The following is a 115498-nucleotide window of genomic DNA, read 5'->3' as shown; positions in this document are numbered from 1 at the left end:
TTTGTGACTGCCCTCTGATCCAGCCACAGAAAAAGAGAGACAGAGGTAACGACCCCGACTTTGGAAACTCATGACCTGCAACAGCTAAAAATTTTGCCTTCCTAAAGCTACGGAATCAGTTGTCCTTTCCCAGGAAGCTATCCAGAGTTTTTCTAGGGCGAGAACACAGACACCTGAGGTCCGGTTTTTAATCTGTGCCTAGTTCTTTGCTCCCTGTTGCAGTGTTACACAGCAGCACTGCTTCCCTGTGGCAAACCTGGACCTCATGTCCCAAGGAAACTCTGTGCAAACACCAACCAGTATGTTCAGGCATATTTTCTAAAGACATCGCTCAAAAGATCATTTCACCTGCCTTGGAAATTGTATTTAGAAGCCTATGAAGCAAAAACAAAGAAGTGGATTTTTTAAAAAATGGGTTTAAAAGATCAGGGGAAGAACACTGCTATCACCTGGAAGCTGCGCCGGTAGTGGAAGACATGGGAGAAGAGTGGTTCAGACCACGTGGCTGGAGACTGTGAAGCTTCTGGTGAAACGAGTGAATTTAAGGCATCGTTCGCCCAGTTCACAAGGCACAGCAGTTAGCAACCACGCTGCTCCCTTGCTGCAATGCCATATGCTATTCTCACTCAAACAGGGCAAACGCGGAGGGAATTCGGTAAAGCTATAAACACGGGGGAAAAGAAACAAAGGATCAGGAGGTTTTGCCTGTTGTCAAAATGCCCCAATAGTTCCTGTTTAGGAGGTTTGGGGACAAGAGCAATGATAATTCTGTACTGAAGTGTGAATGGATAGGCCTTGTTCAGCTTGGGAATCCTTTTCAGGACCTTTCTTACAACACCGACAGAGTAAATAAAGATAACACCAACAGAAATGAAGCCCCACACATGACTGAGGGAACTGGCTTTGTGAGGTATCTGACTACAGGTCAGCAGTTGGTTCCAGAAGGTTATCCCTGGTCTCTGACTCCCTGTTGGATATAAGGCTCTGTAATTACCAACATTTTTTAAAATATTGGAATCATTATTCTCTACAGATAGGCTCCAGAGTTTTGGTGGTTTGTTTTTTTTTTTTTTTTTCTTTTCCTGTTTGGAGCGTACCTGCTCCTGGCTGAGCTCAAAAGAAATCTTAAAAATTGGAGTCCTATCTGATTTCCTAGTATGCTGGATACTTACATTGGTGATATATATGAAGAACTTTCAAACAAAACTATTTTGATCTTTTCAGTTAATGCTGTTAATTTTGATTTAGCTGTTAATGGGGGAGACTACAATTCGACAGTATAAAGTCGTATTGATGCATTTTTGCTATTTGAAGTATCTCAGCTTCAGCCAGACAGTCCAAATCCTTTCACTGCACTCATGGCCTTTCTATACGAACCAATATAAAATAGTATCTGGTCACTAATTTTTTGAGTAAAGATTTTCATTTGGTCAGGACAAGAATTAAAACGGAACGCACACACCGCTCCAAAATTATAAAATGCGTTCTGTCATCTACAACAAGGCAGGTATAAAGAGTTGTAGGACAAGGTGAGAAAAAGCATTTCAGGACGTTTCAGGACTGGCCCACATGCATCAGGAAAAGGAAGGGAATGCAGTAATTGTACTGAAAGGGCACTTCTAGTTGTTGCACATTGCTGCTGTTAAAAAATTCTGTTTAATGGTCAGCAAAATCTTGACTTTTGCTTTGATGCTGCTGCTGTTTGTGATAAAGCTTTCTTTTGTAATCAAAGACCTATTTCAAATCACACAAAGCACACACACCTCTGTCAGCAGGTGCCTGGATGCTGCTGTAAGTCGGAAGGATCTCCACTGAATTCACTGGATCTACATCCATAAAAATGCAAGTGAGATGATGTTAAAATTTCTGGAACCTGAGAAAAGAATTCAGTTAATTTTTCATATTTTAACACTAACAAAGGGCACGTGTATTACACGGAACATAAATAATGTGAGGAATTGAGCATTGCTTTTTTTCAACAATATTATTCTATTTTACGCTTAGTGCTACAAGAATCTGTGAAGAATATGCCTGTTAGGTGCTATTCAGTGTGGAAGATTTTAAAATAGTTGCTTTTCATTGGGCATGCCAATTGCATGGGCATAACTTCAAGTTCAAATGTGCTCCCTGTTTTACTAAGGGTATTTATAAATATGGATAATTCAGCTCACTAAATTGGGATTCCGCTTTGTGTTTTTACTCTGACTGGTCCTTTGGTATGTATGGAACACTGCCCAAAGAGTTCATTTTAAAATGAAAATACTTTAAAATTCTTTCAAATGGAAGATGTTCTATAATTCTATTATGTATAATTTTCTTCTATAAACTAATGTCCACTCTGTCTCTGAAGTATCCTTAAAATAAGAAATGCAGGTCAAGAGTTAATGATGATTATCTTGGGGTTTTGGTTTGGGTTGTTTTTTCTTTTGATGAGCTGAAAGAAGAAAAATTGTCCTGGATTGTCTGGGATTCATGCAAAATGTTTTTCACTTCCCAGTAATACTATTTCTAAGGTAGCTGCCTCAAAATTCACTTTATTGCGTGGACAGAACCATTTTCTACACCCAGAGCTAATGAATTAGAGGATCGTTGAAAAACTACAGTTTTCCTACCCAGCGGGCTAACAGAAAATGATGAAATCCTGAGGTGTTGTTGGAAAGTTGTTCTAACTTAAAAATCTTTTCTTTATAGTTTCATTCTTGATGTTCCACAGCATTCACCACTTCCTGCATGGCTTTTAACCGCAGGGAAAATGAGGGACTTTTGGGGGCAGATGTGTTTCCATTACACTATCATAATGCCCCTAAAAATCCTTATTGCTCTTGCAGTATTCTTCCGTATTGCTGGGCCTGGTGAGAGCTACTTGAAGACCTAGCTTATAAATACAGCTTTTCTCTAAAAACCCTTTAAAAACACCACTGAGTTTTATTTTGTTTGTCTTACCTTATTTTTAGTTTTGTTTACTGTTACTTAAAATACAAGTGGCAAGATACGCCACCACCTGTTGGTAAATAAATGTCGTAAGTCATAAATCCAAGGGACGTGCTGATAATTGCGTGGGATTATAAGAGGGATCAGTTTTGGCTTAAGAGGGAGAGCTTCATTTCTTTGGTACAACTCACTTGGTTTTTACATAAGAATTTAGCCTTTGTGTCTCTGAAAATATGACAGATGTTCTGCAAGATAACTTGAATGACTGCTGTAAGTGAGGCTCACTGAGTCGCATCAGGCCATTTGTCAAACGCACAGACCTGTCCAGTACATTTATCTAAATTAAATGCATCAGAATATTCAAATGATGTTTTTATACAGTCTCAAAATAAAACTATGATTAAACCTGAAGCAGACATTGTGGGTTGCCAGGTATTCTACGCTTGCTCAACTCAAAAGGCCTTTGTGTGGCCGTACCTTGCTGAGGCTTCCGAGGAAGGCGCAGTCCATTGGGAATGCAGTCATGCTCTGCGGCTGCTCCCGTGGAGGGAGAGATGGCCAGGGTTCTCCCAGGCACTGTTTATTCCTGCTAGGTGCCAGGTTCCCCTGCAGCCTGCAGTCTTCCAGTTCTGGAAGGAGAAGGCAGAACGTACACATGTAAACATGGTTTGTTGTTGTCTTGGTCTTGCAGAGCAATACATCATCAGCTGGACATGTGCAGTGCTGGTAACATGTATTTCAGTAGCCGAGTGTGGGGCACACACAGTACTGTCACTGCTTTGTGTTAAATGTACTGCTGACTCCACTGACTCACTTAACAGAAATTATAGACGGTGTCGCATGGTCCCTCTGACAGCGTCTGCTAATATCTGTAAATACCCTTCAAAATATTTGGTGACACAGGAAAGAAACTAACCGGGTGGATTCGCCAGACCACTTTTATATTGAAGCTTAATCCCCAGGGAGATGCTCTTCTGCATTCTGCTGTAGGAATGTGTCTCATTTTTCATGCAGCAAAATCTTACAGGTCAAGCCACATCCTACAGGTCACAAAGCAGGCTTGCTGATATGACTGAGGCTCAGAACTTTTGCTGCCCAGAGAAATACTACAGTAACAAGAAATTTCCCTTCTAGAAGGACAGAACGAGCAGTGTTGAATAGTTTTGTATCCACAGGTCAAAACACGCTGGGATGTGTCCTTCTACACAAAACACTGCAAGATGCAACAGCATTTCAAATGAACGTATAGACAGAGAGTAGAAAACACAGTCATTACGTAAATTTGAAATTTTCATATCAATATTTCAGTGCTCCTATTTGGACTGATCACAGGATGATCCCTGGTACCTTCTGACGTAAATGGAAGCTATAACACAGACTGGCTTTGTTACTACAGTTACAGGGTACAAAACTAATGGAACTATTAATATTAGTTTCAGAGGCTTTTTGCGTGTTTTTATTCTAAACATGCCAAAGTGTCTGTTCAGCATTCTTTTTATTTCCAAGTGACACTCTTAGGTAAAGACTCTGCATCTAATTGAAAATGTTTTTTTAAAAAAAAAGCACGCTACAGCAAATATTCTGAGCCGTTCTGCAGAATTCAGGACCAGTGAAGAGAGCACTCCCTGAACTACAAATTGTATCACCTTTATACAGAAGACTTAATATGAACAGAGTGGAGATTTTTGTAAAGGTCTTTCGGAGGCTACGCTAGTCACAATCCTATGTAAAGTCTACTGTAATAGATTTGAGCATTAAAACTGATCTAGTTTTCTGTTTTTCTTCTGTTACCATCTCATATGTAATCTTTCAAGGATATCCGAATTTTTTTTTCCTAGCATGTGCAATCATTAATGTAATTTCTTGCATGAATAACTTGTTGATTGAACAGCTGGTTCCTGCATGTACACCTAATTAGATACATATAGGTTGTAGGAAAAGTTAGATTCCTTCTGAATGTGTGCTCTGTAAATATGTAAAAATGTATTTATCTTATGACACTACTTAAAAAAAATGCTTAGACCAGACAATCCTGAGATTAAATTCAAGGTACAGGATCAAAACAAGTAACAGGATATTCCAGTCCCTTTTACATCTAAGAGGAATCACCTGGCATAGAACTGTCGTTTTGTTTTACACATTTTTATCACTGAAGAATAAGCATTGGAAAATGAGAGGCAACTGCATAGTTAGAGACCTATACTTAAACTTCTGAATCACTTGCTTCAAATTGTTTAAGTATTTAAATCATTTTGGTTGAAACAGTATGTCACAAAAATCTTTGGATCTGACAGAGCCTCAGAGGAAGGACTGCAAAACTCATCTGTAAGACTGTCCACTGCAGCTAACAGCACATTGGGAATAGGCTGTGAGTAGGTTTCAGTATCAAACATTTTGTAAAAGATAATCTTTTTCTCTGTTTGTTTTCTTAAATATTAGCAAAGCACAGATTTCTATTAGCCTCTTCTTAGGGATTTTGATTTCTTTTAATTATAGGGCCAAGAGACATTAACAGAGACAAACAAATTGCTCAAAAAGTTAGAACAGTAGTAGGTAATTTTTCAAGTAGAATTTCCACAGCGGAAAAGGTATTAAGTATTTGTTTTGTGCCAAGAAATGAGTAATACGAGAATACTTTGATTATTTGACAAAAGGGAAGAGCATTAATAGCATTTTAGTTTTTATCGTATATAAAATATTTGATTACCAGCAGTCTCATAGTAGATAAACAAAAGTAGAACAAAGGACATTAAATAGGCTAAAGAAGAGAATGTGGCCAGAAGTAAAGGGGAAGGAAGGATTCCTCACAGCCTGCAATGGAGCTTTTCCTTGAATGCTTAGTTAAGGGAGCAGAAGTGCACACAAAAATAAACTCCATCAATACATGGTCACTACTACATTTCTCAATTATATTAAACAGTTTCAGACATTGTTAATTTGTTGCCACTTGTGGCTGATTAAAGATGTAAATGGTTTTCTTTTTCCTTAAGTTTCAAATGTATACAAACGATTTTATTCCCATATTTAATCATAAGTGCCAAGATTCTGCCTAAAGCAGATCTCTATCATTGTATTATTAACAAGTGCAAATGTCAGTTTTGAAGTCCGTGGCTGACACAACTTCAGCTACAGCTGGAAGAAAACTGTGTACAGACACGGTAGCAACACAAGGAATTAATGAAAGTGAATAAAAATCATTAAAAGAAACTACATGTTGTATAATCAGACTTTCATCAAGATATGACCTATTTTATGCTTAAGAAATTAAAATAGAAGCTGAAGTGTTTGGAGATGATTAATTTATTTAGTAGTTAGACTTAACAGGTGAGATTACCCAATAAATAATTGACTAAGGAACTGGAATTCTTAACCAAAATTACTTTTTTTGTTGACTGCTGGGGCTTGGGTTTTTTGTTTGTTTTTGGTTTTTTTTTTTAAGGAAAAGCTACTTCAGACTTTTCCTTACTTTTCCAATGAGAGATTTTATTTTGTATGTTCCTTTAAAAACAAAATCTACAGTCTCGCTAGGACTGCTGTCTGAGGTTTTTGGAGATCTCAGCTGTGAGAACAGTTTAAGAACCAAACAAGATTGCAGCAGGTTAATTTTGATTCCAAGGAAGCAATAAGATATTCCTATATGAAGCCAGGGAATTTGTGCTAGTCATTTTTGGAGTGCTGAACTAATCCATAACAAAATTATCCAATGACTGCAGTTGGCAATACGGAGAACTGAGTGAGCCCACAAGATCCCCAGACTGGAGTCTGAATCAAGCATAGACTTTGTGATATAATCTGGGCTCATACTCAAATAATCTAGATTTAGTGTTTGATAATAATATAAAATCATCTTATCTTACAGATTTATTCTCACTTGTACCACAATGTCACAGGTTTATTATTTTAAGACTCTGGGTGCGTCTAAAAGCAAAAAGGAAACAAATCTCTTCTTAGAACATATCCGAAGTGAAAACTCCAGAGTTCTGGTTCCGGTCTGAGCATCGGGAGGTGAGTGTTGCAGCAGGAGGTTCTGGATTCAAGGTCTAGGCCCTGCTTTGCCCTCTGGCCAGTGCCGGGAGGCGCCAGGTTGCCCTGACCAGAGCCCAGGTGAGGCCAGTGGTGCCTGCACCAGCCCTTCCCCTGTCACAGGGAGCAATACAGCTGCCACCTGCTTCCAGACTGCGTTTTGATCAGGAACAGTCAGCTCTGGCCTTGAACACCGTATCTTTCTGTACCAGCTCCATTCCTATCTCCTTTCCAGACTATCCAGCTAATCAACAAAAAGTTCCAAGAAGTCAAAAAAACCCACCCCAAAGCAGAGGTAACTCCTGCCAGGAAGGAAAGACGGAGCCACAGCTGCAATTTCCTGATAACAGCCCGTGCAAACATCCCGGAGGGAGCTGCGCGAGCGGAGAAACGGCACCGATTCGGCAGCTGGAGCCTCTGGATTTTCGTGTAAAGCAGGAGCCTGCAGTGTGGAGGCAGTGTCCCAAAGGCCACCTTGGCCGGGCCGTCACACCGCGGCCCCAGGAGCGGTGGCAGGGCCGCCCTGGGCCTCTGTCCTTTGTGCTGCAGCCGCCGCTGCCCAGCGCGCGCCGCACGCTGCACTCCCATTATTGCTATTGATGGGTTCGCTGACTTTTCTTCTCAGATGCCACCCACAAGATTGCAAGAGATGGTGAACTGCTGCATCTTGAGTTTCATCTCACCCAGTTCCCAAAGAGAATTTCCTTTCCCGCTGTTAAGAACGGGGCTGAAATCTTCCTACAACTCTGGCTGGCAAACAAAACAGCCACGCTTTAACGGCAGTTTTAACTGATTTCACTAGGAGCTAATGCGAGCAGAGTGTTATATTTTATTTACACGCCCTTCAACAGCAAATCCACGGAGTATATTACAGTTCCTGCAATAGCAAGTTTATCTCATTGCACAAAAATACTTAACATTTCTAATGAAGTACGATATGAGGTAGTATTGATATTATTATGTATTTTCATCTTTTTATGGAGAACAGAAAAATGTATTTTCCTATTCTGCCTACAGAACACTTGAAAATAATGAAGTATTTTATGCTAAGGCACCAGACTAAGGCAGTATTACAGCAGAAACGTGGAGTTTTAAACAAACTTGGGCGACGGGGACTTTGTTTCTGCTCTGTATGATGATTCTGCATCTCCCAGTCCTGATGTATGCATTTAGCACTCAGGTGTTAAAAGGTTGGAAAGAACAAATAATAAATTCAAGGTGCCATACCTGATTTTGGAATGTTTTTTTAGGCTGTAAATAGTTATTGCCAATCTTTAGCATCAGGAATACAGTAAAATTTAGGCTGAGAAGAGGCATGGGAATGAAAAAAATAGAAGAGTAAAGCAGAGTTTCTAGACTTCAGGCCACTTGCCAGCTGCTTCTTACATCAACTTTCAGTTCTGCTGCTTGCTTTGACTGTAGCAAAAAGATAAACATTTTCTTGTTGCAAGTTAACAAACACTGCCATGCGTGACAAGTTGATAAGGGGCATTAAGAGTTGTATCAGGAGTTTATTAGTTCATTTGAGTAAGAGATAAACATGGTAGAAAGTTCTGATGTGCTGCTGAAAAATGAAAAACAACTGGTCAATGCCAAAAACAGTTCTGCTGGAAAAAAAGGTTTCTATTCTTAGTGACTGGAGCTTTCATTGTTATAGATAATTTTTCTTCCTGTTTGTAGTAAATTCCTCAATGTGTCTGCCTCCTTTGTAAACTTACGCCATTGCTCTGTGCGTCTGTATTTCCAGGTGGCACAGATAAAGCAGTCTGGATTCTACACTCATAAGGAGCTCAAAGTCCTGGCACAACAGGCAGAATTTGGTTTAGTGACTTAGTCAGCTCTGCTTGGTGTCTTTTCACATTAACTGTAGATGCTGAGATCTCGTCTCCATGTTTTTGTCTGTTGTAGTTATTGAAAACTAAATACAGAGTGTTTAAGTATCCTTTGATTTAGCACTTGCCTAATTAAATTCTCGCCTGATTATTTTTCTGGTGCAGGCCTACATGCCTCACAACAAATTGATAGTGTTTGACTCTTGATATTGCCACCAAATCTGTATTTGAACGAAGATCTGCCAAAACCAATATTAAAAATCCTGCCATACATCCCAAAGGTCACTTTTAGTTTCCCTTTTGTAAGGCAACGCAGTATAACGTAAACAAGGAGAAACAAAGAGAAAACACAGCGATGTAGGATCAGAGTTTACTAGCAAAACCAGATGATAAAAACATAAGCAAAAAGGTTGTCCTAGGTTGCAGGAAGAGACCCATATACTACACTGTAATGACTTTTTTGTGTCATTTATTTTATTGAACAACTATTTTAGAATATTTTTGATTTTTTTTCCCTTACAAAAGTAACCATACTATTCTATAGGCCCTTTTCCCCACTAGGCCAGACTTTAAGGCACCATTGATATTTGCGGTATGCTAATTTTTATGGCTCTAGGGAAATATTAATAATAACACATTTAGGAGAAAATACTGACATGTTGTCTGGAAAATGTTTTTACACTTTGTCAAAGGCATAAGGACTTATTTTAACATCCTGTCTCACAATATGGGGTAAAAGGGACCAGAAAATGAGGATAAGATCAAATGCACACTTCAGCTAGATGGGATCAGTGACCACTCAGGTAATATTTTCAGTTATTTACAAGACTTCAATGATTCCCAGATGCCTCAAGTCGGGCAAGGGTAAGGACTAGGAACTTCTGGATTTGATGGTTGCTTGGCACTGTGGAATGTAGGTACCTTTGCCCATTGTATAAGAACTGTGTCCTTTGCCTTGGCTTCCCACTGAGGGTTCACGACTGAATACACCGACAGTCTTTCAGGACTTCCTTCCTCCTTTACTGAGGGCACAGTCATGGGAGATGCATGTGCAGGATGTTTATGGAGAAGAATAAAAAGTTTTACTCTTACAGCAACTGAATGCTCATGAGAGAGTGTCACACGTGGATATTTGGTGAAAGTAAACACGCTCCTGTCTGTTTTGAAGGAGAAAGAGCAAGGGCTTTTTTTCCTCTGTATTCTTAGACACTGAATCACGTTCTGCTACAAGGCAGGAATTGATTATGTGCAGGTGCTTGGCTTCCTTGAAAATATTATGTTTTCTTGGTAGCATATTTATTCACCGTATCGATATTAGTCAACCAGGGGTCACTGGTTTTGAAATTGAACTACTCAGAGGCTAACAGCAGAGAAGTACTGCTATTGCCATGTTAGATATTTTCAATTAACTGAGTGCAACAATTTAATAAATTATTTTTCACTCGGTTATTTATGAAATCCACGTATTTATTTGCTTATTTTGGCTTCTTCTGATTCTCCAATCGAGAATATTAAAACGTAGGCAACAAACCAGACAGTGACATGTTTGTGTAAATTCAGGTGTGGGATATGGCCTTCAAGAAACAGAACACTAAAATTAGAGGTCTCTTGATACAGGAGACAGTTCCACTATTAAGCAACTGGTGCTAAGAGCAGTTCTAAGATCCAGAATGTGAGCAGTCTGGGAAGACGATCTATAAGGTCTACGCTTCAGTTTAAGTCTTTTGTCAAGTTAAAAGCTTCTTGCAGTGCAATGAAGTTCCTCCAAAGTGTGTGGTGTTTAACAGCAGCAGACCTTTGTGGGGTGGCAATCAGCAGATATCTGTTTTGTCAGTCTATATTGGGATAGTCAGCAGGGAACACATCTCAGGAAACTACTCTACCCTGACTGTGGCATGAAGAAAGCAGGATCCTATGGGATCATTATGGGAATTTGTGCAGGCCTGTATCAGAAATAGGAACCAGTGAGAATGCAGCAACAGGGAGAAATGTCCCAGATGAGCTGACTGGCTGCCTACAGGAGCATCACCCTGCTTAAAGAATCAACTGTCTTTCACACCAACAACTCAGCTGAGGGTATTTCCTAAGACGAGCAGATCACATATGGCAAGCACAGGAAACAGAGAGCATTTGTCTTCTGAGGTTTGAGAACATTTTGCTTAGTCTGTGCTATAAGGAGCTAATAAAACAAAGATAAAATGGCAGAGAATATTGTTTGATAACATTTGTTTTATATCGGGTCTGACAGATTTAATGTTTAGGGTAGAATGAAGCTCATATATCATAAAAGATCACTTTTCCAGCACTTTGGACTCATTTTCCTGCCTAAAGCAGATATGTTTTTACTTTTTAAATTGGGTTCTATTAGGCTAGGTTGGGTCTCAGACATCATTGCAAAAGTAACCTACAAAGACACTTCAAGAGCCCCTCCATTGAAAACAATAGGCCAGCAGGTTGTTTGGTTGGTTTTTTTGGAGGATGCATATTGGAAGCAGGCCCCGATTCTGAAACTCCTCATTTCAGAATGTGTCGTAGGGAATTGTGTTTATTTAGATGTGAAGAAAATGAAGTGATGGCTCTGAGGTGGTGCACCAGGAGCACTGCACAGGAATTCATTCCAACAAGCTCTGGTGTTTATCTCTGCTCAGACAATGCATCTAGTCTGCTCTTACATCGCATATTCCAGTTGTGATTAGAATTACACAGAGTTCCTTCGGAATTTCAAAAATAATATGGTATGAATTAACAATCCTCACAGATTAATATGAAACAGACATAAATCTTGCAATATATAAATTGCAAGAAATAAATAGCACCTTTAATGCAAGGGTGCTATTTAGTTGTCCTTGTAGACTTACTTACTTAGCTTGTACAACCCCAGACATAATTTGATCCTCTACATTTAAAACTGTACATTTCCATATTGAGATTGTTTTAATAAGAGATGCGTTGGTTGGGCATTGCTGAACACATATTGTGGTCCTGAGGAATAATTCAGTCTTTATTACTGCAGTAAAAGATCTCCAAGAGAGAAGAATGGGATAGCAAAGAGAGGATCTTCCCAAATCCATGCAACCCAAGTAATGTCAGGATCATTCTCTAAGTATGTGCTGCTTCAGTATGTGGTTTTTAATCATTAAAAAGTGCAGTCTTTTGTAACTTGAAGATAAGGACTTTAATGAGAATTTTTGTGAATGTATTACTTTCCTGTTATAATACTTGGAAAGCTTTGTTAATCCTATGTGCCCTAAACCAGGGCATCCTAGTAAAGCAGTGAATGGAATGTGAAGATGAATGGAACTGAAAAATACTGTCCTTCTCTATGGAAAAAAAATACTACAGAGCTGAATGGCAAGTTCTTTACAGAGGAGTATACACTGAGGAGAGTACTGGAAAGAATTCCCACAGAGCATGACTAGTTTAGTTCTTAGTGAAGTAAAAAAAATTAAAAATTTAATAAATCTTTATTAAGTGATTTTTGATAATATGGGAAGTACATTATCTGTACTGCTATAAATGAAATATCTATTTCTACTCCATTTTTAGATTTACAGCCATATAGATTGTTAGCCAAGGTCTAAATGTAAGTGATTAAAGTAATGAGCAAACGTTTCAGAAAGCGGGTAATGTATTGTACCTGGTTCTGTCTTACAGCAAGAAATGATCAGTTAAGGAGCAAGGCCTAACCAGTAGCTATTTATTTATATATAGCTATATATACACAATTACAATTTGCCTTAGTAGATGCAAAGGAAATACCCCTTTTCTCTATAAAGCCCACATTTTAATGTTTGTAGGGTGACTTAACAGCTTAACCCCCCTAAAGATGGTGTCTGGTTTTGTAGGTAAATCCAGATTCAGAGTAGAATCACTCAAAACTCAGCAAACTCCTCTTGGAGTCCTTCCTACCTTAGATGCTTATCATGTGAGAGGATGAATAACTCTTTGACAGTACCATTATTCTTCACTGATAAACAGTCTTCTTGTTCGTCGTGGTCCCCAGATTTTAGACACCCAAAGTAAGGAGGGATTAATTATCCTTAAAGTCACTGTGTTCCTTAGAGGATTGAAAAATGAAAAGTCAGCACATTATTTGTCTTACATACAAGATCAGAAGAAATCCTGAAAAAAAGGAGTATTCTAATATTATCTCATTGTGGCTGCCTATTCTATTTGTGACACCACTTTATGAACTGCACAAATCTATTCCTGCAACCTACAGATACTCTAAATGACAAAATAAAATTGAGCACCAATACAGAAAAATCATGCATTTATCACGCAGAAATATTTTCCACCTATAAACACATTCTAAGTTGAACTAGACAAGGCTACTATCACATAAAAATAAAGCAACTAGACATTTAACTCACAGGAAGTACCATGATCAAAGATAAAGTCCAAATGACAAAAAAGAGTCAGTAACTGTCTCCGTAAAATTACTGACAGTAAGATTTTTTTGTCGTTAACATCATATTGGTAAAACTTTCTACAGTATGAAAGCATACACTAAACCTTGTGTTGTAAAAATCCCTGTGGTGTAAGTCATAAAAAACCCAGCAGAAACCGGTGTCTCTATAACCTGACATCTCCACAAGGCTTTGAAATCAGAAACTGGCCTGCACAACCATAAGCTTAGCATGCCTTTAAATAAGTAGATTTGTGAGACCATTTTGCTTCTAATGAAATACAGCAAAATGTTCTCAGAACATTTTATTGAGTCCCTATTTCTATATTTCACCCTAAAAATCCCTTTTATAAATCACAAGTGTCACATAGATCAGTGTGAGTTAAAAAACAAGTCTCCATCTATGAAAAGAGTCTGGATTTGAATAGGCTGTTTTGCTTTAAATCAACTGGAAACCCAGACCAAATCCCCTTTAACACGTTCAGGGTGTCTAAGCTGATTTTGGTTTCATTTCAACACAGCAAGTAGTACTGATGATAGGCAACAACATGAAACTCGAGAGATTTTGGCTGTGATTTTTGCAGAATCTGGAGAACTAGTGAGTCTGAAGTATGTGAAAGCAGTACAAAAGTGAAGGAATTATCCATGCTAACCTTTTCATGTCTAATTATTTACCAAGTGAAACGTTTCTGCTACATTCTTAAACTGAAATCCCAATTTGTACAACTGTGCGGAACAGGAAGGGTCCCTCTCCTGTTAAATGCAGAATGACTGAACATTGGAGACTGTAAATGCTGGTTGATAAAAACGGCGGCTGCCTGTCCCCGAGGTCCTCTCTGGAACACAGACTCTGCTAGCTGGATTAACACACTGAATAAATAAGGATGATGACCTTCTAGATATTACTACTGGCAATTTCTTTGTACTCATTCCTCTGCAATGCCCCTGTTGGTTTAGGAGGAGAGGACACAACAAGTTAACCATAAATTCTACCCTTAATTCCACATTTAAACAGGCTCCTTTGCTGCAGAGGGAGTTGCAGCCGTAATGAGAAATCGTGTGTGTGAGGGCAGTGTCCCCCAGCTGTGTGCCTGTACATCTCTTCACACCACACACTGCCTGGGCTGGGCTGTGACCTCAGGCAAGGAGGAGATTGCTTGACTTTCCTATAAAAAAGCATGTTGCCTGATAACTGGATAATTGCTTTTGAATTATTCTAGTCGTTGGACCGAGTAAAAGGCTGTTGTGGTGGAATCCCAGAGACACATCTCAGGTTCTTGCTTTGAGCCGCAGAACGCCGTCAAATGAGTAGCATAATCCAGAAATCATCTAGGAAAACTACATTTTGTCCCTACAACTTAGGTGCAGAAGTATTGCTCGTAGGTGTTATTTCACACTTTGCACAACAAATAATTGATTCCATGCTTCAGTTATACAAAGATACATTTTCCCTCGATATTTACACTCTTCACACACACCCGTTATTAACCTAACTCTTACTCCCTGTCTTAGAATGGATTTTTACCTGTAGCAGAAGGTTTATCCATAAGCAACTGCTTGACTAGAATGAATAATGTAGAAAGCACATTTTCAGTGCAGCCACCTTAAACAATGACCTACATGAATCACTAGTGGTGAATGACAGAAAACTATGTGGTTACGGTTTGCTGTAAGGTCTTTTAATTCTTGGATTGAAGTTTTCTGGCAAAATCTTCACTAACTTGAATTAATTGCGATAACCACTTATTCACCAAAGCAAAGAAGCACACATGCACAGTTCCATTAGAATTCCTCAAGTGTTTAGCAGCATGGACAAATTGCAATAGAAAATCTTTTAAGGATTTACTGGAAAAGGCAAACTCGGCTGTTAGCCTAAGAGTCTGTCCTAAAATGCCATAGTTTAGTTAAAATACATAGGAGAAGCCTTCATAATGCTCTCTGCACTCGACTTGACTGCAGCCAAAACTAGCAATCCTCTAATGTCATAAATACTGTAGGAAAGACATGCTAATAAAAAAGACAGCACTGACACCATTTATCATGTGTAGGAGTATATAAATACTGCAGAAATCTCTTCACTTTTACAAGAAAATCAGCTTTACAACCATTTTCTGAGAGAATTGGCTATAATTTCCCTGCAAAAAAATATTTGTACTCTGAAAATAAAAGTCTTTTTAAATAACCACATGACTTTAGTTATCAGCCTTTTATCTATGTCAGCTTTTAATGAAAGACTTATGGATGTGTTCTTAGTGGTCCAGCTATCTGTTCTGTTTGTGGGAAGGTTTGATTTAGCAATGAAATCTGCTCCACTTGAACAATGCATTTCAGCCTAATGTAAACCTGGATTGGTTCGATATCTAAAATGGCCTATAGCTGGGAAAAATGGGTATCTCCTGATTAAGACACATTACAATGAGGTTGTTCAGATCAACTGCTGTTAACAAAAATGCCCAAGTTACTTGTATTTAGAAAAGATTTAGCAAATGGCTGTTCTCTGATACAAGCCTGCCGCAGAGCACTCTGCAGGGAACCCCGCTCTGTTTGTGGAATTTAAGGGCACTGGTGGAATTTACAGAGTCCATACACCACATTCCAAAAATATTGATAAAGACTGAGTTTCAGTTACTTACATCGAATTTTTAAAGGTTGTCAAAATAAATACTGCAAGGTAAAACTCGGCAAAATGCAGCACTGTTTTTAAAATAATCTCTATTTTCCAGGTATTTGTAAAATGGAGTTGTTCAGTACATTCCCTGTTATGAAGAAATCCTTTATAATTTTGAGTTATGGATAGTGGCAATACTCACAAAGAAGCAGACAATAAGTAGAGCGGTGGCTTTGGCTCCAAAATCTAAATCCTCAACCTGTATAACATTGTAGAAGTAGTTTTTATTTATGATATATAAATGTGTTATTCTTCCCTGTGCAAACTGTGTTTTTGCAAGAAGCCCTGTAATCTTCATCGAGCATAATTCAGTGATGGAACTCCAGAGAGGAACAGGACTGCCTGGATACAATGCCTTGCAGAACCGAGGAATTTTTCTTCTTTTTACTCAACATAAAATAAATAAATGTCTATTTTGCTATTGTTTAACAATGCTTCTAAATTTTGCCATAATCCTCGTTTTGCTTATTCTTTTATTATGGGTAAAATACTCTATTCTGTTATTTAAAGCTGTGTTGAAAAGTGAGGTGATTCGTGTCTGTACAAGTGTCAGGATTATGTACATTCTGTATATTTAGATATTCACAATGAGTATAACTTTGGAATGAGAATAAAACATGACTGAAATACTTTTCCCAATACAAGCTGTACAGATTTTTGAAAGACTATAAAGACTCCTAGGGCCCACTTTTGTCTGGGGCAGACACCTTCTCGCACACACACTGGTTATAGGAATAGCTGCTGGTAAATAAAACATCTCCAGCTAATGGTACCAAAGATACAATTTATAGCAGTAATGGAATTTGCTCTATGTACAGCTATGGATTATATTTTTAATTGTATGACTTTTTTTATTTCAACCACAGCTCAGCAGGGTGGCAAAGGAAGGTGTGAATACATGTATAGGTGAGATGTTGTGACTAAGCAGAGGAGTGTAATGATGGCAATTTTTTCCTACAAATCATCTTTGCATGAAGCTTTAAATGTATTTCCTGCACAGATCTCAAACCAGCCCCCTGATGTAACAGTAATATTAAAGTGAGTGGCCTCTGTGTGTGTGTCCCTTACATCATCATGCTTTGTACGATACAAGACTGCACAGACAGGAGTTTGCTGTGACCCCACCTCTGCCGTTCCCACAAAAGTTACCACTGAAACCCTCAAACACCTGCCAGAAATCTCACCACTGGGAGAGCTAAGGAATTTGCCAGCACTGTTTTTAAAGAAGCCAAGAGGATCATCAATTACATACAATGATTACATTTTTGATATTCATCCATTCTTAAAAAGAAATGAAAGCAATATGTGTTTTACTTTCCTCATGCTTGTGACTGCAGATTCCAGTTAAAAAGTGACGATGGTTACAGCTTCTGTACTTTCAATTTCCCCTTCAGTTCGTCAAATGCAGTGAGATAGAGCATGAGAAAAAGGAGAGAAGAATAGAGGTGGCAAAGCATCTAAATATAACCAAGATTGTTTATGTCAATGAGCTCTGCAAAAGGATAGTGTGTTTATGTGACTGTCTCGAGGAGTTGCTTTGCAATGCTCACTTACGCTGTGCATCCTTTATTGCTCGTATTTCAAAGACCTTTTTTTTCACGGCTTTAAACATACAGATCAAAAGTTAAATTATTAACTCGGCCGTGGAAATTGAACTATTGAAGCTGACTGATTCTGTCAAGTCAATATTTACTATTAGAAGAAAGGATTGTATTTCATGTCATCCCTCCCAATCTGACATCCAGAACTGTCCACCTACCACCGTGACAAATGTTCATGTGTTTGGGTTGAAGTGCTTAGTACCCAGGGAAGGACAATCAGGCAGATGACTAAAAATTTCTTAAGGATAACTCAGACCTTGAACATAAACCCTCCTCACATTTCACGTTACCATCCTCCTCAGTACCATTTCTCAGGAATGTTCTGATTCATCCCCGTGGAACACTTTGTGTGCAGCAGTTTAACTCTGTATTTCTGTCATGGGACCAGCAATGTGCCACAATGGTGATTTCCCTCCAGCCTGCATGTTGCTCCAAACGTGTCCCGTCCACTCCCATCCCCCCTGTCTGTCACAATTATGATTTTTTGTAAGATAAGAAAATCCCATTTTTACCACTGGAGAGCCAGGCTGCTTAGGTCACAAGATTCTCTTGGCTTAATCCTTGTGTATGAATCATGAACTTTCCCTAATAAGTACCGGCATTCTTCAGATGATCAAGCTAGCTTATGAAGGCTTCCAGAGCTTTCCACATTAATTATCACCATGTTTAAAGGATCCAAAGCAGCAGCTAATTAAGAATTATTAAGACTATAAGTTGTTTATTCTTACTTTTCCTTTCTGTTCTCTATTCCTCGCTCCTATGTGGGTTGATATTGTAGATGGCAGTAATACAACTCAGCTCAAAGAAAACAACATATGAAAAGGATTATGGAAAAATATAAATCGAACTGAAAATTAACTATGTGAAAAATTGGAAGCAAACTTGCTTGCTTTCTACACTAGAATGGGTCAAAAGTAAGCTATACACGACCACGATTTCAGCTGAGAAAAAGCTTTTTGGTCCCATTAATTATTAGAAAATTGTAAGATAGCCAGACTAACAGTAAGCCTCTGCTCTGCAAATCAATGACTTACAACTTCTGCAAAATTTGCAGAAACACACACACGCTATTGAGAAGTCATAGTAAATACCATGTGATTAAGTCAGTATTCTGTTAGAAATAAACAAGATAAAGACTTTTAAAAGAAAGAAATTAACCATTTCTTAACATTGTAAGTGGAAACAGAATTTTCACTCTAGATCAGAGCACAGAAAATTGCTGAAATAAGTCTGGACTTCTAAGTACTTTCAGTCTGGAAATGTGATCATCCTGGGCACCTCAGGAAAAACATTATATCCCTGCACCAAATTCAGCTACTAAGTCTAGTAAAAGTAGAACAATTAAAAGCCTATTACATTTAGCTGCCAACAAATATTTTTTTAAATCATTTACCAGGACAAGCATATCTAAATAAGGATTGGGTAAATTCATCAAACACCATTGTAAGTGTGGCTCAGCATGATAGGAAAAAAGTGTATTTTATATTTGGAAAAAAATAAGGAGATTTGTATTGAACTGGCAGTTAATTAACAACATGTAGCAGTGGATCAATTATATACGTATGAATAACAGGACACACCCAAGTCATAGTCAAAAATCCTTTGGGAATGTCTGTGAAGACAGCAAATATTTTTACAATAACAGTGATTAAGCCTGAAAATAAAAGGAGAAAGCCCTGAAAGGAAATCAGAAGTGAGTCAAAATCATTAGTGGTTACTCTCATATTTATCATCCAAAGTGAGTCAAAATCAGCAGGCGTTACTCTCATATTTATCATTATATAAACTGCAGTGTGAGAATGCAGTCAAGAGGAAAAGAAGAAACAAGATGAAAAGAGCAAATCCATATTTAATATTCTTTCCAAAGAAAGAATATTTGAGAAGAATGCTACGTGGCATTAAATAGAAATTTCTTCTTTAAGCATTCAAATGAGTTCTGAAAAAGAACTAAAACCGGTGGAATAACATTCCGATTTCTATTTTCCAGCCAAATCCTTCCAAATCAAATTCAAATACTGTATGTAGGTATTTACAAATTTTTAAAATGCACAAAAAGATCCTAAAGGTTCAGTACAGCCCTTTTTTGAGGCAAAATTCAGTGACAGACTTGAACAAGCGAGTAGCTGAACATGAGTCTTGCTTCCAAGATTGCGTGTCTGGTTCAATGAACTATTTGAAGACACAGGGCATTGAATTTAATGTTTGCTCTGTCTGTGATCAGAGAAACAGAATCTTGCTCCAGAATGAAGGTGTCTCTGCAGAAAATGAAACATTCTCTCATTCTAGTAACTATTTTCCTGACAGAATACGATACTCAGAAATGGGGCAGAAAATCTAGCATCTGTGGGTAGGGATCTCTGCCATCCCTGTCTTTAAAAAACCCCGGTTTTTGTTAGGGATAAGCTCAAGCACTTAAGTAAGAGGTACACAGAGATAATCAATGCTTCCGGTAAAAAACGCTGCTGTATTTTTTACAGGGTGCTGTGCTGAGTGTTTAGAGGGTAAGTTTAAAGTTCTCCAGAAGCTGTACTCTTTGATGGTTAACTTTTTTTGTCCTGTTCCTCACTACCTCTGAGAATATTTCGGGGTTTTTTTATGGAAGGGTACAAATGTGCAGAAACTCTTTCACAATTCATATTAAAAAACCCCAATTCTAAAGCTATGTTTTCAACAAAACACAGCATAACATCTTAACCTAATAAAGTACTGCCCTACTTTCTGATTTCCAGACCTCAAAATAGGAATTTAAATATTTTACTTTAGCACTGGGGCAAAATTACTTCCTAAGACAAAAAAAAAAAAAAAAAAAAATTGAAAAAATTACCTGATCTTGGTACTCCTTTCAGTCCTGGAAAGTGCAGGACCAGAAACTGTTTTGAGATGTGACAATGTACACGATGCAGATCAGTAATGGGAGCCACGTTCAATTACTGTTCCACAATGGCATTAAGGAATGGGAAAGGACGACATCAAAGAAACATTTCCAGTGCTGGTTTTTTTTTTCCTTTTGGATGAAATGAGCTTGTGAAGAGTTACAAAAATGAACTAAAATTATAAGGCCAGAGTACAGGCATGGCACGCTCCTAAGAAGAATCTGTTTCTATCTTCCATATGCTGTACAAGCACAAAAATAATGATGTAGCTGAGCAAAAATATCTTTATCAAGAGCAAATTATTAATAAAAATATTTTGAGATAGCATTAAAAGGAACAATGAAAAAAAAAATAAAGGTAAGTACATAGCAAAAAAGCGAGATTGTTTTGAATGTCAGACAGGTATACAAATTATTTCCTGGAACTTTTATCAGTTACTATTAAGTCTGTCGTTCTTTGTGGCTCATCTTTGCCCAGAGAGCTCCATCACTGATCCCGTGCAGATTGTTGATTAATTCTTCATATTCTTTGTATGACTGTATTAAAGTATAGAAAAGGAAAGATACACAGGGCTTACACCATCTCTCTTTTCAGTCAGCACTTCTCTTATTTGTTTTTAGTCTATCAAAGGGACAAGGGAAGGAGAACAATAGATTTTCTCTGAAAAACACTGCTGGTAATATATGATATCTACTTCCAAGTATTAAATTCAATGTAATATATGCAGTGATCAATAGATATGGACTTCATGGGGCAGTGGGGGAGGAAGGCTACAGCAATTAAACTCTACCATCAGTCACAAGGACTGCTGGTGGCTGCCCTCTTTCTACCCTAAGGGTTCTCCCTTGCTTGATGTACCAGTAGATTTCCATTATAAACCTGATTTTTTTCTTATGCATGGAATATATTTTAATATATAAGCTGAGCAATGGCAATTGCATCAGTTTAACATTCAACACTTATCTACTCTTCATGATCTTCATTTATCTACCTTATTTATTATCAAATAATGCACATGTACATGCATAGGATTGTTACCACATTACACTACTGGTTATGATTTAAAAGCAAGGGAGTTAATTTTTTCTTCATAACAAAGAATGCAGCATGTTATTTTTATGTACCACTAGGAGAAAACTGATAAAGAGGAAACGAAGCAGGGGAACAGAAAAACAAAGTGAGAAATAAAATCCAAGTTTCTAATGCAGCGATGCAGTGCCAAGAAACCGCTCCAGAGAAAATGAGTAACTGCCAGCTTTTCTACCTGTTGCCAAGAAAATGTTGCTGTGTTCACTGATCCTGTAATTAAACTGAGTATGTTCTGAAACAACTTCTTCTGAATTGTGCCATCTTCTGTGAAGGGGGGAGGGAGCTTCATTCCTATAATGCGCCAATAGGAAGATAGTTCTTCTCTAAAAAATTAGGTAGAAGAGCAAGCTTGGTTTAATGATGTACACACATTCTTTAAAGAAAAAAAAATAACATTTGGAAGGAGAAATTTAATTGCCTACAGACCTTTGGAAGGAAGCACAGAAATGTAATTTGCATCGTTCAAAATACTCATGTGCAGGGCAAAAAGCTTTAATAGCTATCCTTTAACGTCCTGTAAAACAGCAGTCATGCTGACTTCTGCTGTTTTATCAACATTTTAAAATGTCAGTTATTAACTGTAGTGTCTTGTAGCAATTTCTTGTTAGGATTTTTAATATTTAAGTTCTTGCAATTACCCGTGCTAGTCAAGGTGTTTGTGTACAAGTGTGTCAATAAACCAGATCATACCAGTATACTTCTGTTACCACATTTGATCTTGTTCAGCCCACTGTTGGTTAACCAAGATTTCATGAAGGTTGACTATATTCTCTTCACCTCTGCTATGGTCCTCTGGGATCTTCGGGTAAAGCTTTACTGTACTTTGCACAGCTTTTCTGCATTCCTCATGCTTTTACACCTGGTGAGTTAATGAAATGTTGTGTTTTCTTCGCTGAGTGATTCTTTGCTCTGTGGCTGGCTGTGCTAGGCAGGACAGTGGCCCTCCCAGACATTTGTCACACACAGGCACTGAACAGTTGGGGTTGGAAGGGACCTCTGGAGACTGTGCAGTCCAATCCCCCTGCTGAAGCAGGTCCACCTAGAGCAGATTGCACAGGATCACACCTTGCTTCCAGAACAGTTCCCAATCCTCTTCCCCACATCCAACGATACCAAGTGTCCGAACATGCAGGCTGACAGGTTCGCTCTGGAGCAAGAGCTGGGCACAGCTGGCACCCACACTCTGCTTCATGTGCAGCAGAGTTGCTTTGTTTTAATTCTGTGTTGGCTTGTTTAGTTGATGAGTAACAGATCAGAGTCATTCACCAGACAGTAAACTCTGCTACTAATCTACCTCCAAAACAAAACTCAGAAGCAGAGCCAGGTCACTCTTCCTTTCCTGGCTCGGATCAGTCCTCCTCTCTCTTGCTGATATCAGCCCTATTCACTGACTGCAGTGGACATAAACACACCCAGGTGGTCCATTACTGATCCTTGCTTCTAATCCTGACATCAGCTAATTAATTCCTGTACTTCTAAGCCAAGCTTTGGACAGCTTAGCAGAGAATGAACAGTTAGCTGCTGGTGCTGATTCATTACCACCTGTTATTTCTCAGGCTGTAAGCATTGATTCCAAATACATCTCTTCATATTTCCACTGCTGAGCAGTTCCCCTTGCTATGGACCAAGAAGCAAGAGGTTTCTACAGCTGATAATAATATGAGTACTTTTCAATCACTACTAAGTGTAACGCAAAACAAGGGTAACACAAAAATGTGTGCATCCATTTCGACTTGCTGTGAAGAGGCCAGAAGATGGATGCACAGTTATATTGCACCTGTTCGAAGGAGCCAACAATCTGTAAGAACTGGGGTGTTAGCAGCCTTCCCAGTTGCCATCAGGAGAGCTAATAAAGCTGGCCAGCAGGCAGAGCTCAGCTTCTGGGAGCAATTGCTCGTTCCAGCGCTCTCCCGCTCCGTTTGTGTGTCTGTCCTCGTGCCTGCCCCGCCGGCAGGGCTCAGTGCACACTTGCAGGGATACATGTGAGAAGCCACTGTCTTTACACAGGTGACATTACCAGCACAAAGCATCTGGGGTGAGATGTGACATCTCACAACTTCCACAAGGTTCTTAATCGCCCAGTTTGGAGAGGGAAATCCAGTCTGGCACGCAGCCTTTAATGTTGCCAACGTATGACCCAGATTGCGTTTCCCTAGACGGTTTATGAGAATGTTATTTGAGACATTTTTCATGAGAGTTATTAAAATTAAAATATACAACTGCCTATCCCTCATTCACAAGAGCTGCTACCCTGTCATAGAGGGAAATCAAACTTGATTAACTTGGTTTGCTGTTCACAAATCCATCCTGTTACTCACTTCCTGCTTTTCTGGATGACAGCAAATTATTTTTCTTAGTTTATTCTACAAGTTTTTTTTATTTTTATACTTAGTGAAAGAGAAACTAGTTGGATTCCTGAATAAAAGCAGTCTTTGCAGTTAAGTTACAGGGAAATGAACCTGTTCTTTGTAGTATGCAATGGTAAAAGACATCTAATTGGATAAAAGTTAAATTTTAAATGGGTTTGTTTCTTCATTTTCCCCCAACCTTATATTGTCTTTAACACGCCAGACTGCCCTTTAGAAATCCAACAGGATAATGCTGTAGCAGCTTTTTTGATCATCTTCCTTTTTGATCATCTCCCACAAAATTCAATTTCATATTATCCCATTACTAACCATTTTTAAATCTTCCATTTTGTTAACAAATACATTATTAATGACATTATTATTAAAATATGTTGTTAATATTGCTAATCTTCAAAATGGTTTGAAAATCCACCATCAGTTCATACCTAAAGTCCTTCGCAAAAATATTGTCATGTGAAAACCTTTCTTTCTATTCCAAGGTATAGAGGCAAAACCTTTACAGCTGCACATGGCTTTAAGAAATAGAAGAAATAACACCTTGAACTTTTTATTTATGACATGTTTTGATAATTCAGTCAAGCTTTGCAACAGGTGAAATTGTCTTTGAGATTGAAGGCCACACCAAGCTCTTTTAGGGCCATGAAGACATTAAATCATCTTTTTGTGAGGCAGATTGCATACTTGCCATCGTTTTACTGGTCTTATGGGATAAATTTAATTTGCAGGGAGGCAAATTAACATTTTTAACATCCATCTACAAACTAAAAACTAAAAGTGGTTTTTCTCTGTGGATGTTTATTTTATGTATCAGCACTTGCACCATTTGGAATATAACAGTAAGAAGTGCTTTATATGTCCTCAAATGCATTAGTTTATAAGGAAAGATTTGACACCGTGTGTAGGTTAGTTCAATTGCTTATTTAATGGCGCTGATTGCAAAATGCTGAACTCAAACCAGCTCACACAGGATTTGTTTTAATTTATCTCTGTTGGAAGAAATAAAACATATAATTTAATCCAAATTCCAGTGCTGTGCTCTGAGTTTTACTCATACATACCATCTAAAATGTACTTATAACGCCAAAAAATGAAACGCTGAATGTTCTATTTATTCTCCACGTATCATTTTCTCATTTTGAGAATCAGGCTCTGAAGTTCTGGCAATTAAAATAATCTGAACCATAAGTTTTTGAAAGCTATTCCTTAATATAGACCTTGATTACCTTTGTGGGTGGTGTTTCTTTGTACCTACGTGAAAAAAAACTTGTCATGACTCCTTTTTTTTAATGCCCCACCTACAGTTCCCTTATTCTTACAAAAGGTTCAGATAGAAGGCTGTGTTTTTCACCCTAAATTTCCTGATAAATATGACAAATGCATTTCATCTGTTCAGAAAGATGAATCGGCTTCAATTATGAGAAAGTAATATTGGCACACATTTCTGTTGGGCCTGAATGTAAGGGATTAACTATTACATTTATAAAGATTTCTGGACTATTACAGTAAACACTTCTTTGCTCAATGGATTTAGATGACAATTTACTGAATAAATCTTCTGGCTCGTTCAATTACATTTTGGAGTGAATTTAGAGCGAAGCGAGGATGTGGAATTGTTTCTGGACAGTACAAAAGGAAAGGTCTCTCCTTTTTTAGTTCCTACCACGTATGCATATTTCACACAGGCTTTCTAAAGAGGACTCTGCCAGCATAAAATCCTAATGGAAGACTTCCCCAGGGCTTTCTTTTATTGTAAGAAAACAAGGCAGATGAAGCAGGACCGTTACTATCGTGATTCGGGGGAACTGATTTTTTGTTCATATGCCAATAAAATTGTTCATCTAAATCTGCACTGTCTGTACAGTCTGGGGAGAGATGGAAAGCAGAAAAGCAGCCTTCTGGAAGTGATTGCTTCTTTACAGGAAAAAAGCAGTGGCCATTCCCTGGGAACTGACTCTTCAGGAACTCTAAAGTAACTAACTGAGACTAAACAGGCAATATTTAAAAAGGTGGAGTGAGAATGTTGTTACAGAAGGGATACAAATCTAATCTCTGAGTTGAGCAAGGATGAGAACAATCAGCTCACAGAGATTACCTGGGAACTGCTCCATCAGAAATGGATGTTTGAATACACACAACTCATAGCTCTGAAATGAATGCTGGTTTGGGGTTTGGTTTTTTTTTTAAACTGGCGATTCCCTAGAACCAATCCTGCAGAAGTACAGACAGCTGCAAACCAAATGTAAGCCTACAGGCAGTAGACCAATTTTTATGGTGAAGCACATCATGCAGCATTGAAGACTATCATGGCAACAACATTGCTATTATGGAATTTTTTTGTAAGTGTAATGGTAGCAAAAAATTATTTTAAACTAACATTTAATCTTCAAATTTGCAGCTAAATGCAGCTGTCATCTGAATGGGTGTAGGGTAATGTCGTTTCACCTCCCTCCAAAAGTCACATAAAGGATGCATCTTGACTTACCAAAAAAAATGGTGAGTTTAGACATATTCTTCACAAGTGAGAAATGTTCCTTACCCTTAACATTAAAACCTTTTCATTAGGAAAATGCATATGAAGTACCTAAGACACTTACATGCCACGGTACAGCTGTGATTTTAAATCCATACATGCATATAAATAAATGCAACCAAAATTATTGGTAACAATAAAACCATGTTTTCACAGTGCAAAGCTTGTGCCCAGAAGTTTAGAAATCTCGTATTAGTACTGTAAAACACTCAAATGGCACTGCTCAGCATTACAGCCACATTCTTAGTCTGACTGGGTCTGCTCCCTTCAAACCGTGCATGGTCTTAAAGAGCAATTTTCAGGATCTAAGTTCCGCTGAGAAAGGCACTTCCTTTCTAGTGCTTTGGCACTTTAGGACTACTGGTTTTTTGTCCTTAAACCACAAAGCTAAGAGTGTCTCAAATACTCTATGTCATTATTTTATCAATAAAGTTTATCAAAGTTTACATGCCAGGAAGACAGCAAATCTGCTTTTAAGCACCAACACAGCTCTGAAACCTTAGGCGCTATTTCTGCAAATTACACGCCTGCATGACCATAACGCTCTTTTAAGGTGCACCACCTTCTGAAGGTAGCCCCGGTATGATTCAAGAAAATAATTGTGATTACTTCTATATGCCCACTAAAAGGTACCCAACCATCCCAACCTTGTCCAGCTGTATCCATTTAAACAAGCCCCTTTTCAGCTTTCAGACAACACAGCCAATTCCCTCTCGATACTGCCTCCCTGCTTTTGTAAACTTCTGACACTTTTTTTTTCTGTTCTGTTTTCCCCTCAACAAGAGCGGCTCCTTCACTCTGTTTGATAAAAGGAGAACACTGTTTATTAACACAGTGCATGAGCTTAACAACATCCTCAGAAACATCAATTTCAAGGACTTTCATATGTTAATTTGATAATATACTCATTTTTAAGCATATCGCACATATTCAAGGACAAAAGATTTCTATTAGGATAATGGATTGAACTACATGATGTGAAAACTGCACGCAGGAGGGAAGGAGAAGTAATGGCAACTGGCCCTCATTAGACAACGTCGAGGCAATAAAGAGGCAGGGAGCACGCACCTGTTCAGAGACAGATGCCCTTGAAGTATAGGAAACCACAAAATAATAATAGGACAGGTAAAGAAACAGGGCAGATAAACAGGCCTGTGGCAGAAGAGCAAGAGTTACCTCATGAGATTTAGCACAGCATTTATTTCAAAGTGGACTGGATACGTCAAGGGGCACAAAACCTGAGATCATGCAGCGCTCCAGTCCTGGAAGCCTCCTGAACCCAAATGCTCCATTTCCTCCTGAACTGTGTGGGTTGGTTTAAACACAGTTCTTTGACTAAGAACAGGATAAGCTACAGGCCACAGATCATGCTGTGGAGCTGCTCATGTTTCTGACATTTCCCAGTGCCAAGCAAGCGCCTGGGAATCACCCTGCTAAATTCATACAGGTGTAAAAGCCTTCCTGCTGCTCTGAGCCATCGAGACAGAAGAATGTGTCAAACACCATCCTTTAATATGCAAATACTAGTTTGCTGGAAATGTAAGATAATGAAAGCATATAGCGATTCACAATTGCTCCAGGAGTTCTTTGGATTACTGGGAGTAACTTGAACTGGTTTTTTAAGCAGCAAGGCAGTATTGCTCAGTGAGCATTCCTGATTGGAGTCATGGCTTCGCTTTATTTTTTTTTCTTAACTTTTTGGACATTTTCTATCGAGGACAACATATTTGTGTTTCGTGAGCTTCCAAGGATGAAGGTTTTATTTCTTTCTTTCTTTCTCCCAATTCTTGTGTGAGTAGGACAAATTCTTTGGGAATGAATAGAAGCTATTTGGCCTGCAACAGTTATCCTTTTTTGGTTCTATCTTTCTCCCATGATGTCATGCAGTTATTTTTCTGAATCACTTCAATGTGTTTGCCTCAACAAGTCTGCTATTTTTTAATGATTATTATACTTTTCATTTTGAAAGGAAAATTCCACCTTTTCCTTAAAAAGACCCTCAAAACCTACAACAAAAAAATCCCAAACAAGAGCACATTTTTTTTTCTTCTTTTCCCCTCATGGTTCATCAAAATATCTGGGAATTGTATTGTAAGGAATATATAAGATGTGTCCTGCAAATATCAACTCCTGTGCCAATTTCGGTATCGAGACCTCTGATAACATCAAGGTGATTGTAAGTAATTAGTAGGACTCAGATAATTTTAATCTTACACTTTTTCAATCTGTTATTGTCAATGCCTCTCTACTCCATTCTAATATTTAATTATGATGATGATGATGAAAGTACACTACATTTGAAACAATTATATTAGTAAGAATTTTAAAAAGACTCCCTCAAAAAAATTAGTAAAATTTTCTAAAAGCAGGGATTCAAAAGAAAGGAAATAATGAAAGATTTATAAAGATTTCTGTAAAAGATTTCTGCAGTAACTGGAAATAGACAGACATCTCCCTCATCTGGCTTCAGAAGTAAAGGGGACAAATTCCAGATTGCTAAAATGGAATTTGTCGATGTAGAATTTGGAACAGCTAATTGGGATAGCAAACCTGAATCTGTTCAGAAGATAATTTGTGACACTGACTACCTTTCCTGCCTAGCTTCTTGGTGAAACAAATTTGTATAATCTGATCGTTGGCCTGTCAGTGCTAAAGTAAGTACCAAGTATTTCCCGAGAAGCTTAAGGAAAATCACAGTGCTCCCAGCACAGCATTTTTTCTCTATTAGTGAGAATTTATAACAGGACACTGGATTTAAGGGGCCACTGTGTACACATTCTGGTACTTCAGGGTGGACAGGGTCAGAAAAAACCCAGCCAGGTGCCCCAGAATGTGTGCCAGCAGCAGTTGTGACCGCGGGGACAGAGGTGTCCTTTCCACTTTCCCGGGCTGGCTGTTCCTCAGGAGATGCACCCACGGAGGGGACTCAGGGACACCCTCAGGGCCAGGGACTACAGCAGTGTGGGAAAGAGCTCCCCCGGGAAGAACATCAATGACTGCACCAATCTGTCCTGAATATCTCTGATGCACTCCATAACTGCTTCAAAGATGGAACATGTTATTTATATAATATTTAAAATCCCCAGAAATATACAGTTGCTGTTGGCTTATTTCCCCTGTATTGACTCAAGTCCCTGACGTACCACAGCTGTTCAAAATTCATTTTCATATCTTAAAAATGAATTCAAACCCACATGTATTCACCCATTTTTTGTTGTTTCTCACCTTCTGAAAGGCTTATGAAACTCAAATATAACTATTGTGAATTATAATCTATTTTGACATTGAAGATACATTCTTCTATGCAACTGGGATTGACAGATCACTGACAAAATTACATACCTTTGCAAACTCCTTTAACTAGCTTTGAGATTTGAACAATTTGAAATAAAAACACCTGAATTAAACACTCCATGAAATCCCGAGTAATTTCAGAAGTTTTAAACATGACTTCTAATTCTTTTTTTTCCCATAGTCCCAAATCACATGTACAAAACAACTGCCCTCGGTTAGAACCTCTGCTTTCTGAAATTCTTTTTACACCTGTGTTATGTGCTGTGCCTTTATTTGTATTTCCTCACAGTGTGTGCATTTATAATACAGCAGGAAAAGGTAATGAGGAGCTGGGAATAAAACATGAGAAATAAAATCTTTGTGCTTCTCTCATGTTCTTCAATACCTCTCTAGGAAAAGTCCAGAGGAAATCCACATTAGAAAGGCACACAGGAAAGCTGTCAAGGACTCAGAGTAGGCAAAAAAAGAACTAGAAAACCTAGTCACACAAATATTTGCACTCTGGGAATGTGGTGAGTCTCTCCCTCTCTGCTTATCAAGATAAATTATGTTGTAACTGCCATTTCTCTCATTCTCGAAGTTTTCAATGAAATTCAGCTGGTTAAAATCTAACCTTTCCAATCAAAGCTCAGACTGTGGTCTCCGTGAGTCAGAAGTTGCTCTGTGAAATAATGGCAATGATTTTTGGGGCTTCTTTTTGGGTGGGTTTTTTTGGGGGTTTGTTTCTGCTTGTTTTTTTTTGTTTTTTTAATTTGTGCATTTTCATTGCCACTCATGCAAAAAAAGAAAACATCCCATTCTCTGAGGGAAAACATAAGGAATGGAATTCAACACTTACACTATTTTTATTAATTTCTAAGTCACGCTTTTGGCAGCAGTGCATGGGATTGTCTATGTACTTCTCTTGTCACTAAACTGAGACATTCTGCTTTAAATTTCCTGCATATTTAAAATCCAACTGTCTTTCTCACTACCATAAACTACCATTAACATACAAAAAACCTGCTAAATTTCTTATTGGAATACATATCAGCACAAAGTGAGAGGTGACTTCTTGATTCCCCTTTGCAAGTTCCACAGGTAGCTTTACATCTGCACTTGTGTGTGCTTATGAGATGGTTGGAATTTTGTTGCTCAAGATTTATTCCACTGCACAGTTTTGTAGGAATGATGAATTCTTTCTGCTCTCAGTTTAAGATGTGAGCATCTAGCCTGCTTAGTCATAGTGCAGTCAGGAACCCAATATTTAAACGGACTAATCATAAAAAATTAGTCACCAAAAATCTTATTAGAAGATGATAAAAGATTGAGAAAGGTCAATATTAAACTGATGTTCCCAGTGAATTATTTCTTTTTAAAAAAAACCTTTTTTTCAAGAATCTGGATTCTTACAGAAATCCTAAATTACTTACAATTTCTGTAAAATTAAAATCATTATTCTTCATACTTATTTAATAACTACTACAGGGAGTGACAGGAATTAGAGAACAGAATTAATGCTGAATCCCTGAAAACAATTCAATGATACAGCTACCAGTGGTTCATATAAGGTGGTTCACACATAAAGTTGATTCTGTAAAGAAAAATCTCTAATTCACAAAGACAAAGCAAGTTCAGAACTTTTGCAATTCAGTGATTTTGCAGAATCCCTTGTTCAGAACACATCCTTTAAATCATTATAATCAGACTGAACTGTCATGTCTCTTAACTCCCTTAGCAGGAGGTGAAAAGGTTGAGTAACTGCAAACACACTGTAACCATTAACTGCTGGTAATATCAAATAAGGCCAACCTTTCACACACTACTTTTACCATGCTAGCCACGTCCAAAATTTCGGTCCATAACCTTTTATGCTAATTCCTCAGGATAAAAATTTTTGGGGGAAATCTACAGCTCAGTGCTGAGCAAGTGAAATGAAGCTGCTATTTGTTAAATTTTAACACACAGACCCATGACCTGCAATGACCACAAAGCCAACATTCCTTTGGTTCGGCAGCCCTGGAACGGGACAGCTGAGCTGCAGAGCTGACAGATGAATTGAACTCTGGAACCAAGAAATTCGCCTACCTGGGTTCTCCAGCTGTGGGCAAACACTTCAGAAAAGTTGTGATAAATCTTAAGATCTTTGACTAACTTTTTATCATCCTCAAGCCCCACTAAATGGAACTGCCTTCCTGAGCCAGTTGGCTTCAGCTGAATTACCTTCTACAGCAGTTAAAGATTTCTCAATTAATTACGCCACAATATCTGCAGTCCAGTCACAGTGAGACCTGTGAGGGGACAGAGTGCATCCAAGAACTCAGTGGAGCTTGTATGCACAGGCTTCATGTGGAGAGAGGTAATGGAACTAATCTGGAATAAAATTGTCAAAGATATCACTGCTTAAATCTAGCAAGCAGAGACCATACTAGGAGTTAGGCCCAAAGGGGCTAAAACTTGGTTAAATAAGTAGATTTTCCACAGAAATAACAAAAGCACATGCTCAACAGGCAGGTCACTTTCTTGCCAACATCAAATCTCAATTCCAAGCCTTTGGGTCATTCCAGTATTTCAAAGAATAAAGTTGCCAGACCTTTGTTTTTCAATAAGGACAGTACAGAACACACGTCCCTAGCTTACTTTAAAAAAAAATAAAAAAAATTGAAGAAGCTTACCATGTTGATTTTCTAAGTAGTTTCTTTGGATTTCGTGTATTTGTTTGTTTTAAGGATTGCTATGGGACACACAGTTACCCAAACTACACCCCAGACCATCACATGTGGATATTGGGTACAGCTGCCTAACTTCTAGGAATATTCACTTAGAATTTGACATTTGGACTGAGTGCCAAAACATTATTTCTGCAGAATCTGAAGATTAAAATTTCTTTCAATTATATTCTTCATAAGCAAGAAATACATTTAATGTTTCAAGATACAAGCAGATACAATATAATGTTCACTGATATAAAATTAGAACCCTTAAAATTGCCTCTTAATAGCTCTTCCCTCTCGGTGCTCTTTCAATTTTTATAGTTTTTACACAATGAGTTTTAGGTAATAAGTTCATATGTCCAATAGTCTAGGAAAGTCTAAGTAAAGCAATGTAATTTGAAAATGCTCCACATGACAGAGAAAGGGGGGTGATGGAGCTAGTGCAGAGCAATTCCTTCGGCACTATCATTAGGGCCTTCCCTTGTCTCTGGTCACACATTCTCATCCTCTCCCCCCAAAACCAGCCCCTCCTGACATGGTGCTGCTCAGAAGGACCCCGCTTGTCTTTTTAAGGAAGTAAGCTCAAGGAGTGAAGCAAGCAAGATGTTATCCTCACAAAAAGGGGAATTATTGTCTGCCAGTTCTCTTCCCTGAACTGGGATAACAGCAAGGTAGGAATACGAAGCCAGGATCAGGATGACCATTCCTGTCTGGACCTTTACTGTGTGCAAGCCAAAAATAACAAAGATAACGCTACTTGAAACAACAGCAGGGGGGGGAAAAAAAGATGTGGCTTTTGAAGCCACAACTTCTGAAGCCAAAATTAAGCTTCCAAGCTCCTAGCCTTCTACGTGTCTATTGGTTTTTCTCATGTTTCTGATTCATAATCAGTCTGAGATTCTTTTGCTCAGAGAAGCATTGCTTCTATCTTAAGATTTATATAAAGCAGCTGCTGGCTTTGTAAATCACCTTTCTACTTAGAAGTTACGTGGTGTGATAATTCTCACTTTTTGTATTTTATTCCGCTCTAACACCTCTTACATACTCTGCTCATAAGAAGCAGTGAGGTGAACAAGCATTGCATGAAATAGAGAATGCCACCAGTAGAGCTTGTAGGTGAAACACTCGGAATTGTTAAGAAGCTCCCTTTGAAAAAGCATCTGTGCCGACGTGGGAAACCTATCTGTGTGCAAAGTAGGAACTGTGGTTGTGGTTATGAAACTGCTGTATCATTAAATACCTCAGAGGATGTGAAATCAGCCATATGCTGTCAGGGCTGAGTCATCCATGTCTCAGACATGGGGCTGTGGAAAGCGTCCCACCCTCGCAGCTCCCAGTTAAGAGGGAACATCAAAGGACAAAGGGGTATCTGAGCCAGATGGCAACAAATTCACCCAAACCCTTCCTGCAATCCAGGGTCTTAAACTATAGATTTTCCCCAAAATTGAAAGGAAGATCAACAGCTACAAGCACACCTTGAACGCATTTGAGAAATGCTGTGAATCACAGAAAGACAGAAAACTCGTGCGTGGAGAAGGAACAGCGAGGTGTGCTTTGCTTACTGAGGGCCAGCCAAATGAGAAGAAAACTGGCTCCAGAACTGTGACACAGACATGTATGCAACATAATTTAGCAAAGTTATGTAGAGAAGTGGATGGCACAGAGTGCACAGACTATGCCCAAAACAACATTAGAACCGAGGAAGGAAGAATACACAGTGTATCCAGTGTTTTCTCAGCTGCGTGATAGATGGCAGCTAATACAAAGAATCATTGATTTTGTGAAATCTTTACACCTGTGCTTGTCTTCTTCAACTATCACATCTTTCTAAGAGGTGAACTATAAACACTGAGTGCATAAAAGAGGGGGCAAAAGGAAAAGCTGTGCTTAATGTTTCAGAGAATGTAGCAACACAGCTGTCAGTGCTCATCCTTGGGGCAGGAGCACACGTGCAAGCAACCAGCAAAGTCTCACACTTAATGAGGAATGGAAGACAAAAAATCTGACTGGAAACTGAACCAGAGAGAAATCTGCTCTCCACTTAGATCAAACAAAGCTTAAGGGTATCTGGGCTTCAAGAGAAAGAATGGGAAAAAAGCAAACCTGTCCATGCCCAGCTGACTGGACATTATGAATCCTGTGACACGCCTGTTTCTTCTCACTATTGCATCAGTTGAAATTTGCAGGTCAGTTGTCAAATTTTCACTTTCAATAGAAGTTAACATAATTATGATTATTTTATAAAACCTTCCATGCAGCCATACCTACAAATGGCTCTTCACTACAGAGATGCTCTTCATTAAATAACTTTTACACAAATTGAGCTGTTACTTGTCTATTCTTCCTATGGTTTTAGCCAAATGCCAGAGGAAGATTTCCTACCTGAGACAAGCACTTGTTCCCAATGAAATCGATATTCTTCTCTGTATTGTAAAATTACACCCAAGCTACTAAACTGGAATTTCAAACCATTTGTAGATATACCAAAAATTGGATCAGGACAACATTTAGAGTTGTTTTCTTGACATTATAGGTAATTAATTCTGTCCTTAGCTTCTTTACTCATAAGAATAATTTATTTGTAAGACAGCAATTTGCATCTTTAGTGTCTTCAATGCCTCTTCATTATTATGTATTTCTTATTTGTTCGTAGGAAAAAAGTATGAGGGTGCATTGTGATTGTCTTCTTTTTTTTCTGGGTGGAGAACCACAAGCAAGAACTTTGGAACTCACACATTAGCACAACATTCAAGTCAAACCATGTCCAAACAGCTCTGACTGCCTGCACTTCAAAGCACTGGCAAAGCCCCACACAATGTTCTTCCAAGGTTTGCTTGATTGCCATAGTGGTGAATCATGACCATAAAAGAAGCCGTGTGAATGTTGGTTGGGTTTTTTCTCTTCATACAGGAAACAGTAAAACATTAATAAAGAAGTGAGGTCAAGAGAAAACTAAAGAACTGTTCTTCAGTGGGATCTAAGTGGCCAGTTTCTTTTTTTCCACCTGGGACACCAAGTCAAAACATTTGTTATTGAAGATCTCACTGTGACTCACATGTCAAAATTCCAGAGACAGATTTAACTCGCTCGGAACTCTCACAAACTGTGACAAACAAACCCTGAAACATTTTATATCAATAAATCTGACAGAATTTCGTGTAAGTCACTCCAGAGCATTCTAACTTGTTTTGAGTTTATTACTCAGAAAAAAACCTAAAGTATGGCAAAAATTGTCACTTAGCTCATAGAAAATTTAATGTTTTGCAAAATTAGACATCAAAGCTAACGAAGGAAGTATTAACATATATTATGAATTTCCATTACCACAAATTCTGATACGGAGATTATGAAATGTTGTCTTTTCTTTTGAAAGGCATTTCAAGTTTAATAAATGACCTGCATGTCCTCAAAAAAAGAAATTGCTCATCTGTCCAAACTTTCAAAAGTAAACCAATCTTTCAACTGCATGGCAAATCATGCAAAATCTTGCTTAGTACAATACTTCTCCAGACATATTTCCTCTATGGCATTTCAATTTGTTTTTCCTTGCAGATAAAAACCTGAGTAATTCTTTCTGCTATATAAAAGAACACATTTATTTCCATGTAAGATAGGATGTGCACTATAAAATCTTTATATGAAAGAAATTTTGTTTGAAAGAAAAAAGGATTATGTAAAACACATATCCATTTAATTACAAATAAATAATTATCTAATTCAAATTGCTAAGATCTGTAACTAGTACGCTTAACAGTACAGAAAGCATTCAAATTTATTTTCTCTTTATGAGTATCTACTAGAAAAAACATTTGAATTACAGGCTTGAATCTCAAGGGAGAAGAACATGGAAAAGCACAGCTGAGGGAAATATGAAGTTCAGGTATCTTTTGGAACTCCATACTCATGTGGAAAATAGCCCTTCTCTTCAGGATGTCAGAGTCAACGTCTGAGGGTCGCTCACTGAACTGCCGCTTTGGTAGACCAAAAGCACACAGCAACAGTACAACAGCAGTCGCTGTGTACTGACTTCCAAACGATCCGTCTTTAAGGACAATCAGTCAGGCATGAAAACAGCAGGAAATTTAAGATTCCTGTACAGCATTAAATATCACCCATTCAACCGTCAGTCCTACTCAAAAACCTGGTTTGATTTAATAATTTTTAAAGTAAGCATTAGGCTAATAAACAGCTTTCAGCAGACAAATTTTACAGCTTCAGCTCTTGTCTAAATTAAGAATATTGAAATTTAAATAACATAAAAATGTAAAAGTAAACCTGTAACATTTCAAATAAAAGACTTCCTATTTCCAGTGAACATATATCTGTACGAAATGTGTTCACTGTTGACAGGGACTGCTGAGAGCCAAGTGGATTCAGCAGTAATTTACAATTGTTTCAAACATACATAATACAGAACATCATGCCAAATTCAGATGAGAACAGTAAAGCTCCTTTACAAAATACAGCTATGCTTAACAGTTTCCATTAAGTTGGTTTTTGGCACCAGAAAGATTCCTATGACCCAATTTCCACCTGCTTATTGGCTTTATATACCATCCAAAGTAAAGTACCAAATGGGAAACTGCTAAGTAAAAGGTAACAAAACATGAGGTTTTAAACAGTTTGCCATGTGTATGACATGATTTCTCCACTTAACTTATGAAAAATAATTATGGGTTAGGAAAGCGATGGAGACTCTGAACATTACAGTTCTTTAGGGAAATGTGAGTTAGGAGACCAACTGATTGATGTTCTGACAATCTATAGCAGCAAACAAATAATCACAAACATTTATTCGAGTTACTACATAAATCCCCATATTTTTATATAATGTGTGTGGGTTTCACATAATTACGAATACAAGAGTCAACAATGCAATACCAGGTAATGCAGACACAAATATTAGATTCCAAGCCCTAGACATTTTTTAAACAGATGGCTTCCTAATGTTTTGGTTTTTTTTGTTTTTTTTTTTGAAATAAAATTCCACTTGAGCTTTTCAGGGGAAGATTGTTTAACTGAACCCTGTTTAATAATTACTAATAGTATACGTGCAAAATAGCTCAAGCTAATGCACACTAGGTTAGGAGATTTCATGCTGCAAACGTGACAACATTGGCAAGTGAAACAATGACAAATTTATAACATTTCAAATCGAAAATTTCCCCAGGAGGTAAAACTTACATCTTAAAATTCTGTGGGGAAACACACTGGCAAGTGCCCCTTACGTGCAGCCTTTCAAAACACTGTATCTCAGTCTCTTTCAGCCTCCCAAAAGAAATGTCAATAATCAAATCCATTCAAGCCACTTCAATTGCACCTGTTTGCACAAGGCCTGGACTCTAACTTGTCTGAAGTTGATGTGGTTACCAAAATCTCATTAAATACTGCTATTTAATGACTCAGTCATTTCAAACATCTATTGGTTTGCATAGGCCTGTGCAAAAGTAAAATCCTCAGCCCTGAATACATGTGGTTTGTCTTGTTTCTAAAACTGGTCTTTTAATTAAAATGCATTTAATAACACACAGTATGTACTTACTCTATACAAAGTCCCTAAAGACTCTGAATTCTGCACTACAGAATTTTAAACTGAGGTCAAAGAAATGACAGTTTGCTTCTGGGAAAGAAGCGAAAGTTTTCAGGAAGGTCAAACCAATGAATCTTTGGAAACCCTGGCCATAATGCCCTAATTAGGTCATCCTGAAATAAAAAGCACTTTGTTACATCACTTGGCTCTTCTGAAAATAATGATATTTTATTAATGCCCACTTATTATGTATTTTCACGGAATCACAGAATATCCTAAGTTGGAAGGAACCCCCAAGGATCATTGAGTCCAAGTCCTGGCCTGGCACAGGATACCCCCACAATCCCACCATGTGCCTGAGAGCGTGGTCCAAATGCTTCTTCAACTCCTAAGCACCAGACTGTAAAGGAAAATTTGCCGTCTGCTTCAAAAATTATTTGAAATAGGTGGTTTAAATAGACTTTTCCTGCCTGCTGTCTTCCACCAAAGGGAAAGCTTGCTATTTAAAATCACCCAGATGTTTTAACCACAGCCACATTTTGATGTGTACTTTTGTCATAAGGAACTTGTCATGTAACAGCAGTGAATTATCAAACACAAAGTCCAACTCTGTAACATAATACAGATGATAATCAATAACCGTTATAATGGTAATCATAATGAAAATCAATCACTCATAAAATTCAAATAATTCAATGTTAGCATGGTTTGAAGGTTAGCCTGATGGCTTTTAGTGGAATGGTAATTGCTCATCTAAGATTAAGCTATTCCTTTAGAGAAGATTCCTACAATGCAGTTTGTGGCATCTTCATATTCCCTCATCTTGGGAAAAAGTCCTGATCCCATTTATGTGATCTACACTAAAGAAACTAATTAAAGGTTACTTCTTAAAAAAAACCAAAAACAAACAAACAAACAAAACCCCCAACCAAACAAAAACAAAAGGGGTATTTGTAGTTTTGCCTTATATTAACAAATCTATTCTTTGTACACTCAAGGAGAAAGAACCTCAAACTGAAGTAAGCCTGTTATGTGGTGTTTCAGTACTGCAATTCTATTAGCCTTGATCACATTTCTTTTTCCTACTCCCCCTTTCTTTACCTCCAAGGCTTCATCAGGTGGTCAAGTCCCTCCTCACGCAGACTGGTTTTCCAGCACAGCCTCGTGTCCCACTGTCACATGGGGGTCCAACAGCCCAGCACTAGGACAAGAAAGGTTTCCTTAGAAGCTCCTGTGATACTAAAGCTACACGCATGTCCACACACTACTGCTTCAGGGCAAGGGAAAATAATGTGAAAACTATCATTCACCTTTTAAATTGAGGCCATTGTGTGCACTAGGCCTCCACAAGCTTTTAATCAGAAAAATTAATTGTCAATGTTAATTATTTTCTTTCTGTTTATAAAGGTGTTTTTCTGCTGCAGCAATCTAAGAATGCAACTTGGAAAAAAAGTCAGTTGAAGGTCAGGAAGCTATAAATGGAAAAGTTAATTTGCACAGAAGTCTCTCTCTTACTGCACACATTCAACATTGATATCACAGCAAAATATTTTTAAACTTTACACTGTAAATTAAAAAAAAAAGTGTAAGTGACTTCTGTGTGGTTCCACTTGGCTAAATTATTTTGGACCAAATTAAGTTCAAGCTTGAGGTGCTTCTATTACAGAGTTGGACACCACACTTTGCAGGCACTGCATATTTAACATGAAGAGTTACATCCTAAGCAAATTAAAAATATTTTTATAGTTTGCTACCTTTCTTTGTGAGCCCCAGAGACTTTTTCTCTCTGCATAAATAATGTATTTTATGAGTTTCTACTCTGCATGGTTTTTAAATCCCAGACACTTTCAAGCTACCTTCATAAGCCCTCTCCTGGAGGTATCCCACTAACCAGCAATGTGCATAGTTGGCAGAATGTACGTGACCTTTAAAAAAAGCAACATTTACTTTTTGCTTAGATGTCCTACTAAGTCCAAACACAGCACAAGAGAAAACACTGTACTGGAATAAAACAAAAGAAAGATTTTGTTGAAACTTAAAAAAAAAATAAAAAAAAAAACCTTTAATGGGAAATTAATGTTAAAATTTTCATTCAGGAAATGAAACTATAAGGATACAAAGAGAGCATATGTGAAAGCTGAAATAAAAAATAAACTGAAGTATTGTTTCTTCTTTGTTGCGCTCTGTCTTCCACACAAACTCAAAAGCAAAACTAATAATTAGATTATTGAAACAAAAAACCAAAAATCCAAATTCAACTTACTCCCATTTGTAATGCAATCAGAGCATTACGATAAGTGGCCTGAACCTTAGAGTCCTGGTGTGTCTGTTGGGGAAGAGGGAATGCACTGGGTATGAACTGGAATGAGTTATGTCACACCACTGACCACAGGCAACAGGATAACCCCTTCTCTTTGTGCTTACATGATGCTGAAACTACACCAGGAAAATATTTGAAGAGGACTGTAGCAGATAGTAAATGTCACTGGAAAGCGTTCTTGTGTACTTACTCAAGGGATTTTAAAAACTTTGTGTCTTTCCCTACAAACATCAAGATGAAAAGCCTATGTTGTCCCACGGACCTCCATTGTCACACAAATATTATCCAAGAAAGCCTGGACTATGATTTCGAAGAACAGCTATTCTAATTGTTCTTTTACTTCGTTTCCCCTGCCTCCTCCCAGCACCGCATTAGTCCTGCGTAGCATTCAAGCTGCATTAAAAAACAGCTTCTGTGTAACTGCCCAGGTCAGGTTTACAGTGAATATTTATCTGCCAGACCTCGGGCACGCTTTCAGTGCCTGCTGTTGTGAAGACATCTCAGAAAGTAAGAATTTGTCTCTTTTGCCTAAGGCAACTGCTCAGAACCAACTTCTCTAAGAAACCTCTTACACAGTAATTAACTTCCAAATTCACCAAGCCTTAGTACACGTTGTTCAAAGTGCCGTCCTCACCGACTGAACGCACATTTCCAAGCCCCTGCTCCGAGCTGGGAGTTTACAATACCAGGAAAAGCTGCATTGCAGGGCTTTTCAGGACAAGGCGGGGGGGGCAGGGAGCGAGATCACCGCACACACTGAGACTCCATAAAACACCACTGGAACACTGGCCCTGTGCATTGAATCAGAATACGGAAAAAGTTTAGTTAAATAACACCGTTTAGTTAAAAAAACTGCAACGGCAGAGGGAAGGGGAATGCACCGAGACACAAAGACACGGTATTTCAGGTATTTTCTGCAGACAGATCCTGGAAGGGTTTCAGAAAGAACAAATGAGGCAGAAGAGCTTTAAATGTGTATGGTTGTATTGGTCAAATGAAATTGAAGCAAACTGTCATACCTGATTTAGTCAAACACTTCATAATAGATATAAAACAAGTTAATTCACCATTCATGGAAAAAAAAAACAACCTCACATAATACCAAGTAAATAAATACTAAATTCATTTAAGCAATGATTCTTTTAATACGCAATAATGCCTCACATGAAAATAAAATATACTTATGGAGCTTAAGTGAATTAAATCTCAGAGTAACGTCAGATCGGGAACTATCACTTCCATTTTACAGAAGGAGAAACAAGAGACACAGAAGGGTTAAAGTGTGCTGCCCAATGGCACCCTAAAAACTGGTGGCTAAGCTGACGGTGACAAAAATCAGATTATCCAGCGCCATCCTCCCAGGGAAAATAATTATCTGTCTCATAAATAACAGAGCAGCTCAGAAGTGTTTCTCCACTTTGCCAACATTGTGGATAAATGTTGGCAGTGTAAATGTGTGGAATTTGGCATAGAGCCCCTTTCCTTACAATGTGTCATTCATCCTCATTTTTCGCAATTCAGTGGCTGTTCCTTTTAGGTGGCTATTAAAGGGAAGAATAACAGAACAAAACCAGACAATAGAACACACTTACATTACACTAATGAAACCTAAGTTAAGCAGAACATCCTCTAGTAAGTTTGTAGGATTAAAACAGCTCTACAATAACCATCAGATTAAGTGTTGGAGCCGTTCTAGCCCTGGGATCTATTGAAATATTTATTTTTCTGGTTTGATTTTGTTGAAAAATGTGAAATTCATTGTGATATGATTTTACAGTAAACTGAAAGAAATGCCAGTAAAATTGCCAGAGCAATTACTCTATCTAGAGCTAGCAAAGACAAGACAGACTGTACTGTCTCCCTTTACAATGCTGTAAATCTTCACGGGTTCCCTGAAGAACCATCCCCAACTAAAAAACTGAGCTGAATACAATATTAAAGTCACATTTCCAGAACACTTTAAACCTCTGCAGGTTGACTCAGTGTTGAGTGTCCCAGCCACAGCTACTTACATACAGTTCCAAAAATTAAAGGATTTCTGTCTTTTAAGGATAAGATTATGTCACAAGAATAAAAAGCACTGTGGAAGCAAGTAAGAACTCCCTTAAATTGTATCTTATTCTACACTAAGTTTGAAAATACATTTGTGAACTGTTCTGGTTAAGTTGTATGCTGCTGTCTAATCCTCAATAGACCAGCGGAAATACAAATAAACTAAAAGAGAAGGAAAAAAATCATTATTCACATTTGTTATAAAATCTCAAGTAAGTACATATAAAAACAAAGATCCAATGTTTGCAGATTCCCACCAACCATGAATTTCAGTGTGAAACTTGTGATAAATGTCCCAGGGTGGAACAGAAACAAATCACTCTATGAAGAATTGCTTTAGTTTCAGACAAATGATTTCTGGAGGCTTTTTAGCTTCCAGGTTCAGGATTGTGTAGAATATAATAATCAGTTGCACGTATGGCATAAGAACTGGGCGTTGTACAAGGGAACTCATGCAGCCGCTCAAACTCCAAGCCTTGCATTTGTAGCTCCCACTCAACTCAGTGCTCAAAGGAAAAAATAAAAGTCTTCCAGAGCATGAAAGGTGCGAGACAGTTGCAGCCACGTGAGTGAGCTGGATCACAGAAGCACATGAACTGGCATGTCTGAGTATGACTAAGTGCCAAGTGGTTCTACAGTGATTTAAACAGGGCTCAAACTTCAGGAAATGAAGGGGGAGTGGGAGACTGTGCTTTTGAATGTGGCATAATATTATTTAATCACTGAGCTATTACCTTCTTCTAATGAAATGTAAGTGAAGCACTCATGATTTTCAAGTCAACTATGTCAATTCTCCAGTTATTCTTCTGCTTGGATATTTTGAATTTTATAAAGGCTGTTAAGTCCCTCCCTGCCTCAGTTTTATTATTAAGCAGATACTGTGCATCTATGACCATGGATGCTTTAACTTATTTATATTACCCATTTTTTCCATTCCAGTTTCCAGTACTAATTTCAGTTACCTAAAACCAAGCCAGAGCATGCTAAAATGGATCCACCCAACCAGAGGGATCACTGGCACAATTCAGATTTTCTCTCAGGATCATTCCCACTGATATCTATTCCACAGGAAAAAAAAAAAAAGTCTGGAACATGGCAGCACTCTCAGTTTGTTATCAACAATAATAACTCTGTCCTGCATGCACTAAAAGCTTTGAAAATTCAGTGTGATGGGGTTTTTTTGTTTTTATTTTAGTTTGAATGCGGATAGATCTTAGTAGGGCTCTCCTAATCTACGGAGTAAACGTGATATCTGCTGTGTTCAGAAGACACAAAGCAAGAGCAGCTTTAGAAAATATATAAAAGTCACATGTCCTGCAAATTTTCCTGCTCTACTACAAGTACTTGTATTTACATCTCACTACAGTAAACATTTTTACTTTCTGTTTTTCTAGGTTAGGCTGCATTAAACTTGACAAGCAACTCACTTCTCCTTAGAGGAAACTTAAAATTCATCTCACCTTTTTGCCAGACTGAACTCTAAACCTGTGTGAGCTGCAAATACACTTCAGCATGAAGATAAAAGGACAAACCCCCCAGTTTCCTGAACATGGTTTAGCTGGCACTTACATTACTCAGAACACTAGACAAGTGTCAGCTTCCTGCTGCTTCTCCCTAGAAGTTTCTACAGTTGGACGGGTGGCAAATAAAACTCCAGTCAGATTTACAGGGCAGGAAGATCACTTACTCTGTTCTGTTTCCCACAGTACAGAGATCCCAGGGCTTGGCTTTTTTCTTCCTGTGCATATCATACCCACATCTGCACTCATCACATACTCCCATCTAGAGCTAGACAGCACAGTTCTGTATCTTAGTCTTAGAATGTGCCTTGCAATACAAACAAGACCTCTCAAAACCAGGATGGAATACAAATTAAATGTTCTCTTCAAAGACTGCTCAAACATGTCTTCTTTTAGTGATATCTTTCTCAGCAAAATCTGCTCACAGTCTCAGTAATTATCTATAAACTGAAAAAACTAAGCAGAAAGCTGAAAAACTTGAAGTATAAACAGCATCTTCCATCTGTCTCAAAGAAACAGACAGTAAACTAGGATTCTACTAGGAATGCTTGATAAGAAAATACTTCTCACCTTTACAAACTAAAATTAAATGATTAAATGAGGTTCTTCTTAAGGATGTAAAAACAATCAATTCAAGGAATTTGGACAATACAAACCTTTTTTGTTAATTTTCCTGTGTCTATTTGACTAGATGTTTGCGTACTGTTTGCTAACATAAAACCAAATAGGTTCTCGTAAGGGTTTGTGATATAAATTCCATAGTATTGGCATTCAATAGGAGAGCTGTGCAAACAAGTAGCAGTAACATTAGAGTTCATTACACTATTAGTGCATGTTAAACAGTAATGCCAGTCCGTCCTAAGGACAAGACACAGAAAATCTTCCCCAGTGTGAAACGTCTATAGCCTGTGGTCCAGCTGAGTACTCAGCATTCCCAGGCAGTGCTGACAGAGTTGCATGCTACTCAACAAGACAGGAAAACAATCTCACCTTTTTGCACTCTAGGGTCACATTGGTCAAAGGGCATCCCTGCATGAAATCTTACCTGCACGACTTCTCAGTTCTGTTCAAGAAACATTAAATGTGAAGACAAAGGCAACAGTTCACCAACTAATTAACCTCTCCTATTTACTGATAACCTCTGTTCATTTCCTTTCAGCAATTGTAGGATTTTTTGGGGTGTGGGTTAGCTATTCAGCCTCCAAGCAAAACTCTTGCAGTTTTCTGTAGCTTTCATCACGTTCAACAGTGTAGAGTTGTCAGGCTGTTAGATGAGCTGTTTGTCAGTGTCCCCAGCCTTCCTCCTTGCAGGAATCCCTTTGCACTCGTGGCAGCATAGCTGAACACAATCCTTACAGTCACCATGCAAGATTATTCATTTTATCTTCCACTTCACGTAAATACCCTGCACGTGGAAACGTAGTGCTCTACCCATGAACACACTGAGATTCCACAGGTTGCCCGAGTCATACAACAGCCTGTGAGAGGTAGAGACTGCAATTTCAAACACACTGATAATTTCAGTTCTTGCACAGAGAAACAACATGAAACCTTTGTTGCCAAAATGAGTAATGGAGCAATAAATACTGATTACGGTTCACAAATCTGCCTTCAACTGTGTGACTACATTTGAAACTGTACTCCATATTCAATGCACAGCAGAATTTTTATTCCAATAGTTTATTCCTAAGTAGAAAGGTAAAATACACACAAGCAAAACTCTATGTAATGCAAACATCCAACATTTTTCAAAGGTTTTTCTACTACATTTCTAAATGCTGTGTTTACGTGTGTGCTTGCTTTTCAGAAATGTATTCAAGAAATAAGAAAGTCTTTGGTTTATTTAACACAGGTGAGCATTTTGTATTTAGAAATAGGTGAGAATGTGATAGCCACTTTAAATATGTTGTGCATTACCTTAAACTGTTGAAATACGCTCGGGGTGGAAGGCAGGAAGTACCTTTATTTAAGGAACTGGAATTCAGAACTTACCACAATTCTTATCTTGTCTGAACTCCCGTAAAAGCAAAACACTCCACTTCCCATATTCTTTACGTGAACTGAGAAAACATCGACACTAGACTGAAAAGCATCTACTGACAGAAAATCCGTCCCACCAAAACACCCGAGCGCCTGTTTTGGCAAGCCAGAATAAGGAAGTCTGTGTACTTTTTAAGATCCTGGGACACATGCACCAAAGCTTCCAGCTCTTGCTCATAACACACGTACCCTAAGATTAGGCACACACAAAATATACACAAAAAACATCGGCACACACAAAAAACCCCCAGACAAGGTCCCTTCAAATGTAAGTTTGTACATTTAGCAAGTCTTTGAAAATTGCCAGACTATCGTGGGAATCCTCTCAGAACACTGATACCACTTATTGCCATGAGAAAGAGTGCACTTTCCCCAGAAAATGCTACCATTTACTGTTCCTTATTAGACCTATTTTATATGTTGGAGTAGCAATTTCAGATGCATGTGTTTTACAGCTCACTTCCAAGGCAAAAAACAGCTCCACCTGCTAACATTTGAGTGCTACTAGTATAGAAATATATTAAATTTAGCACCATTCTATTCTTTAGTCTTCTTAGAATTCCAACAGTTTTGTAGTTTGTGTAGCTGCTGCTATAATGTTTTTAGGATAAACTGCATTAATTTAGATTTTAGTATGAGCTAGTACTCATACTGAATTGACTTATTGCCACTGTCATCATAAGTGCTTCAAAATGTCTTTCAGAGTAGTCGTAAGGAAAAAGGTATTTGCTAAAACCATCGGTCTAAAGTATTTTTGTATTTAGTTTATATTTAGTGTAATTCTCCTAGCTCTTTCTTCAAAAAGCAAAAAGAAGGCATAAAGAGGCTAAAAGGTATTAAACAAGTGATTCTGGCACTGAATCTCTATTTTACTTTAGACACATCCTCAACCCAAATTTCATGTTAGATGTGAATTAAATGAACAATTAGATGTTAAATTCCCGTTCTTGGATCTGATTAAAACCAAAGGTGTGAGTCTCAAAAATCCCTCTATGCGTAATTGCACATATCCACTAGGAATTACCATGAAAATGTTATAAACACTTTAGAACACCTTAGAGCTGCACCCTCCATGAGACAGAAGAATTTACTTCAATTAAGAAGCCTGACTGAAATACTAAAAATACAGTGACGTGTTCTATGACAATGGAATATTAAACATTTCAAGCAACACCTCATTTACCTCCTAAAATTCGCCAGTTCCCATTAACTTCTCCACAGACTCATCACTTAGTACCACCATCTTTTAATCAGTTTTAGTAACAATTACTGTAAAACCCCAGGGGAGCATGGCACAACCCAGCAGAAAGGGCTATTAGCCTACGGGTGAGAGAGTCCACTAACAGTGAGGGGAAATTCTCTGGCAAATCATCCCTTCGCAACACTGCATTATTCATTGAAGACAACATGCTCAGCACAGGAGCAAACAACTGAACTATTATTTCCGCTTTCAGCAGTTCTACACCATTTTAGCAAGTTTCTAATGGTAACTGGCAGCTTCTCAACAGCACTTCAAAAATCGGATAACTGAAATTAAATCGAGCATATGAGAGAACCGAAAGGCAAGGCTGAAGTGCAGACCTTTTCTAAACAGAATGGAGGGTCAATTTTAAATTACTGTGGTATTGTTAGCAAACACGTATCAGTTATTTATTGCAGATGAGGCAAGCAATGTCCCCTAATGCAAAAATTTTAAATGGTAGACACATGCATATGGCTTGGAGCAGACTTATTTTTGAAGACACATCCTACAATTAAGTCACTAACATCTAATTAAAGAAAAGAACAAACAAAAAAATCCCCCACCCCTAAGTATATACATGAACTAAACGTGTTCAGTCATCTTTAAACATTCTAAGTTTAAAATCCCATTTGAAAGAAATATTCCAAGTTATAATACATATTTAGAATCAAATAAAATAGCCATTTTTACCTCAGTAACACTGCAAAACTTCTGAGGCTTATAAAAGGAATTGGTAACTTCAAAAGGTATTTTTTTGAAGCAATCATCTTTAATGCAATTGTATTTTCTGTCACTTGATGGGCTGAAAACAGGTCACAGACTAGGGTTCGAGTGGCTCAGCACAGCCACAAGCTCCAGACTTTGATGTTCAGCTGCACACCACTACCAACCCCATCATCCAGGGTCAGCCGGGTAACAAACCGCAACATGGTTTGCAAAACTTGCAAACTGCTCATGTACAAATACAACTATCAGCTCTTTTAAGAAATTTACATAAGCACAGGGAAATCTAAGTTCCCCCAGTTTGGCAGAGTGTTTTCTATACTGCATTTCTGAATAGATGTGTTCCATACGTGTTTGCCCTGAGCTGGGACTGACTTGTGATCTGCTACAGCGCTCGTGGAAACACATGGCGGCCAATAATTACTGTGATGAGGAAAAGTATTCTTTAAATGAGCTCCTTGCATACTACTAAACCAAAAAGAACATCCCAAGTATGAATACCCTGACCCTACGAAACTCAGTCCAACCCACCAGCTATTGCTCCTCGTCCAATGAACATGTGGCAGTACATCTGTAAAGCACACGTGGAGTGTTAGTTCAGTGTATGTTTAAAGCTGTAACAGTACAATACAAACAAGCAAACACTTATTAATTTACTAAATGTACTGTGGAGTAACTTGAGGAATCTTCTTCAACGTACACATCTGCTCAGCTGGCAGTAGTCTAAACACATCGGAAGCCAAGAACTTTTGATTGTCAGGATTCTTCTTTATGCTCCAACACTGAATTGCAGAGGACATTTTTGTCTGCATTACATTTACCATGATTTAAAGACAGTGAACACATCCAGGATACCAGACATTTTCTGGGCACCATGACAGGACTCCAAAGTTTAAAGAAAGAAAGAATTACAACATTTACTTTTCCCCACAATCACCAGAAGTTTTAGCTTTATAGAACCAGTTTTACCACTGGTTCCATAATAAATTTAGGTCTCCATTTAAATCATCTGAAGCTATTAACTTTTTGCTCCAAACCGTAAGCTCAAATCTGAGACCAAGAACAGGCCATTGCACTCACGGCAATCTTAATTTCCTGGAAGATTCATTCAGTCTCTTACCTGTCCCCATTCAAATCCATGGCTTGGGGACACTCGCACTCTTCCCTTAGTTTACACTATCCAATTACCTCTATTTCTCATTCACCAGCAACTTCCTACATCCTGTGCTGCAATCCTGGGCACTTTGACTCGTTAACACTTCTCACCCATGAACACTTGAGACAAATTTGAAAGTTACTATTCTAACCGCAGTTTTAGTGCGCTTTCTGAGGTGAACAACGAAGCACTCCATCACCACAGTAAATTACCACTGTCAAGTCTAAGTTCCAGGGAACTTATTAAGAAAAATAAGCCCGCTCTCGCTGCTCTGCAGTGGCAGGGTTTCAGCTCACCGACCTCACTCGCCGCTGAGGCGGACCTCCCTCACGTTTCTCCACAGCGTTTCGTCACACGCCCCCACGTCCGGGCCTACACTTCGAGAGCCCTTTTTTTTTGTTTAAACGCTTCTCACAAAATTCCTTCATCTTCTCACGGCCATTCCTCAATTCCTTCCAGGCTTACTTCGAGCACTTGTATACACTGCCGCTTGTTGCCTCCTGACCCTCCTCAGCGTCCCCGCAGCTCCGTCCCCACCGAGCCAGCGGCGAGGACCGGCCGCCCGTGGCCGCGGCCCGGGCGGGGGCGCGGGGCACGCACCGGCACAGGCCAGCCGCTGCACGGCTGCTGAGGGGAACGTTCCTCTGGGCCCTGCCGAGGGCAAGGTCCTGCCGGCCCCTTCGGGCAGGGGGAAGGCGCCAGCGCGACCCCTCAGGGCGGCCGCAGCCCCAGCCGCGCGCGGCCGGCGGAGAGCGCAGGGCAGAGGCGGCGGCCGCGCCCGCGGGGAGCGGGAGGGGAGCCGAGCACCCCAGGGCGACAGGGGCCGGGACAGCGCTCCCACTCACACGGGGGACGCTGCGGTGCGGGGCCGGGAGCTGGACTCGGCGATCCTCAGGATATTCTGTGATTCGCTGACCTCTGGGGTTAGTAACAGCACAGACCCCCCCAGCGAGCAGGAAGGCGCAGAGCCAGCACAACTAGCGATGACAGCTTTGCTCTCCCAAAACAAATTCTACGCGCATATTTTTAAGCGTACATTATGAAATAAATGTGGATCTAATTGAAGCTACATTCTTTCCCTCCTCGAATGAATGATTTCATTTAAGGCGCAGTGAAGCGGCCCGAAGCCCGCAGAGCAGCGAGGGCTGGTGCAGGATGGGCGGGCTCAGGACAGCACCCGGCCTCGGACACTCATCCACCCAAATGCAGTCCCAGAAATGTTACAGCCACATCCAGCGCAGTTCAGCAGCTTAGCCAGATGGCGACGGCTAAAATCAAGCACAGAAAAAGGACTAGGGCATGCAAGAACCCTGTTTTCTTAAGCAGTATTAATTAGCGATAGAGATCAGTAACATCCAGCTTCTCAGACTGACAGCTGAGAGGAGGTGCATGGAAATAGTGGGTAGAGCTGTTAACCTTTGCACTGCGGAGAAGTATGTATGTAGCCTGCTCCAAAGAAACAAGTTTTAAGGGATTGTATTGTAATGTAATTAAGACTTTTATTTTCCCTGCAGGTATGTAAGCATCGCTGTTCAAGAGTCAAGGAGATCCTGCTGGGGTACAGACTGCAGGTGGATGCTCTGTGACAGCGTGGCCCTGGGTCTCTTGAGCAGCTAACTCCTTGCCCCTTAACCCACACTTCTGACAATCCCTTCAAATGCTTCTGTGCCCTTTTGTCGTCATGACTCAAGCTCTGTCCCAAATCACGCTATGCCAGTTCTTTAGGAGGTACAGTTAATAACTCACTCTAACATGCGGATAGAACAGCGTGTGACTTACCTGAACCACCTCAACGAGACATGGATACTCCATGCAACTGTTATTAGGTGTTGCACGTATTCTGAGAACTAAATTTACAACCGGTTTGGATACTCAAGATGAAAGTGATGCAAGTGTTTAGTCCTAAGGTCATGAGTCTTGGGGAAAAAAAGTCTCTGGCTTCTTGAGAGCAGAAGGGTTCAGTTACTAATTTTCCCTTGCATCACTAATAGCAAGTCTTCTTTCCCACATTTTAGTGTGAGAATGTGACGATAGAGCTGCTATTAAACAATTTAATTATAGTACTTCTGGGAGTAGTCTAAGGTTAGAAATGCAACATTTCACATTTAACATCTTGAAATTATTTTTCCCTTTGCAATGCACGTTCACAATCACTTAAAAACCTACAAATTTTGACATACCTTCAAACAGGTAATTCCGTGTTCAAATGACAGTGGTTCCCACTCTGGTGTAAATATTATATGATGAAGCCTTCTTAATATTCCACTCTTGGACAGAAATGGTTCTGAACTTGCTGATTTGTGGAATTCTTTTGTTTTCACCCCTCCAAGGGAAACGCACAGCAATTTAAATCTTATGACAATAGGCTTGCTTTTCTTGGTCACATTTCACAAGTATCTTGAAAAGAGTCCATGGAACGAAAGGGTCTGCTACTCACAGGATGACAAAAAAATTGTTATATTGGGAAGAAAGAAAAAAATTCACTCAAACCATTTCAGATGTGAATAAATAAAACCAAACCAGTTCCTAAGAAAATGTCTTTAATTTTCATGTTATGGAAATACATATTTTGGTTTTATTTCCATGATACAAAAATTTAAATATCAAACATTTTCTGAAATCTACCAATGCAGATCCTCTTTTAAACAAATAAAGGGCTGGTGCAGTTAGCAGGTTTATCACAGGTACCAAAAAACATTTTTTTACAAAATCAGGATTTAAAAGTGGAAACAACAGATGTGAAAACAAAAACTACCTCCCACCAGGAAACGAACGTTTGAGAAACTTTTAAGTTACAGTTTTTTGAAATGGTAAGGTATGTGTAAGGCTGGTATTCAGATAAATACCACCTGCACTGGGGGTGGGGGTAGAGAACAGAAATTCAAACAATGCTCCCGGTTAAAGTAACAGGCAGAATGCAATATGTGAAACTGCAGTTCTGCCTGTTTCTAATGCTGACAGCATACTGATGCTGCCTGGAAAAACAGCTAAAGATTAGGAGAGCTCTGGTAACTCCCCAAGCAGAGGAAACAGCCTAGCACAGAATCACAGAGTGCCAGTTCTTAGCCAGCATGCCAAAGGAGGTGACCAAAGGACACTGAGTCTTGCTTCTTAAACCTAACATCAGTTACAACAGCAAGGATTTCACAGGATCAACGACAAGTCAGGTTACTGGGTGATATACACACGAGTCAAACTGACAGTGATTGTTCAAGAAACAGTTTAAAATAATTAAACTGATTTTCAGGACACGTACTGCTTTGTTAACACCACTTTATTTAAATAAAGTATGGCTTCCAAGAGGTGCATTCTCTCAACTGCTTTCAATCAATTCCACTTGTTAAGGCAGTTGTTTCCTACCATGTTTCAGGGACCTCAAAAATTCCAGTGGAACTAGTTGTGAGGCTTCCTAGAAGACAGAATCATGGAATAAAAATTAAATCAAGATTTTTTTTGTTGCTGTTGTTCTTTCAGAGGATATTAAGACGTATTTCCCTATAGAGGGAGGCTCTAGATACATTACTGGCAACTCAGTATTTACGAAGAGAAGCCAAGAGACTGTTTTTGTATAGGTACTTACAAAAAAAAAAATAAAAAGGGAAAAAAAAATAAAGGCTAACTTCAGGTTTCTTACATGAATGGTAAATACAGTATTTTTAACCCTAGCAATTAGGTAATTTTGGTTTTGCAATTACTGGGATGATAAAGTTAAATACTACTTTCCCAAGTGTACTTGCTGTTATTTTTATTTAGGCTGTTAAGACAGGGAAGAATATTTCCATCCCAAATTAATTGGGAGAATAAAGATGAATCATTAATACTGATAACGCATATTCCCATAATGCCAAACACAGAGTCTGAATTTTATACTCTGAATTACCATAGACACTCTTGCCTGGTCTACAATACCACTTTCTGGATAAAAGCTGCTAGTGCAGCTGTAATGAAGCTTTCATCATGAATATTTGAATGTACTTCAATGCAGGCAGTTCTCCAGATGACTAACATGGTATGGTCATCTGGACCAGATTAAGATACGATTTCATTTTTATTATAGTCCAATTTCTGCAAGAAATTACTAACGAACTTGGGAATAGAATCAACAAGAAACAGATCAATAAAAATAAAATCTTCTGATGTTTAAATTCATGTGATCTAAGGTTAGTTATTTACGTTTTTTGTACAAGCAGTAACTCATAAACCAGCAAAAATTCCAAGGTGTAACATCCTCATCTGATTGTACCCTGTCTGCATTTAGCCAGATATTCAGTTCTAAGTATTCTGGCTAAAAAAAAAAATATATAGGTGTTAAAATCTGAAAACACCCACCTTCACACCAACCCCAGGTGAAAAGTCTTGAGCCAACTAAAGCAGCACAAAGGTTATGGTTACAAACACCACACAGAACACAATGGATTCAGGCACATACCAAAACAGAGTGCCTTCAATTTTGCTTACGATACGCAAAACACATTGAGTAACCTTAACTACGAAATCACATTAAAAAAACCATGAAGAATACCTAAAACAATATTCAAAACGCTTTATTTTAAGGAAGAAAGTAAACAGAAGTAATAAATCAACTACATTCTGATTCCTTTGGTTGGTGTCAGATTGGGTTTTGGTTAGTTTTGAGTTTTTTGGTTTGGGGCGAGTTCTTTGCTTTTTGATGTTGTTTTGGGTTTGTCTGTTGAGATTTTTTACAATTTTTATATGATGCAGTCCTCAGCTTCAAGAAGAACTTGGCATGTAATGGAGTAAGTTACTGCTAGAAGCGAAGATTTTCAAGAAAAGACTTTCAGTTTCTGCTCAGGCCTAGAGCATTTCCAAACAGAACAGAAAACCACGTGCACGAACATCGCACTTACCTGCTGGAACTTGTTCTGTCTTGATCTTTTTCAATTTTTTGGCTCTCTTCTTACCATCTGGAAGGGACTCTGCACAGGAGTCTGTCTGATCGTTTTCTGGAGCTTGGCCTTCTCCCTCTTCCATATCATCAGAACCAGTCTCCTCCTCAATAGGACTCATGCTTCTCTTTCCCACTGCGCTGGTACCTGTAAAACTGGAACACAGAAGAAAGATGATCATGAAAAAGTCAAGACGAACTACTACACAGGTACACACTGATGTACACCTATTAACGCTTATGAGGGCAGAAAAATAAACTGTTGCAAATGGTGTACCATGAAACTACATTATCTGAAAGATCTGGCCTAATGATAAAATTCCATGGATTTGCCATCTAATCCAACCCTATGGAGATCAAGGTACTCACTCTTGGTTCTATCGCTGTCTCAGCAGCTATTCTGATGAGATCACTCATCTGAAATGGAATTAAACCAGTTCTCTATCCCTGCACAGTTACACATTTTATTCTCATAGTTATGCCAGCTCTTTAAAGCCCTGTAAATAGACACCAAACCACGCACGACCAAAGCCTCAAAACCACAACTGGAAATGCTAACTTCATCCTCCCTCCTGCAACTACAGGTAGTTTTAATTTCTATATAAAGGAAAACCAACAAGCTCCATAAATAAACTTTAAATCCAGCTTTCAAGTGCAGAGCTCTATTATTCATGGAGCCAGTAGAATAAAAAGCACAAAAAATTGCACACTCATTTCATTAGTAGCATTTGAATGAACTCAGAGCTCCACTCCATTCAGCACATGCTGAAATAACCTTGCATAGGCTTTTGTTCCACTGAAATGCTACTGTTAAATTTCCTTAGAAGACAAATGACAATATTAAAATCAAATTAGCATGATATAAAAGAGAATGCAGTAGCAAAGGGGCTAATTAAAACCCAGTTCTAGATATGTAAACACCAGCTACTAAAATGTCTAATATAATGCTTTCAGAACAACCGATTTTAAAAAGGGTAGTTTTAGATTTATGAACTTTTATTTTGTAATGAGAACTACACAACATGGCTGCATGCATCTAAGCCCTGTTCTATTCTGTGAGTAAAATAAATATTAATACTAAGTCACAAAACAAACTTTTACATTAAAAAAAGGTTGTTTTTTTTTTCTTTTTAATCAAAAGCAGTGAGTTACAGTGCTTCAATAAGGTTTCAGCTAAAGGAAGAGCTGTTAAATTTTGCAGTATAGTTTTGGCTTTGAAATGGAATTTTTTCAGCTGAACATTTTGCAACTTAAAACCGAGTCTGTCTGGGATGTCCAAAGGCAATAAACAAAGATGAAACATATGATTACATCTCATGCTCTTACTTCCACTTCAGGAGCACAAACACCATTTACTTTGATGAATAGCTGGTTTCTCCTCCAAACATTCACACACAGAAGGCCTTCTTGCATGGTTTCTTACAAATCATCATTTTGAGTCATACCACAACTACCACCAATAAAAAAGCTGGATAGAACTGTTAATCCTATGTACACACTCCAATATTGCAAAACAGGCAAAAAACCAGGGTTGGAAAGAAAAAAAAAAAGTCTAGGGAAGAAGGAGCATTTAGGAAATGAAAAACTACTATTTTTAAAAAATATAGTGTAGAAAAGCTTGTAAGAATTCTACTTTAGGGAAAGCCATTCTGAAAAATACATTAGGAAGAAAAAACTCAGGAGCCATAAATGATCCCAGGATTTCTTCAGCACTCAGAAGGGAACTTGCACTCACTGTAGCAAGAAGATCCCCTCTTGAATGGTCTTATGGCTGAATTTAATTTTTTCCAACTTAAGACTCCTGTGAAGTTATTGCAAATGAAAAGAAACAAGTTCTTGACCTTCAGTGCACATTCAGCTGAGTACCAAAGAACAACATAAAAATTAATCTTAGGCCTCACAGTCCTCCTGCAGATACCTTAAGGGGGGGAAAAACCCCACCACCAAAAAGTGGCAGCACAAAATACAAACCAAACACGTTTTATAAGGAAGAATCATTGTCTACCCTTCTCCCAAATGATCTATTTTATTTTATATTCATTCACAGATTGCTTGGCTTCTAGAGGGGACAGGGTTAATTTTTTTTACATCTTGCTCTTCTTTAACCTTAAATAAGATTAAAGATTACAGCAACATTACTTATGCACTTAGTAGTAAATGAGTATGGGTGCATATATGAGTTAGAGTTTTCTCCAAGTTCAGTTTTCTAATTTTAACAGTTATTTTGGATGTGTCCATATATCTGCCTCGACCTCCTCATTCAGCTGAGAAACAAGTGAAGAAAGTTAAAGATTCAAACACAGTAATAGCTTTCAGTTGTTGTCCAAGGCAGACAGACCTCTTTTATGATCCTCATGACCATCTAGAGACACAGATTTACACCATCCTCTAACCACCTAACGCTTGGGTTTCAAAATACACCTGTACAACAGCTATCCAGGCAATAACTCTACTTACATTAAATGTATTAAATAACAGCAATCCAGGTAGTACTACGGTAATCAAACTGAAAGAATCAGCAAGTGGAGGAGGGGAAAAGCTAGGAAAACAATTATGATGATGTAGCATTTAACGTTTTCTGTTTTGGAAAAGCTCGTCTGAGATTTAAAGGAAACACTGCATCACAACAAGGCATTTGGAATTGGACTGGATATTGTGAGGACCTACAATTGAAAATAAATTTCATTTACACAAAACCTAAGTCCTCTTGACACTTGAAACAATATTGAGGGGCGCGAGTAGATACTGATCCATCATAAAAATCAGTGATTTCAGCTGAAGAGCAGGCGAAATAACAACCCAGTGCAGGAACACTACAATAATTTACTTGCAATATTTGTTACTTATACCCTTAATACCTCAGTCTTTGCCAATTCTTACTCTTTAACGGGTAATAAACCACTATAAACAACCATTTCTGTATTGAACCAGAAGAATCATCAGCAGGAACACTTGTGCCTTTCAAAAATTAGATAATCTTTGGCAAAATGGAGACATTCGAGGAAGTGGTGCTACAAACAGCACCCTGACTCGACAGAAGACGCAGCACTCCTGGTTTTAGGTAGAATATGTGTGAGGCAAAGTGACGTATCCCTTTCTTGTGCTTCATATGAGTCTTTTGCCATTGCCCTTATTCTATTTTACCGCTTCCAGACGACGATCAGGAGAATAAGTAAGCACAAACAGAGCAAGGTATCCAGTTTTCCATAGAGCACACCCCATTTGACTTCTCCTGCTATGGTTTAACACTACTTTGCTAAGGAAAAGCTCTTAAAGCCATGCATTTAACAGTCATGGCAGAGCTGGCAGGCAGTAATTTGCTAAGCACAACATAGCCAGTTCCATCTGTTTCCTAAGTGTGTTCGGAATAGCAACGGATTTGGACAAGAGGATCTTATTTACTACTTGAAGTTTTTTCAAATGCAGCAGTTTTTCCCTCTGCTTCTCCATCTTATATTAATAATTAGGCACATTTCCACTGAAATAAATTTTTACATTTAACAGTAGTATTAAGTTATATGCAAGGGATATATATTAACCATAAGTAATTTTATCTTGTGACTGCTATTAATACTATTAAACTTTATTTTCTGAAGTATTTTCTACAGATAGTCCTGTATCCTGTGACTACAGTTTTATCAACGAGACAAGAACTAAAGAACCTTTGCCGCATTATTCATCCATCCGTCAATTTAAGACAAAAGTTCCTTACAAGAAATACTCAGCAACTTCCTTACTGAATGGAAAAGTAGCCAGGACACATTGTCATCATGGAGACAAACAGCTATCCTGCAGCTGTGCTCCTTGGCAGAAGCTGATGCAGCAAGCTTATTAAATAATAAATAAATAAAGGATGTAGTAACATGAAGCTATTATAAGGGATCAGCTGCTGGATACATCACAGCGCTGAGTGCTCAGCTCGACAGGACTTCAACTAATCTGGACAAATACACATGCACACATATAAATATTGGTATTATACTTTATACCGAAATTATTGCATATAATAGATAAAAATATAAATACTTGATATACCTTTCGGTATAAATATTTTAATATACCTTTGTCTGGAAAAAAAATAAAGTGTTTGTCTTGAGTGAAATCAAAGACTACGGTTTGCAGTTCCACATTCTGTCTAACCAGATTACACTTCAGGAGAAGCACTTACAAAATATAAATTGACAAAAGAATTAAATATAACTAGTAACAAATAAAAATAAATTACGAAAAGCACGTCAAAAGACCTGCAGGAGAGGGAATTTGGGACAGAACCAAAACACTTTATTAACGGAATAATAGGAGTACAAAAAATTATGTAACATTAATTACAAAAGATCTGTCAACAAAATAAAGGCTGCTACCAACGCTATCAAAATGCTGATCGTTTGAAAACAAAAAGCTACTTCTAACAGAATTTTACAACACCAGATGAAAAAAATAAATTCACAATTTTCAAGGCGAGTAAGTGCTTAGACAAATAACTCATTGGGGTATGTCAAACTTTTAGGGAAAGCATTTTGTTCAGCATTTTTCCAAATCACACATTCGTGCTGGATGTTAAGCTTCCTTGCAAGACAACAGCCCATCAGCTTTCTGCATTTCAGCTTTCTGCCACCGTTACCATCTGCCTGGAACCTGTGAGGGACCCAAACTCCAACGTCCATCGAGAGGAGACACTTTCTCTGGCAGAAACAAAACTAGGACTCGGTGTTTCTTTGCAGCAAACTCAGGGTGTAGTAAGTATTTCCAGACTGTTCAATGGTCTACCACCTGAGTTAGAGAGCTCAGCCACGTGCACGCTGGTGCCATGACAATCCTTAAAGCTCCTCGTCTCCTCACAGCACGGACTCCCCAGGATTCCCGAGCACAAAAGTTCAATTAAACTAACTTCATTTGATACGGGTTGTATCATCAGCTTCCTCCATGTGGTTTTTTTTGAATCAAACACGTCTATAACACATTTAGAATTCCAACCGTGACAAAAGGCATGAACATCTGACAGCCTGCCAAAATACACACCTGCAAAATCGTAAGGTCATGAGAAGAACAGGACAAGTTTAGCGGATTTGTTACATGACAGATTAATGTTTACAGGAAGATATAAGGAGAACTAGAACTCAATGGAGCACTTCCAGGAAAGATAAAGCAGAAATATCTCAGTACTGGTTTTATGACCACCAAATTTGGTTTGTGTAACCACAGGGCAAGAAGGAGAAGGACAGAAAACCCCGCCAAACAAACCAAAACATCTGCTTAGAGAAATGTAGCTTATATACTCCACTCCAACTTATTTTCATATAGAATTGATAGAACTGGGGGGGAAGAACAGCAATAACTTGATAGGTTATTTATACAATTATATTAACACTAAAATACCCTTCACATGCTCAGCTACACAGATGACTGAGAAAGAAGCCGCCTGTTACCAACATATCCAAAACTTGTCACTAATATCAGTGGGTAAACAAGGAACAAGAAATACACACACCACTATTATCACCATGGAAAGTCTGCCCAAAACCAACATGGTCCTTACAAGGAGATACAACGACAACTAAGAGTGCACATGACACGAGCTATTCACAAGTGTCGTATGAATAAAGATTATTTTTGAATTTTTGTTAAAAGAAATAGTGCTGCTACATCAGCTCAGAAGCTGTGATGTGACCTGCCCTCAAGATCCCAGCATTTAAAAATCTGTCTGATCGCATTCGTGATGAAATTCCCTCTGTTCCTTTACCTAGCATCTTGTGACAGCTGATGCACCACTACTGATTTCCATGCAAAGAAATACATACAGAAAAATGCCCTGTATTATAAGAACTACCTGAAAATTGCTAGATTTTAGATAGAAATGCAGCAAGAACACGAGCTGGCAGAGCAGTCTCACCTGTTCACACAGTAGTATCGACTCTGGGAAACGTAAGGTGTGCACTGGGTTTTTAACCTCTTCCTCTCCATCTCCTTCCAACTATCTTCTGTACATTTTCTCTTGGCTTGTTTTTCTTCATGTTTTTTCTCCACATACTCTGCATATGTCTGGATCCTATAACTTTCAGCATACCGGCTGGTGTTTACAGCTATGGAGAAGGAGAATGATATTATATACAAAACACTTAAATGACAGCATGCCCTCTACTGAAATAGCTGATTTTGAAAAGCAGAAGGCTGCAAACTATTTGTTCTGTTCATAAAGCAATTTCTAGTTCCATTGTTAGCAACTAAAAAACAAACCAAAACAAACCCAAAATGCCATAATATTCTCTGGAAATCACAATGTCTGAACTAGATGCTCAAAGCTCTTCTCAAAGTCAGACTGTGCAAAAAGAGTTAAATCTACTTAAGACGTTTCTTTTAAATTAGAAACGATCAATTCTTCAGTCGTAACCCTCTTCCAGATTGCCTGTTGGCAAGAAAAGATTTCCTGGATTTTTTCCCTTTTAGTCTCATTACTTAACCCAGCAGGTTTATTTTGCAAGTCTGCCAGGAAAAGACGACATTTGCAAAGCCTGTGCCAAAACTCTGTTTGATTGCTGTGAAACATAAGCTTATTTGAGCTGCATTTTTGGTTGCACAAGATATCCATGGAAGAAGCACTTAACTAATAGCCAGCTGTTCCATCCTTGTATCCTTCTATTGTCTAATCTCCCCTTAACCAAAAAAGACTTCAAGTTCAAGGTAGAAAGATTTCAGTTAATGCAAAATTAGAAGCAGTTTAAAACTAAAGAAAAAAACTTTCGCTGCCTCCACTCAGTAACAATTTAACAACATTCCTTCAAGTCCCAGCATCTTCACAGCTCTCAGCCCTTAGTCTAGGAGCCAAGCTCTGGCCTGACGCCATCGCTGTAACAGATGAATCAGCAAATTAAACTGAGTGTCAACTGGTGTCTTCTGCTGCTTTCAGCCCAGTTCTCTGAAAGGAAGTATTGTAAACCAACCAGTAAACCAGTTTAAATGTAAACAAAGCAAAACTAAACACCCCCCCACCACCAAACCTCAGATCGTTTTTCTGCGCATTTTAAAACACCGCAATTGTAGTGGAAACAAAATCCTGATTTTACTTTGTATTGCAAATTTTTTAGAGCAGTTTCAGATGCACATCCCACTTCTGGATTCTAGCCGAGCTGTTTTACTGCGCTACCTCTGGTGCAAGCACTAGAGATGGCAAGCTCCCACACCAAATTTCAGAAAAGGTGAGGAAGATGGGTGGACGTGGCTTTTTCTCCTCTTTCAGGATGGACTGTCCGTTCTGTACATTTGCTGTGCAACAGTGAAATGAGATACCTACAGCACCTGCCATGGTATATAGATGCCGCTGTTGCAATGCACATAAAGGCAGGCAAGAGCGTTGACTATTTAATTTTAGTCCCAAGAAGAGATAGCAGTAGTTATGATTAACAGCCCCACCAGATTTTTGCACTAACCAACAAGTGTCAGACACATCTCCTTTCACCCCCCTTATACTTGTTTTGAACTGCAAAGTTACAAGATCTGTTCTTAAGAATTAGGACAATATTTATTGCCCATGAAGTTATGGGACAGGCATCATGAATGAATTAATAAGGCTCACAGGAGTTTACGGCATGCCAGCCAACATTCCTCAGGGTAACATTTGTTTAGTTAAACTCAAGGATGTTTTTACTCGCTAAAATCAAGCACAAAGTTACCACGGATCATCTGATGCATACTCATTTGTTAAAACGTAATAAAATTATTTGTTTTGCTGCAAGCCATGAACCAAAGTAATGGGGCTGCCATTTAATCCCCTAACAAACTCAGCCCTTTTTTAAGGAAGAAAAGCAAATCATTCGAGGCCTAAATGTAATTCTAAAATAAATCTGTGCAAGAGTCAGTATTTTTATACAAAAACAACTCTGCTTTCTTGAAATACGGCAGGTATGTTACAGCAATCCATTCCTATGGCACATACACGCACAGATATATGCACATACATACAGAGCATCTATATTTAATATAAAATGTTACATGCTGAATAAATTGCTTCATCACTGAAAAACTGAAATGAAGGCATATGGAGAAGTCTAAGGAGCCACACAGATAAATCAATCTTGCATGGGCTTGAAGAGCAGCTCCCTGTAAGAGTTTAATACATTTTCTCTGATGCTTTTTTGACGAATGCTGTCCATACTGCCAAAAAAGCAAACACAGTTAGGTTGTTCTGCACTCCCAACAGAAGCAATGCACTGCGAGAATGCTCCGTGAATTCCAAAAAACTGAAGAGAACTCAGGGGGGCTATTTACTTATTTCTTTAAATTGTAAGAGATGAGACAAATCTTTCTGTGAGAAACCTGACCTAGTAACCAACACCACGTGGTTGCATTTCACATTAATCGCAGCCCTAAAGTTTCTATCTCGTAGCAGAATAGGAGTAACTGCAAATTATTTTAGGAAAAGCATTTCTAGAGGACAGCACCTGCCCTCGTTATTAGGAAAGCCATCGAGCAGGCTGACTGTCCTTGAGTGGTCCAAGAGGAATGTGGACAAAGATACCCTTTTGCCAAGTCCTTGCTTTTATGCAGAGCAACATCCCAACAGATGGCCACTGACAATATTGAGCCTCTTAATAAATAGACAAATATGTTGGTGAACTGTGTAGGTAAAAGAAAAGCCACAATATACAAACACAATGAACACAGAGAGCTAGACAGATTAAGGCTGCAATACTAAAAACTTAAGCTTATGAAACACTGAAGTAAAATTTCACTTGCGAAGCCTGTAAGTGACCTTTGCATTAATCATCTGATCATGCTCCACCTAAAACATGGAACCACTGCCTCAGCCAGAGCAACAGTGTGCAATTAGTAAATAGCTAATCAGTACTTTTACTCTCAATACTCACCAGATGGTTCCACAGCCTTATTTATTGACTACTTAGGGCTATTCATGCCACATGAAACAATCCAGAAGTTTGCCATGATGACAAAAGTGCACATGCATAGTCCAGTGTTTCAAAGGAAAATTCAGGAGTGGAAGCAGCAGTGCTGTGTGCCTATTTTATCAACAGAAAGCAGAAGACTCAACATCCCAAATCAGAGGGCATGTTTCAAATCCACCTAAATGGAATTAAACTGTCCCCTACAGGACATTCAGGGCTGAGCTCCTCCACAGCAAATGTACAAGCATATCCCCAGAGAAGCCACATATCCTAAAGAAACAGCACATGACCACGTAACCATGGACATGATCAAGGTGTAAGCAGAATTCAGCTGTATTCTGTACAATATTCGTGAAATTGTCCATATAACATTAATGGCCCCTTTGGTTAGCCTATACAGAGTTTTCAGTCCTTCAAGCATATGGGACAATTTCTGCTGCAAGGCATCAAAGTGTGAACACACATGACTAATTAGCTGGACCAGAGTCTCTTAAGTGTAATTGATAACAGCAAGTGTCTGCAGGCTGTACCCAAACCAGTAACGCCAGTTTGGACATGGTGCTGCCCATCCCTTTGTTCTCCTCTCCCCTATCAGCTGAAGACAGGAGGTGCCCATACAGATCCTAGATAAAAGAGCATCGTGCAAAGGCCGCTCTCTCTCTTGGTATCTGAACGCAGAGCAAGGAGCAGTATCAATGCAGGGACAAAGCAGCTCTTCACCTTGCCAAGGAGGATGGCAACTTAAAGAGCAAACCAAAACGAGGCTTTGAACCTCCATGCTGGAGAACAGGGGAAAACGGACAGGGGAGCTGAAAGAAAATGGTTTGACAGGAGGAAGATCAAGCGCTAAGTACAAAGCATGCCAAAGAAAGAGGAAGGATCCTTATGCAAAACTTAAAATTTTTTCCTCAACAAAGAACTGAGATGATAATGTAAGTCCAGTGAGACATTTCATGCTATGCACATCTATGCAGATTGTTATAAAGGACTTTAACTCTCTTACAGATGAAGTTATTTAATTACCAAAAGAATTCAAGCTACTGAACCTTTGCACTCTGTTAATTACCTCAGTAATTAATACATTGCACAGCTTTTGTTTCAACTCATTTCAAAAAACACAAATCAAATGAAAAGGAAGTCACAAGACTTCCAACGCTAAGAAAAACCCCAATTCAAACTCATGGGGTACAAAGGGCATTTTGGGTTTGGGGTGGGGTTTTTGTTTGTTTTGTTTATTTATTAGCTGATGAGAAAAAAATATGGCTGCAGGCACCTTGAAGGCAATCTATCATCTGTTCTCTTAATTCCACATCAGTAATGCTGGAAGTTGTAAAATAGCTATCTCTAATATGATTTATACCACAGGTTCCACTGTAAAACCAGTAATTCATTTTCCAGCTGATCCTGCGATTCCTGAGCAACACAAGCTGAAATTCACCACATCTCAATCCCTGCGTTTACTACAGATTTTAAATAAGCGCTGGAGAATTCTAACTCCCAGCATTGCTAGTAAAAAGTTCAGATCTAAAAGCATAACCTGTTCAAAACATTTCCACTCTAGTCAGAAGGTCTCCGTGTCCATTACTGCTCCAGGCACAGAGAGCTCAGACCTGCAGGACTTTCAGACAGAAATGGACACGGCCTGGCCCACAGCTGATTGCACCTTGGTACCAAACGGGAGCACCCGTGCTCCAAACCACCTGGTCCTTCTCTCAAATACCTCCAGGGATAATGACTCCACTGCTTCCCTGGGCAGCCCGTTCCAATGCTTGACAACCCTTTTGGTGAAGAGATTCCCCCCAGCATCCAACCTGAACCTCTCCTGGTGCACCTGGAGGCCATTTCTCCTCGCCCTAGCATTTGTTACCTGCGAGAAGAGACCGACCCTTGCCTGGCTATAACCTCCACTCAGAATGCACCTGGCATAAATTTCACATTAACTTATTGCTGACAACACAGTCATGTGAAATGCAATTTTTCAGACTCTGGGTCATACGGAATCTACTACGTGTCCTTTCCCCAAATTCAGTGAGGAGGGACTGATAAACACACGATCTCAAAATACTTCTCAGACATTTAAATTCTGGTGGTAAGCACTCCTGCTAAGTAGAAGGCTCTCCAGTAAACCTACAAAACACTAATAAGCCACAAAGTCCAGTCCTGTCTGAGAAACTCACAGGTTCAGAAAGATTAATCATTTAAACACAAATCATTGAAAGGCCGTCACGATTTCAGCTGCTGCACCTGCTTTAGTCCATTGCTCCCCTGCTGTCTAAAAGCATTGGGCTTCTCAAAGCTGAGAGGAAGAAAATATCTTGCACACACTAAATTCTGTAGGAGCTCATGTATCAGGGCACCAACACATGGAATAACTTAACATCATTTCAGTGCTTGCCGCTTACGACAGGCAGTTGCTTTCCACATGTCTTTAACATTTCAGGTTAAGTATATTTATTGCATTTGAAACAGCAAGAAACACATTCTCGGGAAGATTCTCAGGTTAAACTACTCTAAAGTTGAACCACTGGTCTTAAAATATTGCAGAAGTTACTCATAATCAGAATATAGACGTTACTAAACTGCACCTAAGCCTTAGGGAAAGGGAATTAAGCGCAAGTTGTCTGCTAAGGGAAAATAAATGAGGTGCATTTTTGAGGTACCACTGATAAATTTGTCCATTATTTTCATTAACATAGAATCATGTAAAATGTCTCAGAAGCCCAATTTTATTTCCAAGCACTTTAAAACTTTAAACATACTTATAACACTTTCCCATGTTTTAATCTATTCCAAGTACCAGTGGTTTTTAAGAGTACATTTGAGACGGGCTATATTGACTCCACAAGGGCAAAGACACCTACAGGAATCTCCCCTTTAGGTATCAAAGGCTCTTTCTAGACCAGCAACCTGAACAGACAAAGCTAGATAACAACATTCAAGGAAACCGTGAAAAACAAGAGCTTAACATCCATGCAAAGCATTAACTGAGGACTCCCAAAGTTAACCGCACGGAACTTTGAGGACCTGAAGTGGTTGAAACACAACTACTTCAAGTTATACCAATTTATTAATCAAATAAAAAAGTGGGTTTATTTGCCAGTGAAGACAAGCTGAAGTCTCTCCCATTTCCCCCACTACTTCCAGTCTATCTGGATCAAGTCTAGACCCTTGTCAGCCATAGGACCATTGAAACAGCACTTATTCCATACTAACCTCTCCAGGTGAAAAGCCAGCCTTACAAATACACAAAGCTGAACGGCATCCAAAGGCAAACTTATCGAGCCAGACAAAAATCTCAAGAGCCAGAAGTTGTATGCCAAAAGTTAGTTCTGAAGTTTCTGGTGTTCGTCAGCTCTGAAAGTGCACGGTGTTTTGTGCCACACACTTAACAAATGCGTGCTTCATGTTTGACAGAAATGCTGATGCCACTTGCAGTGCAACCTGGCGACAGAAGTTTTGTCTCCCAGACGTCCAACTGAAGGAATACCAACCATTTAACAAATTCTTATTAATTACCTATTTTGAACAGCAAATCCCAAGGGAACATAGGCTATGTTTATCGTCCATTTTAGTTTTCAGGCGCTGAAATCGAGTTTATAGCACAGCATATTGCAAAAGGTCAAGACAAATCAGAGCCATCTAAACCACCACTTCCAAAAACCTGTTATTGGCTTTAAGATGCCATTGTGGCAGCCCAACAGGAGTGGCACGGAGCCCACCGGGAGCCAAGATCTGGCAAGGGTCAGGTCCAGCTTGAACAGACAGGCATGGCAGGGTGACCGTGCGACTGCTCCCCAGCCTCTGTCCTGCTGCAGCTCCCACTTCAAGCTCTAGACAGCAATATGATTTTATACAAGAACAAGCCTCTTCTACTCATAATAAATCTGAAGGACTGCCAATGTGTGGGTCACATGAATAATCGACTAAAGTGAAAATTCTTGGACATCACCGTAAGCAGCAAAATGAGAAGTTTAAGGCATTTGGCTCTTGTTTCCCAAGGTTTCTGGTTTGTGTGCTTTAAAGCCTGCCATATTCAGCTGGAAAGTTAGGAGCAGCTCCAAAATTGCCTAGAAAAATACTGCCCTTTTCCCTACTTAGTTTTTTCAGAGGAAATAAAGTGGAAGAGGAAACGAGTCTTTTTATATTATGCAAAGATTCATAGGTCCTTCAGGGTAACACTTAAACAATTAAAACACTGGAATGCACATTCTCCCTGGCAACATAAACACTGCTGATTACCACGTGAAATTTGAAGAGCTGCTTATAAGCTAAATTCAGCTCATCAAATGTGTACTTTATAAACAGAAAATCTTACAGGCCAATGTTTTATCAATCAGCTTTGGCCTAGGTTTTGATGGTTACCATCCATGATAGTATGTAACTCAGGCGCATTGTTTTACGGAGCACTGGGGGATGAAGAGATTTATTTTATTCCCTACATGTTCAAAATGGATTTTTGAATCCGTGAGAAGTCTGACATATTCCAAAGATACTGACGGACAAGTTTTTAGCCCATTTAAAATATCGAAGCCAGGAGAGTTAGAAACAACAAAACCAGCACAGCATAGCAGCAACAGCTTATGCCGAGTCCCACATTTTGAGAGGCCTGTCATTTGTAAAGGTTAAGCATGATAATTAATCATAACAATTCCAATACTACCCTTAGATACAGTTACACAAAACTAGTCATAACAGACAAATCATATTTCAAGGTGTCATGTAACACCTATGAAGCTGAACAAAATTAAAAGGCATTGGAGGTAAATGGTTAAGCAACCAGGCAGGTTCATCAGCTGGTTATGTTGAGCATGTACGTGAAGGGAGGATGGCAGATCAGTCTTTAAATGATCTGCTGCTCAAGTCTCTCAGCTTCATTTTACTTCAGCCCAATATTCAGTATTTGAACCACTGCTGCAGCAGAAAAATAAAAACATCTCCCAGATATGAACGGGGTTTCAAAATCTGATAGATCCAAACCAGTTGTCACTCCATGCAGATACTTACAAAACCAGTCCCATTTTCATTGCTTTTTCACACTCAGTTTCCTGATTAAAAAGATGCAAAGCAAGTCTGGATGTTTTCACAGTACTCAGACTCCTCTGTAATGGCAATCTGAACACTTTAGGGGAAACTTCCATACACTCGTCATGTCCTCCATCCATTTATGTCCCATAGATGTTCTTGCTGCACTTGTGTTTTCTTAGCTATACCTACAGCTCAAAGTCAGAAACCTCTCTAAGAGGTAAGCACAGAAGTATACCCATAGCAACATCTTGTATTCATATTCTTTCACAGTCCTACAAGGCTTTTTATAAAGTCCAGAAGATGCAGACATTTATAAAAACAGGTTAAAAAACAGGCCACATTATTAGTTTTTCCTAGGTTCTTCACTTAAGCACATCTCACTAAATCACAAGTACAAACAGTGACTTTTATTACCAAAACAAGTCATTAAAAAAATTAAAATCAGGGAACAGAGTAACAGAATTGATATCATAATGTATTTATTACAGAAAAAAAAAAAACCAACAACCAAACCAACAAAAGACCAAGAATTTTAAGCAATTTTACAGTAAAAAAATCACGGAGTTTTTGGTAATTGAGGTTGCTTTAGTTTATCAGCTTGGTTGGCTCTCTGCTTTCAGTATATGAATTTCTACTAACCTGATTTCATAAAAATCTATGAAAGACTATAATCACCTGAGCTTTCAAACAAATAACATGTTTCCCAGCACGTAGGCCACAGAACAAGCTCCCCTGTTCGTCAAAGCACAAAAAAAAGACACAGAGCAGTGCCAGAAAAATTCAGTTTCAATATTCTGCAGACATTCAGTTCTTTTCAAAATATGTAGTTGCTATAAAAAAACAAAACAAAACAAAAAAAAAAAAAAAAAAAAAAAAAAAACAGAACAAAAAAACCCCAAACCAAAGGACAACAACAAAAAGTAGTGGTGATAATGTATATGCCAAGCATTTGCACAATGGATAACAACTGAGGGGACAGCAGTGGGAAATTCACTGTAGCAGCGTCTAGGAAGGCTTTATTTGACATCATTCTTTACTGGAACTTCTCATTAGAAGTTATTTCATTCTCATATCTATATATAGGTGAAGAAACAATGGCTCTCACTGCTAAGGAGCAATTGCTGTAAGGAGGCTGCTGGTGAGCCCTCAAAATCCTCTGTGGAGCTACGAATGTAGAAGGAATTGTGATAAACACCCCTAGGATGTTAATAAGGAATTAGAGAGATGTACTGATTGGACATCCAGACCCTGAAAGCTTCTTTAGTTGAGCTTAGGAAGGATAGATGATGGTGAACTCAGTGGGGTTTTCTAATCTGTTTTATTTCTTTTTAGAACTTAATTGTGGGAATTCTGCCTGGATAGCTCTTAAGTGCAACAAGATAAGAACTACAGAAACCACTAAGAGCTCGTGGATTCAACTACACTCCATCAAACATCTTCAAAAAACCCTACTCCAGAACACAAATAAAACCATCCCCAAAACAACACAAAATCCCCAAACCACAAACAAACTCAATCTAAAACCCCCACGCACCAAAGAGACTGCTTTCCCACATAACTAACAGTAATATTTTTAATTGTTCAAAAAAAAAAAATTTAAAAACTTAAGCCTGGAGAGACATTGTTCATACAACAGACTGTAGACACGTTAGCAGCCCAGGCTCTTTGGACACTATTATTTTGCACGTGTTCTGCAATGCACCAAAAGGCTTCTCTGCATTTATTCCTTGCAAATGTAAACCAAACTGAATGTATCAGTCCAAAGGGGATTTGGTGGCAAAGACCACAAAAGTCTTTGACAGTTTTACTCTGTGCAAAGTAACAGTGAACAGCCTCAATAAATCCTGCACCAAGGGAAGACACCAGCACTACTCTACCTGCAGGTTTAGGGACTTAGAGGATCATGGAATGAAACACAAAAGTGCCGGTCAAGTCCAGTCTGGCCTTGTCTTTGCTGCCACACAAGTCCAGCTCCCCTGAGCAAGTCGGTGGTTTTGCCATTGCAATCCCAGACCCTGCTGGCTCAGAGCACTTTGCAGGAGCCAGTTAAAGTCTTACTGCTGAAGTAAATCCAGCAACACATACCTATTTGTACTTGCTCTGGCTGGCTCAATGATACAAACGCTGATGTATCGTCAATCCACGAAACCTGAATGTTACCTAGAAAAAGCAAAAGAAATGATTGTGACTATTTTTATTTTAGACTCAGTCAAAGATTTTTATCTGATATGCCATGACATAAAAAAAGCCAACTAAGAGTAACTGCACCTGAGAAGGCTTTTGGCCCTTATAAAGATTTGTATTTCATACCCAGTTGCATAAGAGCCTGGAACTGTTCAGAAAGTCAGGGCTGCACGCGCATTCTGTACACCCTCAGACCCTCACATCCTCCTTTCATGGTATCTTTGTGAGTCAACAAAATAAACTGGAGCAATTTCCTGGGAATTTCAGCCCTGTACTCAAAGAAATAACAGCTCTGAGTGATGATAAATTCCAGTCAAAAGAGGCAGGTGGACGACTGATCACATCAACGGAGAACTCACTGTTGGGAGACGAAATTTTCAAACTCTGGTTTGTCTGAATCCACTATACAGCATTTCCTGGACGTGAAATAAGAACTTAATTTGAGTCAATATGAGGACAAATGCACAAAATCATGGACCTCGTTTGAAAGCCGTTACAACGGAACGGTGACTGCAAGCAAGTCCCTCTATTCGTCAAGCAGTTAGTGCATTTTCTATGTGAATGGCTTAAAATGTCACATTAGCACCACAAGAGCTCATGATCAAGCAAAAGCAGAGGAAAGGATTCCCATTCCAGACACAAGGTCTTATTACAGTCTGAAATCCATTTACATCTCCCGTCCTTATCTAAGGGCTTTACTGTTAGTACAATTCAGATATTGAAAATTGGTGCCATTTTTTTCACACAGAGTGGAAAATCAAGTGATATATAACGTTACACCACCATTTAACCTTCAGACATCACAAGGTTAAAAACAATGATGCAAAAGGGCTTAAAATACATTTATTCTCAGTTGTTTAATCTATTGAAATCTAATTTAGTCTACAGGTTACAAGGTTATAGAATTCTCTTCTGAAATCCAGCCAGATTATAAACAGATTTTCTAATTATAAAAAAAATAAAAGCCTAGATAGATTTCATTCACATGCTATACATTTGAGTAGCCAGCTATTTAGGAGCTTAAGTTATAATCATTTTGATCATTGCCAAAACCATAATTAATTCAGTATGGTTTCTCACATCTCCCTGTACTGAAGGGCGAAGGCTGCTATTAGGGTGAGCCTACACCACAAAATTAGAATTTCTTTAAACGTTGCTGAGGGCACCTAAATTCAATTTCTAATCATTCTGTCTTTGAAAAACACAGGGCTTTGCTGCCTATGGGTAAGGCTCTGGTGTAGGCAGAACATTCTTCTGGCAGGACACTAACATTTCACAACACAAGAAAAGCCCCAGCTGACTCATGACTGCAGCTCAGGCCTGCAGTGCACTTGGTAGGACCCCAACACTGAGTTTCCTTTAAAGGACAGAAATTACTGTACAAATTCATGTTGCTCTACGTGCATTGACACGCCTTTGCTCTAAAATTATTCATGTGTCAAGGTCTCTATTTTTTTTGTATCACTAATTACAAAATTTTCTGAAAAATCATTTCAGATGTCTGAGACCATGTTCTGTTGTAAATCTGGAACACAGAAATTCTGTCCAGATTGTGTCCCTTTCCTATATATACAGTTAATTAATTTCAATCTACCTGAGCAGACTGAAAGAGATCAGAAAGAAAAATTCTCCTGAATATCTTGCAATTGTGCCCTCATTAAAAAATAAGAAAGAGGATCAGTGATAGACAAAAAAAATCTCCTGAACGAATTCAGCTACTATTTAAATGGACTTCAGTGTCCATATTTTCACTAAGGGCCAAATAAAAATAAATTAATAAAAATCCAACCTATTGGTGGCATTCATTTCAGTATCAGATCCTTATTTATTGTTGCAGAAAGGCTGCTGCACTCTATGCGACTTCTGACTTTGTATTTTTAGCTAACAAAGGGTTTCAATACTTGCCAACATACGCTGCTTTTATACTCAGACTTACACATTTTAAACACAGAATTTAAACACAGTCGAACATTAAACTGCAGACACTGAGTTCCAATCTGAAGTGAACTGCAACAAATGCTCTTATGCAACTCTCCGTGCTTAAGAGACGCTCTCTTCAAACTATGCCACATTTCATCATTATTAAGAAGCAAGAATTTAGGAGAGATAAGATTAATAAATCAAATCATTCAGCAATCCTGCTAAGCACTCAGTCAATATTGTGCATTTCAGAAGTATGGTGAAACGCAAATAAAGATGTGGAAAGCAAATGCAGCGGCAGTACAGAATTTAGCAACCACCAGAGCCCTGTGCCAGCTCACTGCAAGGCCAGGGCAGATAAGCCCTGGACAGCAACGCAACAGAACACCAGCTCCAGAGGAATAAACCAGGACACTTCTCTCTCTGCACTTCCACAATACATCAAGTCTTCAATACTTTGGAGAATGCCAATGGTGGACTGCGCTATGAGAGTGCAAGCAACATGTATTTCTCCTATAAAGAAATTTGAAAATTCTCCATATGTCAGCACAAACACGCAAACAAGATTAAATCCACGGAATAAAATTAAACTGATGGATCACAGCATTGAAACATTTTCCTTTTTATACTCTGTTCTTATACATGTTCTACATGACTTTTACTGGTAATTAAGCAGCAGCTTTTATAATACTTTGATAGCACAAGGTTTAATCAAAAGCGCAAAGACGTTAATTTAAGCAGAACTTAGGGCTATAAACAAAAGCTGTATTCTAGCAAATCCTATTTTAATGACTTCGTATTTCGCCTCAGCATGACCAAATAAACAACACAAATTTAAGAATCCAGAGCGTTCTGAGAGACTGCACAGTGCTGCGAGTACTTGTACAGTGAAACTACATTCACCCCCGAGACTATAAAAACATCTTGCGTGAACAGGTGTCCGCTTGGTATGCAGGCAGTCCTGAAGGATTTCAGAACCATGAACACCCTTCCAGAGTAGCAAATGTAAACCTGTTCCAAGCGTGACACTGCAGCCCTTTCAGCTGTTTCACCATATTTCGTTAGAGGCTTCCTGGAAGATTATAACTGCTTCAGTTCATTCTAAAAGATTTTTTTCTGTACAATTCGACCAATACTGCTCGATTTCAAGTCATTTTGCTTTAATTGATGTAATAAATTAGGATAATTCATGCCTGTTACTGCCTCGTTTTCTCGAAGCTTTTGGCAAATCACTCAACCTCACGCCGCACCACTCTGCCCCATCCACCTACAGCTGAAAAGCACGGGTACTCCTGTATTCCAGAATTTTGGAAGGAATATTCCGCAAGTTTGTTTCGCGATACCATGGCAAAAAGGCTTAAAATATATATAGATAGATAGATTAGCTACGGAACGCGGAGTTTGCGAATGTAAGTACGAAAACCGCCAGCTCTAACCGAGGAGCGGCGCGGGAGGCGGCGGCCCCCACAGCGAGCAGGGCGGAGTGCGGGCGCGCCCCCTGGCGGCCGCGGCCGGGCCGCACACGGGAGGCGGCGGAGCCGGGGCCGGCAATCCGCGGGGACCGCAGCCGGCGGTGTCCCTTGGCCGGCCCGGACACAGCCCCGGGACAGCCCCGGGACAGCCCCGGGACAGCCCCGGGACAGCCCCGCGGAGCCGGGGCCGGCAACCCGCGGGGACCGCAGCCGGCGGTGTCCCTTGGCCGGCCCGGACACAGCCCCGGGACAGCCCCGGGACAGCCCCGCGGAGCCGGGGCCGGCAACCCGCGGGGACCGCAGCCGGCGGTGTCCCTTGGCCGGCCCGGACACAGCCCCGGGACAGCCCCGCCAGCTCGGCACTGCCCAGGCGCGGCTCTTACATCCTCTCCACTACAGCGACCCCGCTGCTGCGACGACCGAGTGCTCACAAGGAGCCTACGTGTTATACTTCCACTTAGGAGAGCGACAACAGGACTACGGGTCCTCGGTTATTAACTACCCGTTTCGCTGTTTCTTCTCACTTGGAAGGTGTTCACCATCTGGAAGTCAAATTGGTTCTTTTCAAGCTTGCTTGCCTAGACTCACATATGCTGGAGTTTGGCTTTACACCGACGGCAGGATGAACCTTGTCCCTAGAGCCTCCATCTGCCTCACACCAATCCCCATTCCCTTTATCCACACCCATATAAATTCTTACCTCCTTTCAGAAGAGGCTGTAAATAAAAGGGTAGAAGATCCACAATACTCAACAAGCACCAAACACAGATTTCTAAAGAGCAGTTAGTAAGAACAGTAATTTTCAACACATCATTACAAAGTCCACAGGACACCGTTCAAAAATTACAAGAGATTCATCATTACCTACACCAGGAATAAGTCTGCACCCACAGACTAAATATAACAAAACTAAGCAGAAGTTTAACTTGTTAATAATAACAAAACAAAACAAAAGGAAGACAGACTCTATCAACACTCACCAAAGGCACTGAAAAGCTGGTATAGGTCACTAGTCTTCCACTCTTTGGGAAAGGTAACATGAAGAACGTGATCTCGTTTGGGCTGCACTACAAAACAAAAATACTTCTGTTAGAGTCACTGCTAGTATCTTTAGAATATCCTAAAACAGTCATCTAATTGTGGCCATGTAGCTTTTTTCTTCCCTTTCCTTTTCCAATAAGAAAACTGGCCAAGATTTATGAAATTACATCAGGTACAGTGAGAATGTGCCTGCACTTAGGCATGAAAGATACACTAAATCCTACTAGCTCGTCTGTTTAAGAAGTTGAAACAGCATTTTCTGCAGTTGGAAATGCCCACAAATGAAGTCCTTCCCAACCCTTTCACCAAATCAAGTTAAAGGACAGAAGGAAAAAAAAAATCAAAAGCCTCTTCACGCTCCACCTTTAAAAAATTCTTAGCAATGGTTCAATTTCTGCCACTTTTCTGTTAATAAAAAACCTCCTCTGAAACAATGTTCAACTCAGTTTTCATACAATATTAGATACAAGCTAGAATACATACACAGACATTTTATTATTACTAAAAATTACACCAAGAAAAAAAGACAACTCATCAAGGCCAACATCTAAAGAAGTGCAGAAGAAGTCTTCAGTGTATATTGAAAGTCATTTTAGGGTATGTGAATTTGAGGGGAGATCCAAATCAAACTGCTGGAAGAGGTAAGAATGCAGAAATTATCACTATATATATATAACTTTTACACACTTCTCCTACCTGAAGTTCCTTTCACTAGAGATGTGAGATTTTATAACCTGTGAATTCCTATCGTATTTTAAAAAGAAACAAGTGGAACGCTGTATTTTCATGGGCAAAGATACTGAAATATTTTACATCTTCCTACAAAACTCTTTGCATATCATTAATTAAGCCCTTCCACGGGTATCTGCAGAGACCTACTTTAATAATAATAGATTATTAAATTTTGTTACGTGTGACCCATTGCAACATCTTACGTGTCATTTTACATTTGATGACAGAGGCTGAAACACTGAAGTTGAGTGCTCCACTTTGTCCAGGATAACTCAAGGGTTAACTACACACAGCTTGATGTGGTCAGATTTTAATCCGACCACCCGGCAACACTCTCAGGAAAATCTTCTCTCTTCTTTTGGTATAGAGACACAGGGACTGTTTTTCATTTCAGTGAATGATTAGTGACTTACCCTCCTGCCTTCTTTTGTAATACAAACTTTTCTAACTTCTGATCCCCTTAGCTTTCAGCATTAAAACTGGAGCGCTTCCCAAGGCGTACCTCATTCACAGAGCAGGTGTCCACGATCAGACCACCAGCCACTTACTATTGCTAAATGTTTTAACTAGTTTCACCTAACCAAGTGGGTTAGCCTGAGCTGACCAGAAACTCCCTAGTAAACTACAGGTGTACAATAGCACTGAGAGCTCAGCCAGGCTCAGGAGACAGGCACAAGCAGTTAAGGAAAGCAATCCCTTCATGAGCACAGGTGAAATCCTGTTCCCTAAGTCTGCTACTTAAATAGAGAAGACACAACCATTTTTAAGGACTAAAATTTAATTTTTTTGCACTGTACAAGTCAAACACCAAAACCCCACAAGCAACAGAAGGTCAGTTCATTGCTGTGCAGCTTACTGAACAGAGGGCAACTCAAAAGTTTAATTATTTGTGATCCAGTAGTAGAAAATCACAGCATGAACAACTTCAGTTTCAGATGTTACAGTCTTTTTATATTGTTTAGAGAAAAGAAACTATTCCTAACCTTCCTGTATCTGTTTATTCTTAAATTCACAGTGAATCTGCTGCTAAAATCTCTAACTTCCCCCTACTCAGGTGAAAAATTTGATTCTTTTTCTGCTTTGCAGTCATTTTGTGCAGCAACTTCATTCTTTTAAATGAGTTTTTAACACGCAGTAACGTAAGATGATGAAAGCCACATTCACATATTCAATACTGTTTAACTGAGCACATGGTACTGAAATCCATTATTTCAGGAAAAATTGCACAAACTTGCTATTTCACTACCTGACAAACAGAAACATACAACGGTCTCCCAATCAGCTGTGCCTCATCTCTTTTTTAAAAATACAGACTCCAAGAGCACCTCCCACAGAAACCTGACCGTACTCCTTAGGTGGCTTTGCTTCTCTGCAAAAGTCCCGCAGCAGGCAGCCACCGGGCAGCTTCCTCAATCTGCAGTGGGGTTTACATCCCAGAACAGCAACCAAAGTGCCCAAAACAGCCAGCCCAACACGCCACCCCTGCCACGCTCGCTGTTTGGAGCTCAGAAAGCCTCTCTGGCTCAGGTTCTGCTGGAACATCTGCATCAGTCTGTTCTACCGGAGTGGCTTTCAGATAAAAGAGACAGACGTTCAGAGGCAGAGTCTTTTTTGGCAACCCTTCTTGGCAAAGTATCAAAACAATCCTGTAAGTTGGCCAGCAAGTGGAAGTAGCATCTTTACAAATTAGTAGCTTTGGCACTCTCTCAATGACCCAAAGTATTTACCCATTCTTCCACTCGGTATCAAACAGTTGGGGAAGGAAGATGCAATGTAATTAGATTACCATTCCAGCAGAGCCAAAGCTCAGTGATCTGACCACCTAACTGAATTCAAAATTAAATATATGCCCTTACAGCGTGTATTTTCCTCTCCAACAGTTACTTCCATCTCTCTAGGACTGCATCCTGTTAGTATTACACAGGCACTAACAGAGTCACACTCCAGTCTGAGCTTTCTGCTGCAAGGAGTGGAAAACGTGTCCGCATCAGTACTGCTCCCAAATGGGTATAATTCAAGACACTGTGTATCTGACTCCTCAACATAAAATTGAACTTTCATCTATTCAAGGACCACATTGACCTCCAGGGCTCCACATTTTCCTAAGTCATGCCATCAGTGGGAACCGTCATCCAAAGTTCTCCCCCTCAGAAAGAAACATCCCGAAACAGTAAGGACATTTACATTAGTAGAATCGATTTTCATTTAAATATACTATCGACATAATTACACAATAATTAATATATTATCAATATAATTACAGCTCCAGGTCTGTAAACTGAAATAACCAGAAAGGTAAAAATGTTTTTAGTAATATTTTTCCATGTGGCGAAAGAATCCTGGTGTTTAGGCTGAAGTTAAGGGGGGGTACTACAGCAACTGAGAATTGAGAAACAAAGTGGCCACAAGATTTTCAGAACCATTTGCTATTCACCAGTTTGCATTCTGCATTTACTGCTGGGGTGAGGGTACAGTGTTAAGATCCCACTTTTTATGTGATATGGTACATAAGAGTAACCCAAAATAACGATAAAGCAGTTAATTTCAAACACTGATTTAGTAACATTAACTTAATTTGTTCTTGTCAGCCCCCTTTATAATGCAGATTCTCTGGTCAAAGTCGAAGAATTTCTGGGCTTACTATTTTGTTGAAGGAAAACAAGGCAGCAGACACACTTAAATCATTTCATAAGCAGCTAATAACCTAAACAGAGCTGATAGCTATGCTGATATCCTTGCTCTAGATATACATAATTAATCTTTACACTTCCTCCTCCAGGAAGTTTGTAAGAATGAAACTAAGATTACAATGAAAGAAGCTACTTACAGTCTGGTCCTTCCAAATTGAGATACGGAATGTCCATCACTCTCATAAGAAATAGCCTAGAAGCAAAATGGAAAAGAACCATTAGCAAATTTCTGCCTGAAGACCTTTTCCTTTTTATAGGTTTAGACACTTCTTCTGAAGAAGGAGAATTAACCATCCCAAACTTATCTTAAAGTATGTTAAAACGAACAGACCCTCTACTTGGCAGCTTGGGATTTCAAAATATGTAGAGTTTTTGCTAGGTAGATTTTGTGATTAGTAGATACTCAGGGTCTGCTGAGCACACTCAGTTTTGACTATCACCAGTTACTGAGGGTCCTACAACATAAAGAACACCTGACCAATTTTTTTCTTCAGTTCCACTACTCCCAAAGCTCACTCCAGGAATCATTTCCTAAATCATAAATATATCCTCTACAGTGGCATGGGCAAGGCCATTAAAGCAGCCCAGGTAATCTTCTAAGTGTCCATTCACAGGTCAGCAGAAAGTAAAGCATCCTCCTCAAAAGAAAAGGTTTTTACTTCATAGCCTCTCCAGCACTACAGCATGAATCAGGGAGCCAAAAAAAGCTCGATTTAAAGAAAAATGCAGTTAGCTATTGATTCCCAGGCGAGAGGTAGATCTGCTAAAGCTGCTGTTGTATTTCCAGGTCTTAGCAGGTTTTTTATACGGCTACTTACTTGTTAAAAAAAGGTTCAATGAGTTTTGATCTAGCAGACACGTGGTTTTTCGGAGGACTCAGGAAGGAACCTGATGAATGAAGAATAAATACAGTGTGTAATAAGCAGCTACAGACAGCAGTACCAGGGAGAAGGTTTGGAAAAGACTTCACAGGTACCTAGGAAATTAGCCATGGATATGAAGCACAGTCCAGTAATGTAAGCATCGTATCCTGCTTCATGCAGCTGTTCAGATGCTGTATCATAACTTGGGAATCCTTCTGCACTTTCTGAGGGGAAAAACACATTTATAAACACATTAGCAGAGAAGATGAAGGTAGTTCTGTATGCCTACCCGCAGCCTTATTTTGTCAGAGCATAACATCATTTGGAGAAGTTCATAACACTTTCAGAATCTTTGGATTTTCTTAAGTTCTTAAAAAAGAAGTTTTGTTTGGCATTTTTAAATAAGAATGGGTTCATAAGATGGAAAGTCTTTCCTATTAAAAAGCCCTTAACCCCCAAACCTACCCAGACAAAATGGAGCATTAATTGTAAGACAATGACAGTGGAATTCCCCACAAAGATCTTCTTTTCTGGCTTGCATTTACACTGACTTGCATTAGACACTCAGTCTAATTGAAAGCTTCACTATTAACCTGTTTGCCAAGCATCTGATTGACCTATGCTCAGATTTTTAAAGATATTTAAACGAAGACTAAACCAAGTGATTTAAGGGTGTCTTTTTTGACAAACGCACTTGGTGTTTATGCTGTCTCTGCAGAGTCAGCAATTTTAAAAAGTACTACTCATCTTGATTTTGATCAAGCGTTGAAACTTTCCCTCTCAACACACTCCACTATGCAGTATTGCTCTCCCTTTTCTAAATAGCAGCTTAAGAAAAATTCCAGAACTTGGAGCTAAGCCTGCCCTTTGATTCAATACCTTGTGTTCACCTCAAAGTAAAAACCCCTTTTTCCTACCAAAAAAACTTTAGTAATTCCTAAAACACACACGACTGGTCACTACTCTGTAAGTTTTCGTGGTTTTGTTTGCCCAAGGGCCTCCTGGAGTGCTCTGGCTTGGATCCGAAGGCCAACCACCAAAGGAAAGTTGTAAACAAATTTCAAATTAATCCCCAAAAGTCAACCTAAAAGATGATGAAACTGCTGTTCGCTGAACACATCCATTCTTTTACTGTCTGGATTCCTATGAAGTTCCAGGTATACTTTTAAATATAATTGCACTGTATGTCCAGTGCCCTCATTTAAAGTCCCTTCATCAAAACACTAGCAGGGAAATTTCTATTTCAGACCAAGAGCAAAAATAATCAAAGCATTTTGTTTCCTCTGGAAGAGGAACACATTACAGAAATAACAGCACTTTCATATTTCCTTACCAACTTTAGGAGGGCTGAACGGAGCCTCTTTTAAACGCTTTTCCAGCTCTGCAAGCGACGTATTATTAATGATCTCCTGCAAGAAAAGCCATCATTAATTGCCAATGCCAAGCACATCTTCCCCGGAAACTGAAATCAAATAGGATCAAGTGAGTATTTACTGCTGCCACCCTGTGTTCTCTAAGGATTTATACACAGTCCTGTTTTCAACTAATGCACCAGAGGAATGTCAGGACAAATTTCAGTTACCTTGCCTCACTTGCATCACAATGAGTCATAAGCATTTATTAATGCTGCTCAGAATTATTGAGGGATTACGCCGAAGTATTATTTCTATTTGAGTCTGGTTTCACGCAGGGTACACATGGCAAGGGAAAAGGCAGCACAAACAGCAGGGCAAATAGTCTAAATATTGATTATAATGGTTGAAGGCATTCAAGGTGGGTATTGAAATGTGCTTGCTGACTGGACACTCTCGGATAGTTTTACAAGTTAAATACTGCTGATTTAAAGTAATACAGAGACAGTGAAAGAAACCTGACAATCAGAAAGCTGCCTCTACACTTCAACATAGATGAGTAGTATCAGTGATCTACTGATGAACTATATGCATAAAATAAAAAGCCACAAAGATGTATTACAGATTAATTCCTTCCTGAAGTTCTTAACCAAATATACGTTGTCAATCAGTACAATGGACACATGTAGAATCAAGAGCCAGAGAAAGCAAAACATCTCACACAATCTTTCTTAAAGTCGTGTGAGGTCTATGAGGGCCAGATTTCCTTTGGTTCTCAGTCAGTCTTAGCTGCTTGCACTCATCGAGTCTGCAGACTGAAAACTTAGTTCTTGTTAAGTACAACCAACAAGCTCAAATGATGCATTAATGTGGCATCCCAAAGCAGGATTTCATAACAACAGCCTGAAACCCCAAGCATCTGCTGCAGAATTACAAATATCAACACAGCTGTACCCAACACAAAACTTGCGGAGGATTCTTACTTTTCAGAACGCCAAAGCCTCCATTCTTACCACAGCAGCGTGCAACACAAACCTGACAATACCCACAAGTATTTTTAACAGCACTTCTTTATGCAGTGCTCTGGAGTCACAGAGCTATGGACCAAGAGAGATGCTGCTTCCTCAGCATGTTCTTTAATTAATTCAAAGGCACATGGGAAAACAAGAGCTTACAAACACTTATCTCAATACTTCTTCAGAGGAATAAAACTCATGCTGTAAGAGATTTTAAGAGAAACCTGTAATTTTTTTTTCCCTCCTGCTGGCTACCCACTGAACAAAGGCCACAAGAGAACCTAATGATGATAAAGCATTTTTCCAGACAAATCTAAGTCAGCATTCACAGTACTCTAAGGCTTTCAATATACAAGCAGCTTCCAGATCCTATTTGTTCATGAACAGCACTTTTTTTATCTCCTGAGGGGACATGCTATTTAAGAAGAAAATAATCTACTAATCACAAAATCTACCTGGCAAAAACTCTACATATTTTGAAATCCCAAGCTGCCAAGTTACCATAAAACTTCAAACACCAAAGTTACTAATAGAAAAGTAAAAATTTGCATTCTATAAATTCCGTAAGCCTGGGTAAGAGGTAAAGAAAAATCATTCTTCTGCAACAAAAGGAGCATCACAGAAAATATTATTAGACATCTTTCTATACAAACAGGTGTAATTTGTTTCAATACATGTGTATTAATGCAATTTCGTATCTTCAAATCATTCTGGAATATTAATTTACCTTAAAAGGTTGTGTACTTGCCATCAGTTTGGTATCCAGTAACCTAGAAACAAAATAAGAGCTAAATAGGCTGAAACAGAAGAATACCCGTTTTAGCAAATCCTCAAAAGATGTTTCAGTGTATTGGCTGGGAAACAGCAGATACACCCTACTGAAAATTACTGCTGGATTTGGAACTGCCAAAACATTCCTTGGCTTTGTTCAGCATGAAGAGAGGACAGCAACCAAGGAACAGCAAGAGACGCTAACAACTAGCAGCGAATAAATCTTGTTCCAAATCAAGAGTAGACTCAAAACACCAAACATCATGCCCAACCCAGGGGAGCAGCAGGGGTGCATCTTCTGCCAAGCAGTGAACCAACAACACTGCTTTTTTGAAAAAAAGCTGCTCAAAATCACTTTGAAAATGGTATTTAACCTGATCCCAATTTCTTTTCCAGTAACAGCTAGGGTCCAGGGCTAGGACAAAAAATACCAGCTTGCTAAAACTCTACTGAAATGGTTGAAAGTTTGAACTGAGAACTTACCGGGGAAAGACACACGATGTTACCTCCTTGAACTCACTCAGGTCCTAATTTAACATTAAACCAGAAGATAAAATCCAAGTCAGTGAAGGGCTACAATTATCCAAACAGCCTCTCAAGTGAGCTACAGTAACTGAACTCTCACAGTAAGAGAGGGATTTGTCAGCACTACCACAGACACCACCTGCAATTACAACTACAGAATACGTATTTCTGATTTGCCTGTTGTGAGTAATAAAATGTTCTGTCGCTGCCAACATCTTAACCTGTTTTATATCCTAGGCTACTTCTGATTCCAGCCTAGTTAACAGGTCTGAAGTGCTCCCAGCACTTGGTATTTCAATGGAACATAAAGAGTCACTCCAGGTATGCAGCGACTGCCTACAGGTTTAGCTCTGCCAAGGGTCAGAAATACAGGAGTTACTGACAACTGCTTACATTCCAACACCATCCAAACCAGGCCCAGACTTCTTTTTCCCATCTAATGATCGAGTCTTTCCCCAAACACCCCCAAGCCCGTTCAGACTGCAAGTAACAATGTCACGTGAGCCATCCTCCCAGGGAGACCTTTGGCTTCCTCAGACAATGTTCTTGGGGCCAATACACTGCTTAGGGTGACTGAATTGTCCAGTCATGACCTGTCAAACTGCCCTGCTGCAGTCCAAGCGTGCTCCCTCCAATTATTCTGACATTACATCTCTTCACCCCAGTGAACATCACCCTGCTACAAGACAGCTTATCATTTTTATTAAGTGTATTACATTATTTAAAAACACACATTCCCGTTTTGCAAACTACAAAGGGGAAAACGCCATGTAATTATGCTGAAGCTCCACACCAACTTCTTGTAACACCTCAGTCAGTCAAACATACCTGATAGAAGCAAAAACTACAATTCTACTACCTGATTTGAACATTTTAAAAAAGCAAAGGAGAACAATCCAACTGAACTTTCTACGTAAATATTTACAATATGGCAGTAGCCCAGAATGGATTTCTTTAGAGTACTTTCCTATCATTCCTTATAGACTGACGAATCCTTCCCTTTAGAAGGAAGTGTGGAGATAAGACTAAAAGACAAATACATTAAGGCATTTATTTCATCATCTGAACACTCAAAAGATTACTTACATCAGGTAGGGGACAATAGAACTGGTGTATGGTGTGCATAACATCCAGCAGCATGTTGTGCCCAATAACAAGCTTGCCCTGTGCAAATAACATTAAATGTCTCTTACACTCCCAGTCCTGGCCACGGCAAAGGGAACCTGTGAAAACCCCTATCCCAGATGCCAGCCAAGGGCACGTGGGAACAAGCACTCATCAAACTTCCCCATTTGCTCTCTGCCTGCCCCACACACTCCTCCATTCTCTCAGAGCAGCCACTTCTTTTTCCCCTACTCCCATCTATTTACCACAGGCTTCCACAGCAGCTTCACATGCTGAGAAGATGCACTAGAACAGCTACTTACAACTTGGTTTCCAAATGTCATCTATTCAAGACTGAAGTCAAGGCATTTCTCAGTCCATTACCTTTTAATTTACTTGTAATACAAGACACAATATATTCCTTATGGTAATCATGTAGAACAGTTATTAAGGGCATGGTCTGGCTCCTCATAGTTCAGGACCTTTCATGCCGTATGTTGTACAAGCAAGCTCCTTGAAAAAGCTCAAGCAGTTTTTTAAATGTTAACTTTGATTCATTTGACATGACAACAGTCCTTCTTTGATAGCCTTTAAATGCCAGGAAAAAAAAGGAAAAAAACCCACAATCTTTTCAGAATAGAGGAAAAAAAAAGCCACCAGAGTTTATTTACATAAGAGCCCTAAGAAATTGCTACTCTTGACTCCTACAGATAAGATTCTTCATGTCATTCTTCAGTTTGAGCTTACTTAACCCACTACACCCAACCACTGTAAAACATGAAGCAACATAAACTTAAAACGTCTCCTTAACTTGTATTTCACCTTCTCTTCCAAAACATAACAGCCAAAGCATCCTTTCTTTGAGTTATTTATTTTTTCTTACAAACAAAGGTAGGTTAAAAATCACATTAACTTACAGAATTAGCAATGGCATGAACAACTCTGGAAAATCCCACGGCATCATTCAATTCCTCCTGTAAGCAAAGATTGTGACATTAGTGAAACATGAACACCAATACTGCTAAAACTGTACCTGCAAACTGCCAGATGCCCCCAGTTTGCCTCAAACTGTTCCTCATACATAGCCAAGAACAGAACACAAAGGAAATGTCAATATTTAGAAGACACAAGGTGTCAAAGCAGGATGCTGCTGACAGAATTCCCATTTTGTATGTAGCTCTAGCTCACTGTCAAGTAGGACAAGTCACAAGCTGCTGTCCTGGGGTGCCCCTGGCCTGAAGCCAAACACTCTGCCCTTTGCTCACTCCCCTCACCCAAAATTCAGATTTGTGGACAAGGATAATGGGAGCCCGCCCCCTCCAGCCTCCTTGCTTTTGGGGGAGGGTGGCAGAGAAAGCTTTGACACCGTGCAAGTGCTGCTCAGCAGTAGACAAAACACAGGGATGGTATCACTGGAGTCTCAGCCACAAAACAAAGCACAGCAAAACACGGCCTGCTACAAAGAAGGGTAATAACTTCACCCCAAGCAGAGCAGCGTCAGCACACAACCTCCAGTAGTGCCCTGCAGCTGTGACACTGCCAGCAGCTCAGAGGGTATTCAAATTAACCTACGGATCTTCAGCTGGACTTTTTACATAAATTGTCATACCTGCAACAGTTAGTACTAAGTAATATTATTATTGTATTAATTATTAGCTAATTTTATATTATATATAAATATTATAATATTATAATCTAGAAAATATAATGTTTATTTATTTATTTATGATTATTTTTAAAAAGTATATTATTAGTTGATAATATTACTCCTATTAAATCGACCGTACTTTTATGCCAACACAGATTGGGGAAGAAACATCCTTCATTAATTACATAACCAAACCCAAGACGAAACATTAAAATGTGTGACACGTTATACAATACTGTAGCTGTATAAACTGACTCCTGACTGGTTTGGGGGGATCTGACTACAGCACAAACTGTTCTGTAACAGATTTGTCTTTTTCAGGCCTAGGGAAGTAATTTGTGCCTTGTGTTATCTGTCTTTATTCAACCACAACTGAAATTCAATAAAAACATTCACTGTTAACTTCAGTTAGCTCTGAATGCCATGAGTCCAAGCAAGTAATACCCCCACTAAAAATGCTTCAGAAAAATCTACTGCAGAAGTAAATTGTTCCTGACTCGCCTTCTGGAAGAAGAGATGTCACATTAGTTAATGTCTCTTTAGATACCTCTTTCCCTCCTAAAAGGCTTTCTGCATAGAAGCATCATCTGCTCCACCCAAACTGACTTTATCTTGATATATGAAAGCACAAATCACACGAGTCTGATCAGGAATTCCCACAATTCAAGCCTTATGATCCCCTGAAATTTGAATCACTCAAATTCCATCACTCAGAGAGTGCGAGTGACCTCCTGGTCAGCTTGTTCTCACAGCAGTAGTGTACTGTGTGCTTCTATCCAGAAATGGCACCGTCATTGTACAAGACACCAACTCAGACAACCAAGAGCAAGCAAGCTTTGTAAGACAAGAGGAGACTGAATCCAAACCCTGTAACAACTTGCTCAAGCATTTCTGCAAGAAACCGATGTTTCCTCTTACTAGGCCACACTTCTGTGAGAGGAGGTTCACATAAGGAGGTGGTCGCTACTCCAGAACACTCGTTCAGTATTCCACAAATTCTGTTTTTTAAAAAAATTTTAGAGTGTCTTGGAACTCTTTTTGCTCTGGTGCAAAGCCTAAGTTACCTGGCAGAATTTGGAAAATCAAATTCTGCCAGCCACAGCAAACCGAAGGGAAACAATACCAAACTCCATCCTGCATTTTTGCATTGCTGAGTGAAGTCAGAGATTCTCACCCCTCCTCTCTCCATAAACACCTGGAATTGAATTGATTTACCTGTTCTTTTGCTTGTTTCTGCTGCTCTCTTCTCTTTCGTTCCTCTTCATTCACCTTACTAATAACAATATATCTCTCCTTCTAAAACAAAAAAATGTATAATTTGAGGAATGACTCTGAGGAGTTCAGATTTAAGGTTGCTGCAAGTTGCTGGAGATTTACATTGTATAGAAAACTGTCATACCTCAGCAGCAGTTACTTGGCAACACAACCGTTTCTATTGTAGGCACCACATTATCACCTACTCCCAGAAGCCGACTTTGGAAAGCTCTATTTGATTCATCCACCAAAATGTAATTCTTCCTAAACCCACGTTTTACTTCTCACAAACAGTTACCAGCATTTCCTTGTAAACAGTTTGTTTCAAATACCTTTTGAAGCAGAGATCTGTGCTGGGAAGTGAGGACGCAGCACGGGATGCTGCTGCTTTTCCTCTAAGATCACAACCAGCTTTTCACTAACACAGAACATCAGACCCACTCTGCTTTAAAACACCTTTTAGTATCTGTTTAAAAAGTAGTATTAAGCCACACAAATACATGCCACACTTCATACGTTGGTCAAATATAACATTTAGAAACTAGCTCACTATATTCCACATAAAATGCTTTGCCATTTGCAAACAAAGCTCAGGTTCGAGCTAAAAATCGGGAGAGATGGTGAAATTGAGAAACACAATTTCCTTTCAACAGATCAAATGTTGGAGGCAGTAACAGGCCGAGTTACCTTATCTGACTCCAGAGTTTCCACATGGATACCTTTTGGATACCTACATCAAAACAAATGAAAAGTAAATATTAATGGTTATTCGCTTGGCATTTAGCACATTGAAACCACAACAGTAATTCAGAAATGTCACGTTTCGTTATTTCTCTAAGTCTAAGGTGTAAAAGAACTACTACAAGTTTCTTTTTTAATTTTAATAGTGTAAAATTTGAAGCAATAGGCTGGTTTAACTGGCCTCCTTACATTACCTAACAGTAACTAGCACTTGCACAATTTCCCATGCTAACATTGTGGAACCTGTAATTTCTTATTTTGCTGATGTTAAGTAAAACATCACCTAGATATTTCATCACAACACAGAATCTTTGCTTTCAAGAAATTCAAAACAGAAGTGCTTGTGAGAATGCTCTCATTTACTTGCAGGTCCAAGACAGCTTCTTTGAAAACTGAATCTCTTTAACACATCACTTATTTGAGGATTTATTAACAACCTTGAACTTCCTGCTAGCAGTAGATTTTAATAGCAATTATTAACTCAAACTCATCACCTCTGCTACAGGGTTGCATCACACCACCACAAGCACATTTAATTTCCAAAATGACACCATACACAGAGCCACAGAGCATCCAACTGACAGCAAGAGAATATTGCCTTTTCCTGCTTAACCAGCAGCAATTACTCTCATCACCTCATTATAATGAGCTAACCACAACCGTGCAACCACCAGCAAGTTTCCGTGTCCTCTGGCTACTCCTAAGATTAGTCCTGGAGAGCACACTCCAAACCCTGCTGTGCCCTTCCCACCCTGACTCCTCAGACAGTTTTGAGCCTCCATCTCACTTAGGAGCTGCCCCATGCCACAAATACTGGACGCATCAAAACGCTGATGCACAAGAGAATATTTCAACCGGGAAAACGACCTGTGAGGAGGTCAGGACACAAGGACAATCAATAACTTCACTCTTCTGCTTTAATTAGCTCCATGCTACCTTCACAGCTTGGCTTCCTCTCTCCAGTACACACACAGTGTACCCAGCCGTGCACACCTAAGGCAACGCTGCTGAACGTTAAAAAAACACAACTCAAGAACACATTCTTCCATCCACTCAGAGAAGATGCAAGGATAAGTGTCAGACAAACATAAAACTACATGCTACAGGAAGCTATAAATATTCTATAGGTATGTTCAAAAAAATGACACCGAAGAATTGTTGAAAACACATCTGCTTTTCTTTCAGATTAGTTCTCGAGCTCACTTCTTGAGATTCCATTTTCTGGAGAGCAAATTTATTTAATCTGCTTCCAGTGTCAGTAACAGAGTGCCAGATTCGGTGCTGCAACACTGAATTAACTAAACATACCAAAAAAGACTTGCATATTTTCCACATCTTACTGCTGCAGTCAGAACAGTGAAAATCTTACTCTGCAGCCTTAGAGTTTCTCCTGAGGCCTTACGGGATGGATTTAGGCAATATACTGAGTTATCAGAAATGCTTATGCTTGGCATCCAACAGAAGGCTACAACCATAGCAGTACCTACCAGAGGATTATTATTTTTTCAGGTAAAGCCCACAATCTGTATAGGCACATGCACTTTCTATTCACTGAAAACATTGCATGCTGCATTTGTTACATAATTCTAGGCTGCACTGCTCTGCTCAGAGATCTTACATAGGAATGATAAAACAAATACTAAGCTTCAATATCTAAATTAATCATCACAAATAAGTTTAATGTAATTCATCTTCAGAACATTACAAAAGTCTTCTTTTAAAGGGAAAAAAAGAAGTCTAAATCAATCACCCCAAGGTTAAGTAGATCAGATCTTACCCAGATTTCTTATCAAAAGTACTAAAAATATACAGTAAGGCAGTATTACCAGTAACTTACTTCCAGCTCAAGGTCTGATAAATTAATTTCCTTTGAAATCTAAAACCAAAAGACAATTGTGTTACTAATAATCCTTTTACAGAGCGTCTCCTAGTAATGATTTCCAGTTTAAGCTGACTAAGTTTCCCCTTGTAGAAAAATTGTGAAAGCAAGAGTCACTGCTAGCAGAACCAGAGGCTAGGGAGAGATTTACTGAATTCTGATGTTCAGCTGCCAAACTGTAAAAGTATTTACACCATATTTTATAGTTTCCCATGTATCTTCTCATCAGAGAGTATTCTGTAGTCATGATCACTCAATATAGATGTAGTGATGGTACCTTATCCCCAGCTTCACCGTGCTCTACTATTTCTAAATTCAGGTTTTTTAAAAAAAAAAAATAATAATCATACTCTCCAAATATCTACTTTCAAAGCTGAATAGATTTTTGGGAAGGAGACCTACTAAAAACAGCCGCACACTGCCAACTGTGAACAACCAATAGCTCAATGGATCTGAGAAGTTTCTTTATAAAACGCATCTCCAAGGCCGACGGATCACTTGAGCAGTAACAGAAGGCAGCTCACGCATACAAGACATTTCTGGCATATTTTGCTACTACATGCAGAAGCTACAGCTCCAAATAAATTACAACACCTGTGTACATCCCCACGTTTTCTCGACATATAGAAATCAGTCAAATGTAGATTTTGCTAGTTAACCCAAGTAAACATATTCTTCCCTGTCACTCCCCTAATTCTGTACGACCAAAAACAGAAAAATTTAGAAGAGATGCCGTTTCAGAAACTGACCCTGTACATGGCTCCAGTTCCAAACTTTCACTTTCTTCATTCTTTATTAAGTCTTCTATCTGTTCCCTGGAAGAGAGAGATCATTTGCTTCTATATCACCTGTTTTATTTTTTGGAAGTTTACAGCTCTCTCCAAAAGACAAGAAAACGCTTCACAGCAAAGAGAGCAGCATTTTACAAGCAGTGAAGTAATAGAAATGGCTTCAACCCATGAAAACATCACTACTGTTCACATTTCAGTTCCAACAACATCAGAGGATATTAAACAGCGGTACTTACACTACTTTCTCAACAAATCTTTTCTGATCCTCAGGAATTGTCACAGGGCACTTTGTGGAATTAGGAGAAATGTATGACAGAGATCCTGCACCATTGGCTTGAGAACGCCTTTCATCATACTGTTCCCTTAGCTGTCTCTCCTCTTCCTGGTTTAAATACGGAATTCCTAACAGGAAAAACAAAAGCTCATCGGAACCAGAGACAAAGGAGGGACGCACAGGGCTGCAGCCCCGCAGGCTGAAAGCGAACACCTCCCTGTCAGTGACCTGCTGTAAGGTGTCTGTCCAGGCTCCCAGCACGTGCCAGGCTGGCTGCACGGCCCCGCAGAGCCTGCTGTGCACAGGGCACGAGCCGCAGACCACGGCCACAAAGGACCGAGCACCGCGCTCCCTGCTCTGTGCATCACGCACAACAGACTGCAGCAGCCCCCACCACAGGGCACCGCATGGTGCTACCGATGCATTTATTGCACAGCTACACACCTCTGCGACTCTCTCGCATTCAGGCTTCGTCTCCGTACAAAAAAACCCACCCAACCAACCTCTCATGTTAGTGGGGATTCTGTTCTGCTAAACCACACCACGAATTCTCTGAGAGCGAGTTCCCATTAGCACAACAGCAGACTGGGTAAGAGTAATTCAAGAACTTCACTGCACATTAAGACAGTATCATGGACGGCAACCCTTTTTCTTTTTGCAGATAACAATATGAAAGGTGTCATCACAGATTTTGCAGACACTGAAAGAAATTGAAAAAAAAAAAAACAAACAAAAAACCAAAACAACTCACCGTTGCGAAAAACTTTATTAAAATCAAATCCTTGGTTTGCTAAAAAATCTATACTTGAACTCTGCAACAAGAGAAAAAGGCTTTATAATTAGCTAAAGCAGCTGCAGCATAAAAGATCAGTTAAGTTATTTTCACGCTTTTTAAGAAATTACACGAAGTCCAAAGCCAAGAACAACCAAGTTTATGACCCTAAGGAAGCGACTGAGAGTTTAGGCTGTGCTACTTTCCTTACTGATTTTCACCTTCCATAAGGTACAAGAACAATGAATATGGTCAGGGATAATGATGAAAGAACAAACTACGTGGAGAGCGAAAACTAAAGAAAGCAAAATGTGGTTCAGGAGAACAAATCTGAGACCAGAAAAATGTTGGCAATAGCCTGGGAAGCAGTGAAAGCAAGGTAAGCAGATGAGAATAAAGGATTAAAAAAGCAAGGAAACTGGAAGTTCAGTGAGAAAGGGGGGAAAAGAATCATCTTGCCCAGTTTGGAGTGTTATCTCAAATTCCAGAACCCACACAACGCAATGTGTAACAAGATTTTAAAACTGAAGTCAAATATTCCCTTCAAGCTCATTTTTGGGATTGCTCTTAACTGATGCTTATTTATCTTATAAGAAAAAAACCCCAACCTGGAAACTTACATTTTTCTAACTTTTAAGCCAAAGTTTCCTTCAGGTATACCTCAACCAAATAAAATTAAATTGCTTTTCTACTAACCTGACAGACAAACTTGACATCTGGTGAATTTCTGTTGAAGGGTTTTGGAAAAATATAGAAGTTAAATGACTTCATTACGTACCTGTAGAAAAGAGGAGTTACATGTCAGTATAGCTTATCAGTATTACTTTCAAAAATCCTCAGTTAAGGAAACAAGAAATAAGAGAGCAACATACTTTTCTTCTGTGTCATCATATTTAAAAGTGCAAAGGCCAAACTGAAAGAGCAGAAAATCCATGGAATGCTGGAAAGGAAAGGAAAACTCTGCATGAGAATAAAACATGTACACATTTAAAGATTACCAGGGTGCATCCACATACAATTTCTCTCCATTTCAAAATCAGGTGAAGTGAATCTTCTTAACCAAAGTTTGTTTTGCTGGTAATTTTAAAGCGAACACACCAGAGCTCTTCCGCTAGTTTTCAGCACCATTCAATAATCTTACTATTGGCCCAAGGTGACTTTAGTCTGCACCTTCATCCCACAAAGAGACAAGAACTCAGGGAAGTCCCATCTCTCTTTCCTCCTGTTGGTCACAAACACAAGATGCTGCATCAAAAGTAGCTTCAGTTTTCATTTTAGCCCATGTAAACACTTTACCTTTTTAAGCTTCTGATACCTTTCTTCTGGAGTGTCAAAGCCATTTGTTAACGCACTAACTGAAGGCCCATCACTGATGCCTGAAAAAGCAGAACGTATTTTGCTTTGGGTAAGCTTTCCAAAATCAACCACAGCAAAGAAACGCAACAACTGGCAATTTAAGAAAAATGCTTTCACGTGAAGTATGTATTACAATTATTTCATTTGAGAAAAATATTACTGCAATAAGCCACTCGTTTTAATAGCGGTGTTCTGGAAGCCAAACTCTTTTGCAAAAGCTCCTATTCAACACGTCAGTCACAGGCCAAGACCCACCAGTACCCCAATGTACATGGGCTTCACAACACAACGCAGGGTCAAAGCCAAACTAAAACCGGGAAACGCTGCCCAGAGATTTAGTGAGTAACTCAGTCATCTAAGCAATATGCAACAAGCGTACTTCCACAAACACCGCATGTGACAAAACCTAGTCTTGCTCACATTTACGCCCCATGGGTGAAGAGAACACTGCAGCCCAAAGGCCAAGTTCCTATTAAAGCATCTCTGCTGCTCACACCCTCTGCGCTTCACAGACACATACGATCTTAGCGCCGCCTTTCCCTGTCCAAACACTTGCAGCATCTCCCTCGCTTATCCCAATCCACTGCTTTCATGGCACATATAACACCTTCTGGTTTGTTTTTTTTACCGTGAGCTGCAACAACTATCAGTTGTCATGTTGAAAGACTACTGTGGGAGCACAAGCAGCGTGAGCATGACACCTATCTTTGACCAACGTCCTGCTATCACACATGCACCAAGGGGTTTAATCACTCCGTGGTAGCCTCAGCTTTAGCTTTCTCAAGCCCACCCTGAGCCGCATCACAGAACAAACTCGGGCACCGAGGCCAAACCACCCCCTCAGACACTGTCAACAGTCCACAGGCACAAAACACGTGCAACTGTACCTGAAAACTCTCCATCGATGGCCAGGAAGTCCGACTCTTCAATGGCTTCGTACACTTTGTTTAGGTTATCCTTAAAATCTGCGGGTAAAGGGTTAAAACACACCTGAGACCCCGAGCGACGCGCTCCGGCAGCCCGGCGCCCCTCGGCCGGCAGCGGCGGCCAGCCGGGGCCTGCCCGCCGCCCCCTCAGCGCCTTCCCGCCAGGGCTGCGCCTCACGGGGCAGCGGGGACCCCGAGGCCGCGCAGAGCCCGAGGCCGGCCGCGCCGGCCCGGGGCAGGGACGCCGGGACACCGGGGCAGCCTAGCGCCGGCGGCGCAGAGCCGGGGCCGCGGGGCCGAGCGCTCACTCACTGCTCCTGATCACCTCCATCCCGCGCCCGCGCCCGCCGGAGCTCGGCCCGGCACCGCCCGGCACCGCCCGCCGCCGCCGAGCGCTTCCGGGGCCGCCCCGCGCACCGCCCGGCGGCGCGCACGGCAGGCCGGCAGCGCGCACGGCAGCCTGGGAGCGCGCACGGCAGGCCGGCAGCGCGCACGGCAGCCTGAGAGCGCGCACCGCCCGGCAGCGCGTACGGCAGCCCGGGAGCGCGCACCGCCCGGCGGCGCGCACGGGAGCCCGGCAGCGGGCACGGCAGCCCGGGCCGCCGCCATTTCCCGCCGGGGCGGGGCCGCGCCGCGCTGTCCGCCCGCCCGCCCGCGGGCTCGGCTGCGCGCCGTGCCGTCTGCCGCTGCCGTGAGCTCCGGGGGGAAGGAAGCCCTGCGCCAGCCGCGCTTCTCCGGGCTGCGGTGAGATGTCACGGATGTGGGCCTCGCCCTGAAAGCCAGAATCGCCTCACTAGCGCCCGCGAGGAAGAAGGGATGGGAGTCTGCCCGCGAGGCGCCAGCAGGACGGCGGAGAGCTGCTAGCGGCGCTGCCCTGATGATGGTAATTCCAGGCGGACTGGAGGGCTCGGCTCCCGATAGGAGCGGCGCTGTGACGGCGCGCTGGAGAAGGGCGGCGCCCAGCAGGGTGGGCCCGGGAGGGAGGCCGGCCGCGGACACGAGGTGCTGGCAGGGCACGGCACGGCGCCGGCGGCGGGCGAGCTCCGGGCTCGTGCTGCAGCGCTGGAGTTCTTTATCAGCGCTGTGCTTTCCCAGAACTCCAGCAGGGTGAAAACAAATGAAAAATTCTCCACAAATGAAGGGGGGTCTGTGTGTGTGTGTGGGGGGGTGTTTTCTGCGTACAGAAAAAGATAAATAATCATACAGGATTTAGTGGAGAGGGCTTTTAAAGATCCTTCAATATTAAGCTTTGCTGTTTCAGTGCCAGCAATTTATTCAGCAGGCATTCCCGGCAAATCATCCAGGATGATTAAATGGGATCCCAGTAAGATGTTAGTTAAAATGGCAGAGGTGTTTTTATTTTGCAGTAAATGGGCTGAAGCCCAAAACTTTGGTGTAACTCCTCAGTTTTTAAAGATGCATTTCCGCAGTTTCTGGGTAAAGTGCTCACGGCCCTCTGAAGTTGTTCCTGGCTGTTCCAGAAGCCTGACGTTTTCCCCCAGGTAGCTGACAAATCTGGGAGCTCTTTGCTTCCCTCACCCACAAAAGAAACTGCGAGTCAAACGGTGAGGCCCCGAGTGCTTCCATAGGAATTGGAGTGCTGTGTCTTACACATGAGACACGTTTTTTCCTTCAACATGTAAGTATTGTTACATAAGCACAAGGAACACCTAAAAGCGGGAGAGGGCAAGGCAAGCAGTTCAGGATTCCATGGCTTTTATGTGTCCGAGGTTTTACGAACTGGCACAGCAAGGCCGTGTTTGCACATCGTTCAAGTCTGCTGCGCAGGCTGTTAAGCACTCGTCTGCTCTTTTACTTTACTGAGCATTGAATGTGAAGATAAGTGAAGAGACACCAAAAAAAGTAGTAAAAACCTGTATTTCTCTGCCCTGGTGCAGAGCAAAGCTGTGTCCTCTCAGTTTTTCTCTGGGAGAAGAGCCCCTTCCCCACCTGGCAACAACCTCCCGTCAGGGTGTTGTGGAGAGTTAGTCAATCCTTTGGGGTCTAGCCGAGAAGAATTTCAGCCGGGGAGCAGGGACTGAGAGAAGAAATTGGGAATGTGCGGACAGGTGGACTCCTAGGTGGCAGGAGCCGTCGCTGCGCAGGACGCGGTAGCTCTGCAATCGAAAGTCTCGTTCGCTTCTCTCCTGTAAAATCAGCCTCGTTCAGGAAGCTGGAGCTGGGAAGAGACACCAGAGGAGCTGGCAATCGTCCTGCTGCCGCCTCTTGCTTGGCGCAGGCTGAGCGGTGACATATTTTTTTCCTGCGTTTTTCCTGTTGCCTCTGTCTTTCAGGAAAACCAAAAGAATGGTTTTGGGTGCAGAATCTTGGGGGTTTTTTCTTCTCTTGTAAGTTGCTGTTGCCGGTTTGGTTCAGAAAGCCAACGGCCTGTGTTTTGCCAGGGAAATACAGGTTGGGAAGTCTGAGGATTCCAATTTCACTATTGGTTTCTGTGTCTGTACTTGGATATTTTTCAGTTTCTGTTCTTTACTCGGTGCGTGCTTACCTCTTTGCGCTTGCCCTGGATGGCAAGTTGGGAAGTTAGCAGTAAGCAGGAGCCACGTGTTGGAGCGTGTAATCACATTTTGGTTTGGTAGTGCCTGAGGAGAAAATTGTCGAGTTCTTGGTGTCTTCTGACATATCATGAGTGATGAGTGAATGACCTGGATCAGTGCTTTTCTTAAGGAACTGTACATCCTGCTATCTAAGAGAACGGAGTAGGAAAACCAAGCAAATAGGGTTATTATACTTTTTGTAAGCTTGGAACCATCCTAAACTCTTCTTATCTGTGATTTTTCTGCAACGCTAACAGAGTAACTGCAAGTCAAGTTAATGTGGAGTTTAGGGCTTTGCTGGGAAGGTGTGCAGATAAATCCCCAATGGTTCTGAAGCATATGACTTGGTGGATCAAACTTTTCTGGGTTTTTTGGGGTTTTTTTTTAAAGATTGCCCAGCAATGTCTAGCACTGATCCCTGTTAGTAATGTTTTCTTCTATATGCTTGGAAAGAACAGGGATGAAGTAAATTAGATCATTACATTATTCTGGTATTTTTGTATCCTCTGGTGGTACTTTTTAAGGATATTTCCTTTGGCTGGTTTCTTTTACTAAAACCTTGATTAAAGCTACTGTCAAAAGTCATGTGACTCATGGTAAATTATTTTGTTTCACTTTCGTGTATTTTGCAACGCAGGAGAAGAAAGCGTAGGGAGATTGAGCCCAGCTGTTTACATCTATGATCTGGTTTCGATTGTAGTTGGCAATGAATATATTGTTGAAAAAGTAGATCATGTTTCATTTTGGGGAGGGCTGAGTTACTTAAAAAATCTAAAGCCGTCCGAGTGACAAAAGCGGTGCAATGCTAAATCCCATTGCGTACAATTCTGAACTCCGGTGAGAGCTGTTTTCACGTTGCTTTGCAGAAGTGATGCCTTATCTGGTCTGAAGATCTAAGAGAGCTTTCTGTTTGAGTAAGGCATAAAAGAAAATGGAAGAGGATGAGACTTTACGAGGGGAAACAGAGGGGGCAAAAGTTGAACCGCGTGCTCCTCCTGGCCTGGGTCGGCAGATATCGGTCAGTGAGTTCCTGTGCCACTGCTGCTACGACATCCTGATCAACCCCACCACCCTGAACTGTGGGCACAGCTTCTGTAGGCACTGCCTGGCCTTGTGGTGGGTATCATCCAAAAAGAATGAATGCCCCGAGTGCAGAGAAAAGTGGGAAGGATTCCCCAAAGTCAACATCCTTCTCAGGTGAGCAAACTGTTTTTGTGAATGTCTTTTTTACATAAATGAAACCACAGAAATTAGCTGTCTGGTTTCTTGAGTTTGCTGCAGATATTCTTAGATAATCGGTAGTCTGAACTGTCACAAAGAAATTTAAATCCCAAAGACTTGCAGCTTGTGCACTTGTAAAGAACTGTTCAAGCACGTGGAATTAAGGGGCGGCTTGGTCAGTTTTGTTTCGAGGGGGGAGGTTTGTTTTGGGGGAGGGCTTTCCCCCCCTTCTAAATTTTCTGGGAGATGGAGGGGCAGGATCCTCAGTCTCCTAATACAGCTGGTTGTGTTCTAATAATTCTAAGTTAGACTGATCTTGGATAATTGTGTAGTAATTTCTGTAGCAGGAATTATTTATTGGAAGAGCTGTGATCATATTGCAGAACAAAGCTAGAAACATCTATTTGCTGTCTTGAATTACCCACGAGTTGTTCTGTTAATCATACTTTATATGGTTATAATATTTAAATAAATGGATGGCAGGATTGATGGTAGGCTTTTATGTTGTCTTTTGCTTAGCATTATTTAATAATTGAGGCTTGCCAGTGGCACACAGAATTCGAATTTTATATAAGAAATAACTTGGGAGTTATGTGGTATTTTAGCTTTAGAAGCTAAGGAAGATGTTTGGCAGTGATTGATATCGTTCTAAGTTTACTAAGCTTTAATAACTAATTTTTCCTTACTTTCAAAGATGACAGTCTTCAGTAAGGCTGGAAAACAAAAATCCAAAAATGAGTCCCTTTTCTAAATATTAAGCCTCAATGGTTACAGTATAATGACAAATGTTTTTCCTATTAGGGATGTTATTGAAAAGCTATTTTCTGATGCCATTGAACAAAGAAAAGAAGATATTCAACAAAACAGCGATGTAGCACGCAGCTTAGCAACTTTCCAAAAATATGGGAATGACCAGATGCCTGCAGTTCGGAGCACAGGAAGAGTTAATCCTCGAGGAGGGTTTTTCTCAGGTGTTCTGACAGCTTTAACTTGTGTAGCAGTAAGTTTCATCTGCTTGGTTTTCCCTATTCGCTTCCTTAAGCATGCAATCAAATATTCTTACATCACATGCACAGAAAAGAGATTGTGGGCACAGAAGTGGCCTTCAGAGCTGTCTGGCAGGAGCTACGACTGCAGTGTACAGCAAATGGAAGTCAGTGGGTAAAACTTCACCAGACTTTCTTATGGCCTGGACATTCTGCTCTCTGTGAAATGGAAGACTCTACATGTGCAGCCTCTTATTGTGTGTTTATTTATGTCATTCATGCATTTGCTGTGCAAGTAAAGGATCTTTGTTTATCTTTGTGATCTATGTGTAGGTAGTTCTACTTGGCTATCACTGGAGTAGCAGAGAATTTGAAGATGATCTGCTTGTCCACAAGCCTGTTGTTAAGTGGACTGCTGAGGAAGTGATACTCTGGCTGGAGCAGCTGGGCCCATGGGCTTCACATTACAAGGAAAGATTTTTACAGGAGAAAGTGAATGGAAGGTGAGAGGCCTGATGGTCGAGGACAACTGTTGTGTGATTGGACTACTGATGAATTCATTAGCGCTGGCTCACTGTGAAATGACCCTGCTCTGTTACATGGATTGTGGGAATATATTGTGATGCATCAGAATAAATTTCAGAAAAAGTTTTAACAATTGCTCTTGGAAACCTTTAGTAGTCGATACTTAGCAAGCTACCTGGAAGTTTTCCAAGAACTCTTTAAAATGCTGACAATGCAGACTGAAATGATAGCGAGAGTAAAATTCTGCTGATGTATTATCCACTCCTTCCACCTTTCCTTTCTTGTGGAAATGTGCATGTGCTATATGCATATGTATTGCTCCCAAGAGCCATGCTGAAAGCAGGCAAGAGGAGGCTGGAAAAGAAGGAAATTTAAAACCCAGCCTCTGAGATGCAGTTGGTGTAGAACACTTGATCTGCAATGTAATGATGATCTTTTGAAGTCCCTCCCCAACCCAAGGTATTCTATAAATCTTTAACCCAAAAGGTGCTGCCTTGTATCAGTAGCTTATTGTTTCAGTATGCAGTTGTGTAATTGTTAGTCATCTTTTTTGGTGAATAGGCATGAGACATAGACTTCAAAGAATTAAGGATTTTAGAGAGGTTAAGGTTTTAGTTAGAGATAAGCTTTGCTGGAATTTATTTAAGTTTGTTAAAAATTAAAAAGTTTGTGGTTAGTTAAGAGAAACCAGATTTGAGTTAACTTTCCCAGGCCCAATAGCTGCCTGTCAACTTTGTTTGCCTAGCTGTGTTTGTAATGAAGAACAGAGAACTTGATAAATAGATTTAGGAGCACAAGACAATTACAGAAACTCCCATACTCCCAAACCCATTGGAAAGTCAGGTACCTGGGAAATGGGAGTCCTCCCAGAGCTCGTTTGTCACATTTGCATTGAAAAGGTAGAAAGTTGAGAGCGATGAAGAGCTGTTTTACTTCCTCATTTTAAGCCCCCTCCCCTTAAAAAAGACCACCGACCCATTTCAAAGGGCAAACTAAGCATGCTTAATTGGTTTTTTGCTAATTACCATATGAATCGGAGAACGGGAAGTACCTGAGCTCTGAATGTGCATTTGTGCTGTGGGTGTTCAACGCCTTTGTAAATCAAAGGACTCCGTGATTGTCTGTGAATTGTGCTGTGTATTTGGGAGCTATCCCCCATGCTGTAATGCCCGGGCTGTAATAAACACACACTTTCTAACTTGAAACTGTTGAAGAGCTTTTGTCCCTCTCAGTCGGATATCATTTTTTTAATAAATCAGGCACTGTTTACCTTCTTAATTCTGCTTTTGTAGACTCCTCCTGACCCTGACTGAAGAGGATTTCACCCAAGAGCCTTACAGTGTAGAGAACAGTAACCATAGGAGAGCTATTATGGCAGAACTGGAATGTGTGAAAACTTTAGGTGTTAAACCACCACAGAATCTTTGGGAATATAAGGTAAATTTTATGTAGAGTGTGTCATTTCACGTATGTTAATTATTTTTGAAGTCACACCTTTAAAAGGAGATTCTCTTAAAGCCAGGAGGAGTGTTAAAGTATTGGAATTACCGGTGTAAAGACTGCTCAGTTTAATGAAATGTTGTGTTTGAAAAACAAACCCTTTGAAAAATGGTTATCAGAAAATCTAAGAACTGCCATGTCCCTTTCATTTTATTTTTTCACTGATTGAAACTCGATAATTTGATACCTTTTAGGCTGTAAACCCAGGAAAATCACTCTTTCTTCTGTATGCACTGAAGAGTTCTCCAAGACTCAGTATGTTATACCTGTATTTGTTCGATTACACAGAAGCTTTCCTACCTTTCATCCACACAATTTGTCCTATGCAAGAAGACAAGTATGAAGATGTTGTCACAAAACTGATTGTAAGTATTCAAAACGTTAAATACGCTACTTGCTTTAGTTATGAGCTTTCAACCATTACCTTTAATAGGATTGATTTTAGGCTTTTAAGACTTTAAATGTGTGAAACTGATTCTTCTGAAGTTCATTTGACTACAGAAAGTGATGTTCTAATCTAGTGGAAATTACTGCACTGCAGCATTACCTGCTAGCAAGTATAATAAAGATAAATTACTGCTTCCAGTGTCTCAAACCCCCAGCTTTTCAACAAAAGACTAATGGAAATAAGCCAGCATTACATCAGTTTAATAGAAAATTGATTAAGTTTTTTTATCCTAATTTACAGGACCTTAAAGATCCTTCTTGGAGGCAGTGGAGAGAATTCACCGTAAAGTATTTATTTTTGCCATACCAGCTGATAGCTGAATTTGCTTGGGATTGGCTAGATGTGCACTACTGGACATCAAGATTTATAATTGTAAATGCCATGTTGCTCTCTGTCCTGGAATTAGTCTCCTTTTGGAGGCTCTGGTCAAGAGGAGAATTGAAGTAAGTCTTACTAAGCTTGTGGAAGAGGGTAGGAAGTACACGGCCTTACAGAGAGGAAGTAACAGCCTTACAATTTCACAGTTGCCCCCTGGAATGAGTGTCTAACTCTGAGGTCAGAAACAACACGTGAATCTGCATTCCCACATGTGCTACTGCCTGCTATTCCTGTGTATGCTTCCCAGGGTTTCTTAGAGCTGGTTTTACTCCTCAGATGTAGCGAACGTGGAAACAGCGACAAGCAGGTTCACTGGCAGATACTAAACCTTACCTTGAGAAGTGCCTCTGGTGGTGCCTGACATTAGCCCTGGGGTGAGAACTAAATTCATCAGAGTGTAGTCGTGATACAGTGTAGTTATTACAGGATCAGTCCTCGGAATCATAAATAAGTTTAGTTATACTGAGGCTAGTTCGGATAATTTATCAGAGTCTCTGTTGTCTGTTACTACCTCAGTTGAAGCATATTAACGTTCATTGACGCTGAGATCTTTGGAAATCGTACGGGAGAAATTGCAGTTTGGGTGGGTAGTGGGATTTCCCTCTGCCAGCCGACAGAGGGAAACGTGCCCGGAGCTGCACAGGGCCCTGGGACAGCCGCAGGCACAGCTGGGATGTGGCACTGGAACTGCTGGCCTTCGGGGTCTGAGGGCACTGGCTTAGTGCTTCCTCTCCAAATCTGGTACTGCTGGCTGTTAGGGAAGTTTTTCCTGGAGTGCAAACTGGAGGTACGTTTTTTCAGGCATCCGAGTAAGGTCTGAGTTACTCAGAGCTGTAGCACTTGCTGGCTTTTCTCAGAGCTGGGTAACAGAAACCAGGAAGTCCCTCTAAACCTTTCCCTCTCCCTTTCCACAGGACTATTCCTCACAGAATGTGGAGCCATTTCTGGAAAGTCTCAGCCCAGGGACTTTTTGTTGCCCTTTTTTGGCCTTTTATTCCTCAGTTTGTTTGCAATTGTTTGTTTTACTGGGCCTTGTATTTTAACCCAGTTATAAACATTGATCTTGTGGTTACAGAGATAAGGCGTCTGGAGACACAAGTGCAGTGATTGGCATTGGAACTCTTGAGCTGTTTAGCTTCTAAAAATGGACATTTTGAATAAACTTTGCTTTTCTTCGTTATGTATGTGGCAGTGAAAATGGTGGATTATGTTAATTGAAACATACAAAAAAGCTTTAAGGTAAGTTACTCTTAAACCAGCTGATTCCAAATTGGAGGATGAAGGAAAAAGGAATTTTCTGTTGGAAAAAAAAAAAAGGCACATTCCCGTGTAGCCATGTAAAACTCATGCAGTCACCTCACCCTGTTTGTATCAGATAAATGTCTTTATTCTGTCCCAAGTATTCTGTGTATTTTCAAGCCTGCCTTAAAATCAGTGTCTTCTGCACTGCTGCAGTGGTTTCTTTCTTTTTAAACTTAGCATTTCATACCAGCAATGTGTTCCTCAACTTCAGTTTGCCAAAGGAATGCCCTTCCTGGGCAGCTTGATGTTGAAAGAACTTTTTTTATTTCAATCTTCTTCACGTGTAGTATTGTGGCTGCCCTATACACAGTCTCACAGTAGAGTTTTTTCCAAAATTCCTGCAGTTGAAGGCAAAGACTACTTGAATTTTCCTGTGTCTTTGAAAATGCAGTAATTACTACGGAAATTTTTTTATTCAGATCAGTTAGACTCCAGCAGTAGCTCCTTTCATTCTCTCTTCTTGATTTCTGTTGCTAATTCTTAAATTCAGGGTATTGTCTTAAAAAGGATTATTTTGGAAAAGTGACCTGACACTGTAATTACTTATGGCAATATAACGTGTGTATCTATGTCTGTGAGCAAACATTGGCTGGAAAGTTACTTTGTGCAAGCAGGATTGACATTTGATAATGTATGTTCCTTTGACTGAATCTAAAGGTAAGATTTTTTTCAGGAGCCTTGTCCCCTTGCATTCTGCATTTGTTTGTGGCTTGGTTTCATTTGTGTCAGTAATATGAACTAAATATGCCTATGGATGTTTTTCACAATTAAAGATCTCTCTTGAAATCTTCACTATTCCTATAGAGGTGGGTTATTTTGTATGGGGTTTGATTTTTTTTTCTTTTGTATATTGAAGTACACGTCATTAGCTTTGACTTGTGCAAACCTGTTCTTTAGCCCTGCATCTTTGAGGAAGTTGAGGTAAGTGAAAGTAGACATAAAGCACTCTTGGCTCCATAACTGTTAAAATCAGCAGTTACACCAAAGTGTGTTATTCAGCGGTTCAGGGTACTGATGTCTCTTCCCAAAGGATTAAAAATATCTATGATGTGACCCCAGCTAAAACCAGCTTTATACCCCTCTGAGCTTCATAAACTCTTGCTGTGCAGGATCAAACACCTGTGGGGAAAGCCAGTTGGTCCCAACAACTTCTACATTTTTTCGTGTTTCTCTTTTGGTGATGGTTTGCATTTGCATTTTTAAATCTGGCTCTGAAGTTCTAAGGGTGGAAATCCTCCCTGTGCTTACAGGAAATTCATAGAGTAAGGAGTTGGAGCCATATCAAATAAGCAGCTGTTTAGAAAACTATTTAAAAAGTAAATGCAAGAAAAAGTTATTATGTTAGGCCTTCTTCAGTGCAGGTAGGATTATTTCATGTGAATGAAATTCAACACTTAAATTAGGCTTTGTGATAAGTGTTTAATGTCGATGAGAGGGCTCTTTGTGCTGACACTGTAACTTCATGCACTTTTTCCAGTCAGTTCAGAGTTAACAAATGCTAAGATTTGTTAGTGGAGAAGTTTGATTTGTATCTTCCAGCCAGTGGAGGGGGAAACAAAAAGTTTACAGGGAATGATATTATCAGTCTGAAAAATCTGTGAATCTGAATATAAACAAAAATTAACGTTGTCAGTTCCTCCTCAAGGTGATAAACTCAGATTTCTATTTAGTCAATAAAAGTGTGTGGGAGAAGGTAAATAAGAGGAAAAATGTTTACTTTGGCCATTTTGGGGTTGGAGGGGCTGAGGTGGAATCAAGGAGGATCAAGAAAGGGGAAATTGATTTGTTGTCATTACTGTGGCCAAAAAACCCAAAAAAAGTCATTTTAGATTTAAATACGTACGAGAGTCGTGTGTCTAATACCTACACAAAGGCTGAATCTCACCACACATAAAGTCTGGCCACAGAAGGTATTTTCTGTGGTAGGGAGCTTTAGAAAAACATTTGGCAGCTTCACGGTCACATTCACATGCCATTTTTTGACACTTATCTTCTAGTGATTCTGAAAGAAAATACAAGAAGTTTGATATTAGTCTGAAGAACTTAAAAATCCCAAGTGGAATACCAAGAGTTGCTCCCTCACGTTCCATGTTTGCCATATAAGTGCCTTACATTGCGAGTGCAATAGGAGCTGTACTGAGCTTTGGTGAGACTGAGAACCTGTCATTAATCACCCATCTTGGCAGGTGAAAATACAACAGACAGATAAAGATTTAAATACTCCTCTTCTGGTTTTTTAATAAAGGAACTCTGATAACTGATCCCTCTTTGGAAAGTGGTGTGGGACCCTCCTTGCTCTAGTGAAACTTGGCTTTGGGAAGATGCTCCACTCACATACCCTTTATAATCTGCTATAGGCTACAGCATTAAAAATAATGCATGGGATATAGACATGGCATGTAAAGGTGCTCCATGTCCAGCCTAACCTGCCCACCTTTCTTAATTAAGGCATTCAGGAAGAAGTTAGGTAAAGTGTGTTCGTGTGATAAAGTCCATGTCTTGTCACGTTTGTTTTATAGTTGTAGTGTTGTAACTTAACAGATTTCTTGGCATGACTGTTTCTTCTTGGCATGAACATTTTCTCTTCTACAGCAATATATTTTGGGTTCAGTGTGCCAACCCAGAAGTGTGCGAGGTTTTTTCCTCTCTGTTACTCTCTGTAAACTGAAGAATCTTTGATTACGTTTTGTCTGAGTGTTTACCGTTTTAAAAGCTTAGCCAGATCTCTGCTTGAGACTTGTCCAGGAGCAGAACAAGCGTTCAGTTTTGTGAATGAACTCAAACTCTGCCACGAAATGGAAGTGTTCTTTATGGGTATGTGTTTTTGCTGCAACTAGCGCTGCCCTAAGAGCTACTCAATAGCACAGGTAGCGTGAACAACATGACAGGATAAAAAAATCAAACATGTGAACCGAGAACTACGCCTGCTCCTGTTCTTCTATTGGTATTGCTGCAGACTTTATCTTCTCCATGCTACCCCAGGGACTTGGTTTCCCGACACCAGGCCTGCTGTCTTGGGCAGTATTCTGAGCATTGTCAGGAGCAGAATCTTTACAGCCAAATAAGGGTGGACTGTAATGGGATTAATTGGTTTTATTATCTCTCAGTGCTTTGTGCATCTGGGGCAGGGGAAGAAATGAGCAAGTAGAGATTCTGAATGAGGTGGACAATTGGGCAAAGTAAACGTTGAATGTGAAGGAGGAAAGGAAGTAATGTCCAAACTTTCATTTGTTTGCAGGTCAGGCAAATTCTAAATTGAGTTAGGAAATGAGAAGGTTTTGTGTTCTCTGCGAATGGCCAGCTGTTGTCTTGAAACCATGGTGGTCAGAAACTCAGACTTGTTTTAAACAAACTTATGTAAGGGTTTTTGCATTTCTGGAGTGCAAATAATAACCAGTTCTCAAGCTCACTTGCATTCTGGGTAGAAGCATAAAATTATATGCAAAGTAACTGGCTGAGCATCTGATTTAAAAAACAAAACCAGGCAAGCAAAATCCCAAACAACACACAAACAAAAAACCAATACAAGAATGTGACAACAACAAGAAAAAACCCTGGAAATATTGGGGGCTTGTGAGAAACTACAGTTTCAATGAGCCTTTGAGTACAGTGGAAAGCATTTGCTAAAACTTTGGGAGTTGTGAACAAATAATATAAAAGAAAAGCTGCTTTTTCCTGTTAACCATCTTTTTGGAGTTCTTTCTTGGTGGTCTCTCTGTCCTTTCCTTACCTCAGCATGGCAAGTATATTTTGGAAGAATCAAACAAAATTTATCAGGATGTGGCCAGCAATCTGTTGCAATTTGTACACTTGTGTTATGTAAATATTTTCAAATTAATTTAACATGTTAATTTAACTTCCAGAAATAAACATACTCAGCAAATATTTTGTTAGCTCCTTGTTTGAGACTGTAAACTGTAATTATTGATTCCTTCCTAAATTGCAGCCATCAGTGCAAATGATCAGGGATAAATATGCCAAAACCGTGTCCACTATAAACTTTAAAACAGTGGGAAAAATTTTCTGCTAAGTAGGGAAAAGATCCTATTTAAACTGTTACAATTTTCTTGTCTCCTGTTTGTCGTTGCTCTCCAGCTGGAAACTTGCAGGGAGTAGCATACCATGGGTTCCTCAGCAGGTGTAAACGCTGAGTAAAAGGAGGATGGTTGTGGTTGTGTTTTCTGAAAAGGTAATAGATGCTTCTAGATCACAGTTTTGTTTGCTTCTGTCAGTCAGTAGGGGAGGGTCAAGAAGAAGAAACTGCATTCAGTTGATTTAGCTGTGCTTTCTGGAGGCACAGTGTATCCTGGCCAAGAAAGTCACAAAAGGAGGGATGGTAAACCAAGAGTTTTACAGTTAATAAAGAAAATACCTTTCTATTGAGATAATTAGTAGAAGTAAGAAACAAAACAACCCAAGACCAAAAAACTCCCAAGTGCTCACTCACCACAGACAGCTGAGTTGTCTTTGCATTCCCAGTGGTAGCTTTCAGTCTTTGGCTGACACCCTGCTTGTTCTGCCCTCCCGTAGCAGCAGTCGTGGTGAAAGCAGCACCTGAGAGGAACAGAAATGGTGATTTCTGGTCACACAGTCTGGGTGGGGTTTATCAGTGGGGTGCTACAGCTGTGAAATAATGAAACAGTCCACAGCAGTGAGTGTACAAACATTACCTGCTCAGGAACCAAACCAGGAGATCACCTGGAAGAAAGCACTGCTTTTTCATGTGATGAGTGATGAGAAAAATATCTGATATACATTGACCTAATTATAATCTTCAGAGCATTCTCAGTTACATGTGAGTATGCTTTTCTCCTGGCCCCTTCCACCAAATGAACTGTTAGCTCATTATCATTAGAAAATCTGCAAAGTTGCTCAAAATTGTTATCTCAAAGTCATTATTGGCACAAAGAATTTATAGGCTTTCTATGACATTGTGAAACTGAGCAGTAAGAATTGATGATATTTTAATGCTTAAAGAAGGCATTAAGATATGCTGCTGTAGTGTCTCTGGTCATTGCAAGCCCAGAAAAGCAAGTAGAGGGAGTAACAAGGATCTGAAATTAGGCAGCTTGTAAGTTTTTGCTACAAACTAATTACACCCTTTCTTTTTGACTTGCTGGAAGAACGGAGTATATCCACAAAGTATTAATTAATAAATTCATTCATTCATTCAGTTTCCTCCTGGTGGACTAAAACCATCAGATTACAGTAGGTAGATGGTGTTTAGGTTGCCTGAGGAATTTGTATCTGCAATAGGAAAAGTTAATGCTGTGAGCTCTCACTTTGCAATTACTGTTTTTCCTGTGCTCATTAAGTAATTACTTGGTCATTCCCCACAAATCACTGTGTAAAGATCCTGTGGTACATAACAGTTGAACAACACAGTGACTCCATTTCATGCATAGAAATTGAAACCAAGCCACACAACAATAACAAAACCAGAACAAACCTCAGACAATCCTTTTCTTGTCAGTTAATGTTCAATTATAAATTGGGTCGATGATAGTCAGTATGCTGAGATTTAGTACTAAGTGGAAAGGTTTGGTTTTTAGAATTATTTCAGCAGGTTGAATTTTGCATAGTTCTTGTGCATTATTTTGAATGCTAATAACATGGAAGATAGTAAAATCTAAAGATTTTTTTAATTGCCTTGGTTTCTTAATTTTTCCTTTAAATAGCTTCAATGTTTGAACTTTAAAGCTTCTCCAACACGACTTTAGTTATTTAGCTCTTTGCTGAACAGCGAAGAAACTCAGCTGTCCTGTGAATCCTGTACTAATGCAATGAGAATTTGAACTAAAGGCAAGAGGGTGTAGATCTGCAGAAACACAATTTCAGTGCTTCAGGGTTTCTTAGCAATCCGAGGTGTGCTTAAACTCAGTTCCCTCTCTCAAACAGGCCTGATTTATATTTTAGTCCTTTTATTTGTCATCTGCATTCAGCACTTCAGCAGTCAGATGAGTAGTTACTCTCACCAGTCTACCCTGTCCTTGGGCCATCCTTTTCCTCCCAGGCCACAGTAGCATCCGTAGCGCAGGTAGGCGAAGGGGGAGCGCCCCGTGGTGCATCGGATGGCTCCGGCCAATTCCAGAATTCCTCTTCGACTTCTCAAATGGCCTTCCCCGAAAGTGCCTTTGTAAACTGCGGGAGAAAAACTAGCATTGAATCCAACATGCAAATATTAAATAGTTGGGATTGTTTGTTTTGTTTTTTTTTTTAAAGCATCGATAATAAATGACGGTCCTTAAAAATAGTCCGGTTTTGTTTTTGACACTTTGGGGCCACGCTGCTTGACCCAGTCCCTCTGTCCCCAGTCCACAGTGAGCAGCAAACTGAACACTGGGCGCAGTGTGCAATGGCAGAGCAGTCATGTCCAGTCTTCCAGCTGCTGAGGGCCAGCGTGTCTTCTGTGGCCCAGGCCCACCCAGTTGCTAAGATTAGCTGCCCCGGGGTTGCAGTGTTTTCCCTTTAACACAACACGCAATTGTGCCCATGTTATTTTGTAGGACGTAGTGCTTTACATTGGAACGAACAGGTCCTTTATGGTAGGGTTGTGGTTTTCCTCATTTTTAGACAAAGCAGCCAAATGACTGGTCGGGATGGTGCGGTGGACGTAAGGCAGGGAAATGAGTGGCTGCTTGGAGTCTTTTCCAGGGAAATTACAAAGGTGGGGTTTGGATATTTTCCTGTTCACTTTTGTTTGGGGTTGTTGTTGTTGTTGAAGTGATTCTCACTCTTACTTCTCCAGAACAAAACTTACTTTAGGAACTGTATTTTAACCACCTCATAGCAGTACTAAAGGAAGAAGTCCCAAGCAGCAGTCTCTGTTGAGACTCTTTTGTTGTGACATTTTTAGGGCTTCATATCATCCAGAGAGGTTGAACTAGCACACTGAAGACCCCGATGGTAATGGTGCAGGCTCCAAGCTATTCACAGCAAATTTTAAGAAGCTGAATGACTACTAAAAAATCCTAGTTTCATAAGGCTTCTGATTAGAGTTTCTTATTAAATAAACTAATTCCTTATTTTGGTATGAGGAGAACAGTTTATAAACCTAAACCCCAGTACTGGTTACAGATTCCAAAAGATGTTAAGATTTAACAACAATACCTGTGATGGAGACAAACAGCAGAAAAAATAGTTAGACTTCATTGTTAAAGGCTTTGATAGTTACTTTCCCAAAAAAGAACGATGTGATTATGCACTTTTTATATAATCTGCATAAACACGTAATCTATTATGATAGCATAATAGACTGATCTTTTGTAATAGATTGTATCATAATAGATTATTTAATTAACTATAATCAGTTAATGGAAAATCTGACAGAAAAAATACCGGTCCCAGCACAGTTGAGTAACTTGAACCGCGTGGGATGTTGGTGACCTCTGGCACTTGTAATGTCACGAAACAAAGGGATTTAAACACCTCCTGAAATCACCTCAGTAAGAAATTCAATTGGTTTGTGTGTGAGAATGGTAAAAAACCACTTCAGGAAGGATCCTGAGGCAGCGTTTAGTACTTTCCTGACTGGTGACCGCTCCCAGATCTTGTCCCTCCTGCTTTTTGGGCATGTGATCGAGGGGCAGAAGTGTTGAAACAGCATTGTTTGAACTCGCACATGCAGCTTTGGCCATTGATTAAAAGCAATCATATCCTGAGGAATTAAGAAAAGCTTCCTTGTTATGTAGTCAATAGCAGTTTCATTTCGAAACTGCTGAGCTGACACTCAACTTCCTTGCTAAGATAGTGAACAGTATCTGTTGTTCGTGGCTCCTGTCCCAGAACATTACCTCTGTGTTTAGTGGGAAATTCTGCTTCTGGGTAGCAGAAGCATCCATTTGGTTATAAACAGATTTCTTTTGTGATAGCGTTGATAGCGTTACCTTCATTGTCAGTACAAGTTCAGTAAATTCTGAGCTGAGGACCCTGCAATAAGGCTGCAGCATTGCAAGTGACAACTTCAGTGTTCAGTAATGGGGACTCTTGTAGACAGCCAGTAATGTCTGGAGGAGCCATGGCATGACCTGCATGACCTTGGGGTTCTGAAAAAAGCGAAGGTTTTTTTCCATTGGGTCTCAGTTCCTGGCAACTGGGGAAGGATGGTGTAGGAGAGATGCAAGTCAGGAAGAAGAGAATAAGAATTTCCAAGTCGTATTCCTGGTTTCGTCAGAGAATTGTTTGCTAACTTGGGGCAATTCCCAGCTCCTTGATTTAAATCCACGACAACTAGAAGTGATGAACTGTCTAGTACCTGTGGAGCTCAAGTGTAATACGCCATGCATCTTAAAGAAAAGGACATAAACTTTTTGTCCTTGTCACATAGGTCTTACAGCATCTTACATACATTACATAGATTACATGCAGTTGCAAAGCAGCATGGCATAGATACTCTGTCACAGCAGCTTCATGAGCTGAGTTAATAAAAGCAATGAAATACCATCTGAGAATGCACGGAACTATGGAAACAATCAGAATATAAATACGTTGTGGTTGATGATAGCATTGCTGTGTTTGTCATATAACAAAACCTCCAGAGTGTTTTATCAGAAATGTTGTGGAATATAGTTAGAGAGTGAATTGATGTTCTGTGTATTTCCAGATATTTTATGAATAAGTTTTTGGAATCTTCTCTGTGGTTTTGTTTGTTTTTCTGAAGACTTTGTGAATGAGAGGTTTGATTCTGCATTCCTGAAAGAGCAGTGTTGTCCCTTGATGTCTAGTCTGTTTTGGGGTTTTGTCATGCAGATTGTGTGCAGCTGTGTCAAACACAGCCTTGAAAGGAGAGAAAAAGGGAGTTAACCAGTTCGGATTTATTTTCATTTCATTGTTTTATAAGGTGTTTTAAAAGTCCACTCTCTTAAGTTTCCGTACACAAAGAGGGGGGGAAATTAGAAACACATTAATTTTTTGTGAAAGGTCATATTTCCTATAATGTTTTACACTTTTCAATAGGCAAAGATGATTCTTTTTCCAGATACATCCTCACATTTTTATTGAGATTACAACTTTGCATAATTATGGTGCCTAACTACATTATTAGCATCTAATACAGTGTATGCTGTTTTGTGGGTTTAAAAAGAATTTTTAAAGCCATTCTTTCAAAGACAGATTTTTTTTTTCATGTTAAATATGTGTAATATTTCCTATAGGGGTATCTCTATGCAGTCATAATGCTCCAGTAGTTCAGAACTCGAAACTTGGGAATAAGCAGACTTTCTGATGCATTTCCAAGGTCTTGCAAAAAAGAACTGTATGCCTTACAGAAGCCTTAGTTTTTGCTTACATTTTTACCTCTTGTTTCATAAGCCATCAGGAATGACCTTTTCCACCTCATTTTATTGCCCAGACAACTTACACACTATCTCCACAAACTCTTGTCACATGTACCTTTTTTGAAAGGTGAAATTTGCCTGTTTTGATACTTTGGACCAATTGGGAAAGAGGCAAATTGCATTTCCCGTGCTCCTCGCTGCCCACGGAGTGGGTGACTGAGGCGCCTGACTCAGAGCTATCGGAGCGCAGCCAGGCGCTCTGTAATGAGCACTCCTGGCTGGCAGAAGCAGTGATTTCATTGCTTTCCTTCATGTTCTTGCTGAGGTTTGTGCCGTGCGAAGGATGAAGGCTGCAGGATGATCAAAACGCAGAAGGCATCATAGGGGCAATCTGAGGTCAGGAAGTGGAATTGGGGCAGGGAGCTTGGTGGGGCCCTAAGTTGGCCCCATTATGCAAGCACCTTACCTTATGGGCTTTAATCACACGGCTGCCTTCCCCCAGACCCTGCTCCATTCTGTGCCCACAATCTGTTCTAGGAATCAATTGAGGCTCTTTTCTTTACGATCCTGCTATTTGCAAGGTTTGGTGTGGTGACTTTGCAAGCTGTGTAGGAATGTATTAAAAAAAAGTGCAAGAGAATCTTTTACTTAAGACAGCTGATTGCTATTCTGGAAGACAGGATTTCATCCTTACAGCTGTCACAAAGGTTCAGTATGGAGTTAATTTAATCACTTTAAAACAATGCCTATTAATGTTTACAAATAGTAGGCTCCCAGCCGGCTGACTATCCTGGGGCTGGAGTACCAAGCTGCCAGAGCACTCAGTAAGAATCAGGCTTTGAGCAGTTGAAGTTCCACATAATTTTATGCAGTTGCAGGTAAAATTGGGTTCTACCATGTCACCATGGGAACCCAAAATCATAGGATGCTTTTCTGTGTCAGCCCACCTACCTATCTGAAAAAGAGGGACGATAATATAGGTTCATAGAAAGAAGTACAATCAGATACTGTACTGATGAATACCTCAGAAAACCCAGGAGGAAATGGACTGTGAATTGCTACAACCGGTCTTTAACACTGATTAATAAATAGGAGGTAGGAGACAAAAGAAAATAATTAAATATTTGCAAAGTGAGTAATTGGCTGTGCGAAGGTGTGAGGCAGGGGTCCTTTAATTACATTCTCACATCATAATCCATTCCTGAAGACTGATTCATTTTTCAGAATAACCCAGTTAGGGGTTTGTAGGCAATCTCAGTTCTAGCAATTCCTGCTTCTGAACTGCCTCGAAACGCAAGTGCCCGGCGACAGCTCTCTCCAATAGCCAGAGAAGAGCGGGGGTAAAGCTGCTGGCTTTATAGAAGCACAGTTACAGCACGCGCAAGCTGCAGGCTGATCTCAAACACGGGTCTTGGTTGGCAGAGTTGCCCATTACCGATGACCTTTAGGGCAGCAGCGTGCGCCCCTCCAGCCCCGCTGCCGTGTGCCGGTGCGGTGCGGGCTGCCGGGGCTTCCCGCGGGCCAGTCGCACCCAGCTGCGCCCGAGCGCTGGCCACCGGTGACAGGGACCGCTGTCCGGCGTGGGAAGACGGGCACTTCTCCGAACGCTCCTCTCTCTACCCCCCTTCCCACCCGGCCGCCGACGCTGCCAAGCCCCACGGGCGGAGGCGCCGCTGGACGGGAAGGAGCGCGCGGATGCCGAGCCGCGGCCGGGGCCCCGCTCTACTCACCGGCGGCGGGCAGCAGCAGCAGCAGCAGCAGCAGCAGCAGCGGCGGCGGCAGCGGCGGCAGCGGCGCCATGGGCGGCGGCGGCGGGCGGGCGGCCGCGGCTCCCGCGCTCGGCAGCGGAGCGGGCAGGTGTGAGGCGCAGCGCCGGCGGGCCGGCTATAAAAGGCGGCTTTCTGCCCCGAGCCGGGCGCCCCGCAGCCCCAGCCCGAGTCCAAGCCGTGCTGTCCATCTGGCCAGAAGGGAGGAGCTGCCGCTGGAAGAGCCGGCCACCGCCGGGAGCTGTCACTCGGGCAGCGGAGCGCGGTGCGGGCACAGGGGGCACACCCCGCAGGCCGGCCGTGGGGCCGCTCCTCCGCACCGTCCGCCTCTGGCGGCTGGATTTTCTTTTGGAATCACGGCAGTTCCTAGGTCATTTAATCTAGATCTGGAGAGGAAAGCAGGAACTGTGGTGTAAGTTAGTCTAGTGGTTAATTATAACCAGTGCGGAAGACGTGCTCTATCTGGAGTCTGCATCAGCCAGACTTCATCTACTGATTGCTCCTTTCCTTGGATGACTAAAGGACAACCAACTCCTAAACCAGTTACGGACATTTGTAGCTTGATAAAAACTTTTTGATTGTACCTCAAACAAAATAGATTCCCAAAGTGAGTAATTTTTTCGTACATTGTATAATATTTTCATATTTTTCCATTCCCTTTCCAACTCTTGTATTATTTTGTAAGACACACAGCTAGGTGTCTTATTACAATCAATTTCATTGCCTTTCCCAATATACAGACAATACCACTTGCTTTTATATGATTTTTTTCTATGCTTATACTTTCCAATTATTTCTTCAGACCTTTTATTATTGCACTGAAATCAGTGCATTTCCTGTCAATTGTTCGAACAATCAGGAACCCTGAAATTTAGAGTATTGACTCTGTGTGCACGTGTTTTGTCTTCTGGTGGTCATATTTTTGGGTTTTTTTTGGCATTATTATATTCCAGGGTATTTCCCCCATAGGATCCCATTGAAGCCTAAACTGCTAGGATATGGAAAGAGAAATAAAACTAGTTTTATTTATGGAACTTACCAAGAACTTTTTCCAGATCATGTCACCTTACTATTGGAGAGCAGCTGGTAGTTTGGTGGGGGGGTTTTGTGAATGGTATTTTCATCAAAGAAATAAAATCGTTTCTTCACGCGCATACTGAGGAATAATTCTATTTTTGCATTAAAATGCTCTGATTTCTGTGTTCTAACATTACCCTTTTTCCAGGAGAGGTAGAAAATCACACGTGATGTGATTCCAAGAGACAAAAAGCGTGCACAGACAGACCAGATTTGGTTTTGTTCGGCTCTCATTAGTCCAGGCTCCGTGAAATGTTTGTGTTGGCGCATAAGTGAGGGTGGCATGGGATAAAGGTGGAACATCGGCGGGAGGCAGGATATTGATCCGCCGTTGTACCCCTGGCAGGCCTTTGTGCCACCACGTGCAGAGCACCAGGCCCGCTGTGGCAGCTCGGCCAGGACTGTGCATGGCACTTGGCAAGGCAGAGGGTGCCGGGGGGAACTCCACACAGCAGAAATAAGCAGGGTTCCCACGCCAGTGCTGGTGTTCTGCAGAGAGGGGAAGGTTGCTGGAGGCTCCCTGTGAAGTCCCGACGCCTGGCAGATCTGCGCTGCAGGTGTGGTGTGCTGGGACAATGCTGCCAGCCCGTCCTTCTCCTTCCACCCCTGTGCCTGGCTCTGGCCAGCATGGGGAGCACAACTGTCACTGCGTGTGCCAACACAGCTGGAGTGGAATACCAGTGAAGTGCATTGTGTGGCAACCAGAAAGGCTGCTCATGACCCTAGTAAGTGTTGGTGGAATACCCATCTATTGGGGATTTTTAAAAATTTTTTTTCAAGATTTTGTTGCTATTGCCATCAACTGGGTCAGGGCAATTTTGCTATTACTCATGGAGTCACGTCGCTAATTACTGTTACTCTGGGCTCGTACTGTCACTTCTATTCATTTGTTTACCGACTCTTCCGGTCAATAAGTCACACCTATTAGAACACTTTAATGGTGTCCGAGAGCTGCCTAATGAAACTGCCACTTGAACACTGTCCCGTCCAGCATACCAGTGCATATGACAATGAAAACAGTATCCAAGGGAGCAAGAGGAATTACATTTCAGGTTGTTCTTCAGGACACTGACTGATGCAATGTGTTAGTGCGGCCGATGTGTTTTTCTCTGAAGAAGGAAAGTAACCTTATAACCACTGAAAAACCAAATGAGGCTGCAGTGCTCAGACTACAGCTGCTGCTATCAGAAAGTACACAAAGGTGTGTAAGGACAGACCTGTATATCGTGATGAAGTAAGCAATGCAAGTCATGAGTTCTGATTCCTGTGAGTGAAGTAAAAGTTCAAAGGAGAACATCCAGTGAAATTGGTGAGAGGGGAGGAAATCTGATAGAAGGAAATACTTTTATTGAGGCCGAGCTAGATTGTCCAGTTAATTGCCAGGCATAAGAAAATATACCAGTAACAGACTGGAAGTTCATATGGATTAAA

General features: G+C 40.1%; 3 protein-coding genes across 7 annotated transcripts; 1 reads left to right on the top strand and 2 right to left on the bottom strand.

Moving 5' to 3' along the window:
* Nucleotides 1-51418: 51418 nt before the first annotated feature.
* Nucleotides 51419-93444, bottom strand: PARN (poly(A)-specific ribonuclease). Of its 4 annotated transcripts, none has more exons than XM_066197884.1 (24): nucleotides 93347-93444; nucleotides 92996-93073; nucleotides 92049-92128; nucleotides 91625-91692; nucleotides 91449-91530; nucleotides 90732-90792; nucleotides 89943-90108; nucleotides 89665-89730; nucleotides 88874-88912; nucleotides 86983-87025; nucleotides 86257-86337; nucleotides 84311-84367; nucleotides 83376-83453; nucleotides 82248-82291; nucleotides 81721-81763; nucleotides 79959-80034; nucleotides 78739-78849; nucleotides 78581-78650; nucleotides 77900-77955; nucleotides 74280-74366; nucleotides 69809-69883; nucleotides 59692-59881; nucleotides 53764-53957; nucleotides 51419-52304 (listed from the first exon to the last, which is right to left on the bottom strand). In XM_066197884.1, the coding sequence occupies exons 1-24, from the start codon at nucleotides 93363-93365 to the stop codon at nucleotides 52252-52254; spliced, it is 1917 nt and encodes a 638-aa protein (XP_066053981.1). In that variant the 5' UTR covers nucleotides 93366-93444; the 3' UTR covers nucleotides 51419-52251. The 4 variants fall into 4 exon arrangements, with proteins under 4 accessions (XP_066053981.1, XP_066053984.1, XP_066053982.1 ...); XM_066197887.1 differs by having other exon boundaries at nucleotides 93360-93378; XM_066197885.1 differs by lacking the exon at nucleotides 83376-83453.
* Nucleotides 93445-93643: 199 nt separating this feature from the next.
* BFAR (bifunctional apoptosis regulator) lies at nucleotides 93644-102741 on the top strand. 2 transcript variants are annotated; one of them, XM_066198476.1, is made up of 8 exons: nucleotides 93644-93917; nucleotides 96456-96786; nucleotides 97612-97810; nucleotides 98130-98299; nucleotides 99614-99758; nucleotides 100016-100186; nucleotides 100510-100712; nucleotides 101723-102741. In XM_066198476.1, exons 2-8 carry the CDS (start codon nucleotides 96521-96523, stop codon nucleotides 101787-101789), a joined length of 1221 nt encoding a protein of 406 aa, XP_066054573.1. In that variant the 5' UTR covers nucleotides 93644-93917; nucleotides 96456-96520; the 3' UTR covers nucleotides 101790-102741. The 2 variants fall into 2 exon arrangements, with proteins under 2 accessions (XP_066054573.1, XP_066054572.1); XM_066198475.1 differs by having other exon boundaries at nucleotides 101562-102741.
* A 909-nt stretch (nucleotides 102742-103650) lies between these two features.
* On the bottom strand, nucleotides 103651-113215 carry PLA2G10 (phospholipase A2 group X). The gene is made up of 4 exons (XM_066198478.1): nucleotides 112955-113215; nucleotides 107925-108090; nucleotides 106397-106503; nucleotides 103651-103951 (listed from the first exon to the last, which is right to left on the bottom strand). The coding sequence occupies exons 1-4, from the start codon at nucleotides 113022-113024 to the stop codon at nucleotides 103806-103808; spliced, it is 489 nt and encodes a 162-aa protein (XP_066054575.1). The 5' UTR covers nucleotides 113025-113215; the 3' UTR covers nucleotides 103651-103805.
* Nucleotides 113216-115498: the final 2283 nt, after the last annotated feature.

Source organism: Chamaea fasciata, unplaced genomic scaffold (assembly GCF_029207755.1).
Source record: "Chamaea fasciata isolate MVZ Bird 193981 ecotype frontalis unplaced genomic scaffold, bChaFas1.0.hap1 SCAF_16, whole genome shotgun sequence".
NCBI lineage: Eukaryota > Metazoa > Chordata > Aves > Passeriformes > Sylviidae > Chamaea > Chamaea fasciata.
The sequence above is the reverse complement of the archived record's forward strand: the minus strand, read 5'-3'. Positions and strand labels throughout refer to the sequence as shown.

Bases quoted from the DNA above. Each gene is read 5' to 3' on its own strand.
- BFAR (XM_066198475.1), top strand. From the start codon at position 96,521: ATGGAAGAGGATGAGACTTTACGAGGGGAAACAGAGGGGGCAAAAGTT. The intron at 97,811-98,129 runs GTAAGTTTCATC...ATCTATGTGTAG, and splicing joins CAGCTTTAACTTGTGTAGCA to GTAGTTCTACTTGGCTATCA. The intron at 100,187-100,509 runs GTAAGTATTCAA...CCTAATTTACAG, and splicing joins ATGTTGTCACAAAACTGATT to GACCTTAAAGATCCTTCTTG.
- PARN (XM_066197884.1), bottom strand. The intron at 91,531-91,624 runs GTATGTTGCTCT...TCTTTTCTACAG, and splicing joins TATGATGACACAGAAGAAAA to GTACGTAATGAAGTCATTTA. The intron at 82,292-83,375 runs GTAAGTAATCTT...ATGTTAAATTAG, and splicing joins TCTATTGTCCCCTACCTGAT to GACCTGAGTGAGTTCAAGGA.
- PLA2G10 (XM_066198478.1), bottom strand. From the start codon at position 113,024: ATGGCGCCGCTGCCGCCGCTGCCGCCGCCGCTGCTGCTGCTGCTGCTG. The intron at 106,504-107,924 runs GTGAGAGTAACT...TGTTCCTCTCAG, and splicing joins CCCAAGGACAGGGTAGACTG to GTGCTGCTTTCACCACGACT. The intron at 103,952-106,396 runs GTGAGTGAGCAC...ATTTTCTTTCAG, and splicing joins AGACAACTCAGCTGTCTGTG to AATCACTAGAAGATAAGTGT.